Genomic DNA, 144,179 nt, shown 5'->3' on the forward strand with positions numbered 1-144,179 from the left:
CAAATTGATAATACAATGATTTCTTCACTGGCAATTCTGTTAGCACCAATAGGAGCTGTGTATCAGCGCTTAAGAGGATTCTGATTATTTATCTACAGAAGCCGTGGCCTATTTATACAATATGCATCTCTATTTATAAAACAGCATCTCTAGTGGCTAACTGGGCAGCACAATATGGGGAGAAGGTGACCAGCCCTCTGTGGAGAAAGAAGTGGTTCGGGACTATTTAGAAAAACTGGACGTGCACAAGTCCATGGGGCCGGATGCGCTGCATCCGAGGGTGCTAAAGGAGTTGGCGGATGAGATTGCAGAGCCATTAGCCATTATTTTTGAAAACTCATGGCGATCGGGGGAGGTCCCGGATGACTGGAAAAAGGCTAATGTAGTGCCCATCTTTAAAAAAGGGAAGAAGAAGGATCCGGGGAACTACAGGCCAGTCAGCCTCACCTCAGTCCCTGGAAAAATCACGGAGCAGGTCCTCAAGGAATTAATTATGAAACACTTAGAGGAGAGGAAAGTGATCAGGAACAGTCAGCATGGATTCACCAAGGGCAAGTCGTGCCTGACTAACCTAATTGCCTTCTATGATGAGATAACTGGCTCTGTGGATGAGGGGAAAGCAGTGGATGTGTTATTCCTTGACTTTAGCAAAGCTTTTGATACGGTCTCCCACAGTATTCTTGCTGCCAAGTTAAAGAAGTATGGGCTGGATGAATGGACTGTAAGGTGGATAGAAAGCTGGCTAGATCGTCGGGCTCAACGGGTAGTGATCAATGGCTCCATGTCTAGTTGGCAGCCAGTTTCAAGCGGAGTGCCTCAAGGGTCGGTCCTGGGGCCGGTTTTGTTTAATATCTTTATTAATGATCTGGAGGATGGTGTGGACTGCACTCTCAGCAAGTTTGCCGATGACACTAAACTAGGAGGCGTGGTAGATACACTAGAGGGTAGAGATCGGATACAGAGGGACCTAGACAAATTAGAGGATTGGGCCAAAAGAAACCTGATGAGGTTCAACAAGGACAAGTGCAGAGTCCTGCACTTAGGACGGAAGAATCCCATGCACAGCTACAGACTAGGGACCGAATGGCTAGGTAGCAGTTCTGCAGAAAAAGACCTAGGGGTCACAGTGGACGAGAAGCTGGATATGAGTCAACAGTGTGCTCTTTTTGCCAAGAAGGCTAACGGCATTTTGGGCTGTATAAGTAGGGGCATTGCCAGCAGATCGAGGGACGTGATCGTTCCCCTTTATTCGACATTGGTGAGGCCTCATCTGGAGTACTGTGTCCAGTTTTGGGCCCCACACTACAAGAAGGATGTGGAAAAATTGGAAAGAGTCCAGCGGAGGGCAACAAACATGATTAGGGGTCTGGAGCGCATGACTTATGAGGAGAGGCTGAGGGAACTGGGATTGTTTAGTCTCCAGAAGAGAAGAATGAGGGGGGATTTGATAGCAGCCTTCAACTACCTGAAGGGGGGTTCCAAAGAGGATGGAACTCGGCTGTTCTCAATGGTGGCAGATGACAGAACAAGGAGCAATGGTCTCAAGTTGCAGTGGGGGAGGTCTAGGTTGGATATTAGGAAACACTATTTCCACTAGGAGGGTGGTGAAGCACTGGAATGCGTTACCTAGGGAGGTGGTGGAGTCTCCTTCCTTGGAGGTTTTTAAGGCCCGGCTTGACAAAGCCCTGGCTGGGATGATTTAGTTAGGAATTGGTCCTGCTTTGAGCAGGGGGTTGGACTAGATGACCTCCTGAGGTCCCTTCCAACCCTGATATTCTAACGCATCTGTAACGATGCTGGTTCTGGCGGGACCCAACTGAGATTGCCAATTCAGCACAAATTGCTTAAAACAGGGCAGTTACAGCCCAAGGCTGGGGTTTTTCCACCTCTAAGGCAAACCAAACCAGCCAGACAAAGAGGACTTTGGTCTCACCCCATTGGCTAACCACAAGTCACACAAGCAATTCCCTTAAACACTCCAGTTTCCCAGTATCACCACCAGTGCCACTCGTTATGGGGACAAATGGTTATGAAAACCAGTACCCCAGTAAAAGAAAAAAGGTTCTCTCGATCCCAAAGGACCAAGCCCCAGATCCAGGCCAATATACAAATCAGATCTTACCCACAAATCATGCTGTTGCCAATCCTTTAGAATCAAAAATCTAAAGGTTTATTCATAAAAGGAAAAACATACAGATGAGAGCTAGAATTGGTTAAATGTAATCAATTACATACAGTAATGGCAAAGGTCTTGGTTCAGGCTTGTAGCAGTGATAGAATAAACTGCAGATTCAAATCAAGTCTCTGGAGTACATCCACAGCTGGGATGGGTCATCGGTCCTTTGTGTAGAGCTTCTGTTTGTAGCAAAGTCGCTCCAGAGGTAAGAAGCAGGATTGAAGACAAGATGGAGATGAGGCATCAGCCTTTTATAGTCTTTTCCAGGTGTCAGAACACCTCTTTGTCCTTACTGTGGAAAATTACAGCAAAATGGAGTCTGGAGTCACATGGGCAAGTCCCTGCATACTTTGCTGAGTTACAAGGCGTATCAGCCTTCTCTCAATGCGTCAGTTGTATAGCTGATGGTCCTTAATGGGCCATCAAGCAGGCTAGGCAGAGCTGACACCAACTTGTCTGGGGTGTCACCCAGAAGCATAGCAGAAGTTTGAAATAGAAGTTGAAGTTGAAGTTATGAATATTGGCTCTATACTGTCTGGTTTCAGAATAACAGCCGTGTTAGTGTGTATCCGCAAAAAGAACAGGAGTACTTGTGGGCTTATGCTCAAATAAATTTGTTAGTCTCTAAGGTGCCACAAGTACTCCTGTTCTTTTTGCGGATACACACTAACACGGCTGTTATTCTGAAACCAGACAGTATAGAGCCAATATTCGTAACTTCAACTACAAAAATGATACACATATACAGATAGCATAACCATAACGAGCAAACCATAACCTTGTCTTAGACACCCTATTTGACCCCCTTTATACAAGATTTGGTGCCACTACAGGACTTTGGTTGCAACAATGATCTATACGGTCCCAGTTCATGTCAATAACGTCACAGCATGGGATTAGGAACCAGGAGATCTGGGTTCCACTTCCAGTTCTGCCACAGATTTGCTGTCTGACTCTGGGCAATTCGCTAGAGCCTGAGTTTCCAAGTATCTGCTAATTTTGGCCCTCAGGAACAACTAGAATCTGATTTTCCGAGGTGCTAAGCAGCTGCAGTTCTCTCTAGGAACTGCGGGTATTCAGCATCTCTGAAAAATCACTCACTTGATGTCTCAAACGGTGCACTCAAATTTAGTGGACCTTAGAATATTTTGGCATTTATCTCTGCATACTGATTACCCACATGTAAAATGGGGATACTAAAAATACATTTCTACCTCACGAAGAAGCTGGCGTCTGTAAAGAGATTTCAGATCTTCTGTTGCAAGGGGCTACAGAAATGCACAGCCTTACAACAAAGTGATATAATGTGTTATGTAAAGTAGCAATTATACAGCGGGATGTGATGTTTTCACATGTTGTTTTTAATGAAAGGATACACTCTTCCACAAAAATGTGTGTGCATTACGGCTGGCAATATTTAAAGCAAAACCTCAGATTGTAGCTAATGCAAGGTGAATCCTTTACAGTGAAATGCCAAACTATGTATAATGTTCAAATGTGGAAAATGAAAACAGCTGAGTTTTGCACAAAACTGTGGTTTTGGGCCCTGTGAACCTTCTGTCAAAGCTCAAAGTGAAAATTCTTGCTGTCCCCGGAGCGGGGCAATTGTTATTCAACCATGTTGTATGGTTTCCTTCTAGTTTTACCGCAAAATCTGTGACAGCTGAGCATACGGTATGTCTGGGTTGACTAAAGCAGGTGACACTTTGCCAAACCTATGCACAATACATGGAGCTTAATGAAACGTGTCAGTTTCCCTTTGAATTGTGCATTCATCCTACTGGATGAACCTGAATCTGCAAGTGAAACTCAAGGGTTGTATAACCACGTAAATCGATACATGGGGGAAAAATCCTTGCAAAACATTCACCAGGTCTAGTTACAGCAAAATATATCAGTATATCTGGAACTGAATAGACTAGCTTGAGTAATAATGTAAAATATGTATCACATCTAGGGATGGCTATAGGAAAGGAAGTATGGTTTAGTGGTTAAGGCAAAGGATGGGGAAGCAGAAGACCTGAATTCTATTCCCAGCTCTGCCACAGACTTCCTGTATGATTTTGAACAAGTCACTTATCTGTGTGCCTCAGTTCTCCATCTGTATAATGGAGATAAAAACTGTCTCCCTTTGCGTGTCTTGTCTATTAGATGGTAAGCTCTGCAGGGCAGGGACCATCTCTTCCTGTGTGCCTGTACAGTTCCCAGCCAAGAGGTCTCCATCTCAATTGGTGCCTCTAAGCTTTGTTGCGATACAAATAATTATCTAAATGTTTATTGTACACAATGGAAAAGAGCACAGTAAGAAAGGATTTGACTGAGGTATAACAAACCAGTGAAGTGTATAATGTAAACTGATCAGACCTTTCTTTTCACTCTGCCCCACATTATAAAAACAAAGAGACCCTTGATGAAAATGAAAGGCACTAGATTTAACAGAAAAATAAGCCTGCAAAAGAGGAAGATCTTTCCGCAGCCTGTTGCCAAGCTGTGAAAGTCACTGCTGCCCAGCAAAAGAGATGAACTGTATTCCAGCCCCCTCCCCCAGCTCATTGCTAAAGAAGAATATTGGGTGAATAAACTAATGGGCAGATTCTTGGAGATGCTGAGAGCTCCTGTTCTCATTGAAGCCAAAATGAAATGTGAGAGCTCAGTGTGATGAATTGGGGCCATTTTCTCCAGTCCATGAGAGAGAGGCCACTTGCCATGTGATAGCCTGCATGAGGCAGGGGACACTCTGCCTGCCTGGACACCGATGGCCCCTGACAACTATCAAAGGAAGGGTGAGATAGAGAGGGACATGCATGTAATGTTTATTGTTCTGTATGATCTGTACTCTCCTGTGCTTTACAGGTTTAAGTATAGAAGAGAATGTGACCCACATAAGGAGAGTGCTTCACAGCATTCAGACAGCAGGCCTGACTGTACAGGTGGAGAAATGCAAGTGTGTGTGTGTGTGTGTGTGTGTGTGTGTGTGTGTGTGTGTGTGTGTGTGTGTGTGTGTGTGTGTGAGAGAGAGAAGTGGGTTATCTTGGCCACAGAGTGGGGAGGGGCTGCATAAAACTAAAGCCGGCAGAAGTGGAGGCGATTAAGAACTGGCCCCCTCCCCAGAAAACAGGTACAATCCTTTACTGGGATGACAAGGTATTACTGGAGATTTGTCCCTCGCTTTAGTACTCTGACTGCTCTCATCACTGATCTATGTAAAAAAGGGTAAGCCAGCCAAGGTCATCGGGTCCCAAGAGTGTCAACGAGCAATCTGTGAACTGAACGAAGCCCTGAGTACAGACCCAGTTCTAGTAAGCACGGCCTGTGACAAACCTTTTATGGTTTTCACCCGTGCCTCTGACAAGGGGGTTGGATTGTGCTGATGCAAAGCGATGAAAAGGGGGAGACACATCCCGGAGTGTATCTGAGCAAGAAAATGCTTCCCCCAGAGACAAACTATGCAACAATTGCAAATGAATATTTGGCAATGGTGTTGGCCCTAGGAAATTACAGCCCTATCTTTTTGGGTGTCATTTCACTGTATATAGTCACATTCACCTGGTTGCATCAAAGGAAAGAGACAAATACCAGGTTGCTAAAATGGCCCCAGGCTTATGATAGGGAAATGCTATATGTCAAAAGGAATGCAAATTTGGTCACTGATGGCCTGTCCAGGAAATAAGTCAGTGGGCCCCTCTTGGGTGCTGGAAAGCCCTCCTTGCTAATAAGGGGGAGATGTGACAGATATTGTTACCACATGCACATCTCTGGGGACTATACTATGTTTTGTGTTTAAAAGAGGAAACCCCCAAAAGCCATTATATTGAGATGGGTCAGACAGTGTGAGCTGTAAAATACATACACCCGTTTGTGTATTTGTGTGATCTTGGTTCACCGGGGGTGGGTTTCCTGCGGAATCTGGAACCACTAAGGGGTGCTTCATGCAAATTCTCCAGCGCCTTTATGGAAAAAACAACGAGGAGTCCTTGTGGCACCTTAGAGACTAACAAATTTATTTGGGCATAAGCTTTCGTGGAAAAAAAACAGCCTTTCAACGCTTACCCCTGAGGAGGGAATTGACTCATTGAATAGTGATTACCTGTTACAGGAGGTCAGAGATCAAAGGCCCAAACTGTATAAATGGCTGAATTGTCCCAACGGGGTTCTGATTCTTGATAAGAAACCTGATAAACTGGTAACCAGGAGAGCAAGCCCTGCTGAGGGGTTTGAAAGACTGACACCTACGAGAGCCTTATGCTGGCGGTGGGGGTGACTGCTGGTAAGCTTTTAGCAATAGGGACTTTTATTGTGGTTTGTATGTTTCCTCTGTAATGCTTTTGTCCTAAGAATAAATATATTTTGCTTTGTGAAGACTGGTTGGTAACTGGTATGCACAATCATAGCCCCAGGTGCTGGGCCCTGGTCAGACCTGCTGGGGAAATCACAGTGAGGTGCAGAGGGACTGCAAGCCTAACTACCCCCCTCTCCCCTCCCCCCCCCCGCCTCCCTGTCTGAAGGCAGAGAGACGCAGGACTCTGCCCAAGAGAGGTGAAGGCTGGGAGCCTGAAGCCATAAGTGGGCGCCCTCTCCAGGAAGACCAAAAGGGGGCTCAAAGGCGCAGTTAACCCTGAAACTGTGACACTCAGTGTGACAGGTTGAATCACAGAAACCCCCTTGGGAACTGCCAAGTGATGTGCCAAGACTACTTCTGCCCCTGCTTTCCCTGCCAGCTCGGGACCCCAGCACCCTGTCTTGCTGAGCCAGACACGCCCGTCTGCTTCAACGCAGACCCAGGGTCTGAATTACTTACCCCAAAGCTGCAGGTTTACCTGAAAGCAGCTCACAGAAGTGTTCCTGTCTTTAACACTCAGATGCCCCAACACCCAATGGGGTCTGAAACCCAAATAAATCCGTTTTACCCTGTACAAAGCTTATACAGGGTAAACTCATAAATTGTTCGCCCTCTATAACACTGATAGAGAGATATGCACAGCTGTTTGCCCCCCTAGGTATTAATACATACTCTGAGTTAATTAATACGTAAAAAGTGATTTTATTAAATACAGAAAGCAGGATTTAAGTGGTTCCAAGTAGTGAGAGACAGAACAAAGTGAATTACCAAGTAAAATAAAATAAAACATGCCAGTCTATGTCTAATCCAACTGAATACAGATAAAATCCTCACCAGTTCCAGAATGCTTCCTTTTACAGACTAATCTCCTTTTAGTCTGGGTCCAGCAATCACTCACACCCCTTGCAGTCACTGTCCTTTGTTCCAGTTTCTTTCAGGCATCTTTGGGGGTGGAGAGGCTCTCTCTTTAGCCAGCTGAAGACAAAATGGAGGGGTCTCCCCTGGGCTTAAATGGACTTTCTCTTGTGGGTGGAGAACCCCTCCTCTCGCCAGCTACAAAATGGAGTTTTGGAGTCACCTGGGCAAGTCACATGTTCATGAATGACTCACAGTTTTTACAGGCAGAAGCCATTGCCCACATGGTATCTTGAATGTCTCCAGGAAGACTTCTTATGTGGATTGGAGCATTCCAAGATGCATTGTTCCTTAAGTGCTTCCTGATTGGGCACTTAACTTTGCGAATGTCTTTCTCCAAGAATTGACCAAATGCTCTACTAAGGTTATTTAGAAATCAAGCCAGTACATGGCCAATATTCATAACTTCGAGTACAAAAATGATATGTGCATACAAATAGGATTAATAGATTCAGTAGATATGTTACATGGCATATGTAGCACAGAACATATATAGAACTATTCCAGTTATGTCATATATATTCATAAGCATGTTTCCATAAAACCTTATGGGGGGCGCCGTCACACTCAGAATCCCTGAAAATCAGGCCATTCACACTCTGGGTTTTATGCCAGCTTAAATGTGTATTACCTTTTATTGGCCCTGGCTGCAGGATCCATTGCTCTTTTCTCTATTCTTTTTATTCTGCTATGAATTGAATTGCCCTGTGTCTAGACCTACCTGTTATTACACTTGAGTGGCAACCTATGAAAGGAGGAAATCTGTAACAGGACACCTAACTTCAGTGGTGAGAACTTGTTTCAGTTTGCTCTGAGTCATAGTGACAGCTTTGAAAGACAAAAGGCCCTCTGATTCTGTCACAGGTGGTTTAACTGGGGGAAAAAAAGCTTATTGTAAAAGAGGATGCATAGGCCCATGCATAACACACCCCGCCCCATATCACATGGAGATCAATATTATATTTCGAAGACCCTCTTAGAAACTACTGAGTGTCTGAACACTGATATTAAATAAGTAATACATTTCCTCTCTCTAACATCTTCCACTGAGGGATCTCAAAACACATTACAACCATTAAGGAATTAAGCCTTACAGCACCCTTATGACATAGGTAAAGGTTGTTATCCTGTTTTACAGATGGGGAAACTGAGGCTCAGGGAAATTAAGTAACTTCCCCCCAATCTTAGAGAGTCATTGGCAGAGCCAGAAATAAGATCCAGATCTCCTGACTCCCCATCCCATGCTTTAGCAATCATGTCCTTCACCTCCTAGTGATGGAGATACGTGAGAGTTACAGAGCCACGGTGAGGAGGAAAGCACTAGGAAAAGATGAAGGTGACTAAACCAGTGGTGTGGGTGTGATAAATGGGCAGATTTTCTAGCAATACTGATCTCCACCACCATGGCAAATTCACAAAGGGATGTGGCCTCCTTGCAAATTGAATCACACCCAGATTGATTCTGGCAAGGTACTTAAGGTGGTCTGATTGGATATTCAGTTTATGTCAATACCTGGCAATCTTGTCACACCAGTGAAGCTATTGGTGCCCAGGTAATTGCTGGCTGTGTTGTGGCATTCCTTGGTACATGTGCTTCAGAATTCGTAGGTCTTCCATTCTTATAATATCTCCATATCAAGAAAGCCGCTGAATCTAATATGTCTGTACCAAGAAAACCAGTTTCCTGTCTCCATGTGAGTTCGGTAAGGCTGTGTTCTGTCACCATCTTTGTTCATTATCAGTATTGACTGATTGATGGGTAAGCTTGAGGAGGCAGCCGTTGATGGCACTTAGCTGAAAACCGTTCTGCTTTCAGATCTTGAATATGCTAATCCCATTGTCTTATTGGCTCAGTTTGGTGAATCACTGTAGCTGATGGCTATACAGGGTCAGGCAAGAAGCAGCATGCATTGGTCTGATTATTAATCCAGAAAAAACTAAGTCTCTAGCCATTACCACCAAACAACCTCCAGCTCCAGATTACAACCAGCTCAATATTCTTCTATCCACACAGGTGGCAGCTGTCAAATATTTGGGCAGTGTCAGACAGTGCTGGAGGATGCTTGAAAGACGTGGATGCTTGTATAGCAGCAGCTGCTGCCATGATTTGGACTTTTCAGGGACCCTCTCTGGGGACGTTGTGACATACACCTTGCTACGAAGCCACAGATCTATAGAATCATGGTTATACCAACTTGGTTGTATGTAAAGGAAATATCAGTGCTGAGGAAGGCTGAAGAATATGATTGACATTTTCGATTCCTGTCCTTTCCGTCAGCTGCTCCATATACAGTGTCAGGACAAAATCAGGTATGAGGATATTCGAAGCCAGACCCAGCAACCACCTCCATCAGAGGTTCAGTTTTGGTGGCTAACAATATGAGCAAGCTACTAAAGCATTGTTCTGTCAAAGGGCTAATTGCACAGGGAGATTTAAAGGGACAAACATAGAAGAGGTGATGGGGAGAAAAAAATCCTCCTCCCATAATCACGTACATGTGTGACTGAAAGCCTGGCAAGCAGAGCTTTGAAGAAAATCAATGTAGCATATCTTATAAGGGTGCCCCAAAAAAGACCAGAGGGGTGAAAGGAGCATCCTCAAACATAGTTCCACTCCTCCCCATCCTCCATCCAAATCGTCCCTTTTTGCCCCAGTTGTTTTCAACTCCAGCATCATCTTTCACCTTGTACTCTCATTCTCCTCCCACAACCGCTCAGTCTGTAAATCTTCCTGTCACCACCTGTGCTGTGAATGCCAATGCCTTGACTCTCCCTCCATTCATCTAGGCCACAATCTCCTCTCACCTTGGAGTGCTGCAGGCCCTTCACTCTCTAGACTCTCAGTGCTGAATGCTGCTCTATGTATTCTCACCCATACAAAGGGGTCTGACTGCTTCAAGCCCATCCTTAACCATCTTAGCCAGCTCCCTGTTCATTTTGGGAACCAGTTCCAAATTGTTACCTGGGCCTTTACATTTTTGATTAGACTTAGCTCCTAGGCCTCATCTCTCGCTACTCTTCCCATTCTCTATGGCCACCCAGCACCCACCGTCTTGCTCTCATTACACAAAATCGCCACACTGCTGGTAGAAGAATCTCCTTGGTGCAGTTTCCATTGTTTGGGACCACATTCCTGTATATGGCACCTTTCTACATTATCGACTGTTCTTTCAAAAATCATCTGGACTTTATTATTTGTATTAGGGTAACGCGTAGAGGCCCCAACCAAGATTGGAGCCCCAATTGGCTGAGCACCATACAGAGAGTCTACACAGCAACTAGAAATGTAATTCCTAGTCAGGTAGATGTACATGCACTCGCTTTGATTAAGCTAGCATGCTAAAAAAAGCAGTGTAGCCACAACGGCATGGGCAGTGGCTCAGGCTAGCCACCTGACTACAATCCCAACTGAGTTCCTAGGCATGTACTTGGGCGGTTAGCCTCCACCACCACCCATGTTGCTGCTGCTGCTACACTACTATTTTTCTCATGTTAGCTTGATCAAAGTTAGTGTGTACACATATATTCAAGCTGTACGTTACATCTCCAGCTGCAGTTCAGAGGTACCCATAGTAAGAGATGGCCCCATCCACAAAGAGTTTTGTCTAAATATACATGGTGGCAGATGGAAGCGTTACTATCCTCATTTTACACATGGGGAATTGCAGCATAGAGAAATTAAATGATTTGCTTAAGGGCACACAGGGAAGTCTGTGGCAGATGCCAGAATTGAACCTATATTTCCTGAGTCCCAGTCCAGTGTCTTGACTGCAAGGCTACCCTGCCTCTTAAGGAAAAAAAAAATCTCCTTAGCCTGTGCGTCTTAATTTCCCTTTCATTTCATTAATTGGTTTGTGAATAGTCAAATATATTCAATGTTCTTTTAACCATAGTTTTCTGTAATTACCATCATATATTCTCTGCTGCCCTCTAACTGATTCTGGAAAGAGGTTTGTATGAAAATCATTGTATACAGTTGTACTGTGCTCTCTTTTTTAGTCTATTCCCATGTGGATGGATTAATTTAAATGCCCTATATCTCAATTACTTTAATCCATTTATTTGTAGATGGGCCAAACTGCTCAATTCTAGGATCCCGTGCAAAAATAAAAGGATGTTTTCATAGGAAATCTCTCCATAGGATCATTTCCCTCTGCATCTATGGCTAGTGGCTGCTGTGAGTTAAAACAATTCTAAATCTTACTCTGGTAGAACTCCACTATTTGATGCTAGTGTTCTGAGTCTCTGTAAGTGTTTTTAATTGCTCAGAAAAAATAATGCCAAAACTGAGCCAACTGCCAGTGTTTCCAGGGGACTGATTGCATTCACAAATCTTGTAATCTTTTTATGTTCATTCTGAGAATACTACAAAAAAGGCAATCAGAACTTGGCCAGCAAATTAAGTGCTTATTCAAAGATTAATTCACATCATCTGTACTCCATTAGATGTTCTCTTTTGCCAGGGAATATAATGCAATATCTTCAGGGGGGAATAATTCCTGCCGTTGCCAAGTGCTTTCAATTTACTGGCTCTTACTGCACTGACACAGGAATCACAGGACCATGGGCACAGCTAAATCAGATATTGTGGCAACGTATGGGATGAGACATATGGAGCAAATCTGTTTCATTCTAGTGCTAAAAGAGTATCGATGTCAAGTTTGCAACGCAGCCAACTGACATAGGGAAGGCAATCCCACCGATCATTAAAAACATACCCCCCATTATACTATGAGAGGAACAGAATTTGTTTAAATGTTAATAGCTGGATTTTTAATTTGAAATGTCAGAGATATGGCTCGGGTGGCTATGATATTTGATCTCTCCATTTTTAGGTGCCCAGCTTGAGACACCTCAAAGGGGCTTGATCTTCCAAGTGTGGGTGCTCAGTACTTTCTCAAAAAAACAGGTTTCCCTATGGTGGGCACCAAAAAGAAAAAAAGGCTCCCAGAATCAGAAATTGCTTCTGAAAATTATGGTCATGGTTTCCATTGGAATACAGTGGTCATGGATTACACTGGTCTATAATTTTTGAGAAGTCGTCTGCTTCAGAGATAAAATGTGCTATTTATTATGTATTTTGATGTGCTGAATTCAAATATGACAATTCAAACAACTGATTGGCTACTGTTTCTAAGATATTTAAGTTTTTACATTTTATGTCTATGTATATTGTGTAGATAGTAGAGTTTTAATCATAAATTGTAAACCTAGGTCTTTTCATGTGTTTATGGTTGCTTTACATGATAATATTTCACCTGTCCTGTTTATGTAACACTTTAAAAATCAGCAAAAGGGTTATATAAATAAAATTTATTATGAAACAAAAGGCAAAAAACTATTATGTACATAGTTTAGTCCTATTCAGTGTCTACTCGGCGCTTCTTGGCTTGTCTCTTGTATTCATTAAATGGAGCATCTCTTGTCACTGTCCAGCAATAGTCTGCAAGCATTGCTGGGCTCCATTTGCCCTGATAGCGTTTCTCCATTGTTGCAATGTCCTGGTGAAATCGCTCGCCGTGCTCGTCGCTCACTGCTCCGCAGTTCGGTGGAAAAAAATCTAGATGAGAGTGCAAAAAATGTATCTTTAGTGACATGTTGCAACCAAGGCTTTTGTATGCCTTGAGGAGGTTTTCCACCAACAACCTATAGTTGTCTGCCTTGTTGTTTCCGAGAAAATTTATTGCCACTAACTGGAAGGCTTTCCATGCCGTCTTTTCCTTGCCACGCAGTGCATGGTCAAATGCATCATCTCGAAGAAGTTCACGAATCTGAGGACCAACAAAGACACCTTCCTTTATCTTAGCTTCACTTAACCTTGGAAATTTTCCACGGAGGTACTTGAAAGCTGCTTGTGTTTTGTCAATGGCCTTGACAAAGTTCTTCATCAGACCCAGCTTGATGTGTAAGGGTGGTAACAAAATCTTCCTTGATTCAACAAGTGGTGGATGCTGAACACTTTTCCTCCCAGGCTCCAATGACTGTCGGAGTGGCCAATCTTTCTTGATGTAGTGGGAATCTCTTGCACGACTATCCCATTCGCAGAGAAAACAGCAGTACTTTGTGTATCCAGTCTGCAGACCAAGCAAGAGAGCAACAATCTTCAAATCGCCACAAAGCTGCCACTGATGTTGGTCATAGTTTATGCACCTCAAAAGTTGTTTCGTGTTGTCATAGGTTTCCTTCATATGGACTGCATGACCAACTGGAATTGATGGCAAAACATTGCCATTATGCAGTAAAACAGCTTTAAGACTCGTCTTCGATGAATCAATGAACAGTCTCCACTCATCTGGATCGTGAACAATGTTGAGGGCTGCCATCACACCATCGATGTTGTTGCAGGCTACAAGATCACCTTCCATGAAGAAGAATGGGACAAGATCCTTTTGACGGTCATGGAACATGGAAACTCTAACATCACCTGCCAGGAGATTCCACTGCTGTAGTCTGGAGCCCAACAGCTCTGCCTTACTCTTGGGTAGTTCCAAATCCCTGACAAGGTCATTCAGTTCACCTTGTGTTATGAGGTGTGGTTCAGAGGAGGAGGATGGGAGAAAATGTGGGTTCTGTGACATTGATGGTTCAGGACCAGAAGTTTCATCCTCTTCCTCGTCTGACTCAAGTGAGAATGATTCTGGTGCATCAGGAACCGGCAGTCCTTCTCCGTGGGGTACTGGGTGTATAGCTGATGGAATGTTTGGATAATGCACAGTCCACTTTTTCTTCTTTGACACACCTTTCCCAACTGGAGGCACCATGCAGAAGTAACAATTGCTGGTATGATCTGTTGGCTCTCTCCAAATCATTGGCACTGCAAAAGGCATAGATTTCCTTTTCCTGTTCAACCACTGGCGAAGATTTGTTGCACAAGTGTTGCAGCATATGTGTGGGGCCCACTTCTTGTCCTGATCTCCAATTTTGCAGCCAAAATAAAGGTGATAGGCTTTCTTAACCATAGTGGTTATACTGCGCTTTTGTGATGCAAAAGTCACTTCACCACAAACATAGCAGCAGTTATCTGCACTGTTCACACAAGTACGAGGCATCTCTGCTCACTTTGGCTAAACAGAAATGTGTCCCTTTGCAAAATCAAACACTGACAAATAAGAGAGCACGACACTGTATGATTTCTAGAGCTGATATAGGGCAATTTGTTCAGCAGAGTGATGTAAGCTTCGTTATGATTGCATCATCCATGACTTCTAGGAATAACATGATGCAATTCATATCATGTATGACGCAATACCAGCTTCAGATTGCATCATTCATTGTTTTGCCTAAAAAGCAAGTACTGTCCAAACCCAGTCATAGATTTATTCCTAGATCCAGTCAAAGATGTATTTTAGTCATTTCTGGTTTAAATTGAGATCCCTTCCCTTTATAACTCACTTATCCTCCGCCATTCCCAAGTCAAGGGTCGTCTATACTGACCCAATAGCATATCTTGAAAACTAGAGCCAATCAACAATTTTAAGCATCATTTTCATTCTCAGTGACCCAGAATTAGTAAAGTTTGACTACATTTATTTCAGAAGCATTTTGGCTGTAGAGCAGTGTTATAAACCTTCTTCTGAGGGTTTGTCTACACAGCCCACAGGAGCGAGTCTCAGAGCCCGGTCAGCAGACTCAGACTCACGCTACGGCACTAAAAACAGCAGTGTAGATGTTGTGGCTCGGGCTGGAGCTCAGGCTCCGAAGCCTAGGGAAGGAAGTGGGCTTCAGAGCCCAAACCCCAATGTCTACACAGCTATTTTTAGTGCCATAGCATGAGGCCTGCAAGCCCAGGTCTGTTGACCCAGGCTCTGAGATTCACTGCTTGAGGCTGCCATTCGCTGTGTAGACGTATCCAATGTCTACCCTGTTTCTAAACCTCAGGCTGTTCAAATGCTTTTGTGTAAGGTAGAGAACAAATATCAACTAAGCCTAGAGCTCTTAACCTACGTGATAGCAGCAAAGGACCTATTGGGTTAATACCATGGAACTACATACTCACTGCTCCTCCACACAGCGTACTTAAGAATTACCATGCAGAGTTCTGCCAAGTGTTGTTCAATAGCCATGTGAAGTAGGACCATTGGTAATTATGGCCTACAGCATCACCAGGATGTTGGTGAGACACAACTGTGTAGCTTACATCCCTGTTGTGGGGGCCTTGCCTGATTGATGTTGATCACTAAATGGATCCTGAGGCAAAACAGGAGTGTTGGTGTCGGGTAAAAGTCTCCTTAGAAAGAAGCTCTCTCCCACTTCATGTCTCTGCTTATAGAGGAGACTCATAAGATAAGAATCCGAGACACACTCTTGACATGCTCTTTCCATAAAGAGTCACATGTTAGATGTGGTCCAAAGGCTCTTCCAGTCACAGTTTGTGCCGGCCATCTGCTTATCCATTCCACAGCACTCTTGAAACACATGCCCTCATGACCACAAGGCTTGGTTACAGAATCCCCTCTGAGTGGAGCTGTCAGTTGAGATCCTCCCAATGCTCACAGATTGTTCAGAAGGAAGCAGCACATTTACTCACTGGCTTGAGCATCAATAAGTATATGGCACTCTGGGGTCAGAGGAAGGAGTGCAATTCCCCCTCCTTTCCCTGGCTTAAGGATGCAGCGCATCCCCACAGTGCTCCCTCTTCCTTGGTGGATGCAATGAGAACTCCGCCTCCTGTTTCAATCTATCTTAACACAGGGCCGGCTCTGGCTTTTTTGCCGCCCCCCCCCCGGGGGGGGCGGCCAGAGCCCCGGGAGGAGGGCGGCGAGCCCCGGCGAGGGCTCCGCTCTCCCCCCGGCGGCCGGGGGGAGGGCGCCGGGGGGGGGAGGGTGGCCGGAGCCCCGGGGGGAGGGCGGCGAGCCCCGGCGGGGGCTCCGCTCTCCCCCCGGCAGCCAGGGGGAGGGCGGCCAGAGCCCTGGGAGGAGGGCGGCGAGCCCCGGCGGGGGCTCCGCTCTTCCCCCGGCGGCCGGGGGGAGGGCGCCGCGGGGGAGGGCGCGGGGGGGGAGGGCGGCGAGCCCGGCCGTGGCCCCGCTCTCCCCGGCGGCCGGAGCGCCGCGCCGCCCCCCTCCAGGTGCCGCCCCAAGCACAAGCTTGGGGGGCTGGTGCCTGGAGCCGGCCCTGTCTTAACACCAGCTCACACCCACCTTTACATCCGCAGCCTATAAAAAGGCATGTGGACTTTAAGATGGTGCTGTTGGGTTTTTAGACTATGTTTGGTCAGTTGCCTGCCATTATGCATCCCTCACCCCTCCGGCCTTTCTGGATTTATCAAATCAATTAAGTCTCAGGGTGATCTAGGCAGGCCATTTTAGCTAGGCTTAAACCACCCATAGTACCGTCTAGGTCATTTTTCTGTGCCAGACTCTCAGAGAGACCCCATAGCTGGAAATATCCATGGATATATCATCTGGCTGCATCTAGGGCTCCTCTCCCTCACAGAGGAACAACAACTGAAGAGATGTAGGTTGATGGGTATACAGCACCCCAGGTTTGATCTAGGTAGGTCTTGATAACAGACCATATACTTTTTTCCAGATGTGCCTCTGCATCTACTGTGTTTAAAAATACGAATGTACGGGTATCTCATGAAGCTTTCTTAAAGTTACATTATTTTTAGTCTAAAGTAATTTTAATGACTGGATCACCATGGACTGTAGATGCCATATTGTCTGTATTAAAGTGTATTAGTATTTGAATGAATAACATACCAGCTCAGTCATTTTCTCCAAGGCCCAGATCCAATGCCCATTGAAGTCAGTGGGAGTCTTTCTGTTGATTTCAGTGGCTGCTGGAATAGGGCCCAACGGCACGTGGCTCGATATGGAAGTCCGAATGCTACATGTTTTGAAGTAGCCATTTAAAATGGGTTTCCCTGAAGGGCAGAGCGAAGCAACAGTAGATTGTTTATGCCCTGGAGGAGTCATGCAAGGGGGAGTTCTGTGCTCCATAGTGAGGCTTTTAGATATGGAAGTAAATATTAGAATTGTTCCCAAAATAATATTGTGGAAAAACCTATGCTCTGCCTGACATTTAGAAAACTAATCCCTTCTTTCAGTACAAAATGCCGACTTCTCCCAATAGATACTCAGAACCAAGGGGGAAATTTGAATTACCCTCTAATAAGATTTTATTTTTATTATTATTATTATGCCCCATAAATATCAAGGTTTTTTTTATTTTTTTATTCCCAAGCTCTTCCCTTCAGGAAATGTCAGCCAAGCATAACCCAGTGAAAAATGAACATTATGTTTGCCTTGGCTTCTCAGACTCATGATGCTTCCAGAGTGTGGGCAGAACAAAACAGAGAGGCCCAGACAAACAACCTGGCCTGAAAATTGGGCACTGTCTGAAGCCAGTTTGTGTGTACTGGGAATCAAACCTGTATGCTGGGCTTTGCCAAGTCTGGTGCTTTTCCTTCACTTTCCCAAGCCCATGGAAGCCACATCAATATATATATTTTCGAGAAAGATATTTAAGATCTTCCAAAGTTTCAGGCTAATATCCTTCCTCACCTTCCTTCACACCAGTTGCATTGAAACAACTATTATAAACTGCATTGTAAAGGTTTCACAGACTTCACCATCTTTGGTCTGTTTTATAGCTGGCACTGTAGCGTCCTCAAAATCCCAGCACTTTGCCACATGTATATGTTATTATAACCTATCAGGGGTTGCTAGTATATAAATGATATCTCACGCCTTGCATGGGAAAATGACTTTGGAGGCCAAGTACTGTGGTTTTGGCAGTTGTACTGTAAACAAGAGGACACCCTATGTCTTCAGATGTACCCTAATGGAATAGGTTCATTTTGTAACTCATTCCAATTTAATTTGTATATAATTATTTTCTGCATTAAAAATATAGGGAATGATTCATCACCCCGTTACTCCAGTTTTACACCAACATAACTCCATTGCAATCAGTGGAGTTAGACCAGTATCTAGCTGGAATGGTAAATTAGGCCTATAGATTATGTTATTGTGGCTAACAGATGATAGTTACTTTCCCTCTGTTAAGCAGGAAAACCAACCTCCAGCCTCAGTGGTAATCAGAATTCTGTGAGCTGCAAAATAATTTCATTCATTACAATAAGAGTGCTTCAGAACACTGGGGAAATTCTGGGTAACTAACTGGCTGGCTGAGCAGGTAATGGATTATAACTAGTACAACAGTGCCACATCATACTGATGGGTAGGGTAGTTGATAAGCCTATATCCGTAACTAGAGCTGCTCAGAAATTTTCCATTGAAATCTAAGCAAAATATTTCATTTCAGCTCAGGCTGAAATCAAAGTATTTTGGTTTACTGAACCAACTGAAACATTAAATTTCAGGTCAGTTCAACATTAATTTATATTCCCCAGAGCTCCCACAGTGCCTCCTGGGAGTTGAAGTTCAGGTACCTCATGTTCCAGTTTTCCACTATGGGCTTGGATCCCTGTTTGGACTTCACCTCTCATGATCTATTGTGGTGTTCCCTCTGGTTGAACCACCAAAGTGCATCCTGGGTGTTCTATGATCATGGTGCATTTTAGGAGATGTAGTCCAGCCAGGGAGCTGAGTCCATAGAGGACAATGGAGGCATGAGGCACCATGGGAGCTTGGAGGACAATGTCTAATTGACCCAATATTAAATGTTTTGACTTAGTTTGACAAACTGAAATTAAACATTTGGATTCAGGAATGTCAAAATGTTTCATTTTGATTGAAAAATGTCAAAACAAAATATTTCAAACATTTTGAAATTGATTTTTGGGGATGGGGGGGATTTCTGTTCTGTGAAAATTTTTGATATATCAACTTTTCATCCAAAATCAGGATGTAATTTTTTTTTTTTTTAATATCAGGAGGAAAATTCCACTTTTTGACCAGTTCTACCCATAGCTCTTCTAGCTCAGTAGCTAACAAAGCCAGTATAGTTTTACTATCTCTTTTTTATTCTTCATCTAGCAAGAATATTGCTATTAACTATTACCCACATTTTCAATTATGGCTTCTCATTTTATGCCACTGTGGTCAAATGGGCCCACTGTTACCTACAATTTGAGCACTATGTAGCAATTTTGCCCACACAAAATTGAATTCTGGCTTGAGTCACTGACGCCTTATGGGAAACTTGACAAACATTTCATTTAGAAACAATTCTGATGGAGCTGGGTCAGCAAACAAACAAAACAACAGAAAACAAAAAGTCCACAACCACCTTTTCAGACACGAAGTTTCTTCATCAAGGGAAACAGAAACAAAACAGTTTTACATAACCAGGAAACAGAAGAGCCTCAGCCTGGGTCACAAACAAGATGTGCAACTACTAGGAAATGAGTACTATCTTCTCAGTGGGCTGATAAGAAGCTGATATTTATTTCCTGACCCCAGTCACATGATGGGGTCAAAGTTATCAAAGGTTAACATGCCAGTCATATGGCAGAGGCCAATGTCCACTAATTGCACTGACTACTCTTACGTTTTCGAAAAGAAACTGGGAGAAGGTCAAAAATTAATACAGACCGTTAGTAATAAACAGAGGCAAAACACAGTGTTGCCAGCTTCTGAGATTTTATCACTAGTCTTACAGTATTTGATGAGTTACTTAAAGCCCCAGCCCCTGAAGTCAATTGACTGCAAAAGAATCTCAACTGTACACAAGTGTACACAAAAGATTAATAAAAAAGACACCCCTCAACATTTATTTTTTAATCTCTTAATTTTTAAGCAAATCTCATGATTTTGGGAGGCCTGCCTCATGATTTTTGAACATTGAGGTTGACAATACTGCAAACAGTGTACGATGGAGGTCAAGATGGACAACCAGAAGCCTTCTATAGTAAAGGAGAAGATTATTCCACCTTCTTATTGAACACTTGTCAATAATCTCAACCTCAGTTGCGCTCTGATCACATGGCCACTGCTTGTTCTCAAAACATTGTCTTCTGGAGTGGCCTGTTCTGCCACTGAGGTGGATGTGCCACTTGGAGAATATATTTGCTGCTCCTTATGTTTTTCATTGTCAGCGACCGGGTGGGTTTGTGTTGATTTTGCCAGGACAGACGCATTGTCAATAACATTTTTGATGCTCTAAAAAAAAACAAAAAACAGAAAACCTCATGGGTTTTGATTTCTGCTCTGTAGAACTGTCCCTTGTGCTTGGTTACGATACATGGCTTTGATAGAGATGGTATAGAAGCCAGCCACTTTCTGTTTGAAATCTAACATTCTCTCCCACTTGGTATGGTTGGCATTCTTGATGGAGCTTTTCTTCTTTCCTAGTGTCTAGGTCATTTGTGACTCCTTCAGGTTTAATTATCTTTGGCTCAAGAAGCTTGTTGGATATTGGCACTAAGGTTTTTGTCCTTCTGCCCGCGAGTCTCTGAAACACTACGCGTAATGAAGCCTTGGGAGGTATGTTCTGATACTCTAACAATCCAACTATGGATCCCTTCAACACGCCAGAGCTTTTCACCATCAAGTTATTTGCTACTTATATGGACTTTTCTGTTAACCCATTTGACTGCTTAGTAAAGGTTTGGTATGCTGGTAGGAGTCCGACGTTTATTTCCTGGACCAAGCCACATGGCAGGGGTAAGTGTCACAAAAGGTCACATGGCAGGGGTAAGTGTCCACTGACTCCATTGGCTACTGTTACACTGAGTAAACGACTTGCAGAGTTTCTTGTATTCCCTTTGATAACCTGACTGGACCTTCTGTTCCCAGCCTGCCTTTTTATTTCACCCTGGACAAGAGGAGGCTAAGCAAGAAGTTAACTCTGTCCTACTGTAAAGCAATTATGGCCTATCCAATATGTAACCCCTTGGGGATTTTTAGTTTGTTTGTGAGCCAAGAGGCACATGTAAATACTGCTCCACTTTCAAGAACAAAAACTGCTTCAAGGACTTCTGATTAGAGACAGGGTTTGAACTCCACTTGCCATACCAATAAAAAAGCCTTCTTCTTCAGAAAGTAGCCAGTGGAGGCTAGGGAAGGTCGCCAAAAATTAATCAAAAGCCCAGAAGAGAAAAAGGCTGAGGAGAGTCAGCTAAGGAGCTTGGAAGTGTCAATATGAGGGCTTCAAGGGGAACAGGGGCTTGACCAGAGCACTCAGCTTATCTTCTGCAAGCTCCAGTCCCTGCTGCTAACACAAGGGACCAAAAGCTCCGTGCTTATGGCCTGTGAGGGTTACAGGGTGGGGTTTAGGGGGTTGCAGGAGAAGGAAGCCAGGACAGAAACCAAAAGTTTGATTCCCCATTGCCTTTCCCTTTCACAAACTTCTAGGCAAAGTGGGTATAAAATGTCATCCTGATTTGGTAGCATTTGACACTCTCAATGCACAGGTGTAAACGGCTACACAAGGAGCAGAGGAAGGAAGAAGCAGACCACAAGAGAGAAGAGACCCTTACCAGGACAGAGGACTGGCTGATCTTGCCCTCCTCAGAAGCATCTGAGTCCCATCTGCAGAACCTGTGTGGATCTGGTAACCACCAACCCCACAACCTCTCCTTTATACAGAGACTCTGAGTCCTGGGACGTCTCCACTCTATAGTTGCTTCATGGGCCCTATCACTGGAGCCTCTCATCCAAGACAAGAACAGGCCCCACTATCTATAAGGAGGCCAACATTTGTGTGCCTTGTTTTTGCCATGGAGAATTCAGCATTCTTAGTTACCCTCTAATGTGTGTTGGGAGTTAGCTCTTGTTATCTTACAACTATTAACATTTTATAGATTTTTAAAAAAATGTTTCTTAGGACTATTTGCCATATCCCGCTGCCTGTAAAGGTTGGCCTGATTTTCACAGATGCTGAGACCTGCAGCTCCCTTTGAATTCACTGGGTATTCTGCACTTCTAAAGGTCAAGTCAGATGAGTCCAATTGTTCAGGACTCAGAGGGAGCCAAAAAGGCCTCTAAAATTGGCCTAAAACCTTTTGTCACAGATTTAAAGTCCATTATTTCAGTACATTGCAGGACTAGAACAGAGGCAGCTGTGGATGCTACTGGAGAGCTCTCATTTCTTCTGGGCGAATCCAATTTCCCTATAAGAATTAATGTAAATAGGGGGGGTTAGGTTCCAGGGAAATTTTTTTCACCAGACAAAAAAGACTATATTATATACATATATACATACATACATACACACACACATACACACACACACACACACACACAGTATAAGTTTTAAACAAACAATTTAATACTGGTACACAGGGATGATGATTGTGAAGCTTGGTTGAGGTGGTGAAGTCAGAGGGTGGGATATTTCCCAGAGAATGCCTTACTGCTAAATGAACTAGCACTCGGCTGAGCCCTCAAGGGTTAACACATTGTTGTTAATGTAGCCTCACACTCTACAAGGCAGCACGAATGGAGGGAGGGGAGACAGCATGGCAGACAGAGACACACACCCTGTGAGAGAGAGATGCGCATTGCCCCTTTAAGTACGCTGACCCCACTCTAAGTACATTGCCTTTTTAAATAGATCAGCAAGTTGAGACAGCAGCTCCTGCCAGCAAGCTCCCTCCGTCCTGAGTCCTGTCATGTGTGTCCCCTGCTCTTTGGAAATGGGGTAAGGTGGGTGCAGGAGCAGGGGTGAGGGGGACACCCTGACATTAGCCCCTTCTTCCTTCCCCCCCCTGCACAGCAAGCAGGAGTCTCTGGGAGCAGCTCCAAGGCAGAGGGCAGGAGCAGCACATGGCAGTGGGGGGCGGGACAGCTGAACTGCCAGCAACTGATAGCCTGGTGGGCGGCTGCCGCACAGGGAACTTAGGGGAACGGGGAGCTGATGAGGGGCTGCCAGTTCACCCTGGCTCCAAGCCCCCACTAGCTAGCTCCAACGGGCTGCTCTTCCTGCAAGCAGTGGACAAAGCAGGCGGCTGCCAAACGACGTTTTAAGGGAGTATTGCGCAACTTTAAACGAGCATGTTCCCTAATTGATCAGCAACGTAACGACAAAACAACGTTCACCAGGAGGACTTTAAGTGAGGAGTTACTGTAACTATCTAAACACAAAACTTACTGTACTGCTGTACTGATGGATTTCTGCTCCTACGTGTGCCGAATTTATGAGAGATTCTTGGCAATGGCAGAAACCCAGCACAGGAAAAAAATAAACCAGGCTCTCCCCTTTTCTCTTGAACAGCCTTGATGGGACTTAGTAGGACAGGCCAGAAAGTACTGAGAGCTTCAGGATGAAAGCAGAAACATAATACAACTGTCAAAGTCCATTTGGGATAACATACTTCTCATAGTCTGACCAGAAATACTGTTCCAGAAGAATGCAGGTAACAGCAAAACAGGTCTCAAACGGGACGCGGGGAGGAGGGGCACACAGGGTCATGCGCCCCGCCCCCAATTTCTGCCTTCCATTTAACACAGCGGTTTTCAAACTTTTGCCTCCTGCCAGGAGCCGGCGGATTGGAAGCTGGTGGGAGCTGCCCAAACCGCTCGGGCTCCTGGCTCTCCACGCTGTGGAAGCTGGGGTGCTGACTGACCGGCAGCCATCCCTGCCCTGCTCCTTGAGATAGGCTGCCTCTGCAGGGTTGGGTGCTCCCCAGGCAGGGCAGGCGGCACAGCTCTGAGCTGAGCCCCAACGTGTTCTTGCCTCTTCCCCGAAGAAGCCCAGTGTGGCCAACGATGCCCCCTGGAGCTGTCCCCTGCCCGCAGAGCCTGGCTGCCATGAGATGTTCCCCAAAGCTGCTGCACCTCAGCCCAGAGGCGACACGTAAGGCAGTCACGTGCCCCCCATCCCCCAATTCTTTAAATTGTGTCCCCCCACCATCAAGAGTTACACATCGTCTCTGCCTGGATTGTAATCCTAGCTCTGCCACTGATTTATTGGGTAACTTTGGTTAAGATACTTAACCCCTCCAGGCTTCAGTTTCCCCATCTGTAAAATGGGGATAAGGACACTGAGCTCACAGGAATTAGGCAGGGCCCATAAGATGTAAGATACTATATAAGTATAAAGTATTGCACACACTTCTGAGATGTCCATTTCGCCTCCATGCTGTCAGTGACACCAGCCTCCATCACCCACTTGTTACATTTTCAAACAAGCAGCTTTGTGCTTCCTCACACTTGCAAGCAACTCCCCGTAAACACCTGCAAAGCTACCTCATTGTCCTCCTTCAGATGCCTCCTTAAAAAAAACCATGATGCCTACAAAACACTTCACTTGAAGTGAACAGTTAGGCAGCTGGTGTGCTGAGCCCGCTGCCTATCATGTTAACAAATCCAGTGTCACTGGTTCCTTGGGATCCCCTGTCAGTCCATCTGTTTCCACCTGTTGTCTCTTGGGTGGTACTTAGGCTGTAAGCTTTTTGGGTCCATCTTTTTGTTCTATGTTTGTACAGCACCTAGCACAATGGAGTCCTGGTCTGTGAGCTGGGATCCTGGGAGCTACTGCAATACAACTAATGAAATACTACTACTATATAAATATTAGGCAATATCATTACTAAGGTAAGCTGTCATGACGCCTCTGTAGATGGAACACACACAGGCATTGACTCCACAGCCGTCATGATCCCTCATACAAGGTTAGATGATATGATAAACACCGTAAATAGAAACTATTTGTTCTGAGCAATTGCTGTTCAATCAATAAACAGTCGAAACTTCGGCAAAAAACCGCTATGTTGCCTCATTTATCAAACAAGACTCTGTAACTTTTTTTTTCTCTCCCTTTCTAAACAAGTTCAGTTTGTGAAGACTGAAGAAAAACAGGGCGTCCTTTCAAATCCCTTCTCTGGATCAAACCTCATTAGGTTTTGATGTCAATGGTGCATAGAAAGCTGACCACTGCCAGCGTAAGTATTTGGCAGCCTGACGGTTACATAATACAATCCTGTCTTTCACAGAAGAAAGAGCTCTGTGCTACTAAAAGTGCTAAATTTTAACCCACTGCTTTGCTCTGTCCAGCCAAAACAACACTGTACATTTTCCACAGTAAAGAGTTATGTTAAAAAAATGTAAAAACCCACTGCTTGAAAAAAAAAATACTCAGAAAGATTGAGAAAATATTTATTTAAGGAAGTACACACTTCCCCCTCCCCTCCACCAAAATCCACTAGGAAGAGGGAGAAGTTTGTCTCTTAAAACTAATAGCTATATTTAAAAAAAAAACCACCGTGTATGTTTATCAACATGTACATAGTAAAGAAAAACGGCTGTGCTGATCTCAATACCGCATCATTGCTTAATGGAAAGGTTTGGATTCAGAATAAACAGAAACGTGCGCTGTTTTCCAAAGGTGTTGACACTGAGTTTGCATTTTCAGCTCCCACGAACGTGGGGAAAAACACTCAACAGTTTTATCCCCCCTCAGGGTGGGTTTTTAAATTTGCCTATGTATCATATGCCCCCTGAAGCAGCATCTATTCAAATAAAACTTCTATATGGGAGGGTCAGGGGGAGGAAATCAGTGGCATTTATGGCCCTTATTTGTGCTCTTTGCCAACAGGATGACAAGCTGCATGAGAGTTTTATAGGGCTGGATTCCAAAGTCCTTACTCAGGTGATACTCCCACTGAAAACAAAGGAGGATTTAATAGATTCATAGATTTTAAGAACAGGAGGGAACATTCGATCATCTAGCCTGACCTCCAGTATAAAACATGCCATAGAATGTCATCCATTACCCCGGCAATGAGCCTTATAACTTGTTTTGACTAAAGCATACCTTCCAAAAAGGCATCCAGTCTTATCTGAAGACCTCGAGAGGTGGCGAATCCTGCATAAGGACTGAATAAAAAACGAGTAAAGACTTCAGGATTTGACTCAAAGAAGGGAACTGCAGAAGCACAACGGGCTCAGTTCGACGAGTTTCTGAGCACCCTCAATGCTTACTGATTTCAGTGCGCACTGAAAGTGCTCGGCATGACCGAGGCACAAACCCAATATTATGGAGAGATCCTGAAAGATACCAAGAAACTGCAGCTCTCACTCAGACAAACAGCCACTGACTTCAGTGGAGTTGGAGTTTGCAGAATAAGGACCTCAGGATCATTGAATTTAGCAAGAGTTTTGACTCAATAAAAAGCGAGCGATGATTTCCGGTTTTGCCGCAGTAGGAGTGGTAGGTGCACAGGGCCTCTCAGGATCATATCCTTCATGCCCTGGACGCTAGGCTGCCCCTTACACTCTGTTCTTGCAGTAAAGAGGGGACATGTGCCGGCTTAGAAATCAAGAAAACAGTGCACGGGATAGTGACGTGGAAGGGTGGAACAATCTGACTGTCAAGCTACACAGCACAAAGAGCTCCCAGTGACAGTGCTCTGGAATGCTCTCCTCAGCACAAGCTAGAGGTTGTCTCCTGGCACCCTTCCAATCCAAGCGCAAGCCCATTGCGTTTTCTTTTGAGCTCCGTGTGTTTTGTGAGTGGCCATTTTATTTACTGGAGGCTGGGAGGGGGAAGGGCACTGGGAGGTTTATTGGGGATTTTGATTTTTCCCTGGTTCAGGAATTAACTGGGTCACGCTGTGTGCTGTGTTTTGTTAGGCCTAGAGCATGAGCACCATATAAACAAACACGGTTGTAACTGAGGCTAAAAGCCTGCTGGGTAGCATGGGGTCAAGACCCAGCTCACAACAGAGAGTGATCCAGGAGGCAAGTCATGCACTGGTGAATGGGCATTACACAGGTGTTCAAACAACTGTCTGTGCTCCCCACCCACACTCTGTGATCCCTATCAAAGGGGGCCCAAATTGCAGGCCCTAGCTAGGACCTACTACCAACAAAGTACCCCTGCAGGCCCCACACTGCCAAGGGGGCCCTGTGAGGAACACAGACAGAGACTCCTCCTGCATCAGCGGGACCTAAAGGGATGGATCAGGGGGTTCTCATAGCCTGATCAGCCCTTGCAAACTCCAGTGCCTGACCCTTCCTCATGCCTGTCATACCCCTTCTGTGAAGCAATGATACAGCAGAAAACTGGCTCCCCACCTTCAGAACCTACACCCTGCGATGTCAGATGTACCCCTGGGTCCCTGGCCTATTTGTGTAACTAGGCTGAGGTGGTGTGGGAAGCACCTGAAGATGAGAGGCTGGCTCCACTCTGCTGGCGGAATGACAAGAGGGGCCTTGGGTAAGGGGTTGGATTTGCTAGGTATTTATTGGGCATGAAAAAGATAATTAAACAGACTGAAGTAATTTTTGCTATGTATCGAGGAGAGCTGGATCAGTAACTTGCAGTGCCTAAGCAGAGGGGCAGCTGGAGATAGTCTATGTAGGCCAGGACAAAACTAACAAGCGAGGTACTAGTCATCTCTTTTACCACTTCGCTTGTGTGTTGTATCCCTTTCCTTCATCCTACAACTCGTTTTTTTTTTAAAGAAAGAAAACTCTTCAGGAAGGATCTGTCTCTCTTCTGTGTCTGTACAGACCCTACTACACTGAGTGCTACTGCAATCTGAATAATAATAATAAATTATAATTCCACCTGCATGTGACCTCCTTAAAATCCATCAGCAGAAATCAAATTTGATTTCCTCTTTAAAATGCAGCTGGTGGAGTATCAGGAAAGAGATGTTCAGCATTTGCTTGGACCAAGAATACCAGCTCCTGTGACACGTCAATCTTCGGTTAACTGTGTTGCCTAACACAATGTGACTCTGTTGTGCTGAATTCAGTCTTTACTGTCTTTTTATTATTATTGTTACAACAGCTCATTCTCATTACTCTTTGTGATGGGTCTCAAATTCTAATTTTGCTGTAGTCCCTTGATGCGCTAATCCAGTAAAAGTATATTTGCATGTGATTTACGCATGGAGATTATTAAACTTTCATTATCAAACAGATTGAGCAAGGCCCTGCTGGGTGCACCTCCAAATGAAAAGGCATTTAAATTCTAAGCAATATTTACTTGACCAAGTTGTGTGCCCTATATTCATCTTGCAAAGTACGTTCACATACCTGCTAATAACAGTTCCAAAGATTTAGGGTAACATTTTCAAAAGTGACTTAGGTACTCAGGACGCTAAGTGTCATTGAAAGGCAATGGGATTTAAGAATCTTTCAATGAGATTTAGACTTCTAAGCACCTAATTTTCACTTTTGATCACTCCTCAGTCCATACAGTCATTGTCTGTATGAAATTTTAGTTTGTACTGACTTCACTAGTGCTTTTTATGTAGCCTGTTGTAAAAAAATATCTAGGGGAATTGATGTCCCCCCGGAAAACCTCTGAGTACCCCTTGGGTACATGTACCCCTGGTTGAGAACCACTGGCGTAGAGGGCCAATATAAGATCTGTTTTGATTGACATGCTGGGAACCTCTAAAGTTAAAAGCATGAGCCACTACAGTTTGAGCTAAAGAGCATACTGGGCCTGTAACAGACTCTCATTCTCTGTGGATTGGACTCATGTGGGGACCTGTAATACATAGGGTACGTCTACACTACCCGACGGATCTGCGGGTAGTGATCTATCTATCGGGGATCGATTTATCGCATGTAGTGTAGACGCAATAAATCGATCCCCGATCGCTCTCCCGTCGACTGCTGAACTCCAGCTCGGCGAAAGGCGGAAGCAAAGTCGACAGGGGAGCAGCGGCCATCGATCCTGTGCCGCGAGGACGTGAAGTAAATGATTCTAAGTCAATCTAAGATACGTCGACTTCAACTACGCTATTCTCGTAGCTGAAGTTGCGCATCTTAGATCGATCCCCACCCCTATTGTAGACCAGGCCATACTCATCAATGGGTTATACATCCACAACTCAAATTCTATTTTGAAGGCTTAAGTGGCACATATGCCTTGGGTTGGCCCACTGCATGGGGTGAGTTTCACCCTTTCCGAGACAAGATGTCTTTTTAAGTTATATGAGAGCTAACAATAAAAGTAAAGCAAAAATAAAATAAAAAGTTTACCAGCTTGGGACATTCTGTGCTTCTGTAACGCCCAGCTGACTTCACTATTTTTTCAAGATCAAATTTGGCAAAGTTATCAATTTCCTAACATTGACTAGGCTCTCTTGGTTACTTCAGAAAGTAACGTGAACGAGCCAAGTTTTTCAGACTTGAAAATTAGTAACTGCACATGTACATGTAACACTTGCAGAACAATTTCTTAACACGTACACTTGTACTAAGAGTGTAATGTCCCTATGGTGCAGATTGATTTATGTTGGGGGCGTTGTGTGACAAATTCATGTGAGCCTTCCAGAGAGGCTATAGTATCCATCATATATATTGACTCTCAGGCTCGTTTTGTGCCATTTTTTCCTATAAAAAGTTAGGGGAAATGAATAGAAAAATTAAGGCTCTTAATTTGCTCACTCTTCAGTTTGAATTTTCTTTTTGATTTAAAAATCAGATGCAAAACATAAAAGGTGTCAACCTGGTGACAACTGGGAGTGACTCCACTGATTTAAACAAAGTCACTCCGGAGTTACACCAGCAGAACAGAGCAAAATCTGGTCTAGGGTCTTATTGATTAATTGCCTCTCACCTGGCGGGGAAGTGAGTTCTAGCCCAAAGGATTCCAAGAAATTATCACAAATAGAGGAGAATTGTCCTGCTGAAAACATATGATCCACCAACTCTGTTACATAACAGCTGGATATTTATGGCTTTGGAAAGAAGCCCTTGTGAACCAGATTGTTATTGGCTCTTTTGTGGGATATTCATGGCTGGGAAGAGGGAGAGTGTGAGGAGTCTGAACCACTTACACATCTTGTGCAAGGACCCAGGACAATAGCAATCCCTTTGCAAGCTTTCTTTGGGAGAGCGTGACTCAAGGCTTTGCCTATATGGGTGATCAAGCTCTGTACATTTATGCACGCAAAAATTAGTATGTATTCCACATACTAACTTGGGAAAGGCCAGAACCAACCTTCCAGATCCAAACTTTGAGAAAGTTAGTGTGTAGATTCCCTGGCCCAGGTCCATGTCTCCCGCTCGCTAAATGCCCGATTCTGATCCCACTGAAGTCAACACCAAAGCTCCTCTTGGAGAAACATCATGCTCAGAACTGGCCCAAGAGTCCATCAGTTCACTTGCTACATCAACACTCTTTTTTTTTTACTATTATACCTGGCTAGAGTTTCCAAATTTCTTTTTTTTTTCCTGATCTCACTCAAATGATGTCAGAAAGGAGGGGTGGGAAGACAAGTACAACAAATGTGGTAAATGCCAAGGCTGGAACCAGTGACTCCAAGAAATAAATATAATAAGGAGATCCAGTGCCAACGCTGGAAACAGCAGCCGAGCAAAAGGGAAATGTAAAACGTTCTTGGCAAGGGCACATGGATTCAGCCCGCTGAAAGAAGCAAATTCCAGCCCACAGCACTGCAACTAATAATCTATGTCTCTCTAGAGAAAATACAGATGTTTGTAATTCTTCTGTTTTTTTTTTTTAACTGCACATATGAAATAACTTTGTTGTCTTGAAAAACCCCTCTAGGACTTGGTATTGCAAATATTACTTATGTACAAACTCTAAACTGCTGACTCAAACTAAACAAACACACACACACACACACACGAACACAAACACATCCAGGGAAGTTTTGAAATACATTGTAATAACATTAATGTATTTGAAGATTAACCAAGGTCAATGAGCTAAAATAAATGTCTCCAGGCTGGAAGATATGCAAACTGATAAATAACAATGGAGAGATACAGTAAGTAACGGAATCATTTTTGAATGCAACAGGGTATTTCCCCTTTTTATGAATATTTTTACAATTTTTTTTTGCAAAAAATGGTACTCATCAGAAGTGGAAGAGAGTCTGATCCTGAGGATCCTCTCATTTCAATTGGCGTGCTGTGGGTATAACGCCATTGTTTGCAATACTGCCACTCCTGATTTACAATGGTGCAGGTGACATGAAAATAAGGGCTTTTGTCCAGTATCGAGGGGACAGCTGAACTACCTTGTCAAGTCTTCAGGGCCAAATACTTTGCTGGCATATCACCACTAACTTTGGTAGAGTTATTCCATCAGAGAATTTGGCCCATAATATGGGGGAGGGAAGATATTCTAAATACAAAAGTGCCTGATTCTCCCCTTCCTTACTCCTTGTGTTGTTATTAAGTTGTGTAAAGTTATTGTAAAATGCAGCCATTCTGATTTACACCCACTTTGTACAGGTATCAATAACCACACACACTCCAAGGCAGTGGCAACTGAAGGCCAGAGTTCAGAAAGTTTTTAGCACACTTTTAAAAATTATTATTATAACCCGACTATAGTTGCCAGATATCTCTATTTTCTATTATTGCTCCTGTTTATTTTTTCCCCTGCAAATGCTATGAAGCTACAGCCTCAGCATTTTGACTCACATTTTGTCTGTAGGTGTGCTCCAGGCAACACGTAGGGAAGGAGTTTTAAATTAACTTCCTCATAGAAGAACCTAGCTTTACAGGATTTGCTGACCATCGATCCACCAAGTTCAGTGCCCTGCTTCTGGTAGTGACCAATATGTGAAGTTTCAAAGTAAGGGTCAGACCCTCAGCTGGTGTAAATCTTCAGAGCTTCACCGAAGTCAAGTAAATGGAATGACACTGATTTACACAGGAGAGGATCTGGCTCAAAGTTGAATAAAAAACCCAGAATGCACTTGCAACAGTCTATTTCTGCAATGCCATACATAGAGTAGAGATGCATATGACTCATTCCTTGCAGCTGACAAACTAATCCCTTGAAGCATCCTATCTGAACAACCTTGTGACTCTATCTTAACTTCTGTCCGGGCATTTTTAATCACACTCATCACAGTGGTACGTGAGCATCCTCTGCCACAATTATTGCCAGGAATAATAAAATTAACCCAGTCCTTTTTACAATCCAGCCACAAACTGTCTGCTGCAGCAGTACGTTCCTCAGGTTGCCTGTAGACTGTATATAGAGTATCTCCTCTCACATATTTCACACTTACTGCCTTTAATTGCAGTCAGCGTTCCTTTGGTCTTGCATCACGAGATAGGGCGAGGGGTCGGCGAAAATGGTTGGTTTTCTATGCTGCCCTTCATTATGCTGCATCCCTCAGGCATATCCCCTAGTCCTCCAATCTCCTAACGGTTTCATCTAGCCTACTCCTAAACAGCTCTGCTGACAAGCCCTCAGTGATCTCCCTTGACAAATTATTCCATTGTCTAATTGACCAGAGTTAAAACTGCTTTCAGAATTTCTCATTTAAATGACCTTGGGTTTAACTTCAGGATTTAACTCTCTGTATTCACCACCTGTAACCACCTCAGCTATGTCCTCCCACTGGTTTTCATTGTTCCATTTTCAATTATTAATATTTTGGTCTCCCTCCTAAGCTATGGAGGAAATTGAAATTGGCCATTTCAGACACATTAAAGAAATAAGATCTCTCTTTCCTGCTAAGAGGAACCATGGCTTTATTGTTTTCCAGACTCCGCTGTGTCAGCAACTCCAGCCAGAGAATATAAAAATGAATTCTCCAAGGTTGGTAGAAGTCACCTTCTTATTAGTATCTGACTATCTGTAAACGGGTTTGGGTCCAGTCTCCAGCATCTGTTATGCACATTTTGTATTGGCTATGACAACTGGCATGTTGAGGATTTCTTCTTTTTATTGGTCTTGCGAATAGAAAACTGGGAAAGGAATTGGAAAACTTAAGGAAAGCAATTCAAAAACTTGATGTGAGCCTTTATTTAACTGACTGGGGATGGCGTCTCCAAAATCCATTACTCTTCATTGCACTCTTTGAATCACTCACTACCTCTAATAGACTCATTTATAATATGGCAGGCTGCATATCCCACTGCTCTAATACTGCTTTAACTGCCACAAACCATGACAGCCTGAATATAAAAGACCCAATGGGTGGGTTGATGTGGTGGGAGATGCCTGTTATGGGGCTAGAAGAAGTGGAGGGGAGGAGAGAGAATACGCCCGCTCCGCAACACTGTCCCCTTGCACTTCTGACTCACACTTCATAAGACATACTGGGGAGCTCTCTGCAGCGTCAGGATCCATGTGAAGAGAAGAGTGGCATCAGGCAGGCCGAGGCAGGGATAGAGTCGCCCCACTTTGGATGCATCTCATTCCCCCTCTGATCCAGCTCAGGTAGTACAGCCGGGGCTGTATTAACTTTCCTGAAGCCCTTGCCACAGTGGGGGTATCCCACATGAAGGGGGGAACCTGAGGGCAGCTATGGCCAGGAGTCATTCCTCGTAGCACAGTTCCATTGCAGTCACACTGGCCGCAGGGGAAAGGGGCATCTCTGGCATAGAGCTTCTGTGGAGGTGTCATACACCTGATTAAGCCCCCCAGTCCCTGAACCAAGTCAGCTGGGTCTGAGCAAAGTCCAGACAACGTTTCTAAGTCTGGGTCACCAGGGCACACTCCCCGGTGCAGATCTCCTCCCCTATCTTCCTTGGGATGTAGGACTCAGCAGTCCAACTGCCCTAGGCCCTCAAAAAAAGTGCTCTGACCCCACAAGCCTCGAGAGTCAGTTAGACACACGCCCCTCTGAGATCCACTGCGGTGGGCGCTCTGGTTTATAGCTTATCTCCTTGGGGACCCCCAGCAGATAAACTAAGTAACACAGGCTTTGCTCAGGAGTTTCTAAAACCACTGTAACTTTTACTCTCAAAGCAGACAAGTTACAGACCTTTAGGTAAAACAACAAAAGCTTAGATGCCCTCCCCCCTGAGTCTATGCTCACTTCTTCTCTGAGCACTTAGGTGCAGCCCTTTTGTCAGGTGGGTAGGCCCTTCCTGCAGTCCTGTTGTTGGCCAATGGTCAGGGGCGGCAGGTTTGTAGAATTTTTTGTGGTGCCCAGAATGGGTCCAAGTCCTTCCCTCCCCCCACACACAGCTGCCTAAGGCTCTGGGAGAGAGTTTGGGTGCGGGCTCTGGGCTGGGGCAGGAGGTTGGGGTGCATAAGGAGGTTCAGGCTTTGGGAGGGAGTTTGGGTGCAGGAGGGGTGAGGGGTCAGGCTCTGGGAGGGAGTTTGGGTGTGGGGTGCAGGCTCTGGGCTGGGGCAGGGTGTTGGGGTGCAGAAGGGGGTTCAGGCTCTGGGAGGGAGTTTGGGTGCAGGAGGGGTGAGGGGTCAGGCTCTGGGAGGGAGAGTGGGTGCGGGGTGCAGGCTCTGGGCTGGGGCATGGGGTTGGGGTGCGGGAGTGAGTGAGAGGTGAGGCGCTTACCTCGGGTGGCTCCCGAAAGCAACCCACACACCCCTCTGGCAGCAGCTCCTAGGCAGGAGGTCTGGGGGGTCTCCACGCCGCTGCTCGCAGGCACCGCCCCCACAACTCCCATTGGCTGCAGTTCCAATGGCAGAGTCAGCACTCGGGGTGGGGGCAGCACGCGGAGACACACAGCCCCCAGGGGCCACAGGGACATGCCAGCCACTTCTGGGAGTGGCACTCTGCGTGGAGCGAGGGCGAGCAGGAAGCAGCTTTAGCCACACTGCGCTGCCAGTGGTGGTAGCAGGGTCCCCCAGGCCCTTTAAAATCACCCGGGGATGGCAGGCGGGGCCGGGAGACACCCCAAGGAAGGTCGTGCGGGGGCGGCAGGCGGGGCCGGGGGACAGACTCGGCCCTGAACATTGGTGGAGCCGGGCCCCCGTGCGCTGAATATTCCTGGAGCACAGGCACCATGGGCCCGTACAACTCGCCGCCCCTGCTAATGGTTGGCCAGTGAGAGCGATGGAGGCAAGAGCAAATCTTCCCCTGAAATACAGTTTCAGTCCTCTCTGTCATGTGACCCACTGGTGAGCTTCAGAATCTCAGTCACATGGTTAGCCCAAACTGGGAAAACCAGTTCTTGCAGCCTAAGCACACTGTGTAGCAAACCAATTGTTCCGAGGGTAGATCCCTTGGAATGGAAGTCCATCATATTTGACGACTCTCATGTTAGTCCCTTCAGGGTGGTGTCAGGTATAGGGCCGGGTGGAAGACGGGAATTCCATTTTGTGAAAAATGTAGAGGTTTTGGAATTTGTTTACATTCCATGTGGAAGGAAAACAAGACCTTTCAAAGTTTCTTTCCCCATGAAAAAACAAGAGAAAAAACACACACACCAGAATAGCCAATAGCCTCGGGATTAGGGAGGTCGCCTAGGATGTGGGCGATCTAGGTTCAAGTTCCTGCTTGGCTTGAGCTGGGAACTTGAATGTGGGTCTCCTTCATCCCAAGTGAGCATCCCAACCCGTGGGATATTCTGGGATGGAGCTTCTACACTCTCTCACATCCTCGACTGAAGAAATTTTTGTCAAAACTGACATGTTTCCATCATACATTTCAGATACATCAACAAATTTTCAACCAGCTTTACTCAGGAATTATAACAGTCGGTCTCTTGGCATCTCCCTTTGACATCTCTAGGCAGTCACAGACAAACTCAACATGTAGGTCGCATTCTTCAGCATGGTGATTACAATGCCTAGTGAAGGACACTGTGATATAAGCTTGTACACGTATAGACCAGTCTGTCACAAAAGATACAGGGTTTCCATGCAGATCCCTGAAGGTTTGCAGGGTTTTTGACAGGCTGTGGGGCTCACTCTGTAGCAGCTCGCTCCCCTCCAATGGAATGACGTGGGCAAGGGAATTCTCACAGAATCCCTTCCCCCGCTCCCTCATAGGTTCTACCACAGAAGGGGAGGAGGTGGGCTGAAGGAAAGAGAGAGATCTTGATTTTTTAAAATTTTAAATAACTGATAAAACATCATCCCCACCCCCCAATCAATAATCTACTGGTTTCCTGGCTAAACAGTAAGAGCTGAGAAGTGCAGCTTGCAATTGAAGGCAGTCACAGAGATTTCAGTACACACCTGTTTTGTTAGCCAAAAAGATTGAGTTGCTGTAGGAAATCTCACACACTTTAAATCAAAGACTCACATTATCCATGCTCCCCCTGCTTTTATCCATATGATTGGCTTTGATTTCAAGCCATCTGTATTGTGTTTTTTCCTCCCTACCCCCCTCACCTTTATGGGAATACATTTGGCATGGGTGAAGGGTATGACACCGACTCTAAAGACTGCAGTCTTTGAATTATCCCCAAACTCTAATTGTGTGGACAGCAGCAGTGCAGCTGCCTCTGTGCTCTTCCTACAATGTTTCAAACCCGCCATAGAAGGTGCACTTCATGGAGATGAGAGGATTCTCATGTGGATCCCCGTGAGAGGGTTCAGGAGTGTGCCCCAGCTGTGTAGCTGATTTAATAATGAGGATGCTTGCTATTAGGAACTAGACTAATACTACCATCTTGTTACACCATAACATCATGAAAAGCCTGATTTTGCCACCCTGTCTCATGATCCATAGTAACTAAGGACCTGATCCAAAGCTCACTGAAGTCATTAGAAATCTTTTTGTCATCTGCACTGAGCTTTGGGTTAGGCCCTTACTCCACAAGTTATTCTATCAAAACCCATGGAGCAACTTACTTTGAGTAAAGGTGACAGATTTGGGCTTTGAGGCAGATGCCTCAGCATTGCAAGCTGGGGCTAGTCTACACTGAAAAGTGACAGTTGTAAGTAACTAAGGCAAATATTTTTTTGTTTAGCACTTCCAACCTTATTCACAAGCCAAGTGATGACCTATGGGAAAAAGCCCCTTCACTTCTTTGACCGACTCACCATTTCCCTAAAATAACAGAAGAAGGGGAAAAAAAAAAAGGCATCCTCACAGGCTGGAAGAAATGTCAGTTTGTCAGGCACTCAGGTACCATGGCGATGGTCATGACATAAAAACCTAGATGGATTAGACAGAGCATGTCACGTCAAAGGCCAGTACAGTTCAATATAACTCAGGTGAATTCAGGTAGAACAGTGATGATTTCTTATCCAATTAAAAGACTTTTCCCTGTATGCTAGGACCACATAAATTAAGCAAACCATGAATTGTTCTCCACTATAAGTAACTTGCCAGGCTACAAAGGTAATTTATTTTCCCATTAGCAATGGACTCAAGGCACAAAGTTTGGATCTGGATTCAAACTTTCCCAAAATTCAGGAAGCTTGGATTTAGGATTTGAGTTTGGTCCAATTTTTATTAACACATATTTTTGTCTCTCCCTTTAGCATGACCAGGGCCAGTGCAATTATTTCTAGGGCCCAATACCAGATGGAGGCCTTACGTTGTGAGGGAATGGGATTTTGCCATGATATAGCCTCCTCATCCTCCAGTTTTCCTGCTGGATTGGACTTGTGATTCACTATCTGGTCAGAGTCCTCAGTTGCATGGGGTCCCAAACAGCCTTTTGTGTGGTTTGTGCTTAGAACTAGGCTCTGAGCATGGTCAGATATAATTTTATGTCAGCCTGAAGTTAGTCAATGAGGACTACAGAAAGATATTCTCCATTCTTCCCAGTATGAGGAAACTTGTTTTTGTTTTCAAGACTCCGTTGTGTCAGCAAGCCCAGCCAGCAATTATATATACATATATAAAAAAACCTCTCCAAGGATAGTAAAAGTTCCTACTTATTGCTTTATAATGATCTACAAATTTTAGATCCAAATGCCTGGAATCCACTGTCCACATTTCGTACTGGCTGACAAAACTGGCAGAGGATTTTGTACCAGGAACAGAAAACTAGGAAATGAGTTGGACACATACTAAATCTGGAAGACAAGCCTTCAAAACCGCAGAGGAGCCTCTGATTAACTGGCCACTCCAAGTCTCTACGAATGATTCAGGTTAGGGGAAAACAGAACAAGAAGCCATTTTATTTGGGACCTTCGCTATGAGCCGAATTGACTTGAATGTAATGGGGTTGTTCCCATTCTGACGGTGTCTGAGCGAGACAAGATTCGCAGGACTAAGGGGAGGAGAAAAGTCAAATATACAAGCAGTCTAATAACCTTGGGGGGGAAGAGGGGAAAACAGAATCTCACTGCTTTAAATTCTCTCCCCTCTTATACCCTTCCACCACTTCATCTGGGCCTCGGTGTCTGCGCCCATCACCATCTGGGCAAAAGTTCCAACTAACTGTTTCCCATAGTCCTTCAATACAAGTACAGTGTAGATGCAGAAGGTGCGCGATCCTTTGAGGCTGAGGGGGTCTGCATGGTAGGCATAGGGTCCTTATTAAGGCCCCAATTCAGCAAAGTGCTTAAGCACATGCTAGAGTGCTTTGCTGGACCAGCCTGAATATTGGGAGTAGGGTCACATGAAAGATGCTGTACCTTAGTCATCCTTTTACCCAGCTCCTGCTTCTCATTTCTCTTTTTGCAAGGAGTCTTCCTTCTCTTCTTCCTCAGTGAGAAGGGCATTAAGAAAAAAAAAAAAAGCAGGGTGAGCCAATGGCAAGAGATCTCTTTCTGCAAGTTACAGGGGGGCCCATTACACCATTGTACAGGAGTACAAAGAGGAAGGCCTCCCCCTTGCCTACAGGCTTAACTGTCCCATGTTCATTAGGCAGATTTCACAAGTGGTTTGCTCTATCATTCACCTTTAATGTCAGATCACAGCTGTCATTCAAGACTCCCTTAAAGATTCACTGTCTTCACAGTGCTCACAAGAAGCAACTCAAACAAGAGAGGGAGGGAGACAGAGAGAGAATTTATATATATATGCACTGGGAAGCCCCAAGGAAGAAATAATTTGGAGATATATATATACCCAGTGCATTCCATCTCCCGCATTTCTCTCTTTCAGACTGTTAGCCCATCAGGGCAGGGACTTTGTCTTGTAAAACACTGGGCCTAATTTTGGCCCTCAACAAATAAAACAACAAGGAGTGATGATCATAATTAATCCTGAGCCTCCATCATGGACTGTGCAAGTTAGAAACAGGCATTTGCACACGCACACACACTCATGCACACTGCAATTTCATATAAGGAAATATTCACAACTCTCGGTGTGCAATTTACGCAGAACTTGATTTCCAACATCTTACTAAAAAAATCCAAATTTTCCTCAAGTTACAAGAAGCTGAAAGAAACTTGGAATCCAATAGCTCTTGACTGGAAATAAGGCTGAAACTCCATCCATGGCCTCCTTTCATAGCTCAGCCAACGATGGCAATAATCAAACAGTGTAAAGCAGCCATTTTCCTTAGAGAGTTACCAGAATTGTTTTTAAAAAGCTTGTTTCAGATTCTAATTTGGCTGGGGTTTCCCCTCTCCCCCAGGATATAAAGTAAAAACATATTTATGACATGATGTTAATTTATCTCCGAATTACTTAGGGTTACTGCTATGGAAGAATATAGCTGCCATTGAGCTAGGTGGAAAACAACTCACATCTATATTAAAAAGAGACACTGTATTATGAGTAAGAGGTTTCAGAATGGTTTGAAATTTGATGATTTCCACAGAGAAGGGCACTGAAATATTTCTCTCTTGGGAAACTGTTTCAGGATCTTTCCAGCGGAAAAATCTGAACAGATTAATTCTATTGAATTTTTAGCTTTTTCTGCAAAAACTCCTTTCTGAATTTGACCAATTAGTTTCAAGAAGGGACTTGAAGGAGAATACTGAAGGTACTCAACAAGGAGACTGACCCAGACATGGAGCAGCATAACAGACGACATGAAGCCAAAGGCGGAATAAGGTGAGAGGACGCAACTCCAAATATTCCAGGAGTTCACACCAACTCTTCATCTGCTCAGAATAATTGCATTCTAGTAAAAGATGGTTGTTCCCTTACTGAGATCTTCTCATTTTTACTTTAATTTTTCCTCCCATTTCCCATAAACATAAGCATATAAAAAGGCCATACTGGGTCAAACCAATGGTCCATCTAGTCCAGTAACCTGTCTTCCGACAGTGGCCAGTGGCCAGTACCATATGCTTCAAAGGGAATTAACAGAACAGGGCAATTATCAAATGATCCATCCCCTGTTGTTCAGTTCCAGCATCTGGCAGTCAGCTTAGGAAAACCCAGAGCATGGGGTTTCATCCCTGACCATCTTGGCTAATAGTCATTGATGGACCTGTCCTCCATGAACTTATCTAATTCTTTTTTAACCCAGTTATAGTTTTGGCCTTCACAACATCCCCTGGCAATGAATTTCACAGGTTGACTGTGTGTACTGTGAAGAAATACTTCCTTCTCTTTGTTTTAAACCTGCTGCCTATTAATTTTATTGGGTGATCCCTGGTTCTTGTGTTATGTGAAGGGGTAAATAACACTTCCTTATTCACTTTCTCCACACCATTCATGATTTTATATCTCTCTATCATATCCTCCCTTAGTCCTCTCTTTTCCAAGCTGAACAATCACAGTCTTTTTAATCTCTCCTCATATGGAAACTGTTTCATATCCTTAATCATTTTTGTTGCCTTTCTCTGTTTCTTTTCCATTTCTAATATAACTTTTTTTAAGATGGGGTGACCAGAACTGCACACAGTATTCAAGGTGTGGGTTTATCGTGGATCTATATAGTGGCATTATGATATTTATTGTCTTGTTATCTATCCCTTTTCAAATGGTTCCTAACACTGCATTAGCTTTTTTGATTGCCACTGCACATTGAGCAAATGTTTCCAGAGAACTATCCACAATGACTCCAAGATCTCTTTCTTGAGTGGTAACAGCTAATTTAGATCCCATCATTTTGTATGTAGAATGGGGATTATGTTTTCCAGTGTGCATTACTTTGCATTTATCAACACTGAATTTCATCTGCCATTTTGTTGCCAGATCACTCAGTTTTGTGAGATCCCTTTGCAACTCTTCACAATCAGCTTTGGACTTAACTATCTTGAATAATTTTATATCATCTGCAAACTTTGACATGTCTCTTTTAACCCCTTTATCCAGATCATTTATGAATATGTTGAACATCACTGGTTCCAGTATAGATTCCTGGGGGACACTGCTATTTACCACTCTCCATTCTGAAAACTGACTATTTCTATCCTTTATTTCCTGTCTTTTAACCAATTACTGATCCATGAGAGGACCTTCCCTCTTATCCCATGACTGCTTAGTTTGCTTAAGAGCCTTTGGTGAAGGACCTTGTCAAAGGCTTTCTGAAAGTTCAAGTACACTATATCCACTGGATCCCCTTTGTCCACATGCTTGTTGACCCCCTCAAAGAATTCTAGTAGATTGGTGAGGCATGATTTCCCTTTACAAAAGGGAAATTGACTCTTTCCCCACAAATCGTGCTCATCTATGTGACTGGTAAATCTGATTGAAACTGGTGTAGAACAAATTGCCTGGTACTGAAGTTAGGCTTACTGGCCTGTAATTGGCAGGATTGCCTCTGGAGCCTTTTTAAAAAATAGGCATCACATTAGCTATCCTCCAGTTATCTGGCACAGAAGTTGATTTAAGTGATAGGTTACATGCCACTGTTAGTAGTTCTGAGGTTTCATAGTTGAGTTCCTTCAGAACTCCTGGGTGAATACCATCTGATCTTGGTGACTTATGACTCTTTAATTTAACAATTTGTTCCCAAAACTCCTCTACTAACACTTCATTGTGGGACAGTTCCTCAGATCAGTCACCTAAAAAAAATAGCTCAGGTTTTGGAATCTCCCTCTCATCCTCTGCAGTGAAGACCGATGCAAAGAATTCATGCTGAACCAGGTATGTTTGTGCCACCCTTGGTCCAGCGTGTACTTTTTCCATCCAAAGACCTCTCCTCCAATCTCAACACCAGCCAAGACAAGGGCATTACAACATCTTTTAAAACATCAGTTAGCTGATCACCGACTCATCATTAGCAGATTTATCACTGCATCTGCTTAAGGAAGGCAAGAAAAGGTTTGAAAAAAAACAACCAATGTGTCTCAGATCCAGGCCACTTTTCATTTTACATGATAGCTTTTTTTTTGCGATTGAATAGCACAGTGGGCTCTCTGTACAGCCATTACGTTCTGTTTTTCTGGAGATTGTTATGTCTTCAGTAATTTGAAGGGGGGCGGGAGAGCAACAGCTGAGTTCCAGATGACTTGAGCATTTTGCTAACAAAGAGTGCGTTGAATGCTAAAGGAGACAGATCCTTCCTAGAAAGAGCTATGAACAAACATGTACTGCACGGTCAAATGCTAGATTGGGATTCACTCGAGGTTTTCTGCATAGATCATAAATCAAATTTTACAGTGGAAATGGCTTGTGACAAGCACAGCGGATGTAGGACGACTGCCTAAGTATTCATTTGGGCACTTCATATTGTGAGTTTTTTTTGTTTTGTTTTTAAATTTTGGAGTGAAATTCGGAGTTCAGTCTCCCATTTTCATTACACTAGCTCTAGCCAGTCACAGAAGCAGGAAGATAAGCTTGAATAGTTAGCCCTTGCACTATCTGCAATTCTGCCAGTGTGTCTTAAACAAGAGCTGCACCTCCCATTGTTATTTCACTTCTGGGAAATCCATGCAGCTCGGTCAATGCACCTCTCTCCTGATTTGCATATCTAATATTCCATTATTAAACCCACTCCCCATATAGTTTTTGCCAAGGCACTTCGATCGTGACTTTCTTGATCTCTCCTGAACAAAGACTGTCATAAGGGGAACGGTGTCAAATTATGTGGGGGGCTGCATGATCTGGAGAGATGATTACTAATGTACGAGCTAATGAGTTTCATGGATGCGGCCAAATCTGGTCTGGCACTCATAAACCATCAGGGTATAGCACGCAAATTTGTTTTAGGTTGTAGATTATTGGACTGCAGTGAACTGTGAATTAAGAGCAATTTACATGGCAGACAGCAACTATCAAGATAATTGTTACAGTTTCACCAGATTAATGGTCCACATTTTAAGAAATGTTTTTGAATTTGATGTCTATTATGACACTGATCCATAACAATGAGGAGAAAGGAATTGCTTTTGAAAAATTTACCCAGAAAAAGGAATTGGCATGATCAAAATCTTCATGACCTTCAAGGCCCAGTGGAACCATTTTGCTCTGTTATATAGTAAGTAAGATCGATTACACAGTGAGATTACTTGCCAAGAGGGCTATGAAGGCAACCTCATTAAAGGGGGTCAAAAGTAAAACTCATTTGAGCTAAACTCTGCTCTCAGTTACACCAGTGTCAGTCTTGAGTCCACACTGATTTCAGGGGAGTTACTCCAGATTTACTTAAGTGTAGCTGAAAACAATTTGGTCAATATGGCTTTAAAGTAGAGGAAAAACCCGCCTGGGGGCAGGATTAGATAAACCAACCGTGACTTGTACAATTCGATACCGTGTCTGATTCGGATCTCACCAATCTCTGTTTTACACTGATGTAACTTCACTGACATTAATGGACCTATGGCTGGTTTATAGGAACTGTAACTGAGCATTGCCACTGATCTCTGTAACTTAGATCAGAATCGGACCTAAACTGTAAAGGGGGAAAACACAAAATCCCTCATGCCTTTACACACTGAACCTCTCCTAGGTGTAATTCTTTACACAATTCAGGTGGCAGACTGTTTGGACTAATTTTTCCAAACGTGCATGCAATAGGTGGGCCCACCAAAAATACACATGGATGCAGCGCACCCATAACATACACACTTGTGAATGCCTTCTGCACTTGCTCATCTAACTACACAGCTGCACTTAACATACTGGCTAAATGTGTGTGCGTCACTCCAATGTACATGGAATGTCAGGCCTGCTGAAATGTACACTGTGTGACTATGTCTGCTTCTAGTGGCTGGGAGGTCCATAAAAGATATAAAGCCTAATGCTAATAACAGTGCTTCCCCTTTAGCTCAAGTGACATATGGTTTTGGAGCCAAAGGTCCTAGGGACCCAGTAGCAAATAATTTATGCACTTTAGCATATAATTATGATGCTTGTTACAGACTGCTGGCACCCAAACCAAGACCATGGCCACAAACAACATACAGTTCAAACTACACACATACAGCACTGGGGGGTAGAATCCAGGAGCTTGAGATCCCAAATCACAGGCCTCTATCACTTGATGGAGGGGGAAAAAATCTCCATTAGATGTAGTAGTTTCAAGCTTTGTAGCCTCCTTGGGCTTCCAAACACTAGAGGGCATCATAGTCACGTATACTTAAACAGACCTAGCAATCCCTTCAGCAGTGGACAGTAGTGTGCAGATACTGAGCCAGGACATGAAAAGGTGATAAGGTAAACATACCTGTTACACTGGACTTGCACAATGTGCGCCCTTCTGTTAGATTTTTTAAATAAACATGTGTATATTCCACACATAAGAACTGCATTAAAAGAACATTACTAAGGTTGCAAAGTCAAGCACTCAAAAGCTAGGAAATGCCAGAATTAAGGATGCAACCTGAAATCAGCCTCCTTGTGCATATGTGTTATGATGCAGTCTTTAATTACATGGTCACAGATTGTTTTTGCCATAGACCTCCACCTCATTCAGTGAGGAACAGTACTGAGCAGCTAGTCAATATTTTGCTTTCTCCTCATTGTCCAGTATGTGGTCCCAGGCCTTATTTATTAAACACTATTCAAACCCAGGTCTGAATTCCGAACTATTAAATTGCCTCATGGCCTTGTCTATGTGTAGTGGGGCAGCTGCCCCACTCCTGGAAAACAAGGGTTAAAAGCAGCCCTGGAGAGTGAGAGCAGCTGAGTGACTAGCTGACCACAGGTGTGGCCAGCTCAATCAGGGCCCAGCTGGCCCTTATAAGAGAACTGTAGGGCCAGGATGAAGGGGTCTCACTCTAGGCCTGGAGGGAGCAGGGCTAGCTGCCTGAGAGCGAGATATCTGAAGTAGAGCAGGGCTGGGGAATAGGGCAAGGGAGCTGGGGAGCTCCAGCCTGGTAAAACCCCCAGGCTGCAGGCCTTGTTTAAGGCCAAAAGGTACTGGGGCTGCAGAGGGGCAGCCCGAGGATAGGCAAAGGCAGCTGGTCCTTGCCTGTGATGAGTGACCATTATAGACTGCAGTCTGGCCCAGTGAGAGGGGGCTAGATGATGACTGGCAGTAGCCATTGAGGCAAGGTGGGTTTAGAGGGTGGGGGTTCCCCTGGGTGGGGAGACCCAGAGAGTGGGGGTCCTGTTGGGGCAAAACCCCAAGGTAAGGGGCACCGGGGTCCAGGAGAGACATGGGGGCCCTAAGGCACGTGAGACACTAAGGCCTGCAGAGAGCGCTCCGGGCTGGACAAGAGCTAATTCCCAAGATGACCAGCAGGAGGCACCATGCCAGTGAGTCGTCGCTTCGCTACACTATGGCATTCATAACTATCGAAGCCGAGTGCTTCACAAAGATTAAATAGTTTATTCTCACAACACCCTTATGAGGTGAGGGGGTGGTATTATCCCCCTTTTACATACGGGGAACTGAGGTACAGAGAGATTAAGGCAAAACCATCCACTAATTTTGGGTATCCAATCTGAGATTCCTAGAACTTGATTTTCAGCATAGCATTATACAGCACTTTATCTGTTCAACGAACTCCCCTTGAGTACAGTTGCAGATGTGAGCACTCAGAAGTGCTGCAAATCAGACCCCAGTGTAGCAAGTCAGGCACCCAGAAAAGGAAGAACGCACAATTAGTGACAAGCTGTGGAAAGTTTGGTAACAGTGTAAGCAACTTGCCCAGCAAGGAACTCTGTGGCACAATCAGGAATACCATCCAGATCTCCGGGGAAGCATTCCACTGCCTTAGCCGTGAACCACCCCCCATCCCCTTGCTCTTCCTGTAATCCCCATATCATTCACTACACGGCTTCCAACTTCTGTAACAAATGAGGCAGAGGTCCTAACAGACACCAGTCTCCTTCACTACACAGCTCTGATTCATCCCCAGAGCAGATCCACCCTGTGTCCTGCATGAGGCAGGGGCTGGGTGGAAAATAGTACATGATCATGTAATTAAAGACTATAATCATAATGCATAAAGAACCGAGTTAACATTGCACAAGCAAGCCACCCTGAAGAGTATACAGTCCAGCTCTAGGTGTTGATTTAGGTTTGCTGTCGTTTGTTTTAAACACACTGATATTTGTCATTTAGTGCTACATAAATAAGAAATAGTAAACACGCTTAAACAATTATAGTTACGCATCTAAAGCCATGCACAAGATTTTGAAAATACAAGGACAAAACTGCCAGCACTTGAGTTTGGTGGGATTTAATATTTTTGTTTTCTCCAAATAGCCACATACTGAGGAGGAATGGGCTGCAAAAACTCCTCTTGAGAAAAATAAATCTTTATTTTAGCTATTGGACCCCCCTCAACAAAGTGTCTATAAATCCTCTGCGATGGGGAGGGGCTGTAATGGAAAGGCTGATGGATCCTTAACACTACAGTGGCTCATGTGGTGCTGCTGCCAGTGCCATCAATCCTTAAATAAACATTCTGAACTGTCAGATCCAATATACTAGACTCTGGTGGATAGTTAAAGACAAAGGAGGAGAACAGAGCAGCATTGAAATAGGAGAGGAAAAGACTTGCATTTCAGCTGGAGACTAGGGGCTGCTGTGGAACGTAGCGCCCGATGCCCAGCATTTTTTGCTGGCCTCAAGTAGATATATTTAGAGAGTTTAGTAACAAACGGCCTTTGTTGATTTATTTAGTTGCACATTTTGAAGGAGAAACTGACAGTATTTGGAGCTTCTCCACACTCCTTTTTTGTGTTCCCAAGACCAGAACAGTCTCCTGCAATGTAATTTCCAGCTGACCTATCCAGTGGCCAGCTGGAAACTACAGGGATAGATTAATGGCCTAGGAAGCTTTAAAGAGAACAATAGTATGATCTTGGGATGAAGAAGAACATGTGAAATGGAGTAGTCTTGAAAAAATAATTCTGTATATTATAAATTTTGCCATAGCTTACTTAGTATTTAACATGAAAAAAGGCAAACATGCATGTTTAGACTGACTCAAAATTTGCCAGCTCCAAATAATAATCCTTCAATAAACATGTACAATATTCTTTCCTTTTTTTAAAAAACAATTGTACCCTGTTGTAGGGCCAAATTCTGCTCTTAATTACATCTTGTGGAAAACCAAAGCCACTGCAGTGGCATCACTTGAGACTTACATCGGTGTAACAGAGAAGAATTTGATCCCTGATGTCAATTTCATAGTGTGCCTGATAGGAATCACACATGAGACATGACAACACAAAATCACGTGTGGAACTCCAGGAATGATTTTGTCTGATCTGCTGAACAGAAACGGAATGTTCCAACAGGAAATGTAATTCTACTATCAGTGCAGACTTACTGTGTATAAGTAAATCAGTTTGTTCTCACTGTAGTGTGACTGAAATATGTCTCTATTTCATTCACTGACATACACCAGGGAGCAGGTGGTCGTTTGTTTGTTTGTTTGTTTGTTTGTTTGTTTGTTTGTTTGTTTGTTTTTTCAGTTTCTCAGGCACCTAGTCAGAGCTCTATGCCCTTACCAAAATTTTAGAAAAAATAACCTGTAATGTGTCCGCACAATCATAGAAATGTAGGGCTGGAAGGGACCTTGAGAGGTCATCTAGTTCATTCTCCATGCTGAGGCAAGACCAAATATATCTAGGCCACCCCCAACAGGTGTTTGTCTAACCCGTTCTTAAAAACCTCCAATGATAGGGATTCCACAACCTCCTCGGTAACCTGTATATCAATTGGTAACAATGTCTCAATTCATCCATTTTCCAACTTTGATTTCCAGTTAAATAACTAACTCTCTCATAAAAACCAAAAGCTGCCCAATCAATCCATTTAAGTCATCTCTTGATCTCTGTCCCCAGTCCCTTCCCCACAATACCTATGAGATTCAAACTTCCTAAGTACGTGAAAGAACATAGTTTTTACAGCATACCCAGAAAGCGAACAAATCTAGGCTCTGGAATGTCAAGGAGTGAAGCAGTCAAGAGATACTCACAAAGAGAGTGATACTCACTCTCAGCATCTGTACAGAAGACACTTCAGCATGGTTGCCTCACCCATGCCATGGGGAGACAGATGGGATCTCAGATTACCAGGTCCCAAACCATTTATAGGTTAAACATTGAGCATACGTCTAAACTGCAATAAAAGACCAGTGGCACCGAGTCTCAGAGCCCAGGTCAGTTGAGTTCAGGCTGCAGGGCTAAAAATTTCAGCATAGATGACTCAGACTGGAGCCCACGCTCTGCGACTCCCCAGTGGGAGAAGGTCTCAGAGCCCCACATCCTGAGCCCCATGAGCCTGACTCAATTGACTGGGCTCAGAGACTTGGTGCTTTGGGTTTTTTATTGCCATGAGATACAGCTGGAGCCAGTGCAGCTCTCAGAGTATGGGGGTTTATACGCGCCTTGCATGACGCACTGTTCAATGGGCAGTTGGACGTATTTTTGCATTAGCTGAGTTTCCCAATGTACAGCGTATTACAGCAGATGACAAAGACATGAAAATGGGCTGCATGCTCTTCTGGCCAGATGCAAATAAGAGATGATATTTGGCTACTGGTGAGGTTTGATCTCCTAAAAGCAGCCTTGGTGCTAATAAAACTCCAAGGTTGCAAACCTGACTTAGGGATAGCAAGTACACTCCCTCCACCAGAGGTGCAGTGATCACCCTCACCAATTCTTCCACTTGCTTCTTCCAATCCATCAGCATCTCTTCCACCTCATCTAGATTAAGCCTGGCCCACTTTGCCATCATTCTCCCTCCATTTTTGGAATGACACCAGGTTTATTCCTTCCTCTGCATTGACTCATAGACTTTAAGGCCAGAAGGAACCACTATGATCATCTAGTGCACATTGCAGGCCACAAAACCCACCCACCCACTCCTGTAATAGATCTAGAACCTCTGGCTGAGTTACTGAAATCCCCAAATCATGATTTAAAGATTCAAGTTACAGAGAATCCACCATTTATACTAGTTTAAACCTGCAAGTGGCCATGGCTCATACTGCAGAGGAAGGCAATGGGGAAAATTAAGAAGGTCATGTTGAATGTGACCCATCACATCCCATTGGGTCTGATGTACTAAAACTATGGAGTTAGTATCTTCTGCATACTAAATATACCACAGCTCACACTTCCTTATTAACTCTGCCAATGGCCTCAGATACATATTGATAGGAAAGGTGATGTTGCAGCACTGCTGCCTCAGAGCACTCCCTCGTGGCCTGGGGTGGCTCTGCAGTTGCTCTGACTCAGTTTTCCCCCTTCTCAGGGCTCCTCAAAACTCCACAGCCTGGCTTGGCTGCTGCAGTGATTTGGCCCTCCGGCTACATCATTTTTTAAAACCTTCATCCCTTCTGGTGTATGCAAGTCCAAACCCAAACAAATCAGTCAGGCTCAATCTGGGCCCAGCCCCTCTTTCTCAAGGAGTCTGTCTCCTCTCCTCTAATTCTTCTGCCCATCTTCTAGGCTCCTTAGGGGTGCTCCCTGCTCTTTCCTAGGCAGGCACTCTCCAGGCCTGGAGACTTCCACAGGCCTCTGTATGCCTTATGTGCTCCTCTGGCTCCTCATAGCTTTTCTGCAGCCATTTGCTGCCATCACTTCCCCTTTCTCCCTAGGCCTCTGGACTACCTAAAGTAGAGACTTGACTTGGTCACATGACCCACGCGTGACACCAACATGACCTTCTTCATTTTCCCCACTTGGGGATGACTGTTGACTTGTCACCAGTGGGGTGGCTGACACCCATCTCCTTTTAAAGTGCCACCCTGTGACAGGTGACAAAATTGGCACTTGCGGTACATCATGACAGAGCCATTGGGTTAGACAAACAACTGCCCCAAACCATCCTAGGAACCTCCCAAATAGGAATGAATGGGACCACCTGAAAGCATCTCCATCCACTCCCACTAGAAAGGAGAGGTGTCCCAACAAACCCTCATGATACAATGGCTGGAAGTTGATGCTAGACAAACTCAGATAGGAAATAAGGCATAAATTCCTAATAGTGAGAGTAATTAACCATTGGAACAATTTACCAAGGGCTGTGATGGATTCTCCATCACTGACTATTTTTAAATCAAGATTGTATGTTTTTACTAAAAGGTCTTGTCTAGGAATTATTCTGGGGACATTCTATGGTCTGTGTTTTACAGGAGGTCAGACTAGATGATCAGAGTGGTCCCTTCTGGCCTTGAAATCCATGAATAAAAACAAGAGACAGATCAAAAAATCAACGTTGACACGTCATCCTCATCCACTATGAGTGGAAGATCAGACATCAGGAAGATACAGGCAGTTTCAACTCCACCTAGCTGACTGGGATCTAGGAAATCTGAGGGTTTCAGAATTTTCCAGCGTGGACCTGTTACCATTCTGATGATCCACTCCCCAAAATGAAGATGTGATACAGGTCAACATATGGTGAGATCACCATGCCCCACGCTATGCCTTATAACATACTGGACCCAATTATGATGTCACCATTGCTGTTTTTTCACAGGTGTAACTCCAATGATTGCTTCTGCCCCTTGTGGAAAGAAGGTGGTGTTGCATGCTCTTTAAACTAGCCATCTCTCTGCCCCAGCACCTAATGCTCCCACATGGACAACCTACCACTATATGCAATTAACAAAATGCAAAAGAATAAAACGTGAAAGCAATCAATTATGCCAGAGATGAACAGACAAAATTAGCATCAACTGCCACAGAACATTGTGAAAGCTTAAACATTCATTTTACGTAAGTATGTTCTGTATATAATAGACAACTGTTGAAGGAAATGATCTGTCCTCTTAAAAATGAAAGTAGAATTGGAGACAGAAGTGAAGGAAATAGCAAAGATGTTAGAGTTATCTTGCATCTGTCTGCACAACAAAAAGGGGAGATTGACATTAGACATCAGCCGTGCTGGAGGAGGAGAGACGGAGAAAGAATACACATGGCATCTGAAATCAGTGATCCAGAGTTACAGCATTTTCTATTTATTTCTCATCTGTTTGATTTAAAAGCACGCATCTAATAAACCTGGCACTTCCCATAGTTTAGAGGAATATTTAGTACAAAAAAATTAAAAGTCAGAAACATACTGCTAGGATTGCCCATAGAATCATAGAATATCAGGGTTGGAAGGGACCTCAGGAGGTCATCTAGTCCAACCCCCTGCTCAAAGCAGGACCAATCCCCAGGACCATACCCCCACCATAGAACAAGCCCACTAAACAGTCACAACTCCTCCTTGGATCAACCTCGCTGCATCTCCAACTCACCTCTGCCCAAACAGCCAGAGGAAAAAAATACATGTAAAATTGGGTCATTAAGTCCACCTGAACCTGGAAGGACGAGAAGAATAATCTGGTGATATTTTGTATAACAATGTGCTGTTTAGAGAAGAGTCAATGAAAAGAGGGAAGTGGCTTTCATACAGTCATGCAGCACTCGGATAGATTTTTCATAAAACCTTCATGGATCCAGCTGTTCCTTTCAGGCTGCTCCAAAGGAGAGAGAGATTGTAACGGGAGCAGAGCAGAACATGAACTGGCTCAGGGTCACAGTTTCTCCTCTGTTTCTTGCTTGTTTGAGAGGGGATGAGGTTAAGTTATTTCACCCCGTTTTTGTGGAGCAGCTTACTCCTTCCATACACTCAGCTCTGGTCAATGAGTGGGAGACCAAGCCTGGGCTCCTCCAGATCTCTGCTCTTCTCTAGTCTCTCCATACCCACTTGTTTGCAGTGGAAAGGATCCAGCCAGCAGCCCCTGCCTCCCTTCTGTGGCTAGAGTCCCCGTCTGAGCAGGATCACACATGGAAACAAAGTGGAGGAAGCCCTGTGAGGCTGAGTCAGGGCTGTGAGAATCTAGCCCTTGGTGGACAAAGACCCATTCTCATGATCATGGTGTCGGGGTTATGGTAGAGGAGGGAAAGGAAGCTGAAGGGAATGCATGAGAAGAGAGGCGAGTACCTGGTTAGACAAGGACGATGGAGTAACTGTGTGGAGCTGTGGCTATCAGACGGGTGACTGGTCACTGGATTTAGAAATGGAGAGGACTGCTGGGCTGTGAAGGTGATAAAGAGGAGAGTTGGAACTCTTTTGCATCGTATGGGCAGTTCAGCTTGGCATTCACATTTGAGATGAACTTAACCAGTGTGTCATATCCAAAAAAAGTGTCCATTAAAACTCCGTTTATTGTGCCCAACTGAGCACATCCCCCTCAAAACAAGGAATCAATGCAGAAAGCATGAACTTCATGGACACAGGAGCCAAGGGCCCACACTGCCTGGGATGCTCGGTATAAAAAATTCAGTAACCTGTTGACAAATACCATCCCTGATCATGGAAACGTTCTGTACAGTGCAGAATGTTCTCAACCCTGTCTTCAGCCCAACTCAGTAGGGTCTTTATACAGAAAGTAAATGACGAAGAGAAATCACTCACTTCATAATGCTGTGCTTCAGCAGACCCGAGGCCTAGTCAACATACAGTTCTTAAATGAGAAGGCCTATTTTCAAACAGCACAATGTGGTTACCTCAACATACTTGGCACCAGAAGGGATTGGAATTGAAGGCGTTTGGTGGTTTTGGAGAAACACATGAGCCCTTATTTTATAAAATATATTTCTTTTTAGTGTTTGTTTTGTTTTTTCAAATAGCAAACTCCCCTTCCCTCATCCCCGTTTTTGGGATGTTATGTCTGGAATGCATGGATTCCAAGGGTTTGTTTTCTTCCCTTTTCTACTCCTTTGGAATTTCATCCTCAGCTGCTTTTTTCATCAGAGGGATTTGCAGGACATTTTCTTTTTGTACATCTTGTTTTTCTGTATGTGGATACACATTCTGGTGTACTGTTTATCAGAGATGCATGCTCCCCCTGAACCCAAGCACACACATTGCTTATGAGAAAAATAAACCCATTTTGTTCTGCGCTAGTTTACCGTCATATTAACATCTTACTATACTGGTTTCTTATACATCATATTTATTTGCCTGAATGAGATTCAAGAACCCCGAGACAGGGAGTGGGTCTTCTATGTGTTTATAGAGGCATGTAATACATAGTAAATAAATCATATTTAATAACAATGATGATTCTACTGGCAGGTTGGAACTGGTGCTTCTGTTTATTCAACCCTCTTTTAGCATAAAAGGAGATGCAGAAATAAGGGGATGTAGCCACAAATTGAACTGATTTTCTGGTTTTGGTATGTGTTTTCCCTACTCATTTGCTCTATATTACATTGGCTCCCACTCACTACCCAGTCATATGACCAGCATTGAAGAAAGCCAGATCCTTTTTATTTGGGAATTGCTGATATATGTATCCAAGTTTTGATTCAAGTGTCAACCTGCCCAAGAGTGACATGTCTCTTTGCTAATCAGGTTTTATATACAGTATACAATATATATACATGCATACACACAGATCTACACAACCCCCTGGCATCTATATGTGGCTTTGCTTCAATGTTGCTTAAGTGAGGCTGCCTTGGAGCTGGAACACAATCCAGCCCAAATGTGCCCACATCCAACCATCCCACCCCAGTCTCACATTTATACAGTATACCTCTTGCCCTGCTTATTGTAAGTTTCTCCTGGCTGGTTTCCCAGAATATCCCTTGCTTCTGGCAAGATAATTGTACAAGTCTGACATGCTGTCGCCAGAGTCCTTAGCTACAGTATATGCTGTTCTTAATATAATCAGGGATTTGGAAGCTGGTGGGGAAGGAAGGGTTGTTCCGTAGGAGTTAATTCTGTTTGATGTTCCAAAAATCACACACTTTAAAACTGTAACTCCAAGATGATCCGTCTACGTATTAAATAGAACTGGTCAAAAAATGGGGTTTTTGCCCCTGCAGAAATTTTAACTTTTTGTCAAAAACCCCAAAATGTTTGTTTTTGGCAACTCAAAAGCAAACAATTGGGCTGTTTGGGTTTTTGACAGAAAATGGAGAAATTGAGGAGTAAACACACTTTCCAGAAAATGTTTTTAGCTGGATACCCAATGTTCCACCGAAAAAAAAGTTTTGATGGCAAATTTTTGTCTGGCCCTAGTATTAAATTATCTGACCCAATCAAGCATCATCAAAAGGAGAGAGACATGTATTATCTTTCAGGTATAGATTCCTCTGTCCCTACGCCCCTTTTCTTAAATATCTTTTTAATGTAATAATAAGGGATGAGATGTCAGCAACAAAATGCGATGCAATGACATGATAGAGATGCTCTACCATCACGCTGCTGGGAAATCACATTGCATGTCCTTTACACAGCGGAACCCCTCTTATCGCAAAGCAACTTCCACTTTTCTAAGGAAAGGTTCCCCAGAGCTGGAGTGTTGCCATCCAGTTAGGAATATTCACTGGGCCAGATTCTGATCTTTGTGCCTTCTGTGTAACTTGGAGTCACTGTATTGAAAACAGTGGTGTGACTCTGGGTTTTTACCAATATCATCAAGATCAGATTCTGGTTTACTGTCCTATACTGCACTGTATTGCTTCAGGTCAATAATCGTCCAAATGACCTTGAATCCAAGTTTGAGAAGTATCCATTTTCTCTTTGTAGTGGGACAAAGGCATGGAGAGGAAGGATGGTCTTGTGGTGCTGGCACAGACCTGGAATTCCAAAGATCTGAGTTCTACTGCCGCACAGGACGTCTCTGGGGCATGTCACTTTAGCTTTGTGCCTCAGGTCTCTACCTATATAATGGGGATGAGAATATTTCCTTTTTTAACCAACCTTTGGCTGTCCTGTCTATTTAGATTGTAAGCAATTAGGACCAGGGGCTGTCTCTATTAAAGGGATTGTACAATACCTAGCAAAATGGAGCCTGATCCCAGTTGGAGCCTCTAATACAAGTAAATAACAATCATCCTCAGCACAGGTATTATCTCTAACGTGCATAGTGGCTAGCACAACAGGGCCCCAAATTTACTTTGTGCTTCTGTAATACAAATAATAAAAGCACGGAAAGCATAACATCATGCTGGGCCTCTTATGTGTTCCTACAGGCTGAATATCATGCATTGTCTGAAAAATTACAGATAAATGTCACGAGAATTAGCTCAATTAAAGAATCCGATACATTTCAGTAGGTTCTGAGGTATCTGAACCTTCTGCTCTGAATCTCTTCCCATGCTGAGATTGTGAGCCCACTTCTTGTGATCTTTGCTTTGGTCCTGTAAGGCAATCTCAAGCACTGACTTTCCTTTGTTATACACTCCTTTACAGTACACCTGTCCTTCCATACAGGACAGATTATTGACTTGGAGCTTCTTCCAGATCACAATCAAAGCGTTTGGGATGATGTCACTATACCAAAGTGGGTTGTTAACTGCTAACCAAGCCCCAGATCCTGTTACAGACTTGTAATACGGAGCTCAGCGTTAATTCTTGTCTAGAACAGATGCACACTGGAGCAAGACGAATTGCTTTCCTATAAATATTAAAAGTAGGCGTTTAACTGGGTTTGCTGCTGTAGCGGTCTCCAATTCTGAGCTACGAAAGAGAAAGTTACCAATTATTCATGTGGTTAAAGAAAACAAGTGAGCGTCAGACTGTTCAGTAACAAAAGCATTAACTGAATGTGATTTAACCCTGTCCCGAAGGACATAGATTAAACACTTCGGGCCAAATTCTGGTCTCAGTTGTGTCAGGGATTTCAGTGGAATTACTTCAGATGCACAACAATCTAACAGGGTAGAATGCAGCCCAAACACACACTCAACATCAGTATTTCTGTTTCCTAGATAGTTTCGTTCTTTTTCGTATCTTTGGCCGTTGGACAGAACTTGTGAGGTTTATTAAGTGTTTTACGGCAAAGCTGATTCATTGATTGCAAGCTTGGAAATTTCTTGAAGACGCTACTGTACCCTCAAAGCATTTAGGAGAAAATTTCTTGCTTGTGTGTCAGAAAAACAAAAAACAAATATTCAGTTAAAACATTTGAAGTGTGGGAGGGAAAAAATCTAAACATTTCCTGCAATGCTGGAAGCCCAAAGAACAGCATTGTGTTAACAGAGAGATCCAGAAATGCAAATTAAACTGACCAGTCCAGCATCAATGCCCAGGAAGAGCGCAGTACAAACAAACAGGATAAATGACCAACAATGTGAGAGTGTAACATTAAAGTGTAGAGCAGGTGTAGGCAAACTATGGCATGTGTGCCAAAGGCAGCACGCGAGCTGATTTTCAGTGGCACTCAGACTGACCGGGTCCTGGCCACCGGTCTGGGGGGCTCTGCATTTTAATTTAATTTTAAATGAAGCTTCTTAAACATTTTAAAAACCTTATTTACTTTACATATAACAATAGTTTAGTTATATATTATAGACTTATAGAAAGAGACCTTCTAAAAACGTTAAAATGTATTACTGGCACGCGAAACCTTAAATTAGAGTGAATAAATGAAGACTTGGCACACCACTTCTGAAAGGTTGCCGACCCCTGGTGTAGAGTATTCTCATTTTCCTAAGCTGCGTGGTTTATATGGCTAAGGAAAATATTCCAGCAGTCCATGTAGTTTTAACTTTCCGATGTTCTTTTAATATGGATATTGAGTGTCATCTTTGTCACCCCAATAGCCACATGCCTGGTCCTGTCTTCTGTGCCAGCATTACAGCTCTCCCTCTTATACGTCACATGTAATGGAATATAGAATTGAAATAACCATTTATGTTGCGCCTTTTAGGATCTGCACTGTCATAGTAGGAGCACGGGAAGCACTTTGCCAGTCTGGGAGTTCCCCCTACACTGAGGAGCACACAAACGGATCCATCCCCTTAAGGAGTACAACCTACTCTCAGAGTGTGGTTGGCCAGGTGTGATGGCTGGTGCAGGAGAAGGGGAGTCATATTTCTGCCTATGCTCCCTACTCCCCTCCCCACCCACTCTGGGGCCCTGTGACCCCTCTGGGGAGTAGTTAGGGAGTAGGGAGTTCTTATGCAGGACACGCAGGAGGGCTAGTGAAGGTGCCTTGTCCTCCCCCACACTGTACCCTTGTAATCTAGCTCATAAACGTATTAACTGAGTTGAAATGGCTCAGGAAGGATCTAAGTCCATTGACACTAAGATCACAACATGAAAAGATTTAGAGGACATCAGTTTCTATTGCCTTTATGGTTTCCTGCCCATTACCTGTGTTAAGGCAATCTAAAGATTTCTCCTGATTGTCTTCTAAACCCAAGCTTATTTGGGGATAAATTGTTATAGGACATGCCAGCTCTAGTCAACTGGGAAGGAGACGTAGAGAATCCCAGCACAGAAAAATGCACATAAAGGAAATCAGTTCTCCTCTACCCCCCTCCACTAACATCAGTTTTCACAGCCATGAGCAGAAGTGCTTATGGGGAAGAGCACATGTGCTGGGGTGGGGGGAGCAGGGGGAAGAATGACCACAGAGTGAATTATGATGTATTAGCCTTTTGCCTCTGGAGATCTGGTTGGAAAGCTGAAAATATCCACACGTGAAATGAGTTTGGGAAGCTCTCAGTCTAGTTACTACTTAGTGCCTGACCCTAGAGATGCAGAGCATATCCTGGGTACTGCTGAAATCAATGGGAATTGGTACTTAGCAGCTCTCCAGACATGCCCTGCACATTGCAAGACTGTGCTCTTACAAGGGCAAGTTATGAAACGACTCCCATAGAGTTTTCTGCTAAGGTGCTGGACTATTAGTGGGTGTTGATGGCAAGGTAGTGTCTCTGATCTCCATGGCGAAGTTTGCCCAGCACTGAATTCTACTCTCTGTTACTTCAGTGAAACTTCTTTGACTTGAATGTATTTGATGCCTGTTGGTCTCTCACATTTATGTGCAATGCCATTCACACATGCAAAAAATGTGTTAGCCTTCAAAAACCCGCTCCCTCCACGCACACCTTCCCACCCTGCGTCCAAGGTATATTCCTAACATATGCTTCTATTGATCTCTGAGCATCAGGTAGCTGAAGGAATCTACCTCAGTATATCTAGGTAATAACCGATACTATTACTCCTACCTAATTCTTATAAAATGCTTTTCACCGTAGATCTCAAAGCACCTTACAAAAGAAGGTATCATAATCCCCATTTTACAGATAGGGAAGCTGAAGTACTAAAAGGTGATGTGACTGCCCAAGTTCCCACAGTTGGCAGAGTTGGAATCAGGGGTGGCTCCAGGCAGCAGCGCAGCAAGCGCGTGCCTGGGGTGGCAAGCCGCGGGGGGGTGGCCTGCCAGTCACTGTGGGGGCGGCTGTGCGGGAGGTCCGCTGATCCCGTGGTTTCGGCGGCAATTCGGCGGCGGGTACCCGCAGAAACGCCGCCAAATCCACGTGACCGCGGACCGCCCGCAGGCATGCCGCTGAAGGCCACCTGACTGCCATGCTTGGGGCAGCAAAAAACATAGAGCCGCCCCTGGTTGGAATAGAATTCAGGTTCCCAGCTCCTCCCCTAATGTCCTACTCCCTTGCTATGGGGGAGAGAAAAGAAGATTAAAAACAGAGTGCTAGAGGCAGTTAAGTGCTGGATTCTCTGCTGATGTAACTCCACTGAGACCAGTGGTTAGCCCACAGAGAAACTGACCCAAAATTGAATAGGAAGAATATTTGTATAAATGCAAGTGAGACTTTATCCACATTAACACTGAGTCCTAGAGATGAGCCAGATTAGTGTTTGGATTTGATCACACTTTTCCAAAATTCAGGAAAGTTTGGATCTGTGGGTACGGTTTGTGCCCAAACTCTACGTGGAGCTTGTCTACATGGGGCCTTCACTCTGAAGTTATTGAGGGTGTGAATTCAAAAGCACAATAGCTCTTCTGCGTTAACTCTCTATGTGGACGCTTATTCTGCACTAAGCTAGTGTGGAATCGCTATTCAGCCGTTCTAGTCTGCAGTAGTTATTCCAGGCTTTTCCCCCCAAGCGGACAAGCCCTTAGAAGAATGTCGCCATCAGAAAAGAATACATAGCAGGATGTGTCGTCTACAAACAGTTAATCAGCATTGGTAAGGCAATTAGGCTGGAGCAAGGAGAGGACTCTGCTTGGAAAAGAAGTTCTGCAGCAGATGTCACAGACGGTTTGTAGGTAGGTAGGTAGTGGCCAATCCGTGTTTTATTTTGGTTTGAAAGTGTTGAGGGTTTTTCTATTTTGATTTGTTTGTCGTTTCTTTCCAGAGGCTGAATCAAACCCAGCTCTGTAGCCATTTGTTGGTTATGCAAGGGGCCTGTTTACAACCCAAGATGGTTTTCATTATGGGTAACATACAGTTCTTTCTTAGGCTGAGACAGGCATGAAAACAAGAATTACGATGCTCTGGGATGTTTGAAGACTACAGCGCTTCAACTGTGGGATTCTAGAACTAAGACGTGGACAGACTACGCTCAGCTCCTGCATGGATGTACAAGCGTAGGAAAGGGCGCAAGGAGCCGCCACCCCCCCCCCGATATAGGGGCCAGACACAATCATGGTCCTTGCCCTGGCCTGAACACAACAATTATAGGGCAGGCTAGTACCTCTCACAGTCTGAGCCGACCCAAAGGAGTAGCCAGCTGTGGAGGACAGCACACGGTGCAGCCTCTTGACAGGTGGTGCAACAGCTGCACTCCCCTGGCCTGCCAGGTAGCTCCAGGTGGTACTGTGCTTTCCGGAGGCATAGTGCCTCCTAACATTTCCCTGGGCTCTGCAACTCTACACTACCCCCAAAGCATATATGTCTATAAAACAAATCAGGGCCCATATACAGCACAACAATATCTCTCCACCCTACGGTTGCCAATTCTGGTTGGATGTATTCCTGGAGGTTTCCTCACACAACATAATATTTAATTAAAGATTAATCCGAGACTCCAGGACAATCCTGGAGGGTTGGTAACCCTACACTGAGGCTTTATCTCTTTGGAAATCTCAGTTGAAGATTTATTTTCTCCCTTGTCTCTGCCTCTCTCCTATTGGTGCTATTTAAGGTTCCAGTCCTGCAAATAATTATGCCCATTTCAAATGCACTGCAAACTAAATCCAGGTCTGTGAGACCCAACCTTGTGGGCTTAGAAACATCAAGCCTGTGCTTCCACACTGCATTGTAAACCTGGGTTTACAATTGCTGGACCTGGATCTCACAGCCATGCTAATGCGTCCATACTGCACTATGCAGACCTTCTGACTCGGGTCTGTGGCTTGACCTGTATCCACACAGCAAAATGACAGGGCTTGCACCCGAGTCACAGTGGGACTCGGGCTCTGAACCAGTCCCCTAGCTGTTGTGTATTTGGTTGTTGTGGTAATAGAACCTTGTGTTGCTATGGCAACTGAGTTAGATTATTAGGGGATAGCCCAGCCAGCTTTGGCTGGGCTGTTGGTTAGTTCTGAGTGTGGAAATAAATGGCTGCTACCAGGGCTGGCTCCAGGCACCAGCTGAGCAAGCTGGTGCTTGGGGCGGCAGATTGTTGGAGGCGGCATTCCGCCCAATCCTAGGGCGGCACGGCCGCTTTTTTTTTTTCCCCTGCTCCGGCCGCCCTGTAGGGGGCGGCAGCGCGGAGAACCAGAGCGCCCTGCAGGGCACTCCTCTTCCTTCCCTCCCCACCGACCGGAGCGGAGTCCTCGCGGCAGGCGGCAGGAGGCGGCGCAGCAGGAGGGGCCGCGTGACAACGCCCCTGCTGTAGCCCTGGCCGCCCCCTTCTCTCTCCCGCCCGCTCCTTCCCCCTCCCCCCCCCCCAGCCGGTCCCCCTGCACCCGCGCTCCGGCTGCGCCGCAGGTTGTTGTTTTTTTTTTGCTTTGCCGTTCTGGCCGCCCCGTTTTTTTTTTTTTTTTTTGCTTGGGGCGGCCAAAAAGCCAGAGCCGGCCCTGGCTGCTACAAGGTTTACAGCTCTCTGTGTCTCCAGTGATTTCTTCCTAAAACTGTTACCCCCAAGGATATAACAACGTGGCGAGGAGGATGGGATATCTGTGCTGCCCCAGCAACAGAAGGAAGTAGAAGTTAAGGTACAAAAAAACCAAACAAACAAACCTTGTTTGCTGCTGGAAGGGGGTGAGAACTGGCTTGTTTGCTCTGACTGTGCAAACTGAAACTAAAATCATGGCTACACTTACAGGGACTCTGGAACCTTTTGAGAAGACTATAGTGCAATGGCAGGTATATACTGAGCGTTTTGAGCTTTTTGTTATTGCAAATGACATTACAGAAGAGAAGAAGGTGCCAATATTCTTAAGTGTTGTAGGGGCTAAGACCTACTCCCTGCTACGCAGCTTACTGCACCCTGTTAAGCCAGAGACTAAATCTTACAGTGACACTGTGGAAATTCTGGGGTCCCATTTTTCTCCAAAACCACTGGTAATTGCTGAAAGATATAGGTTCCACAAGAGAGACCAGAAAGATGATGAAACAGTTGTACAATTTTTAGCAACTTTGAGGAAGCTTGCAGAACACTGTGAATTTAAGGAGGTGTTAAATGATGCCCTACGTGACAGGTTAGTGTGTGGCCTACACAGTAAATCTGTACGGAAGCGCCTATTGACAGAGGCTCAGCTTACCTTACAGAAGGCTGTTGACATTGCGGTCTCTATGGAACTGGCTACAAAGGAGGCACAATCCATCGGTGCATCCCCTAGGGTGCATAAGGTGTCACAAGAACCTACCCACAAAACTGTGGGGAGTCAGGAATGTTACCGCTGTGGTAAGCCGGGTCACCATGCATCAGAATGCTGGTGTAAGGACCTGGTGTGTCGACACTGTGGCAAAAAGGGACACATTGCGTGTGCCTGTAAACAAAAGAAAAAGAGGCCTGTGGTCTGGCCGACCAAAAAGGGAAATCTGCATACCCTAGACCAGACCCAGGATGGCCAAGGAGACACCTCATCACAAGAAGAAGAGCCACTCCATGTTCTGTCTTTGGCAGTGGGCTCACATGTATACTGGGTAACCCCGTTGTTGGACGGCAAACCTATACGCATGGAACTGGACACCGGTGCAGCCATTTCGCTGGTCTCAGAGACTGTGTATAAAGAAAAGCTACAGCATCTTCCGCTTAAAGCAACAAAAACAGTGCTGAAGACATAGACGGGAGAAGCTGTGCCCATGTTGGGCACTACTGATGGTGGAGCTCAATGGACAGGCTGCCAAATTGCCACTGTTTGTGATGAGAGGTAATTACCCAGCCTTAATTGGTAGGTCTTGGCTTAGGAAGATCCAGCTGAATTGGGCAGAAGTGCACCGAGTGACTAAAGAAGAAACCGGTCTGACCACTATACTAAGGAGACATGCTGCTGTTTTTGGAGAGGATCTGGGAAGTATGAAGGGAATCGCTGTGACATTGAACATTAAACCTGACAGTCAACCAAAATATCTGAAAGCCAGAACTGTGCCATATGCCATCAGGCCGAAGGTTGAAGCGGACCTGGAGCGCCTGGTCACAAATGGAGTCTTAATACCAGTTACCCATAGCCCATGGGCAACTCCCTTTGTTCCAATAATGAAGAAAGATGGCTCCCTCCGGATTTGCGGTGATTTTAAGGTCACTGTCAACCCAGTGTTGTGTGCAGAGCAATACCCGCTTCCCCGCATCGATGACCTCTTCGCAGGCCTGGCTGGAGGACAAAAGTTCAGTAAGATTGATCTGAGTCAAGCGTACTTACAGATGCACGTTGATGAAAAGTCCCAAGAACTGTTGACTATTGTGACGCATAAGGGGCTTTATTGATACTTTCACCTACCTTTCGGAATAACATCTGCTCCCGCCCTGTTCCAGAGGGCTATGGACCAGATCTTGAGTGGCTTGCCAGAAGTCCAGTGCTATCTGGATGACACCCTGGTCACTGGAAGGAATGAGGAGGATCACCTAAAGAATTTAGAGGCTACCCTACAAAGACTGGAAGAGTACAGACTGCGAGTCTGCAAAGACAAGTGTGAATTGTTCCAGCCCTCTGTTGAATATTTGGGACACATCATTGATGCTAAGGTCTTCATAAGGCCCCTGCCAAAGTTAAGGCTATTGTGGAGGCTCCCCCTCCTCTAAATGTTAGCCAGCTTCGCTCGTTTCTAGGACTATTGAACTATTATGGAAAGTTCATCTCACAGTTAGCCACACTGCTAAAACCACTTCACGAACTCCTTGGGCAGAACAAGGCCTGGAAGTGGGCTGAAGCCTGTGATGTTGCCTTTAACAAAGCTAAGGATGCATTGCTAAATTCTGAAGTTCTGACGCACTTCGATCCATCCTTACCCCTACAGTTGGCCTGCGATGCGTCATCTTATGGAGTGGGAGCAGTCGTGTCACACATTATGCCTTCGGGAGAAGAGAGACCTATTGCTTTTGCTTCACGCACTCTAAGCAAAGCAGAAACTAACTATGCCCAAATCGAATGTGAGGCATTGAGAATCGTTTTCGGAAGTTTCATCAGTATCTGTTCGGACGGAAGTTTACTCTTCTCACAGACCACCGACCCCTGACTTCAATTTTTGGACCCCACACCGGCATTCCTCCATTAGCCGCTAGTCGTATGCAACGGTGGGCACTGTTGCTTTCCGCGCACACATATGAAATCAAATATCGGAAATCCACCCTGCACGCAAGGCGGATGGTCTCTCAAGGCTGCCTTTGCCTGTCAACCGTTGAGATAGTGCCCAGAAGGAAATCTTTTACTTTGAACAGGTAGAGAGTACACCCATCACTGCTACTCAGGTAAAGAAGGCAACTCGAGTTGACCCAGTATTGTCCCAAGTTATGGACCTGGTGATGCATGGAACATTTCGACGAACCTCTCTGGTCTCACCCGACCTTGTTACCAACATGTCCAGGAGAACGGAGTTATCATTCAATCTGGTTGTTTGTTGTGGGGGAGACGTGTCATTATCCCACCACCACTGAGATCACAGATGTTAGAACAGCTCCATTCCGGTCACTGTGGAATACTGTGCATGAAGGAAATTGCACAAAGCTATTTTTGGTGGCCTGGATTGGACAGTGCTATTGAAGAGAAGGCAAGAGCTTGTATGTCATGTCAGGGTGTGAGAAATGCACCCCAGTGGGCACCCCTACATCCATGGGACTGGCCTGAAAACCCATGGCAATGTATTCACGTTGACTTCGCTGGCCCTCTTGAAGGAAGCATGTTCTTGGTGGTGGTAGATGCCAATTCTAAATGGCCAGAAGTCTCTATAATGTAGTCCACTACTGCAGAGAATACTATCCAAAAACTATGAGGACTCTTTAGTCGTTTCGGTCTGCCAGAACAACTTGTAAGTGACAACGGACTGCAGTTTGTCTCTCAAGAGTTTCAAAAGTTTATGAAGGCAAATGGGATACACCACATCACTTCAGCACCATATCATCCATCCACCAATAGTTTAGCTGAAAGATTTGTGCAGACAATGAAACAAGCTTTGAAATCGGCAAGGGGACAATTATCCATTCAAAAGCGTCTGGACACCTTCTTACTATCCTACAGAAACACACCTCATGCTACGACCAAGGCATCCCCGGCCTTTCTAATGATGGAACGACAGCTGCGCACTTGCTTTGATCTGATGAAACCGTCTGAACCCCGACATATTGTGCAACGTCAGCAGCAAGATCAAGTCATCAGGCGTGCACCCAGAGCAAAAGACCGAACCTTTAGCCCAGGACAGCTGGTTTTGGCTCAGAATTATACTTCTGGGGCTAAATGGGTCCCTGCCACTGTCATCGCTCAAACGGGACCTGTTTCCTGCACAGTCCGGACTGCAGAGGATCTCACCTGGCGGCGACATGTAGATCAGTTGCTGCCAGGTCATACCAGTCCTCAGGACACATCTTCAGTTGAGTTGCCTGACTTCACCACCTCCGGCGAGACACCGAATCGAAAGTCACCTGTTCCTGACTTTTCCCCTCCATTACTGCCAGCGGCAGAGATACCCTCTGCCCGGCACAAGCTGATACCCCATCCTCACCCATTCGCCCTACGAACCCTGAGCCCATTGTCAGGCCCGCGCCCAAGACACTTTCGGGTACAACATCATTAGAAGTCCGCCATAATCCACCTAGAGACAGAAGGTCTCCGCGTCGGCTGGATTTTTAGCTAGGGCGAACCCACGGTTACGGGGCAAAATAATCCCTGGGGTTTAGCCGGGAATGGAGGCAGTCTACCCTCCTTCTCTAGTTTAGTGTTTGTTTTATTTAGGGGACATTCTTATTAAGGGGGGAGGGATATGTTGTGTATTTGGTTGTCGTGGTAATAGAACCTTGTGTTGCTATAGCAACTGAGTTAGATTATTAGGGGATAGCCCAGCCAGCTTTGGCTGGGCTGTTGGTTAGTTCTGAGTGTTGAAATAAATGGCTGCTACAAGGTTTACAGCTCTCTGTGTCTCCAGTGATTTCTTCCTAAAACTGTTACCCCCAAGCATATAACACTAGCAAGGTCCTAGGACCCAGGTCCTGAGCATTTGCTGACCTGAATCAGACTGATTTGGGTGTGGACAGAAGAGGTGTCTTGGGCTTAAACCTGAGTCAGAGCCCAGGCATAGTGTGCAATAGACACATACCCTATGGGACACCACATGGCAGTAACTACATGTATGAAGGCCACCATTTTGGCTGACACGGAATAGCGTTATAGCTCAAGCTGTAGAGACTTATGCTTCTGGGCCCGTCAGGTGCTGAAAGGGGGGTAGGGATAGCTCACTGGTTTGAGCATTGGCCTGCTAAACCCAAGGTTGTGAGTTCAATCCTTGAGGGGGCCACTTAGGGATCTAGGGCAAAAACAGTACTTGGTCCTGCTAGTGAAGGCAGGGGGCTGGACTCAATGACCTTTCAGGGTCCTTCCCAGTTCTATGAGCTAGGTATATCTCCATATATTTTATTATAAAGCATAAGTCTCTACAGGTTGAGCTATAGAGCTAGGTTCTCAAGTCAAGTGGGTGAAGCACAGAGAAGAACACAGAACTAGGATTAGATTGGTACTGGTAAATGTCAATTTCACCATACACACGCAAACGGATGACAAAAATATTTTCATCGATGATCATAAAAATTTACAGATAGGCACAGAAAGAAAAATGCTGCTTGAGAATGTATTTAGTGTTGCTATAAAGCTATTTACTTTGTGTATTTTGACATGTGATCTTGACCCCTCCTCTCCCAGCAAAGCTGTGAAAATGTACATTGATAAAATAAATAATTAAAAACGCTTAAAAATAAACATTGATCTTATCTGTCGAAATTATTGAAAAAAAAATCGAATTGTGCCAAGGCTACGCGTAACCCACTGTCACTGACCAGTGGGTTACATGTGTGTGAGAGTAACCGCTGGCAGGATCAAGCCCTAACTCTGTAAAGCACTTTAGGATGCAGCTTGCCTGACACATGCAGTGCTCAATCCTGCATTCATTTCCCCCCTCCCCTCCTAAACTCCTACTGATTTCAGCGGGAGTCTTGGGAGCAAGGAGCATGTAAGTTTGTGCCCTAAAATTCTATGTTTATCTCTAAACACTAAGATCCCCAGTTGCCTAATGTTAATGGAGTGTTACTTTCAACGTCTGGGCTTTCACCTCCTTAAATACAGAGAGTCCTAATTTGAAAACACAGCAATCCACTGAACCAAGGTCATTAGTTTACAGCCTGTGTGTTCAGCCACTGAGCTAAAGATGATGTTCTTGTGGCCCAAGACCAGCACATACTTGTGCTTTACCCACAGACCATACACAGTGCATTCCTGTAGCGCTCTTGGAGGGGTTGGGCAAAGCAAGGGCTGGAGATCAGAACATGTGAACTGCAGCGTCCTGAATACAGACAAGATTCTTCTTGAAGAGGACCTATGCTAAGTAGTATAACACAGTCCTGAACCCAGTCATTTCTATTGTTTACTACCATACTACGCATGTAAGCCCCAACCGCTTTGTTCTCAGTGTTGAGATGGTGGAAATGCCTAGATCTGTGAAAGTCCTGAACCCAGTCATTTCTATTGTTTACTACCATACTACGCGTGTAAGCCCCAACCGCTTTGGTGGAAATGCCTAGATCAGACAGACAGATGATAGCTTTTTCTTTCACTCTTTACCTCCCACCTTGGTTTCTTGTCTTGTTGGTGGATAATAATAGGTGAGAGACAGGAACAGAGAATAGTATTCTGAAAGTGACATGTTTGCTAACAGTTCAACTGAGTAAGGATGCCATTGTGGATCTTTGAAAATCAAATTATCTGGAAGAACTCCTGTTAAGATTATATTAATTAACAGCATGAAGGAAAAAATGAGCAGGAGACTCTGGCAGAAGCTGTCTGCGATGTTACCAATTATACTTGCTTTCTTTCCCTGGAAGCCAATAGCATTCATATTAGCTAACCTCCATTGCTGTATTTCTAATAGCCCAACATGCAATTACCGTGATAGCTGGCTGAATAATTAAAAAATATACACACATAAATAGTCCACTGGATGAAGGACAGGGAAAAAATTCAGAATGTTCTCTGCTGAATATTATTTGGCTACCCATAAAACAAGTTAAATTATGGAAAAACATTTATGCAACAAAAAAATGCTCAAATCCTGAAAATCATTCTGAATTCATCTGAAATTATCCACAACAAATCAACCAACTCCAATTATTATGTTTACTTCAAAATAAAGTCAGCGTTTTGCCCCATATCTATGTGTGATACATGTTCTCAGTAGGCCAGATCCTCAGCTAGTATAAATTGTCATAGCTCCATTGACATCAATGTCACTAAAGAAGTGTCTGAATTTTATGCATCTCCACTTGAAAATAGGACCTAGAGCAAGGGGTCACATCCACCCTACCCTTCCCATATTGGTAGATGGGAAGGAAGTCCAGGAAGGGGAGTTGAGTGGAGGGGCCAAGAACCACTTACCTAGAGCGATCTATACCAATCGGTTTATTCCCCTTTGGGAAATATGATTTTCGGAAATACATGGAAGGTCTGGAGTAGGGCCATAAAGCCATTCACCCAGCCTTACACTGAAACGTTTATTGCGACCTTCTCTCTGGGCATATCGGTCAGTCAATTCCATTAGGTCACTTCTGACTTCCCCATCTCATAGCACAAGAGTAACAGACACTCACTCAATGAAATTAAAAGGCAAGACATTTAAAACTGATAAGATTTATTTTTTAAATATACACAGTGCATAACTAATCTGGGGGACTCACCACCACAAGATACCATTGAAGCAAAGAGACTGGTAGGAATCAGAGAAACATTAGACATTTATATGGATATTAAGAATAACAACCACAGTGGCACTAGCTAGGATAAACATTTATGAGGGATATCAACCCCCAGGCTCCAGGACATAAGCCAACCACTAACTGCCAGGGATTAAGAAGAAACATCCCCCAAAGTATGTTACTGTACAGTAGTCTGTTATGAGGATTTTACACCTTCCTTTGAAGCATCTGGTACTCAGCACTGCTGAAAGTGGGATACTTAAATTGATGGACATCTGCTGTGATCAGAAATGGCAATTCCTATATCCATATGTTCCTAACAAGAGCTTTACTGAGTGCTCTTTACTGCTACACATGTTGTATGTGCAGTTTCCATCAGACGCTACCAGGTATCCTCTGTAAGAGGCTCTACTCCATTACAAACTATAGTCTTAAAATAGTCAATCATAACATTTGCGGTATGTTGGCAACCACCACATTTTGGCAGTAAACTTAGGACAACTATTGGCAAAAACAGGACACCTGTTGTCAGTATACTGCTGAACATGATAGTTTTAACATTGGAAAAACTTGGAACACCTCCATGCAAACCTATTTAATGCCAAATTAACATCCCACCCAGCCAATAACTGTGACTGAGGTAAATTTTCAAAATGTTCCTTAACCACTAATTTGGAGCTAGACGTAAATAGTTTAGATAGGGCGATGGGTGCACAACAGCATGTCTGAACTTTGTTTGCAAAAACTGTATAATCTAAAAATAGAAACTGAAAGACACCCAATGGCTGCAAGCAATCGCGCGCTTCTGAGGGAAGCACCATCGGCTACAATGAATGACTGAAAGGAAATTATCAGAGTCACTTGGTGAAGCAGGTGGAAGGAAGTCAGTAAATGCACATTGGAGACTGAAGGCAAGGCTTTAAAGCACATGCTGCTAATGTTAAGCCTAACAAACAACTGGCAATAGTGGGAATTGCATTGTACACCGTCAGATATGCCTAGTTCCAATCTGTAAAGTGAGTAGCATTTGGCGATCCGCTACATGACCTTTTTAGAAACTAGTACCATGCATCTTTCTGCGTGATGAGTCAACATAATGATGGCTCAAAAATGACTCCAAACTGAAGCCAAAGAAAATGAATCCATGAGACGCTCTGTAGAGTGAGTCAAATTTAGCAGCAAGGTATTGCATTAATTACTTTAGGGAGAGGGCACTTGAAGAACAGAGCTTGGCCAAAAGCAGGAATAACCTGATCTATGAGGAAAGATTAAAAAAACTGGGCATGTTTAGTCTTGAGAAAAGAAGACTGAGATGGGGACCTGATAACAGTCTTCAAATATGTTAAGGGCTGTTATAAAAAGGACAGTGATCAACTGGTCTCCATGCCCACTGCAGCTCGGAAAAGAGGAGACTAAGGTGGGATATGATAGAGGTATATAAAATCATGAGTGATGTGGAAAAAGTAAATAAGGAAAAGTTATTTACTTGTTCCCATAATACAAGAACTAGGGGCCACCAAATGAAATTAATGGGCAGCAGGTTTAAAACAAATAAAAGGAAGTTCTTCTTCACACAGCGCAGTCAACTTGTGGAACTCCTTGCATGAGGAGGTTGTGAAGGCCAGGACTATAACAGGGTTTAAAAGGGAACTGGATAAATTCATGGAGGTTAAGTCCGTTAATGGCTATTAGCCAGGATGGGTAAGGAAAAGTGGCCCTAGCCTCTGTTTTTCAGAGGGTGGAGATGGATGGCAGGAGAGAGATCACTTGATCATTACCTGTTAGGTTCACTCCCTCTGGGGCACCTGGCACTGGCCACTGTCGGTAGACAGGATACTGGGCTAGATGGACCTTTGGTCTGACCCAGTACGGCCATTCTTATGTTATGTTATGACAAGAAGTAATGGTCTTAATTTGCAGCAAGGGAGATTTAGGTTAGATATTAGGAAAATCTCTCTAACTCTAAGGGTAGTTAAGCTCTGGAATAAGCTTCCAAGGGAGGTCGTGGATCCCCTTAATTGGAGGTTTTTAAAACAGGTTGGACAAACACCTGTCAGGGATAGTACTCTAGACTAACCAACAGTGCTGGTTTCTCAGATTACAATTCAGTGGATACATTATTACATGGGGCATTATCTTTTGCTATAAATATACATCAGAATATACTTATAATATACTACTACACATGACAAACAGTATTTTACATAAGAAAATGATCAATTTTATTACTTTTTTCTTAGAAATATGTGGGGGTTGAAATGTGTAGAGAACTAAGGCCCTCATTTGATGAGGTACTGAAGCATATGCTAAAGCCTAGCTTTAAGCACATGTATAATCTCATAATGACTCACATGCTAGGAAGCAGTGACTGAAAAGAATTGGGGATGGTGGTGGATAATCAGCTGAACATGAGCTCCCAGTGTGACACTGTGGAGAAAAGCACCAATGCGATCGTGAGATGCATAAATAGGAATTTCAAGTAGGAGTGTGTGACATTGCACCCCAGAATGCTTTATGGAAATATGCTTATAAATGTGTATATGACATAACTGGAATATGTTTTATGCTACATATGCCATGTAACATATTTCTGTAAAGGTTATGATCTACTGAATATATTCATCCTATTTGTATGCATGTGTCATTTTTGTACTCAAAGTTATGAATATTGGCTGTGTACTTGCTTGATTTTAAGTAGCCTTAGTAAAGCATTTGGTCAGCTTCTTGAGAAAGGAATGTGCAAATTAAGTACCCAGTCAAGAAACACTTAACGAACAATGGATCTTGAAAGACTCCAATCTACATAAGAAGTCTTCCTGGAGACATTCAAGATAGCATGTGGGCAATGGCTGATGTCTGTAAAAACTGAGTCATGCATGGACATGTGACTTGCCCATGTGACTCCAAAACTGCATCTCGGAGCTGGACTTTACATAGGAGAGAGGATGGGGTCTCCACCCACAAGAGAAAGTATATTTAAACCCCTGGGAGACCTCTCCATTTTGTCTTCAGCTGGCTCAAGAAATAGCCTCTCCACCCCAAAGGATACCTGAAAGAAACTAGGACAAAGGACAGTAACTACAATGGGTGTGAGTGATTGCTGGACCCAGTCTAGAAGGAGGCTAGTCTGTAAAAGAGGCTTATTGGAACATCTTTGAGGGTGAGATTTTATCTGTATTCAGCTTCTTACTGTATTAGGCATAGGCTTGTGTGTTTTATTTTATTTTGCTTGGTAATTCACTTTGTTCTGTCTGTCATCATTGGAACCACTTAAATCCTACTTTTTGTATTTAATAAAATCACTTTTTACTTATTAATTAACCCAGAGTATGTATTAATACCTGGGGGGGGGGGCACAAACAGCTGTGCATATCATTGGGAGCTGGTCATCTGAGTGTTAAAGACAGGAACACTTCTAAGCTGCTTTCAGTTGAGTCTGCAGTTTGTGGGACGTGGTTCAGACCTGGGTCTGTGTTTGTAGCAGCAAGCATGTCTGACACAATCAGGCAGGGTTCTGGAGTCCCAAGCTGTCAGGAAAAGCAGGGGCAGAAGTAGTCTTGGCACATCAGTTGGCAGCCCCAAGGGCATTTCTGTGACCCAACCCTTCACAGAGTGTAGAGGTTTTTTTACCTCTGTATTTGGCACCCATGCAACTGCTGCATCCAGCTCTAGTGCCCACAATCCAAGCAGGATGTTGATAAATTGGAGAGGGTTCAGAGAAGAGCCACAAGAATGATTAAAGGACTAGAGAACATGCCTTATAGTGACAGACTCAAAGAGCTTAATCTATTTAGCTTAACAAAGAGAAGGTTAGGCGATGACTTGATTACAGTCTATAAGTATCTACTTGGGGACTAAATATTTAATAATGGGTCCTTCAGTCTAGCAGACAAAGGTATAACATGATCCAATGGCTGGAAGTTGAAGCTACACAAATTCAGACCGGAAATGAGTAATTTTTTTAAACGGTCAAAGCAAGTATTTTGTTCCAATTGTTAATAAGGGTCATGGTGGATTCTCCATCACAGACCATTTTAAAATCAAGATTGGGTGTTTTTCTCAAACATCTCTCAAGGAATTATTTTGGGGAAGTTGTCTGGTTTGTTTTACAGGGGGTCAGACACAATGGTCCCTTCTGGCCTTGGAATCTATGAATCTACTTTGCAGAGTCGGGGTCTTCGTTTTTGAAAAAGTGTGTGATTGATAGGACTGGATTGAGCGAGGCATACTGCTGGGTATGTGCTAAGCACACCTCCCACACACCATTCTGCCAATACATCTCATTCCAGCCCTGCAGAACAGCCTGCTATTCAAGTCTGGATCTATCAAACAGAGGGCACCAGTCATGCTAAATTGTGATCTGCTCAGTGGTTGTTTGGTGATATGCACCGGTTAAGTAGGATGACAGCCATCAAACTTTCTCACTTCAGACTCAAGTTTGGGACTTCAAACCAGGCCTTCTGTAATACAAGACCATTGTGCCACTTACCCCTCACATTTCACCATATTTAGAATTTCACAGATGGTTATGAAAAGCCTGCAGCATACATGGTATAAAAATATGATGCCATGCCACTGTCATGAACAATATGGAGACCCCCATTAATTAAACAGTGTCATCCCACAGTACCTTCTCTATTGATGAGTAGATCTAGAGCCTGATAAGATTAGACATTGGCCTCACCCTAGACTAGGGCTGTGCAAAGAGAGACTTCTGGTCAGAACAAGTATGCAACCCCCAGCTCCACATCCACTGGAAAAGAGATAACCTGGAAACCATAGAGGCTTTTAAGCCTGATTCAACCCAACAGTTGTATGTCCCAACTGGAGTTACTGCTTACAACAAAAGTTACAGGACAGAGAGAGGTTTTGCTTTTAGTTAATTGAGTTTAACATCATCCTTGTCCTAGTTATTAATTTTATGGGTTGCCTTTGTTTTATAATTAACATCTCTCAACTATTCCAAACCTAGTCAGCAGAAACTTTAATCTGCAAGTCATCCATATAACGCACAATGCCAATTGTCTGGTTTAATTCTTCACTACACCTATTACCCTGTCCATCACTGATGAAAGGTGATCCTGCCCCATCCCCTTTGTTCTTCTTGCGGCTTTTAGGCTCTGTCATACTACATTATGCTCAATGACATCCTGGGCCCAGTGTCAATAGAAAATACACTATTGTTTATTTTGGAATAGAGAAGATAGACGTGACGTTCACACATTCTTGTGTGTCCATGATCTTAAAGTGAAGCATCACTAGCCTAGCAGCCTGGATTTTAAATACTATTACAGCTGGTAGCTGGACAGAAGGAATAGGAGGGCAGAAGAGGAGGAAAATACATTCTTTTCCACTTGTAGGTGACATTTTGGAACACAAGGCCTGATTCTAAACTAGATTACCCTGGTAGAGTAATTTGGAGCCAATCGGGTTACCTCTACGTTTATACCAGTGTGAGATCAGAATCTGACTCAACAGATTTACCCCAGTGTCAAACCTGTGTGAGAGAGATCAGAATATGGCCTAGTCATTTTAGTGTGGGATTCAGCTTGATCCCTCCTCAACTTTAACCGTGTCTCCTTGCTTTTTTAAAATCTTATCTCTTAATATATTAATTTTCCATTCAGTGTTTTGGCTGACTTAGCTCCCGTATGTGAAGTAGTAATGTGTTAATGGACAGTTGAGACAAAGCTATTCAGAACTGTAACCTAGTATCTGCTGCATTCTGTCTTAGCTTAGCTGTTGTAGGATGAATTTGATATAGAGGGTTGTGTTTCTTAATCCTAGCCTGCAACTCAGGAGCCAAATTGTGATCTGAGTTTGCATCAGTAAAAAGCTAGAGAAACAATTGGTTTCATTAGAGTGACTCCAAATTTACATCGGTGTTGCTGAGCAGAATTTGATCCTAGAGTTGTAGATTATGCAAACATCCAAAGCAAATAATAGGTTCTCACAAGCTGTTCAGCTATTCTGATACATTAATAAAAATTTGAGCACAAGAACCTTAACTCAAGAGATGCATGAGGAATGTGGGATAGTGACTAAGGTGGAGAGATAACACAGAAGCTAGGAAAGAAACTGGGTGATAGCTGAATCTGACACGTGGCAGCTAGATGCTCTGAGCAGACTTAGCCCATTATTGAAGTTCTCCAACTCCTGGCTGATGTCTTATGTGTTTTCTAGCTACTGCCAAATGAGAATCCTCAGTTCTCTGTGGGCAGTTGATTTACCTCCGACCTAGGATAAAGGACAGTCTTAAGATGATGAAGTCAACGAGAGCTGTGGTAACCCTACTTCAGCGGGCATCACTCCTGCACTGGTCAGTGTGCGTTATGCATTCCCCTCTGTGCCTGAACCACAGGGGATGCACGTTGGTTCACAGTTTACTGCTTAAGCTAAGCCTCAGCCTCACAAACTGTGGAGATTCATGCTTTTGGCTCTGGAGGTCCTCAGTTCAGTACCTAGTACGTCAGGCAAGATGGCAGTCATCGGATGTATCTTATTTTCCACCTTTTCTTAGGGTTGATCCCACCCTCAAAGCCAACTGTAATGTCTGCCAGCTGGAAGATACATAGTCACGGGTAGATATCAACTGGGAGACTGACGCTTCCATGGGTAAGTCTACATTGCAGTAAAACACCCGCAGCTGGTCCATGGTAGCTGACTTGGGATCGCTGGGCTTGGGCTATGAGGCTATGACATTGCACTGTACACTTCTGGGCTCGGGCTGGAGCCTGGGCTCTGGGACCCTGCAATGGGGGAAGAGTCCCTGAGCCCAAACGTCTACACTGCAATTTTATAGCCCAGCAGCCTGAGCCAGTGACCCGGAGTCAGCTGACACAGGCCAGCTGTAGGTGTTTTATTGCAGCATAGACATGCTCTATAAGGCCCGGGGAGCTTATTTAATAATATTGGATATTTCATGAGAACAACAGTGGAGATAGGTGAAAGGATATAGAGCCCACTTCTCCTCTCACACCAGTTTTACACTATTCATTCAGTCCCTGGGCCTTTGAGTCAGAGATTCAGTTCTGTGCATGATATTAGAATTAGTGTTAGACAACTGTTATGTAACCATGACATTTTAAGTGGTCAAGACACTTCCTATTTGAGCTTTTAATCAGTAACTTTATAGACTTTCCTTTGTGCTTTCCTTTTTTGGACACAGTTGCCTGTTGACATTATCCCATTCAGTTTCCATGACCTAAAACTTAAAAAAGGATATATAAACACCTGCATAATCTTTTGTAGGAAAAAAATGGATGTCATTAAAACTTCTCTAACATGGCACATTCATTTCTTGTCCATTTTATTACAAGAAACAGATTTCCTGAACATAAAAATGTCCACAATTAATTGTTGGCATTCATCACACAAAAAGGGCAGAGTGTGATCTTGGTTATACTCGTGTAAGACCAAAATAACAAGTCCATTTATTTCAGTGGAGTTACTTGGAATTGTCACCACCACAACCAAGAGCAGAGTCTGTCCCAAGATGTACTCCTTTCGGTTAAGTGTGCGGTGCTCTTGTTTAAATATTTCTCAAAACTGTATACCGAGCTTCATGGGAATAGTTACAATATGACGAATGTATATGTAAACCCAAACAGGAACATCTAAGATGACCTCCCAAATATTACAATGTGTTCACTATGCATAAAGATTTCAGTAAAAGGTCCATTCAGCAAATCTTAACGTTTCCCATAAACGAAGGAACAGATGCTGAACTGAGCAGAAGCTACACATTGTGATTTGTGACATTTCTCCATAGTTCCATCCACTTCTGCCAATCGTTACATGGGCCTGGTGTGCGCAGTAACTCCTAAAAACACCACCACACACTTGGTTTGCAAGTGAGGAATTCTCCACGGTGCTGTGTATTTTTTACTTCCCACCCCAGACCACCCCCAAAGTGAAGGGGCACAACTAACATCCCAAACTAAATGGCCAATCTTTCTTCTGAGTCCTCTCAACTTACCCTTATTTTGTCAGAGCTAACAATATCACCAGCCTGCCTGTTGTTCAGGCCTGTAACCTAGCAGCATCTTACTCTCCCCTCCTCCCTTGCCTCACATGTCCAAATCTTACCAGTTCTTCCTCCCTAACATTTCTAAAACCCAGCCTTTTCTTTCTGTCCATGCTGCAAAACCCTCGTCTAGGTCCTCATCCTCATACCCCATATTCACCACTGCTACCACTTCCTCTCTAGCTTTAACACACACCCCAAGTCCATAAAAAAATGCAGTAGCTGAGATCATCTTCCAAGTCTGATCTGCTTTGCATCACCCCTCTTCTATGAATATCTCTACTGGCTCCCCTTTTTCTACTACATCACCGCCAAGCTTCTAGTCCTTACCACAACTCTGCCCATTCATACTCATCGCTTATTGTGCTGTCCTCTCCTGCCCTCTGCTTCACTAATACCACCAACCCGGGCCACTGTTTCTCTACTTGTCACACAATCATAGAATAATAGGGTTCAAAGGGACCACAAAGGTCATTCTAGCATAGCCCCCTGCCAGGATATGCAGGATTTGTTGTGTCTAAACCATCCATGACAGATGGCTATCCAGCCTCCTTTTGAAAACCTCCAGTGAAGGTGGTTCCGTGACCTGCCTAGGCCATCTGTTCCATTGTCCTACTGTTCTTACAGTTAGGGAGTTTTTCCTGAGATTTAATCTAAATCTGCTATGCTGTGGTTTGAATCCATTGCCTCTTATCCTGCCGTCTTTGTTCTGTTTCCCATGCTACTTCCCAATACCACCCTCCCTGAACTAATGCATAAGGCCATTTTACCCTCCTTTAAATCTCTCTGCAAGACCCACTTTTGCCATGAAGCATAAATAAAAATCAGCGTAAGCAGGATGGTTAGGTTATGCAGCACTGTGGGATAACTGATAGTCATTCATATAACACAGAAAAAGTAAACTGTATTTTTTCAGATCATTTATATATTTTATATCACCTGTATATTTTGCAAGTGGTCTTAGATTGTAAACTCTCTGTGGAAAGGACCTGGTCTAGCTATGCATTTGCTGCAGCAAGCAGAGAAGGGTCCCCAGTTGTGGCTGGGACCTTTGAGTGATACTATAATACAAACAATACCACCATCCGTTTAACAGACGGACATTCCCTCCACTGCAGTCTTAGGCCTTGGCTACACTCGCGGTTTCACAGCGCTGCCGCGGCAGCGTTGCCGCGGCAGCGCTGTGAAGCGCGAGTGTAGTCGCGCTGCCAGCGCTGCGAGAGCTCTCTCGCAGCGCTGCAAGTACTCCACCTCTCCGAGGGGAATAGCTTGCAGCGCTGCGAGGGAGCGTGCAGCGCTGTAGGCGCTGATTACACTGGCGCTTTACAGCGCTGCACTCGCTGCGCTCAGAGGGGGTGTTTTTTCACACCCCTGAGCGCAGCAAGTGCAGCGCTGTGAATTGCCAGTGTAGCCAAGGCCTTACTCACCTTTCTAGACTGTTACCTTGGAAGAACCAAACCTGCAGCACCACCCACAAGTTGAATACCCTCAACTTTCATGCCAGCTAATGGATTTGAAGGCATTTAGAATCCATGCTATAGGAGATGCTCAATGCCTTCAGCTTTTTTTTTTTAATAATTTCGACAGTATCAATATTTATTTTTTTAGCGTTTTTTAAATTTTTATCAATTTAAAATGTTACTGTTGTGGGAAATTGTGAGGGAGGCAAGCAATCAGGAAGGGGAGGGGTTTCAGACAATCATTTAATGCCAGTAGACGTCGAGATGCAAAAAGTTAATGCTTTAAAACGGTTAAAAAAACCAAACTGTCAACATCACATGTCCAACTATACAAAGTAAATAGCCTTAAATCAGACTGTAATAAGTTCTCAAACAGCATTTTTCTTACTTTGCCTAGTTGTAAATTTCAGCTATCATTGATGGAAATTTTTTTTGACAGTTTGTGTCAGTACAGGGAAATCGATGTTTATTAACATTTACCAATAAAAATCTAATCTTTGCAAAGCCTATTTATATTTATCACGGGCCTGATTTTGCTCTCATTTACACCAGTTTTACATCCATGTATTGTCTCTGACTTCAGCAGAGCTACTTCAGATTCATACTTACAGTGTAGGTGAGTGGTGAACCAGGCCCTATATTTTTAATACGTTATGAGTCACTGAGTCTGATCCTGCTTCCAGTGTGTGTGTGTAAAAAAAATTGGAAAGAAAAGTTTCTGACAATTTAGGCATTTTTTTCATTATTATACACTGAATCATGGAATTTTATACACAGAAAATTGTATAATATTGCATAGTTACTACTGACTCATCTCATTGTATGATGATTTTACATGTAAACACTGCATTTTAAAAACTATACTTCTTGTTTAGGTGCAAAATAATCCTGGGATTCCCTACAAATTTGGGAATTATTAATTATACAAAAGTGTACATTTCCCTTTCTATTCCCCTGGACAGGAAAGGCACCATCACAAGGCAGCCATTGGCAATACATACAGGCAATATTTAGAGCTTTCTCAGCTTCTGTGAACTAATCTTGTATTGAGCAAAGTCAACAAGTAAACATCTGTGCAAAAGGTACCATAACATGGGCAGTAAACCTTGGAATTCCTCACTAGCAGCAGTCTCGGAATTCACTCTTCTTCACTATCAGATAAGTGACCAGTCCTTTGTGATCGGAGATTTGTTTGCAACATATTTAAAGAAGCTTTCAGACTGTTCACTTAGAACTAGACACAAAACTGCTGTAAATTCTGACTTAAAAAACAAACCAAAAATTAATACAGTGGAATCAAGGATTTAAGGACTGAGGATCAAATTTTGGCCTCAGACTGGTGTAAATCTAGAATCATCCAGCTGAAGTCAGCAAAACTGAGATCAGAACTTGGCCCGGAGTCAACAGATCAGTAACAAGCCAAATTCATTACCACACTCTTTCCCTACATGTCTGTGTACTAAAGGAAGAGAAAGATTTTGTTAAAAGGTACATTTCAGCCTGTCTAAAGTACATTCTGTAATTTTGACAAAAATACTAATTCGCATAAAAAAGCTCCACAAATTCAATAATATTTTTGCTTGGAAATGGATTTAGAAACGCATGTGTTTTCTAATGCAGTGTTCCTCAGCTCTGAATTAGAGCAAACATCTTTAAGGAGTAAAAGGTATCTTTCTTCCCCGTGGTCTATTCAGTCTTCAGTTAAGAGTCTCTGCAAGGAAGAGAATTGTATTTGCCATATGGGACATGTGTCCTCTAAGAATTGGATTGAGCGGAGTAGCTCATTTCACACAGACATGCAAACGGTAAAGAGTTCAGAAGGTTCGATGCTGAGTGTGATTCTGGGGTGTGAATGCTTCTTTATTTGGCCTCTTTTCTGGAATCTCTCATGTTATCAAAGAAATCTACAGTTTCGTCCCTAGCTGCTGAGAGTTCCTTATATCGAAGCACGGAACACAACAGTGAGATATTTATAGATCATGTCTGAAATGTATGGATAGTACACAGCACTGACTAAACTACCAAAGTGCTGCCCCCAGCATGCACAACACACAAACATTGCAACAGACTCTCTGAGAAGCAGTCTCTTATTTTGTTGTTTTATAGTTCTAGTCAAGAACCAGGAAAGGATGTCACAAAGACATCACATGTGCAATCAGAGACTGAGCTCAGCTACACCTGCATGTATCTGGAGTGATTCCATTAAAGTTAATGGAGTGACTCTGGATTTACACCAGAATAACTAATTTCAGAATCCAGTCCTAATCATGTAGTCATTGAGTTGAGATCATTAACACTAAAGTTCCTTTACAGAGCTCAGACCTTAATATAGGTGTAAATTACATTTATATTCACTTTATGGCCCTTTTACGTTGCCATAAAAGTTAAACTGGTGTAAAATGCCCTTTTTGTAAATGAGAATCAGGCCCTAACGAAGCCAATTTTTGCTGCCTCATCTCAGCACACTTCACGTTTATGGGGATTTATTAGGCACTTAGCTGCATGGGAGGAAAATATTTTCTAGTAGTTTCTACCACTCCATATGGCTTTCTCTGACTCAGTAGGCTCTCAAAATGCACAAATATTTTCCAGTAAACAACTAACTAGTTCAAACTGCAGTCTGCTGAGAGTAAGAGGCTGAATGTAGACTATTTATAATGCTTTTAAAAAAAATAGTGCAGAGTATACAAGATTCATGAACACACTATGACAAATAGCAATTTAGGCAGCTAGAAGTATAATAATTCTTTTCCTTTAGGTTTTAAAAGGCAGACAGCCTTAAACCAGATGGTAAAACATAACATTAAGCTTGTGGTTTTAAGAATTCCAAGAATACAGCTGAACTATACAACACATGGTTATCTTTTTGTATCTTACTACTGCAGTACTTTAGAGAGGACACTGACCCACTGATTTGACTGTATTTGGAAATACATCTTGAGTATTAGAGTATCAGCCCACAAATGGGTGATTATAAACACATCTTCCACATGCTTGTATCCAGGTCAATGAAAAGAGATGTTCCCATCATGGACTTCTGTTGGCAAACTACCAAGGGCTTTTCCTTAATTGGCCAAGTTTCTTTTTTTCCCCCCCCTCTCTCTCTCTCACACACACACACTTCCCAGCTATGGAGGGAGAATAATTATAAACCCAGAAGAAAAACAGCCTGAAAGGAGTCATACCATGGGCAAAATATCTATGGGAGTAAATGGACAAAATTCAACTGAAGTCAAATGAGCTCTGTCCATTTACACCAGCTGCCGATGGGGTAGCAACAGTCTTACCCACAGAAGCTCTCGGTGACCGGGATCCAGAGGTGGATGGACCATTACGTATAGGGGAGTCTCAGAGCTCTAGTTGGAAGCCAATTTCAAGGTTTGCTCCATCATGAGGAGTTTGAATTTTATCTCCATGTTTTTATGGGCACTTTAATGGGCACATCCTTTTAAACGAAGAGCAGATTTTACCTGTTGAGGATATATGAGTATCCCCTAGCATGCAACACACTGAGAGTGTCTGTTGCTAACCAGGAAGGATTCCTGATAGGAAGAGTTATGTTTAAAGTCTGGGGATCGCAGCATATCCCCAGTAATAAGAGTCCAAAACAACCCCAGCAATGAGGAAAAACATAAAACAAGGGAGAAAGAACTAACTAGAACTATGTAACTACTTTCTAATAAACACAACAAAGTGGGCTCTGTCTGAGGGTACGTCTATACTTACCTGCTGGTTCGGCGGCAAGCAATCGATCTTCTGGGATCGATTTATCGCGTCTTGTCTAGACAAGATAAATCGATCCTGGAAGTGCTCGCCGTCGACGCTGGTAATCCTGCTCCGCAAGAGGAGTAGGTGGAGTCGACGGGGGAGCCTGCCTGCTGCGTGTGGACCCACGGTAAGTACCTTTAAGTTCGAACTAAGATACTTCGACGTAGCTGAAGTAGCGTATCTTAGTTCGAACTGGGGGCTTAGTGTGGACCAGCCCTAAGAGAGGTTCACCCAGGCAGCCCAGTGTATCCTCTCCACAGGGCGCAAGGGATGGAGGTGGCACCAACACTACGACTGCTTCCTCTTCCTCCAGTCATTTTGTGACTAGTCAAAATGTTCGGAGTCCAATTCATGAATAGTTCCAGGTTGACTAAAACTGTGCTTTTTGTTGAATTCATCTGAAAAAAACGTCACCAAGCTCCAGCTGCAGTGCACACATGAGAGAAAATTAAGGGTTGAGGGGAAACTAAGAATTGCATCACTCTTATTAGTTGAAGTCAAACTCTTGGAGTTCCTACAAGAGTGTGTTTTGCAGCTTGTTGCCTTTGTAGTTTACATCTGATGGCAACAGCTCCCTGTCCGAACGCTAGGATTCTGTGCATTAAATATACAAATTACAATGATCATATCAATGGACTTTAAGAAGAAAACATTCAATTATGCAAGCAAATATCTTGATGCTATTGAAGCACACTGCAAACAATTACTGAATTATGGCTTATATAATATGCAGCATGCCTTACAGAACTCAAGGGGAAGTATTTGCTGCACAGGTTCCTGACCTCTCCTGTGAGTATATTCCTGCATTTGTTTGCTCTTACGGTAGCTATCCAAAACTGTGGACTAGTAACAGCCAGTATACTTGCATTTCTAAAAGGTGCAAAGATCCAAAAGTCTTCAGTACACCAAGGCCTGGTCTACACTACGACTTTAATTCGGATTTAGCTGCTTTAATTCGAATTAACGCTTGACCCGTCCACACAACGAAGCCATTTAATTCGAATTAAAGAGCCCTTTAATTCGATTTCTGTACTCCTCCTCGACGAGAGGAGTAGCGTCAAAATCGGTATTGTTAATCCGAATTAAGGTTAGTGTGGCCGCAATTCGATGTTATTGGCAATTAGATGTTATTGGCTACCCACAATGCAACGCTCTGGAAATCGATGCTACTACGGTAGCTTGGACGCACACCACCGAATTAATGGTGCCTAGTGTGGCCGAATACATTCGAATTTATAAAATCGGTTTCCTAAATTCGAATTATATAAATTCGGATTAATCCTGTAGTGTAGACATACCCCAAGATGTATTTCCTATTGCTTTTTTATGAAAGGGTTATATTTCCATTTTTCTGGTCACTTTCCTCATTTTCTTTAGGGAGCGGAGGTTTCGGTTTTAATCCATTTCTACCTCTAATTAGGGCTGGTCAATATTTTTCCATTAAAACTACTTTTCAGTAGAAAACTGGGCCTTTGGCTAAATGAAATGTTTCACAAAAAGTGTCTGCTTTGCACTAAAAATTTCAAGTTTTCAAATCAAAAATTGAAAACTGGGTTTTCAGACAAAAATGTGGTGGGGTGGGGTTGACAAAGTCTAAATTTTCCACAGAAAAAACAACCCATTTTCAAACCAGCTCTAGCTAGAATATCTGAACTATCAACAAATAAAGGTGATATTACTATGATGTCACTTTGCTGGTGTGTGTATGGGTTTCGGAAGAAATTGGAAATTGTATTTAAAAAGAAACCAGTGAAATTCTACAAAGACTCAGTCTCCTGTCCACCTCCCCTTAACTCAGAAAAAACAAGTTCTCTTTATAATGGTGGTATTTTCTGAAGAAAAATATGTTTTGAGAAGGCTAAATTAGTTTTTCAGCAAGTCACATTCATTTATCTTTGTCTATACAAAACCACAACAGGGCTTAAATATGAGCTGCCAGTTGACTGAAGGGATTGTTCCTGCTAAAGCTCCTTTGTGTTCAATTTCTTCCCATAACTGTAGTGTTTGTTAGGCATTATCATTCAGAGGGGAGAGGGGAGTAGAAAGGGAAGGAAGGGCCCTTTTGTTTACTTGATCTTCCAGCACACACACAACCTTAACAAATAACTAGAATTAAGAAGAGTAAAAGAAAACCATCTTGAACTCTCCCAATACAGCCTGTAGTTTCATTTAATGCTTGAAGTCTTTGATAGGACATGGGCCCAAACCAAAACTCCCGATCTAAGCATCACCCAGATTTGGGGAAGTTTGGATCCACAATATTGCCAACCCTCATGATTTTAATCATAGTTATCATGAAATTCACTCACTGTTCATAGAATCATAAAATATCAGGGTTGGAAGGTGTCGCGGAGTGTGGGGGACTCAGGGCCCTGCACCCCCGGCTTCCTGCGATTCACCATGACTCTCAGCCAGCCAGTAAAGCAGAAGGTTTATTTAGACGACAGGAATACAGTCCAAGACAGGTCTTGCAGGCACAGACAACAGGACCCCCCTCAGTTAGGTCCATCTTGGGATCCCAGGGCACCACAGCCCCCTTGGGAGGTCAGAGCCCTCTCTCCCTCCCAGCCACATCACCACACAGCTCCCGAGACTCTGCCTTCAGCGACCCCTCCCACAGCCTTTGTTCAGTTTCCCGGGCAAAGGTGTCACCTAGCCTCTAACCCCTTCCTGGGTTCTCATGGTACATGCTCAGGTATTCTCCGTCGGTCAGTCTCCCATCCCCCGATGCAGACTATCCTAGCCACACTCCCCTGTCAGCATTCAAAGCCCACAGTAAGAACAGTCCCAGTTCGTCACAGAAGGGACCTCAGGAGGTCATCTGTTGGGTGCCTCCTTGTGGCTGGGTCTGGGGATTAGCTCTACTCAAGTCTGATGCACATTTCCTTGCACCCCATGGCCCCTCTCTCTCTCTCTCTGGGACTCAGGTGCTCCCTCTTCCTGACTCCACTCTCCAGCCAGGTCACTGTAAAGTCCTCCCCTTCCAGCGTATGAAAGTCCCAGTGGATCAGTGCCCTCATGCCACTTCACACAGTCTTCCAGTCCAGGGCCACCTTGTATGCCACTTTCTGAGCAGCAGGTAGGGGAACCTGGGCCCACCCACTACTCCACGTTCCAGCCCAGGGATCTTATGTCTAGCAACTGTGGTCTGCTTGCTCCCAGATCCTGTTGCTAGTTCCATAGACTCCTTCCAACTTCCCTTCTCTGTTTTCTGGCCCACTCCTCTAAGTATTTTGGCCCAAACACTCGCCTCCCAGGGAGTAACGGGAGGCTGCTCTGTTCTTTGGCATCTTGTCAGACTCTGTAGTCCCAAACACACCTCCCTTCTCCCAAGGAGTGACTGCAGACCACTTACCCTGCAGCGCTCTTCTGTTCTCAGCTTTCTCCCTTTGTACAGGCCCAACCTGCTCCTTCCCAGCTGGGTTCCATCGCCACTTAGTGCTTGTCCTTCAAGCCTAAATCTCCTCCCAGGTGCAGCCTACCAGGTTGATTGACTTAATTTAGCCTGTTGTGCCTCGTGTGGAGTGGGCACCCCATCACAACAGGTCTTGTGATATTTGGTGTTTTTCTTAAAGCCCCAGCTCCTGGAGTCATGTGATTGCATGAGAATCTCAGATTTCATTAAAATAAAAAAATGAGTTTCTAGCCCTCATGGTTGAAGAGAAAAGCACAAAATGTGACCCCAGTGTATCCTAATGGCTCAAAACCCAAAAGGCAAATAAAGAGAACCCAAAATATTTCTTCTTAAAAATCAGATTTTTAAAAAAAATCTCATGATTTGAGGGGTGCTGACTCATGATTTTTGAACATTTAGGGTTAGCACTATTGGATTCAGACTCAGAGATAGGAGGGACAGATTCCAGATTATAGACTGTGACTTGTGCTTTTCTGCCGAACTAAGCTCCTATTGTTACCTCATCTTTCCAGCTCACTCCCACCACATTTGTCTCTTTTGCCCTCCTATTGTGTCTTATCTGACATGTAGATTGTGAGCTCTCTGGGGCAAGAACTGTCTTTGTTTCTTATCTATACAAGGCCAAGCACAATGGGACCCTGATCTTTGATTGAGGTTCCTAGGTGCTACTGAAATACAAATAAATAAATGATTACAGAATCTAGTCAGGATGAAACAAGTGACATTCTGTAGACTCCTGTAAATAGTCTTCAGAGTTTCATAGAGAATTATGTCCCTGCTGCATAACTCCAATGAAATTCTATTTTATGGATGGCCTATCAAAGCTGGAAGATCTGAGCACCCCTAAACAGTGGGGAACTTCAGATCCATACCTGAATCCTATGGCTTGGGCTCATTTCTGTTACAAGAAAAGTAGTTAAACTTGGAACCAGCTGGTATTTTGGTTCCACAAAACTGCTAGTTTTAAAAAAAATTAGTTTGGAGTTTCCCAAAACTACATTTTCTTGAAATATTTTTTCCATTGATTGAAAGCCACTGTTTTCCAAGGAAAGTTTAATTAAACCCCCATGTGTTTTCTCATTTATTGGAAAGCTATGCTAAGCAAACAAAAATCCTCATCTGACAGTCATGCTCATCCCACTGCTGTTAGGGCTATCGGAATTAGAATGAGGTGTTTGTACTTTGTGCAGTTGGTTGATGAAATCTATGCAGCAGCCCAGAACTTGCTTTTTGACACAACCAATTTTCAAGCATTTTCAAGCTCTAGTCTTAAATCTAGATGCCACCATATCAAGAGAGTTCTGATTTTGGGAAAATATGTTATTCCATCTCTAAATGAAATCTTTGACAGTAATGTTCAGACTGAAGAAAGGAGTTTACTACTTCTGGTTGTGTTCACCTCCTTATGGGCCTTCTAAACCATAGGTATACTTCTGAAAAGCTCTGGATTGTGCCAAAATGGAATGTTACTTTCAAACCCAAATCCCTGGTGACTACACCTCCAGACATCCCTTTATACCCCCTCTGTACAGTTATTTACACTGGTTAAAACATGGAAGGACTGCAGAGAGAAAATAATCTCCTAATTCCCAAGGATTCAGATTTGTCTAGCAGGTAGAGAGGAGAGTTTGTAAGTGAAGGATTAGTCTACATCAAAGCACTGCACTACTGGCCTTGGATACAGCAGGCCTGGGAAGTTTACTGCCTACCAACTGTGCTATTGACAGACCAGGTGCCAGCTCATGCCAAGGTCCCCATGTCTCAAGTGGACACTAATAGATACAGAGCTGGAATTTGTCTGGCTCACATGTGGGTCGATATTGATAAAATAGGAATTAGAATGATAAGAAAATGCTTAGTGTTAGACTCTGTTGAATGCTTGTGAGTTGCTGCATGCATTAATCTTACTTGTAATATCTGTGTTCCATATGGCAGTGTAATATTTGAGTAGTTATGAGCCTCTGTGACTGAATTGCCATACCGGGAAGGGACATTAACAAGTGTGAAGAGCTGCTCTGCTACAAAAATTGTCATGCCCCTCCTGAAAGAGGAGACCCATCGATACAAGACAGTCAGATCTTACAACAGGATACTCCCTACATCTGGATTGAGAAACCATCAACTAAGGACTAAAGACACTTATTGCTGTCCTGCTCTCCTCTCAGTGAAGATGAGTCAGGCAAGTGAACTCCTCCCATCAGCTGAGTTTGCAGCTCAGAGCACATGGCAGGAACTAAGGATCTCTGTGTTGCTTGGACTCTGTGAGGGCAAAGTTTTTTACGCATAAGTAAGAGACCCCTGTGATGGTGCACCCCATAAGGCTTTATGGAAATATGTCATATATATACATTCATAAGCATAACTGGAATATGTTTTATGCTACATATGCCATGTAACATATCGCTGTAAAGGTTATGATCTACTGAATCTATTCATCCTATTTGTATGCATGCATCCTTGTTGTATTCGAAGTTATGAATATTGGCTGTGTACTTGCTTGATTTCTAAATAGCCTTAGTAAAGCATTTGGTCAGCTTCTTGAGAAAGGAATGTGCAAATTAAGTGCCCAGTCAAGAAACACTTAAAGGACAATGAATCTTGGAAGGCTCCAATCCACATAAGAAGTCTACCTGAGGACGTTCAGGATAGCATGTAAACAATGGCTGCTGCCTATAAAAACTGAGTCAAGCATGGACATTGGACTTGCTCATGTGACTCCAAAACTCCATCTTGGAGCTGGACTTTGCATAGGAGAGAGGAGAGGGTCTCCAGCCACAAGAGAAAGTCTATTTAAACCCCAGGGAGACCCCTCCATTTTGTCTTCAGCTGGCTAAAGAGATAGCCTCTCCACCCCCAAGGATACCTGAAAGAAACTGGAACAAAGGACAGTAACTACAGGGGGTATGAGTGATTGCTGGACCCAGACTAGAAGGAGATTAGTCTGTAAAAGGAAGCTTACTGGAACTTCTCAGAGGGTGAGATTTTATCTGTATTCCGTTTTATTACTGTATTAGGCATAGGCTTGCATGTTTATTTTATTTTGCTTGGCAATTCACTTTTTTTGCTTGGTAATTCACTTTGTTCTGTCTGTTACTTTGGAACCACTTAAGTCCTACTTTCTGTATTTAATAAAATCACTTTTTACTTATTAATTAACCCAGAGTATGTATTAATACTGGGGGGGGGGGGAAACAGCTGTGCATACCTTTCTAACAGTGTTATAGAGGGCGAACAATTTATGAGTTTACCCTGTATAAGCTTTATCCAGGGTAAAACGGATTTATTTGGGGTTTGGACCCCATTGGGAGTTGGGCATCTGAGTGTTAAAAACAGGAACACTTCTTAAGCTGCTTTTAGTTTAAGCCTACAGCTGTTAGGGGACGTGGTTCAGACCTAGGTCTGGGTTTGCAGCAGGCTAGCGGGTCTGGCTCAAACCAGGCAGGGCACTGAAGTCCCAAGCTGCCAGGGCAAGAAAGCAGGGGCAGAAGTAGTCTTGGCACATCAGTTGGCAGCCCCCAGGGGGTTTCTGTGATCCAACCCGTCACAACCCCCAACTGCCTGAGCTAGCCCTAAAGAACAAATACAGCTTGCTGGTTATGGACACCTAAATTACCTATTGAAACCTAAGACTGTAACTCATTTGTGTATCTATGTTTCCTTGCTTTAACCTTGTAAATAACTCTCTAACTTCCTTTTCCAATTTCATAAATCTTCATAGAGTTTACTATAGGATAGGCTACAAGCAGTGTCTTTGGTGTGAGATCTAAGTGCAATTGACCTGGGGTAAGTGATTGGTCCTTTGCAATTAGGAGTAACCTGAATATTGCTGTGATTCTTGGTGTAAGGGGCCATCTACCACAGAGATGTGCTCACCTGCGTGGCAAGACAGAAGGGACTGGCTGTGATTCTGTTATGGCTGTTAAAGTGCCTGAGGAGTTTGTACTTGGTGCAATTGGTTCATGAAATCTAAGGCTTGGTCTATACTACATACTTACTTTGGTATAACTACGTGGCTCAGGGGTGTGAAAAATCCATACCCCGGAATGATGTAGTTATACTGACCTAAACCCCCTGCGTAGACAGCGCTATGTCAGCAGGAGAGCTTCTCCTGCCTATCCCAGAGGTGGAAGTAGAGCGTCTTCACATGACATGCTTCAGCGGCGCAGCGGCGCCAATGAACATTTGTAGTGTAGACCTGCCCTAAGTTTAGAACTCAACCAATTTCCAGGTTGTGCCCCGGTTTTTAACAGTCTGCCCTGAGGCTGGTACTCAGGCTCTTGCATCACTGTTGGGAGCATGACACCATCCTTTCACGGCTGCTCTGGAATATGTATCTTTAATTTTGTGGCCATCCCTTTAAACCCAATTCTTTCACTGTCAATCTGGATTTACTTAAAGTTATTGGGCTGGATCATGCATGTCTTAACTCAGACAAATCTCTCCTGGACTGGAATGGCAGCTTTCCCTGAGTGATGATGGCAGGATCAGCCCTGCTGAATGGGATAATACTACGCACATTGCTCATGCATTTCCAGTTATGGGCTTCGGGAATTCTCTCAATCTTATTTCCTCCAGACATGGTAATCTGTACTGTGAAGACATGCTGATGTTTCCAGGTTAGCAAGACCCCAAACAAGAAGGATACAGCCCTTTTTCACGATTCCGCTTATCTTAATATCATTCATTCTATGGGACTTCAACAGATGACAGTGGACCAAGGTTGGGGCCACCTAAGACTTATCACTATGTTGCAAATTGTGACCATTTGGAACTTAATGATGACAGTGGGGATAGAAGTTAATTAATTCCTCCTCCTCCTCAAATAAAGATCAATACCACAAGAGCTAAAGAAGAATCTTCTCCAGCTGTTAGCAGCCCAGAGCCAATGACACAAAGCTGAGCAGTGCGAATTCACTGCAGTACTGCCAGTGGCAAATAAATACATGAACAGTTCATTACAATACATTTTAAAAATGAGTTCATTGTTCTCAGAGCTTTATAAACCAGACTCTTAAAGTGTCAGTCACTGAATGAGCCCAGATAAGGTTAGAATTGCGGGGATGATAAACATTTGCACAAGGGGAGAATTAGATTTCAGATATTAGCAAAAATTAATATCTGGTCACAAATTAACTTAGAGGATGAATCAGTTTAACATTATACAGTATATGGTGAGATTACACAGCAAAGATCAGCTGAAAAGAATTATATTTATAATAACTTGTACATATACATTCGCATCTTTCACCCCAAATGATCTCAGACTGCTTTCATAAGCTTTCCCTACAAAGGAATCACACCTATCGCTGAAGTGCAGCCACCTCTGGGGGTGAAAAAGGGCAGAGAACAACAGAGACCACCACCTCTATATTGCAACACATCGCAGGAAGTGACGAAAACTCCATCCATCCCACAGAAAGAACTGAGGGAGGAAGAATGTAACTGTACGAAGAATCATTTGGCCCGGGCAGTGGGGTTAGTGATTGAGAGTGGTCAGAATCACTGTCCATGTCTACACTATAGGGACTATAACGGCATAGCTATGGCACTGTCGCTATACTGGCTTATCCCATAGTGTTGATGTTGCTGTAGAAGCACCACCTCCCCAAATGACAGGAGCTAGGTCGACGAAAGCATTTTTCCATCAACCTAGCTACATCTACACTAGCTGTTAGGGCAGCCGGGCTCCGGCTGTCTTAAAAAAAAAGAAGAGAGCTTGCTCAGAATGCAGGTTTGCTGATGCAAAGGTTCTGGCTGACGCCATCCCTGCCGATCCTTAAGCAAGTGAGTTCTGCCTTCCTAAACCTCTTACTTAACATTAATTTCCTGGTGGTCTAGCTACCAGCAGAGCAAGATAGATATAAGGAGTTTAAAGTCTTAAGTTTAACAAGGCAGGAAGCATTTTGCTTCCCACCAAGATGTGTCTTTGTTGAGCTGTTTCCCATCCCAGCATGCCCTGGCTACGGGCTGCCTTTCTCCACCACCCTCATGTTAAGCGGATTTCTTCTGAATATTCTCCGTTAATCTGACAGCCAAATAGTGACTTACTCTGTCACTCGCTGCTTACAAAGATACAGAGACAACTTGTGTATTCATAAGAAGTTCATGGAACAGAAACATTGAACTTTGTAACAGCTACCTCAGATGACATTATCTGGGGGGAGGGAGGTGTAACGTTGCACTCTATATGATTTTATGAAAGTATGCTGATGAGTATGAATATAATGTAACTGGAATATGCTTCATGCAAAAGGTCTCTTGTAAGGTAACATTACAAAGCTTACAGGGCCGGCTCTAGGATTTTTGCCGCCCAAAGCAAAAACAATTTTGGCCGCCCCCCCCCCCGTTTTTTAATTACCCCACCCCCGGCCCCGCCTCAACTCCGCTCCTTCCCCAAATCCCCAGCCCTGCCTCCTCCCCCCAGGCTCTCAAGCCTAGGAGGGAGGGAGGGGGAGAAGCGGCGCCCGCACCACGGCCACTCGGAGTCTCCCCCTCCCTCCCAGGCTCTCAAACCTGGGAGGGAGGGGGAGACTCCGAGTGGCCGCGGCGCGCGAATCAACTGTTTCGCGCGCCGCAGCCGCTCGGGATCTCCCCCTCCCTCCCAGGTTTGAGAGCCTGGGAGGGAGGGGGAGACCCCAAGCGGCCGCGGCGCGTGAAACAGCTGATTCGCACACCGCTGCTCCCCCTCCCTCCCAGGCTTGAGAGCCTGGGAGGGAGGGCGAGTAGCGGCGCGCAAATCAGCTGTTTCACGCGCCGTGGCGCGCGAGCGGCAGCAGCAGCGGAGGTGAGCTAGGGCGGCCGGGGCACATTTTTAGGGGCGGCATTCTGGCGCTGGCCATGCCGCCCCTAAAAATGTGCCGCCCCAAGCACCAGCTTGTTTTGCTGGTGCCTAGAGCCGGCCCTGAAAGCTTATAATCTACTGAGTGTGGTTATCCTATTTGTATAAATGTATCACTCTTGTATTTGAAACTAGAAATATAAATATAACTCTGAGGGCCTATTGTAATTATGCAAAGCGTGGGCCATTAATGGTGGTTTGGAATCTTGATGGCTCCCATCAACCAGGACAATTGACTACAGATGGCTGTGTTTTACTTGTAAATTTTCCTGTATAGGTGTGTGCTGGCAAGTGGGTAATGAAGTCTTACAGTGACATGTGATCATGTCACCTGAACTGGAATCCATCTTTAACCTGGTGCTTTTCCATTGAGAAAGAGGGGGTGGGAACCCAGAGGGACAAAGGATTCCTGCCTTATGCAAAAGATATATAAGTGGGTGGAATAGAACCAAGGGGAGCCATCATGAGAAATCCCCTAGTTACCACCTGAGCTGGAACAAGGGTTGTACCAGGGGAAAGGATTGTGCCCAGACTAGGAAGGCATCCAGTCTGTGAAATACACTTGTTGAAACATCTCTGAGGGTGAGATTTTATCTGTATTCAGTTTTATTACTGTATTAGACTTAGATTTGCGTGTTTTATTTTATTTTACTTGGTAATTCACTTTGTTCTGTCTGCTATTACTTGGAACCACTTAAATCCTACTTTCTGTATTTAGTAAAATCACTTTTTACTTATTAATTTACCCAGAGTATATATTAATACCGGGGGGAGGGGCAAACAGCTGTGCATATCTTTCTAACAGTGTTATAGAGGGTGAACAATTTATGAGTTTACCCTGTATAAGCTTTATACAGGGTAAAACAGATTTATTTGGGGGTTTGGACCCCATTGGGAATTGGGCATCTGAGTGTTAAAGACAGGAACACTTCTGTAAGTTGCTTTCAGTTAAGTCTGCAGCTTTAGGGCACGTGGTTGAGACCCTGGGTCTGTGTTGGAGTGGACCGGTGTGTCTGGCTCAGCAAGACGGGGTGCTGGAGTCCCAAGCTGGCAGGCAGGGAAAGCAGGGGCAGAAGTAGTCTTGGCACATCAGTTGGCAGTTCCCAAGGGGGTTTCTGTGATCCAACTCGTCACAGAAGGTAAAATGTTCTTCTAAGAATTAACCTCAATGGCCACTAAAATAATAATTCTGTGAAGAACTAGCCCTTATACACATCACTGCCCTCTTCTGGATGGAATTAGAACTGCTCATCTTTGTGTTTTACGCCCTATGTTGCTAACAGCTAGTACAGATTCTCCTACAGTGTAGGTGGCATGAATGCTTGTGCTTTTGGAACCAGATGAGCATGTTCTGCACTTGCGGTTGCTATGATATTCCAAGGGACCATAGAATGAAGAAGAGTGACAATTGCTGAAGTTCCCAGGTGAGTACAGATATTAGTCTTATTGTCTACCATAGGCTGATATGCAAATCCAGTATAACTGCAGAAAATATAAATCCTGGATTTGGTATAGTTACACAATAAAAAGGTCTTTGGAAAAAGAAATTATCTAACTCCTGTGTGTGTGGGTGTAGTTTATGGGGGCTCCATTGTAAAGACCCTCTTCAGAGGACTCCCACAAGGTCCAATACTTGGTCTTCCACCCTGTTGCTATCCCTGATTTCTCCCTTGGTCACTTTATCTCTTCTACTAACTTTAGCTCCCACTTTTAATGGATGAAGAAACAAATTCACAGCCAAGCAGCAGAGCAAACACCTCAGAACATATGAATACCTGGGATCATGCTTCTAGCCACAGACTCTCACTGCACGATATGTAAACATTATAACTCCTACTGAAGGGCCAACCATCAGCAGAGAGCTCCAAAATAGGAAGGGAATAAAAGTCAATTCCATGTGTTCACATAGTTGCTAACTCGTTTCTGTCTGCTCATGTTTGGCTAGCTCAACCTGTCTTCTCTCTCTCTCTCTCTCTCTCTCTCTCTCTCTCTCTCTCTCTAGGGCACCTCAGCCCAGTCTCCATGGTCACATTGTTTCCAAGTTTAAAATAGAGTTGGTTGGAAACCTCATTTTTTGTTTCTGTTTTTCCAGTTGCAAAAGTTAATCAAAACTGAGATTTTTCTGTGGATAATACCTCTTCCAATCAAACCGCATTTCTGATGGGAAATTTTGTCAGTCAAAAATTTCTACTAGCTCTAGCTTAAAAAAAAAAGTTACCTTTGTCTATCCATCTACATATGGATTTTGTTTTGTTTTTTACAGGGTACAAATACAAAGGAGGAAAAAAAGAGAAGAAAGGAATACCCAGGATAAATACTTTGCATGGTCTCCTGAGAATTTCACAACTCTCAGTATGCACACACTTCATCTCAAAATGTCAACCTGGGGATAGAACTCAGATCCCAAAGCACAGGTTTTTATCACTTGAGCTAAAGGAGAATCTCCATTAGCAGTTAGCAGCATAGGGCCTATGACACATAATGGAGCAATTATGTCTCCAATCAATAGAGGGCAATCTTACACACCCCTTCCAATTGTTAATGCTATCGTTACAGAATAAAGTTATTGGAGGCCATGTCTTGCAATTTTATCATGAGTCTTGTTATATTTGGTGTTCTTTTTAAAGCCCCAGCTCACGGAGTCAAGTGATTAGGTGAGAAGCTCAATACATTTCTAGCCTTCGTGGTTGAGGAGAAAAGCTTGAAAATGTGATCTGAGAGCACCCTAAAGGCTCAAAAACCAGAAGGCAAACAAAAATAACCACAGGTGCATTAATTTTTTTTAAAAATCTCATGATTAAGCCACTCTCATGATTTTGGTGGGCCCTGACTCATGGCTTTGGAAGGCCTGGGGTTGGTAATATTGGATAACTGTAAATTATAATATATAATTGTGATAGATGATTACTTCTCCCCTTCAATCAGCTCTATTTGCCTTAAACCCTCTTGTTTTTACATTCTTCGGGCAGGCAAATAGAAGCCCATTACTTTACACTGGTGCGCATGTAGAGTCAACTAATCTGGACTGGTTAAGCAACATTCAGCACAGGAAGAAGTTTCCCATGCCCTAAATGTAAATGCTAGCTACAATAATCATCCCACTGAGAAGATTAGCATGCAATTACTCAGTTACTACTGATCACACAGGAACACAATTGATCCAGCCTTAAGGTACATAGGAGGTGGAAAGTCTAACTCAGTGGTTTTCAACCTGTGGTCCGTGGACCCCTGGGGTTCCGCATACTATGTCTAAGATTTCCAAAGGGATCCGCACCTCCATTTCAAATTTTTTAGCGGTCCGCAAATGAAAAGTTGAAAACCACTGGTCTAACTGGTTAAGTCCGTCTGGAGCGTCTGGCTAATGATTGGGAATCAAACATTTCTGCAACTCCAGACTTTTTATGGTCTTGCTGCCTGTTAGTGAGCACGGCCAGAGCGTGGAGGGAACAGGAACAGGATCGCCCGTCTCAAGCAGATGTGGGAGAGACGGAACTGCAATAAATAAAGAGAAATACACAAACAATAACAGGCCTGTTGGTTTCCAAGTTATGCTGAAATCCAAGCGTGACACGTTGTCACACACAGACAAATGTGTCGTTGGCAACTGGGCTGACGATCATATGCAGAGGGACAACTAACGCCAACCACAGAGGCACTGGCCAGGCTCACAATCCCATGCAGATATGACCAGGATATGTCTCCACACATGGGGTTGTCAGTACCTTACAAGGACAGTTCTTATTTTTAAATGTTTTGGGGGCTGGGGCCCTGCACTCCTAATCCCTGTTTCTTTCACAAGCTTCACTCTAGGCTGTAGTTCTACTCTTGCTGAGGCCTGGACCCGCAAAGGGAATAATTTTCCTCTGCTGGACAGGGAGAAAGGAAGCCCAGTGTTTTGAAGGTATGAGTGCTAAGTAGTATTATAAAGCACAACAGTCTTGTGAAATCTATTATAAAGCACAACAGTCTTGTGAAATCATGTAATCCTAAAGGGAGAGTGAATCCGGGCTGGGCAGCAGAGACATTGTGTAGGCTAGCACCTAGGAATAGGGTGACCATATTTCCCAAAGGGAAAACAGGACACCCCCAGCCGCTCGCCTGAGGCCACCCCCCCCAGTGGGGCTGGCCCTAGCCGCTCATCCTCCCCCTGCGCCCCACAAGGCTGTTGCTGGAATGCTACCCCTCCCATGCCCTGCCTACCCCCTCCTTGTGGGGCTGGCATCTCCACTTGCCCCTGCATATTCCTCCACACCACACCCCACTTTTCTGACCAGGGCCGGCTCCAGGGTTTTGGCCACCCCAAGCAGCCAAACAAACAAACAAACAAAAAAAGCCGCGATCGCGCTCTGCGGCGGCAATTCGGTGGGAGGTCCTTCGCTTCGAGCAGGAGTGAGGGACCGTCCGCCGAATTGCCGCCAAACAGCTGGACGTGCCGCCCCTCTCCGAAGTGGCCGCCCCAAGCACCTGCTTGGTAAGCTGGTGTCTGGAGCCGGCCCTGTTTCTGACAAAAGTGGGCAGTTGTCAGCAAGATCAAATGGGACACTTCTGCAAAAAAATAAAAAAATAAGCAGGTGCTTGGGGCGGCCACTCCGGAAAGGGGCGGCACGTCCAGCTGTTTGGCGGCAATTCGGCAGACGGTCCCTCACTCCCGCTCTGAGTAAAGGACCTCCCGCCGAATTGCCGCCGCAGATCGCGATCGCGGCTTTTTTTTTTTTTTTTTTTTTTTTGGCTGCTTGGGGCGGCCAAAACCCTGGAGCCGGCCCTGGTTACAACAATCCCTGGCTCACAATGATACATTGAAACCATTCAAGCACTAATACAATATGGTCCCCAAAGATTTTGCATGCAGTTGCAACACCTGGCATAGTAACATAGGTCATTATTGTTAATAATACTGAGCAATTATAGAACACCTCATATTTTCAAAGCGCTTTACAAACCATAGCTCCGTAGGGTTGAGCCCTATGGTCATCTGCAGCCTGAATAAAGGGTCTGTGCATTGCAAAAGACCGAATGCCCCATTGCTAGGTGGTTGCTACTCAGCCTCAGGAATGGAGCAGCCCGTGTGGCCATCCTGCCCAGTGTGGAAGGGATTCTCCGGTGGACTGGCTACTCCAAAACCATGCTGGGAATGATGGGTTCCTTCAGCTTCACAGGTACACAAGGGGGCAAGAATTCCCCATGTGAGCTCCCCATGTCTTGGCTCCCTTCCCTTACTGAAGCCACTCTTGTTCTATTGTGTCCACTATCCTCTGCATCCATGGAGGGATGGGAGAGGGGGCATGATCTAGCAGATAATGCAGAAACTGCTGTGGTCAGTTTTTCTGAACTGAAAGCAATTAGAGCCATTCCCCTCTGGTGTGAGAGTTTGATCCATGAGTCATTCGTAGGTTGTCACCATCCCTTGATACCAATGGAGCGGCTGTAAGGGTTTGGGGCTGGGACACCATCCTTTAATCTTCAACCCAGATTAATCTCTGTCCTGAGCCATTTGAAAGTCTCTGCCACAGGCAGGAGAGCTCTGATTTCTCTAACTCTGCCATGCAGAGCATGACGAGCTTTCAACTGGGAGGTGCGACAGACATTAATGTGGCCTGCTTTGCAGAGGAGATGAGCATCCACAGCTCCTATTGACGTCACTAGGGGCTGTCCATGCCTAGCAGCTATGAAAAAATCAGGCCTCAGGTGTCGTCTGTACACTAGGAAGTGCTGTAGTGGTCAACCCTTGACCAGAAAGACTGCATATTGGGTTTTCCATTGCAGGAGATGAAGACAGATAGACAGAATGGTGCGCTCCATACAGATTTTTGCATAAACAATGGGGTGGGAAAAACTATTATGTTATCTAGCACATCTCTTTGGTTCTCCTCCCACACCGATTTCTATCGTCTTCTTAAATTGTTATAGACAAATTGAAACAAATCTCATAGCACAGTTATAAACAGCCCAAGGTTACCTGGAAGGAACTGGGAATAAAACAAATTGACCTTATTAGTGCCACTCTGCTGAAATTAATACAATATAATTTTTACTGCTGCTCCTAGAGGCAACAAGTTAAGCAAATAGCTCATAGGATTTCTCAGCCATTGGTTGCACATTATTGTTTGAACTTATTTGGCTGACAAATGCCACTTTTATATTATGGTGATCAAGCAAAGTCACAGTGATATCTGCCTTCTACACAATGTGCTTTCCACTGTTTTATTTGCTGGGTCATTATATCCCTATACTTCCTGCTTTGCTCATTGCACTATAGGTTGATATTGGTTACTCAGCTAATCAGTTGAGTTAGTCCAGATTTACACCACTATAACCCAGATCAGAATCTGGCCGTAGGCTCTTCAAAATACGCATTTGTGTGAATGTAATGCTTCTGAAAGGTACAGGATTGACAGATCCTGAGACTGAAGTCACTCATTTAAACAACAAACATGTTCAGCCTCGGTAGCACTTCATTATCCCCAACTGACATGCCTTTGACTTCAGTGGGATTTGGATCAGGTCCTGCAGGCCTTGTCTTCACTGGGTGGGAAAAAAAAAAAAAAAGGTGTTTGTTTACCATGTGTTAGCTAACACATGGCGATTAGTATGAGGCACAGCCTAGTGGAGGCAAGGCAGTCTGTAGTTTGCATACTGTGACCCTATGCCCCATATTCTTCATTGAGATATGCTTATGCTATGAATATGGCATAACTAAGATATGTTTTATGCTAGATGGGTCATGTGAGATAGGGGTGACCAGATGTCCCAATTTTATAAGGACAGTCTTATATAGGCGCCTGTTACCCCCCACCTTCTGTCCCGATTTTTCACACTTTCTATCTGGTTACCCTATGTGAGATATCATTGGAAAGGTTATGATTTACTGAATGTGATTATTTAATTTGTATGCATGTATCATTTCTGTACCGGAAGACTACTGTTGACTATGTAACAATTACAACTGTGTTTTCACCTGGGGAAAAAACTCACCAGACAGTATGCAATCAGCCTGGAATGGGCCATTAGGGAGAACAATAGGACTTTCTCCTTCCTGAGAAGTTTCCTGGGATGCTGCTTTGACACTGCAGGGTAAGGCGATCATGTCACCTGGTACTGGACACCATCTTGGACTTCTAGTGTTTTTCCATTAAGAGGGGGTGGGGTCAAACTGGGAAACAAAGGATTCCCGCCATATGCAAATCCTATTTAAGACTGAGGAGGGAGTTAATCTTGGCTCTTCTCCACTGCCTCCCCGCCAAGAAGGTAGACTGCTGAAAACTCCTGAAGAAACAAAGGAACTAAGATTGGGGTGGGGGAGCAGGGGCAGGGGTAGGGGCTGAGCCCACATGACAAAGGTCAGCCTGTGAAAGGAATACCTGAAAATTTAAGCTGCAGGCAGTGCAGTTTACCTTCAAGAAATTCTGCAATCTGCATAAAACAACATTTAGGGTGAGAATTTTCTACTATTAACCAGTTAATTTAGTGTGTTAAGCTTAGTTTGCATGTTTTGTTTCATTTGCTTAATAATCTGCTTTGATCTGTTTGCTTTCCATTATAATCACTTAAAATCTACCTTTAGTAGTTGTTAAACTTGTGTGTTGTTTATTCTAAAACCCAGTTTGTGCAATTCATAACTGAGGGGAGGGCAAAAAGCTGTGCATATCTTCCTCCACATTGAGGGAGGGAGTGAATTTCATGAGCGTACTCTGCATAGATCTCTGTACAGCGCAAGACAATATAATTTTGGGTTTGCATCCCAAAGGAGGTGTGCACTTGAGTGCTGGGCAATCCCAGAGCTGGGTCTTCCCACCCAGAGCTGATCTCAGTGTCTGTGTCTTTCTGCAGCTGGGCGTGTCCCTACCTGTGTGTGTGCTGGAGGAGGCTTGAGGGCCTGGCACAGCAGGACAGGGTGAGGGAGCCCAGGCTGGTGGAACGGACGGGCTCAGTGGGACCCCAGTATATCAGGTGGCACCCCGGAGTGGGGGGGCAACCCATCACACAAACAATTTGGCAGGTCAAGTTAAAGACTATGAGGGGGCCTAGAGTTTCACTTGACCTGCTAACTCATGTTAAAACTGCAAACCGCCTTTGTCTTCACCAGGATTTTACTATGAGTTAATTACCACATTAGCACTCATACAGTAAACACCCTCCAGTACTAACACAGCACGCTATTAAAAATAGACTTGTATTTTATAGCTTTCATAGTTGCAACAGCTGCTGTTAGGGTTGTGTCATGATCATCCGGCCAACAAATTTACCCTAATTGTGAGCTCAGTTGTAAAAATTCATAAGATGTCACAATAATCTATAACAACAAATGTTTATGGGGAAAAGAACAAAAGGGAGACTGGATTAGTCTAAACAAAAAGGCCTACTGATGTAACTCATGACTCTTAAGATCATGCTTGGTAAAAAACAGATATGGAACTGGGAATTATTTAACCAAAATTGGTATGTCAGCTATTAGGCCTAATGGACAAAATAATGAGGGGATGGGCTAATCCACACATCACCCCCTTTTTGGGTCCTTGAAGAAAGACTTGGGAGGGGGGTGTAACACAGAAGAACAGATGGAGGCTACTGAAGCAAGCTTCACCAACATGGCAGCCACCCTCCACTGTGTCCTAGGACCCTGGACCTTCTTCATCTTAATACTGAGGGGTGTCCTGACCAGAGAGAGAGAGAGAGATCCAGAAGACACCGTCACCACTACCAGCTCCCACTGAATTCCAAATACCACCAGAGATTAAACAGGATTGGACTTTAACAGCAGCAGCAGCAGCAGCAACTGCTCCAGCCCATCTCATCTAACTTCTTTTCCCCAAAAAGGACAGTTATTACCACCTTTGATACCATCTGAGACTGTCAGACAAGGAGTTTTTCCTTTTAAGACTCTTTCCAGCTAAAGGGAAAGGGAACAAGGGCTGTTGTTAAAATGAAAGACTTATTTAATACTTCACATTTCAAATGCGTTAACTGTTTTTCCTTTTCTGTATGTTTAATAAAAGGTTAAAAGGATTTTTAAGGGTGTGCTTGCCACAGTACTAAGCAGTCTGAGGTCTCTCTATACGAAACCCCAGACTTTGTTTAACGCAGTTTAATGTTGGACAGCAACTGGTTTGTGTTAACACCGTTGGCCCATTTATTCCATCTAAATTAATACAACAGTTGCTATACCACTTCCAGTTTAACTCCCTTTTTGCTTGTCCATATTTTCTTCAAAAGTCTCCTATGTAGCTGAAACTTCCCAGAATTGGTCTCAACTCCAAGGTGATATTTCTTCCTAGTGTGAACCTAAGATCCTTGAGTGAAATCCTGGCCTTCATTGAAGTCAATAGGACTTTTGTCATTAATTTCAATGGGGGCCCAGGATTTCACCCCTGAAATATGAGAAACGCTAAGCACTCACTCAACACCCATTGAAGTTTGAGGGATTTGAGAGTGCTCAGCACCAGGGAGTAGGTATGTAGCACTTAGCAGGACTGGACTCTAAGAACATAAGAACATAAGAAAGGCCGTACTGGGTCAGACCAAAGGTCCATCTAGCCCAGTATCTGTCTACCGACAGTGGCCAATGCCAGGTGCCCCAGAGGGAGTGAACCTAACAGGCAATGATCAAGTGATCTCTCTCCTGCCATCCGTCTCCATCCTCTGACGAACAGAGGCTAGGGACACCATTCTTACCCATCCTGGCTAATAGCCATTTATGGACTTAGCCACCATGAATTTATCCAGTCCCCTTTTAAACATTGTTATAGTCCTAGCCTTCACAACCTCCTCAGGTAAGGAGTTCCACAAGTTGACTGTGCGCTGCGTGAAGAAGAACTTCCTTTTATTTGTTTTAAACCTGCTGCCTATTAATTTCATTTGGTGACCCCTGGTTCTTGTATTATGGGAATAAGTAAATAACTTTTCCTTATCCACTTTCTCAACATCACTCATGATTTTATATACCTCTATCATGTCCCCCCTTAGTCTTCTCTTTTCCAAACTGAAGAGTCCTAGCCTCTTTAATCTTTCCTCATATGGGACCCTCTCTAAACCCTTAATCATTTTAGTTGCTCTTTTCTGAACCTTTTCTAGTGCTAGAATATCTTTTTTGAGGTGAGGAGACCACATCTGTACACAGTATTTGAGATGTGGGCGTACCATGGATTTATATAAGGGCAATAATATATTCTCAGTCTTATTCTCTATCCCCTTTTTAATGATTCCTAACATCCTGTTTGCTTTTTTGACCGCCTCTGCACACTGCGTGGACATCTTTAGAGAACTATCCACGATGACGCCAAGATCTTTTTCCTGACTCGTTGTAGCTAAATTAGCCCCCATCATGTTGTATGTATAGTTGGGGTTATTTTTTCCAATGTGCATTACTTTACATTTATCCACATTAAATTTCATTTGCCATTTTGCTGCCCAATCACTTAGTTTTGTGAGATCTTTTTGAAGTTCTTCACAATCTGCTTTGGTCTTAACTCTAGTTATGCAACTCCATAATGCTGCAGGCAATTCCCAAACTAAAATCCTAAGGGAAAATTTCAACTGCACATGCAAGTAAGCACATTTTAACCTCCTTCCTTCATTGGTGCCTGGAGCCGGCCCTGAATACAGGACAGTATTTTAAATCATCATGAACGATGCCAACTAAGCATATTCCAAACTCCCAGTGTACTGTAAAGGTTAGTAAATCAGGACCTGAATTTGTATAACCTGATTTATGTGAGTAATCCCTTTGAAGTTAATAGCATTTCTGTGAATAAGAGACTACTCCTGTGCATCAAGTTTTTCAGGATCAGGCCCTAATATTTGATTATATAATGCAGACCTATGATAACACAGCACTCTATTATAAACGGAAATGTATTTATAGCTTTCACAGTGGCAATAGCTATAGTTAGGGTTGCAACTCCACTCCCATGTTAACCCCCTTTTGGCTTGTCCGTATTTTCTCAAACATTCTCCAATTGGGTTGGAACTTCCCAGTTTCAAGGTCATATAGTTTTCTAGAAAAAAGTCTGAGGTGAGATGTTCCTCAATTTATGAGTCAAGTGCAGGAATATTATATAGAAAAGTGTCTCTGTGTAAATATTCTAACTCCCTGGCACAAAACTCAAACATCTGAATTTGAAATCTTCAAACTTAACAAGAGGCTAGATGTTTCTAAGCAATGAAGGAGTGGTAAACTCTGGTGGGGGAAGGGAGGGGGAAATGTAACTTCTAGGAGGCCAAGATTTCACACATGGTGACTACAGAAAAATATGAAGAAAGATCCTATTCCACTTGGAGTTCTGCTGCCCCTGCTTGTGGTTGAGATCGCATTCCTCACAGGCTGATTCCTCTGTGGCTAGATCTACACCGAGATAATTTGGAACTGAGCAGAGGTAGATAACACGGTGGTAAAGATGCCTGTTCCTTAAATATGCTACAGCTGTCAGCATTACTACCCCGGTGGAGTTGCACCCATGGGGATTTTTGGGTCTGAATATTTCTAATCTAGACAAAACCAGTGAATGCACTAGCTTGAGAGGAAGCATGACTCTTCAAGAGTACAATGCAATTATTAACTATGGGAACTGGAACACTTATGAGTGAATTACAAGAAAAGTAGCTCCTTTTGATGCCCATTGAAGTTTAGGGTTACCAACTTTCTAATCCCACCAAACCGAACACCCTAGCCCCTGCCCCTTCCCTGGGCCCCGCCCCCTGTCCCGCCCCTTCCTCGAGGCCATGCCCCCCACTCACTACATTCCCCCTCCTTTGGTGGCTCGCTCTCCCCCACCCTCACTCACTTTCACTGGGCTGCGGGAGGAGGCTGGGGTGCGGGAGGGGGTGAGGGCTCTGGCTGGGGGTGCAGGCTCTGGGGTGGGGCCAGGGATGAGTGGTTTGGGGTGCAGGAGGGGGCTCCAGGATGGGGGTTGGGGCAGAGGAGTTCAGGGTGTGGGAGAGGGCTCTGGGCTGGGACAGGGGATTGGTGTGCTTTAGGGGGTGAGGGCTCAGTCTGGGGGCCAGCGATCAGGGGTTTGGGGTACAGGAGGGGGCTCTGGGTTTGGTGGGGGCTCAGGGCTGGGGCAGGGGGTTGAGGCATGGGGTTGGGGTGTGGGCTTACCTGCGGTGGCTCCCGGTCAGTCATGCAGCAGGGGGGATAAGGCAGGCTTCCTGCCTGTCCTGGCACCGCAGACTGCACTGCACCCCGGAAGCGGACAGAAGGTTCGGCTCCTAGGCGGAGGCACGGCAGATGGCTCTGCGCCGCGCTGCTCACCCACCCCCCCAGCTCCCATTTGCCAGCCAATGGGAGTGCGGAGCTGGTGCTCGGGCTGGGGGCAGTGCGCAGAGCCCTCTCCCTTCGCCTAGGAGCCAGACCTGCTGGCCGCTTCTAGCCTGCCTTAGCTCCACAGCACCGCCAACTGGACTTTGAATGGCCTGGTTGTTGTGTTGACTGGAGCCACCAGGGTCCCTTTTTGACCGGGTGTTCCAGTCGAAAACTGGACACCTGGTCACCCTATGGAAGTTGCATGTTGCCAGTGTTGAACAGACAAGCCAAAATCCTTAGTCCAAGACACAGTTCCATTGCATTTAAAGAGTAATGATTCCTACTCTGCCTCTGGTCAGGGAATGGCTCCTATTACCCTGTAGTTGCCTCAGCCCATTCTCAGCGTGGGAAGGGAGTTGGTCAGTGGATCTGGGCAGACCTATTAGTCTTGCCACAACTTGCCTTCACCTCCCATGGCAGTGTAGAAGGAGATCCTGACAAATATAATTCTATGACACACTGATCCCAAGTCCTATGCCTTCTGAGTAGCGGATATGTTGAGGAGAGGTGTGTGCAGGATTGGTCCCTGGGAGACAGGAGGACTTCACGGTCTACTCAATGGAGTCATTATAATTACCAGTCATTACTAGCCCAAATCAATTACTTATCTTTAAAATACACCAATGCATCAGGCCTCTTGGGAAGGAATCCCAGAAGATGATGAAGCTAGGGGACAATAGTATTGAAACACACACACTGCAAGACAATAAAACATCTTCACTGCAAATAGCTTGTGCGTCACATTAGCACCCCTTCTCTCTTCACCTCCAACTCTTCTGCCCAGCTTTCCATCAGTGATTGACTAGGACTGTGCCTGCTCTGTCCACGGCGACCCTGCCCTCAGCCCCCCACCTCATCCTTTTACTCTTTGTATTGCTCCTGTCTAATTTAGCCCATAAACTTCGCAGGGCATGGCCCTCTCTAGATGTGATCTGCAAAGCACTATGCAAACCTATGGTCAAGGCTCTATGTGCTTTCCAATTCCGTGGCTGCAGAATTATCTGCCCCTTGCTGCAAGCTAGGTCATCAAATAAATAACAAATGCTAATAATATGGTCACAAGTTGCTCCCTTCGAATTTTGCATTAACATAAGGAGCCAATGGTACTGCCAGATCCTCAGGTCCTTACTCAGTTTTCAAACAGAGTTTACTCAGGGAAAACTCCCATTTGCTTCTATGGGAACTTGCACAAGTAAAAACTTCTGGCCCCAGGCTGGGGTTTTCAAAGGAGTACAGATCCCAAATCTGACTGAAATTCAATGGGAGCTGAGCATCTAAGTCTGCTAGGCTCCTTTCAAAATCCCAGCCCGCACCTACAGTGCACAGCAGGTTATATTGTGCCAACAACTTGACACAACTGCCTGCATTTTTATATTCATAATAACTTGAAATCCCGCTGGGTGGAATTTTCCCTGTAGTGGGATTTCAGTGGTCTAGAGGCCTATGTGCAGGCCTGTTTCACACCAAAATAAATACATGGACCAGTAGCAAGTTGTCACGGAGTGTGGGGGAGTCAGGACCCTGCACCCCTCTTCCTGAGATTCACCGTGATTCTCAGCCAGCCAGTAAAACAGAAGGTTTATTAGATGACAGGAACACAGTCTCAAGCAGAGCGTGTAGGTACAACCAGAACCCCTCAATCAAGTCCTTCTGGGGGGTTTAGGGAGCTTAGACCCCAGCTTGGGGTTCCCTGCGTTGCACCACCCAGCCCAAACTGAAACTAAAAAACTCCGCCAGCAGCTTTTCCCCCCTCCCTCTGCTCCTCCTCTCCTTTGTTCAGTCTCCCCGCCAGAAGGTGTCACTTCTCCCATCCCCCCTCCTGGCTCAGGTTACAGCTCAGGTAGCTTCCTTCAAGGGAAGTCCCCCATCCCCTATGTAACCCCCCTGCAACATTCCCAGGTCAAATCTGCCCCGCTCCTTGCTCCGTCACACAAGTATTATAAGTTAAACACCTAAAGGAATAAGCAGCACCAGAATCATATATATGTAGGACTGGAAGGGGCCTTAATAGGTCATCTAGTCCAGCCCCTGCACTGAGGAAAAACCTCCAAATTATGGAGATTCCACAACATCTCTAGGTAATTTGTTCCAGTGCTTAACGACCCCGACAGTTAGGAATGTTTTTCCTCATGTCTAACCTAAATCTCCTTTGCTGCAGTTTAAGCTCACTACTTCTTGTCCTGTCCTCATTTTTCACCCTCCTCTTCATAACAACTTTTTACGTACTTGAAGACTGTTTTCATGTCCCCCTTCAGTCTTCTCTTCTCCAGACTAAACTAACCTAGTTTTCTCAATCTTTCCTCATAGATCACGTTTTCTAGACCTTTAATCATTTTTGTTGCTCTTCGCTGGACTGTCTCCAATTTGTCCAAATCTTTCCCGAAGTGTGGTGCCCAGAACTGGACGCAATACTCCAGCTGAGGCCTAATCAGCACTGAGTAGAGCGGAAGAATTACTTCTCATGTCCTGCTTACAAAACTCCTGCTAAAACATCCCAGAATGATGTTTGCTTTTTTTGCAAGAGTGTTACATTATTGACTCATATTTAGTTTGTGATCCACTATAACCTCTGATCCTTTCCTGCACCATAGGTGCTGACTTCATGGGTGCTCCAGGGCTGGAGCACTCACGGGGAAAAATGAGTGGATGGTCTGCACCCACCGGCAGCCAAGCTCCCCACTCCTCACCTCCTTCTCCCCCCATCCAGCGTGCCGCGTCCCCGCTCCTCCCCCTCCCTCCCAGCACTTCCCGCTGCCCCGCCACCTATCAGCTGTTTGGCGTCACTTATGACTTTCCGGGAGGGAGCGGGGACGCAGCACACTTAGGGAAGGAGGCAGAGAAGAGACGGGGCAGGGGTGGGGACTTGGGGGAAGGGGATGGAATGGGGGCAGGGACTTTGGGAAGGGGTGGAATGGGGGCAGGGCAAAGGCGGTGCAGGGGTGGGGCCAGGAGCTGGGGGGGGTGGGTTGAGCACCCACCATGAACAAGGGAAGTCGGTGCCTATGTCCTGCACTACTCCTTCCTAGGCAGTCATTTCCCATTTTGTATTTGTGTAACAGATTATTTCTTCCTAAATGTAGTACTTTGCATTTGTCCTTATTGAATTTCATCCTATTTATTTCAGACCATTTCTCCATTTTGTCAAGACCATTTTGAATTTTAATCCTGTCCTCCAAAGCGCTTCCAACCCCTCCCAGCTTGATATCATCTGCACACTTTATAAACGAGTAATCTCTATGCCATTATCCAAATCATTTAAGATATTTAATAGAACCGGACTCCAGACAGAACCTTCCAGAACCCCACTCAATATGCCCTTCCAGCTTGATTGTGAACCATTGATAACTACTCTGAGTATGCTTTTCCAACCAACTGTGCATCCATCTTAAAATAGGTTCATCAAGGCTCTATTTCTCTAGTTTGTTCATGAGAAGGTCATGTGAGACAGTATCAAAAACCTTACTAAAGTCAAGATATATTACACCTACTGCTTTCCCCCTACCCACAAGACTTGTTATCCTGTCAAAGAATATTAGGTTGGTTTGTAGGGTGATCATACGCAGGGCCGTCTCTAGGGGGATGCGGGGCCTGGGACATAGGCACCAAGTTTCTATCTGCCGGGGGGTGCTTCGCCCCAGCTCCGCCCCGGCCCTACCCCCACTCCACCCCTTCCCCCAAGGCCCCACCTCTTCCCACCCCGCCTCTTCCCCGCCCAATTCTGCCCCCTCCTCCAACCACGCTGCACCCTCGCTCCTCTCCCCTCCCCCCCAGCACCTCCAGACATCGGGAAACAGCTGATCCGAGGCAGGCAGTAGGCGCCGGAAAAGAGGGGAAGGCGCTGGTTGGCGGGGCCCGCCAGTGGGCAGGAGGCGCTGGGGAGAGGGGGAGGTTGGTAGGGTTGCTCCTCCTCATCCCCCCGCCTGCCTCCTGCCGCACCTCCCTGCCTACTCACAAAGCATGGGGGCCCCCAAAGCGCAGGGCCCGGGGTGGTCGCCCTGATTCGCCGTACCGTAGGGACAGCTCTGACCATACATCCCATTTTGGCCGGGACAGTCCCTTTTTTTAAGTCACTGTCCTGGCCATCCTGACTTTTTTGAGAAAACTGGGCATTTGTCCTGTTTGCTCTTGCCAACTCATCGTCAGTTGGCAAGAGCAAATGGGACAAATGCCCAGTTTTCTCAAAAAAGTGGGATGGGACCCCTAGCAGGGCGGAGAGGAATATGCGGGGGACAGGCAAATGGCAACGCCAGCCCTGTGCTGGAGGGAGGGCAAGGGACAGCGGCTCGGGCTGGCCAGCCTGCCCCGCCTGCAGGGGGATAAAGGGGAGCCTCAGGTGGCTCTGCATGTGGGCGGGCGGTGGGGGGGCTTGAACCACCAGCCCCGCATGGGGTGGGGAAGGAGCTTGGAACAGCCCCATGTGTATGGGGGAAGGGGGCCACAGGCAGGCGGCAGGGGAGAACGGGCTTGGAGAACCAGCCCCACGCGCGGGTGGGCAGCCAGGAGGGGACTTGGATCAGCCCCCTGTGCAGGCAGGTGGGGGGTCATGGGTGGGCAGCGGGCGGGGGGGGGGGAGAGCTCTGGCAAGCCCTGGGCACCAGTGAGGAGGGAGACCTCAGGCTGGCCGCGGGCGGGCGGAAGGCAGGGAGGGCTCAGGCAGCCCCGTGCACAGTGGGGCTGGAGCTGACCCTGGAGGGAGGGGGACCTCAGTACGGCCCCGTGCCAGCGGGAGGTAGGGAGGGCTTGGGTTGGCCCTGCACGGGGGTGGGAGTGGTCTCTGGCCGGCCCAGGGGTGTCCTGTTTTCCCTTTGGGAAAATATGGTCACCGTATTGGTTTGACATGATTTGTTCTTGTCAAATCCATGTTGACTATTATTTATCACCTAATTTTCTTCTAAGTGCTTACAAATTGATTGTCTATAAATGCCATACAATTCCCAGATATCATGGCGATGGGCACAATAGAAACATATTAGATACAGTGCTGGAAAGGCACAGAATTTTGGAAAGAATTTTGGAATTCTTCTACAGGCCACTCTAATTTATGCTGGTTTGCTAGAATAAAAGGAAACTTCCCAGTAGGAATCACTGAAAGAGAGCAATAGACTAGCTACTAGATGCATGGTTTATGAAGGGAGACCTGGGGCAACTGGAAGAAGCATATGCACAATAAAACAGACCAAGCCTGTAAGCACCTCATTGCTTTTCCTCCACTTTCGGTTCCACACAGCTCCAGGATTCAGGACTCACACACATTGACCCCTGTGGAGTAGGCATTTCAGACTACAGCATATAGGTGACAGTCTGGGCTATCCTCTTACTGACCTATGTGATTGGCTTTCCTGGAATATCTGTCATAGGGTAAACCTAGTCTAAGGCTATAAATAGCCCTAGTAAATTAATACACAAGTATCTGCTAAGCACTTCTCCAAGAGCCACATCCAGCAGGAATCAGAAGACAGCTTCTACTTGAATGTACCATTACACTTGTTTGTTCTTAACAGCTTAAAATGGACTCATATTGACCAGAGACACTGGATTTATGGCTAATCACTGCTTTTTGTCCTATCACTGCAGAAGTGTTAACAGGCCACTCTACTCTGAAGGATCCTTTAAACATGTGCTAACACTACTTATGCTAGACAATCTGTTCCACCTCCCATTTAGCTGTGATGCTCAGAGTACCGTTCCCAGACCTGAAGAAGAGCTCTGTGTGGCTTGAAAGCTTATCTCTCTCACCAACAGAAGTTGGTCCAATAAAAGATATTGCCTCACTCACCTTGTCTCTCTAATATCTGGGGACCGACAGGGCTACAACTACACTTCATGTATCCCCTTCTTGTCATTTGTGGGCCCAGATTTTAGGAACAAGTGTGTAGAGGGGAATGGCAGGGAACCTATTCGGTGGAGGCAAAGTAGCTGGGGCTGGTTGAATTATGTATTTCAGATTAATTTGACCCTTTTTTCTGTTTGCAAATTGCTTGCAAATGGGTTCATATTTTTGTGAATGTCTTATCTTTAAGTAGTTGCCAAATAATTTGGACAAACGTTTTCCAGCCTACAGGGTGTTCATGGACCGTTCACTAGACTTCATTTGCGATGTGTGGCTAGCCACTTAACTCATGTGGTGTTGTTTATTCTCCCTGACAGCATGACAAACTTTTTAAGCAGAACAGAGAATAAAAAATAAAGAGAACAGCAAATACTCTTCTGTGTACAGCTATCCTTGTGCACATAAGAATATTTTAATTATATGGAAAACAGGCACTGTTCTCCAGCCATCCATGGAAACAAACACTCATTGGCACACATTTGTGAAGAGTGGGGGGAAGAAAGGTGTTCATACAGTGTCTAGCACAATGGTCCATGATTAGGGCTTTCATTTCCCATAATGGCCTGGCCTGGCCTTCCATCACACTCCCAAACATTGGGAAGTTTGCCTGGGGCTCTGAACTTTGCAACCAAGTCCCCTCTCTAATCCCCAGAGTGTCAATCCCGTGACTATTCATTGGTGCTAGAACTCAATTTAAAACCAAATACAATGCGATTCATCCAGCATTGCTGGAAAAGAACACAACCGACTAATTAAATCACATACCAAAGAGTACAACATTAAAGAGGATTTCAGACAGCTTGGGATGCTGTCAGTTTAAGCTTGTAATCACCACCCTGTCCATTAGTCACCACGTACAGTACAGACTTTGGAGGTTCAAGTATTCCTGCTGAACTACAGAGTAGAGGGCTAGTTCAAAGATCACATGGCAGAACAGACACAGTATCCCAGAATCTAAGTGGCCTTTTTTGTTTTGTTTTGTCTTGTCATTTGCGGCTTTAGGATCATCTTGCAGAATTAGAGCTCAAGCGTGCAGTATTTCTCTGCCCAGGAAGCCCATTCTCTCTTAAGCAAGTCCTTCTTTTATATATTATGTATATACTCCCACATCATATTTCATTTTAAAAGCATTTCAGCCACTTCAATGGAGAGCAGTGGCAGCTGATTTCATATTTTCATACATTTGCTTCAGAGCTCATCTTGGCAGGCCTCTTTATTAGCTCTCCAATCCACATTCACCTCAGGGACATGTTATTTCACTGGTGCGTTGGGGAGTTATGTACATAAGCCTCCAGTGCATCAGGAGGAGTTTGAACAGGAGCCCATAAGGAATAATAAAGTTAATTACTTCGTCAAATTAAAAACTGATTTTTTCAAAGAGCAACTGTCATCGAGACCTGCACCCAGGGCCGGCGCAACCCATTAGGCGACCTAGGCGGTCGCCTAGGGCGCTACAATTTGGGGGGCGGCGACCGCGGCGGTATTTCGGCGGCGGGACCTTCCGCCGCCTCTGTGGGGGGCGGCATTTCGGGGCGGGACCTTCCGCCGCCTAGGGCGGCAGGAAAGCTGGCGGCGCTCCTGCCTGCACCTGCACTTTTAACTCTTTCATTTCCAATCAATACCTTGCAGAAAGATTCCTGACAGGATGTGGCAAGAGTGGGGAACCCTACATTTCAGGAAGGGATCCACAGTAAAACACATCAGACTGTTAAAACCTGAATTTATGAATGCTCAGGAATATTCTTGGCTTTTGTTCACCAAAGCTGCAATCCTGCAAACACCTGTGCACATGCTTAACTTAACTATCATGAGTAGTCCCGCTGATTTCAATAGGACTGCTCAGAGATGTAAGACTACGCAAAAGAATAAATGGACACAAATCAGACGTCAAGAATTATAACATTCAAAAACCAGTCGGAGAACACTTCAACCTCCCTGATCACTCCATTACAGACCTCAAAGTCGCAATACTCCAACAAAAAAACTTCAAAAACAGACTCCGACGAGAAACTGCAGAATTGGAATTAATTTGCAAACTTGACACCATTAAATTAGGCTTGAATAAAGACTGGGAGTGGATGGGTCATTACACAAAGTAAAACCTATTTCCCCATGCTAATTTTTTCCCCTGCTGTTACTCACACCTTCTTGTCAACTGTTGGAAATGGACCATCCTGATTATCACTACAAAAGTTTTTTTTTCTCCTGAGAATAGCCCACCTTAACTGATTACTCTCTTTATAGTTAGTATGGCAACACCCATTTTTTCATGTCCTCTGTGTATATATATCTTCCTACTGTATTTTCCACTGCATGCATCCAATGAAGTGGGTTTTAGCCCACAAAAGCTTATGCTCAAATAAATTTGTTAGTCTCTAAGGTGCCACAAGTACTCTTCGTTCTTTTTGCTAAGACTAAGTGTATGCGTGTTTGTTAATCAGGGCCTAAGTTCACATTCTACCACCCTTACTCCGGTTGAGTAGAACCTTATTCCACAAGAAGTCCCACTGAAGTCGATGACACCACACAGAGTGAGGTCAGACATAACTGGAGTAAAGGTGGGAGAAAACAGCCAGTCATGTAGTAGGTCAGAATTCTAGGTCTTAAAACTGTAACAGCGACATCCCTCTTCATCATAAATATTATTAGGGGATTCTGACAGGGAGCAGACTAGAGAGTGAGATCCTGTAGGAGTCAGGTAAGACTCCTGCCATGAAGCTCAACAATCTACCAAATATACCAACAGCACGCCAAAATCTGAACTCAGGCATTTCTAAGTTGGGCTGGTTGCTAATTTTCTGCTGAAACTTTTTAAATAGGAAATTGGGGTTTTGCCAAAACAAACGTTTTTGCGGAAAGTGTTTCTTTTCTTTGAAAAACTCAAAATTTTCATTGGAAAGCCAAATACCTGAAAAATGAAAGGGTTTTGGTTGTTGTTTTTTAAACAAAAAGTCAATGATTTCTGTAGAATCCCCACCTTCACCTCCATGTTTGCCCAGCTTTGCTTTCAAGGAAGATTTTGAGAGGCTATACTGTAAGCAGCATGCAAAGTGAACTGGTCAATATCATGAAACCTATAGGTTGGGAAAATAGAACTCCATTTACATGCCACACACATGTAAATGCATGCACATGCTTGCACTTTCTCTCTCTCCCTCACACACACCACTCTCTGCTTATGGATTGTTGCGATGGAGTTCAACGCTCTAAAAGTTGCAGAGATCATTAGAAACCTAACCATCTACACTTAATCAAAATGAAACCATCCCGTTCATAGGGACACTCCCTTTTTCCTAAGAAGAACAAATGGAACCTTGATTGTGTTTCAACATGCACCCTGAAGTGTAGTGAAAGGAATAACAGGTTTATCCTGAAGAAAGACAACATGCTGATGGAAGTTTTAATGAATTTGTACTTGCAATTCTTTTCTGGATGTAGCCAAACACACACCCTTTGACCCACAAATGCTCATCAACACTTGCCTCTTGGCTAGTCATTAAAGATAATTATTGAGTCCCATATGTGACGGGTTGGATCACAGAAACCCCCTTGAGAGCTGCCACCTGATGTGCAAAGACTACCCCTGCTCCTGTTTTCCCTGCCAGCTCAGGACTCCAGCACCCCGTCTTGCTGAGTCAGACACTCCTGTCTGGCTCCAACACAGACCAAGGGTCTGAATCACTTGTCCTAAAGCTGCAAGTTTACCCAAAAACAGCTCACAGGAGTGTGCTTGTCTTTAGCACTCAGATGCCCAACTCCCAATGGGGTCTAAACCCAGATAAATCCGTTTTACCCTGCATAAAGCTTATGCAAGGCAAACTCATAAATTGTTCGCCCTCTATAACCCTGATAGAGAGATATGCACAGCTGTTTGCTCCCCCAGGTATTAATACATACTCTGAGTAAATTACTAAATAAAAAGTGATTTTATTAAATACAGACAGTAGGATTTAAGTGGTTCAAAGTAGTAACAGACAGAACAAAGTAAGTCACCAAGTAAAGTAAAATAAAATACGCAAATCTATGTCTAATCAAACTAAATACAGATAAGTTCCTCACCAGTTCCAGTATGCTCCCTTTTACAGGCTAATCTCCCTTTAACCTGGGTCCAGCAATCTCTCACAACCCCTGTAGTCACTGTCTTTTGTTTCAGTTTCTTTCAAGTATCCTGGGGGGGTGGAGAGGCTCCTTCTTTAGCCAGCTGAAGACAAGATGGAGGGGTCTCCCCCAGGTTTAAATAGACTCTCTCTTGTGGGAGGAGACCCCCCTCCTCCCTCCTATGCAAAGTCCAGCTCCAAGATGGAGTTCTGGAGTCACCTGGACAAGTCACATGTCCCTGCATGACTCAGTCTTTACAGGCTGAAGCCATTGTCCACATGGTATCTTGCATGTCTCCAGGAAGACTTCTTATGTGGATTGGAGCATTCCAAGATGCATTGTTCCCCAAGTGTTTCCTGATCAGGTACTTAACCTGGCGAATTCCTTCCTAAAGAAGCTGACCAAATGCCTCCCAAAGCTTACTTAGAAACCAAAGCAAGCATACAGCCCATATTCTTAACCTCAAGTAGAAAATGATATATATATGTACAAATAGGATGAATAGATATAGTAGACCATAACCTTTACGGAGATATGTTACCTGGCACAGGCAGCACAAAACATATTCCAGTTATGTCATACATACATTTATAAGCACCCCCTCCCCATAAAGCCTTATGGGGTACACTGTCACACCATATTAATATGCAAATCATGCCACAGTATAATTTCTCTTGTTGCATCATGGGCCTGTCAAGTGGTCTCCGCAGAGTGGCAAGGTCTGTTATAAAGTAACATGTGGAAGGTGCATGCAAAAGGCAGCGTTCTAGAGTTTGTGGCTTCATGTAACATCTCTTGTTCAGGGAGTATGTGCTTGAAGACAAATGGGGAGCAGCTTTCTTACAGATCCCCAAGCCTCCATTCTCACCTGCATGCTCCAACAGAGGAAAGGAAAATCTGATTCTCAGTGGCAGATCCCACACATCAGGGTTATACGGGGGGAAGGAGCTCCTCCCTAGTAAAGGAGTGAGGGGAGTTGGAGTAGGAAGGGCTAAGATTTTTCAGAACTACATAATTATTCTAGGTGGCTCGGCTTTGGTTGCCCAGCTGAGACATCTTAAAGATGCCTAGTTTTCAACATGTAGGTGCTGCCCAGGTTTGCCTCAGGTTCCCCAGCTGTACAACGAGAACGATAATACTTGTTTGCTAGAGCGGAAAGGAAATTTTTTTAGATTTTTTTTTTTTTTTTTACATTTTGCACAAGATTTTCTACCATTCTGTTTTATGCAAGACTCCAAAATGTTTCATAAATTGGCATGAGAAATCCAGTTCTACCCAAAACCATCAGGCTTTCAGAAACGCAGGCATATAAAATTTCACATGGGCGCACCAAACCAGCTATGTCTGGCAATTTTTGTTTCCATGACCACAAGGAGGAAATGCATTTTTTAAAAAGCATCACCCCAGTATTGAGAGAGGAAGGATAGTCCAGGGGTTAGGGCACTTGCCCAGGACTCGCGAGGCCCAGATAAAAGTCCCTGCTCCAGACTTCCTGTGCAACCTTGCACGAGTCTTTTAGCCTCTCTGTGCCTTAACTGTTCCATCTATAAAATGTGATAATAGCACTGTCCTGCCTTGCAGGAGTATTGTGAGGATAAACACATTAAAGATTGTGAGGTGCTCAGATACTATGGTGATGGAGGCCAAACAAGAACCTAAAGTAAATGGTATTAACACGGCCAAATGATATGCAGTATCAGCACACAGCAATCAATTTTCACATAACAAAGATACATATAAATCCAGTGAAGGGGGATTCTGAACCAAAAGGCTCATCACTGGGATGCTCCCCTGGCTTTCCAAAACTGTGGAGGACCCAAGCAGACACTTTATGCCCCTCCATCCACCCAATACACCCTGTGACCCGGGCACTATACAAATAAACATTAAAATAACGAGCCCCTCTCCACACTACCTGGTGTCTTCTTGCAGGGAAAGATGGTTGGCCGGTATCTCCTCCAGCATATTTGGTGGAAGGGCAGCCTTCTCCTCTGACATGAAATTTCTCCAGTGTAAGTGAGAGCAGAATCAGACCCTAGATCCTTGTAAGTAGTAGCTAGAAAAACTTCAGGCATTCAGGTTTCTTTCCTAGCTAGTTCAGAGACAGCAAATAACTCCTTCTGAGAAAATGGCTTCTGACTCTCCTCACCGCAGGAGTTAGGTTCAGCCAATCAGGGAAATTGTATCAATATCATGTGATGGGTGTGATCATTTGATTCCAAACCATCCCTAGTCAAAATTTAAAAAAAAATCATTGGCACAAAATGTTCACAGTCCTCAGAAGTGTGGCGAGGTAGTGCTATGTTCTGGGAATTAGCATGGGCTGCAGGAATTAAGCTATGTGGCTGTGAATTCCATTGCTGCATCTGCTTTAGATCATAGGAGTGAGTCCCTTCTGGCTTTCAGATCTACAAACACTAAATCACCTAATGTGAGAATTCATTGCACACACATTTTGAAAAATTGCTCCAATTTTGTGACTGCTCAGTAAGCTCAAATGCAGCAGAGCTGATTGAAACTCAGAATTTCCATTTTCAATATCCTAGAAAAATGAATCCAAGCTAACACAAGGATAATGAAAACAGCTGCTCCTCTGATTCGTACACTTATCTTATTCTCTAGATCAAAGTTTCTCCTGTTTGTGTGGGAGTGAAACAGTTTGACACTTGGATATCTGTTTCATTACCACACAAACAGGCGACTCTTTCATCTAACAAAGAAGATAAGATGGTTCACTCAGTACAAAGTAGCAGCTGCCATTAACAGTTTTAAAAATAAGATAAAATAAATAAAAATAACAGAATATTTCAACTAATATATTATGTTGTATTATGACGTGCCAATACTAGTGCATTATTATTATTACTGATGGCATGAAATAACATAAAACTAATAAAAATATATACAAACGAAAAAACAAAAAATAAAAAAAACTCAAAACAAAATTTCAAAATGTTCCAAAATTTTCCAAAACATTTTTTTTATTTCAAATATTTTTCCAACAGGAAATTTAATCAAAATTTCAGTTTCAATGAAATAGCTTTTCCTGATGAAAAAAATATTTTGACAAAAAACTTCTGACCAATGTTAAAAAGCAGGCAAAATTTCAATGAAAACACATTTTGCTACAAGTATTTGCCTAGCTCTAATATTTACCTCCCTGATGATAAGCCCATCACGAGCCTTCACTAATGTTTACTTATTAAACTACTTTGAAATCTTTGGGGAAAAGGAACTATAGAAATGCAAAGTGCTATTATTTCTGATTTATCACACTGCCTTAAAAATTGAGCTAAAATAATTTTTCAGTCTAAAAGGGGGACAAGGAGAGTTTCCAAATTCACTACCTCTCTCATGTTCCGGATGGTGAATGAAAATCCCAGGAGGGTGATTAAATTGCCAGCAGCAAGTGTAGAAAACAAGTCTAAATACATGAGTATATCCGAGAGAATTCAGAGCAGGAACTGGGCAGCAGGCACAGAGATTTCACTGGAATAGAGAATGCAAGGTTATTTCTAAGCACGGTCTTGGAGACTTCAAGGCCTCAGTTCTGCAGAGAGCTCTCAGGTGGACCCCTGCACCCTTATGAATTGCCCCTGACTTCAGTGGGGTCCACCCACATGGACTCTTGTGGATGTCATTGCAGAATCAGGGCCCAGGTTAGTACAGAATGCAGCATCCATCCTGGGCAGTTTTTGGCTCCCAGCATTTCAGGATGACAGAGAATGCAGGGCTGGTTGTAGGTAGCAGCCCCAGAGACTTTGGTGTAATGGAGAATGGAGCACTCTTTCTGAGCAATTGCCCCTTGAATTTCAGAGGGTTGTTTAACATTCAGTGTGCACAGTTCAAGCAAGTGATATAAGTTTTATAATGTCACTGCAAATCCATGAGTCATTGAACTTCTTTAGGTCCTGCTAGCAGTACTGATAAAGTTGCCAAACCATCAGTCCACCTCTGCCTCTTTTCCCCCTTCTCCCTCTCCCAGGTTATGAATGCAAAAGGAATATATTTTACAAAAGATGTTGATAAAAAGAGTAGAGATAAAGCTATATCCTAGAAAAAAAACACAGGGTCCCATCCCTTTTCTTTGTCATTCAATACCAGGCATCTTCCTGGAACACCAAAATGGGTAGTGCCAATTTCTGAAAATGTATTTAGAGCCAGTGAAAGGTGTTGGCATATTTGATGTCCCATAAAGGTGGGCAGAGTCTACCTATAACTAAAGACCTTCCCCCTCCTCAGTTGAGGGCAGGACAACAGGACCATCAGTTAATTCCATGGGGGGGTGGGGGGAATGAAAAGGACAGGAGCAGAAGTGCAGGTCACAGGCATCAAATGAGGGAACTGATGGGGCTGCTGAGCAGAGACTCTAGACAGTGCTCACTGCTCTGAGAAGAAATTCACCCAAGGAGTCAGTGGACGCCAGACAGAAGAACTCGGCCTTGGTACATGAAATGAGTAGGGGCCAAAAATAGTCACAGAAGACCTCCAAATTCAGCTTCCTCCTCCTAGACTAATGTGTGGCCATCTTGGCCAGTGCCAGGAAGTGGCTGACAAGGAGATTCCATGTCTCTGTGGAGCCACAGACAGGGAGTGCATAAAGGAAGAGATGTAGGGAGAAGTGCAACCGAAACCTCAGCAGGAGCTTCTGGAGAAGCTGAAAGATGGTCTGCGCCCTGATGCACAGGGAGGCAGGTGAGTGCTAGAGTCTCCCTCTTGATGCAGGAAGAGCAGTTGTCAGGGGGACCCTGTGAACCGTGCCAACACCATGCCCATGCTCACCGTTCCGTGGTGAAAGATGTCACATTGACAGCCTCAGAGACTGACGTTCTCTGCCTATTTACTGGACATGCAGAACGCAGACACAGGCAGGCAGCACACGCTTCTTAAACATGCCACCCTCCTAATGCATTACAGTGGTAACTTGGGGAAACAGATACAGCTGGGCTAACAGGGTTACTCACCCACACATGCCACACAAGCTACCATGGCTGCCAGACGGTAATGCAGTTTCTATTAACTTGTGCTGGGTTTGAACTTGGGAGCTGAAAGGTTCTATATCCCACAAGCCAGCCAGCTCCCAAAAAATTCCACTGTCCCAATTGTTTCACTTTTCTTTTCTTTTTTTAATGGTTTGAATTTAAATTTGATGATGGCCCATCTTTCCAACGAGCACCGCCTGTGTTAGCCAAGGTAAATGCAACTAGTTATGTGAACAACTAGAGCAAATCTTATTGTAAGGGGGTCTCAGGGATGGCGCATGAGCAGACATCACTAAAAGGTGATCTCTCCTATTTCTTATGGTATTTCTAATGCACCGATAGCACCTGCACAGTGCTTCCATAATAGAGTCATAGAATCAGGGTTGGAAGGGACCGCAAGGGTCATCTAGTCTAACCCCCTCCCAAGATGCAGGAGTTGTTGTATCTAAACCATCCAAGGCAGATGGCTATCCAGCCTCCTTTTGAAAACCTCCAGTGAAGGAGCGTCCACAACCTCCCTAGGGAGTCTGTTCCATTGTCTTACTGTTCTTACCGTTAGGAAGCTTTTCATGAGATTTAATCTAAATCTGCCTTGCTGTAGTTTGAACCCATTGCTTCTTGTCCTGCCCTCTGTGGCAAAAGAGAACAACTTTTCTCCATCTTTTTTATGGCAGCCTTTCAAGTATTTGAAGACCGCTATCATGTCCCCCCTTAATCTCCTCTTTTCCAAACTAAACATGCCAGCTCCTTCAGCCTCGGCTCAGATGACTTGCATTCCATCCCTCTGATCATCTTTGTCACTAACCTCTGGATCCTTTCCAGTTTCCCTACATCCTTTCTATACAATGGTGACCAAAACTGAACACAGTACTCCAGCTGAGCCTAACCAGTGCTGAGTAGAGCAGTACTGTCACTCCCGTGGCTTGCACGCTATGCCTCTGTTAATGCAACCTAAAATTGCATTTGCTTTTTTTGCAACAGCATCTCATTGCTGACTCATAGTGAGGTTGTGATCCACCACAACTCCCACATCCTTCTCAGCAGTGCTGCTGGCCAGTCAGTTTCCCCCCATTCTGTATTTATGCATTTGGGTTTTTTCCCCTAAGTGTAGCACCTTACATTTGTCTTTGATGAATTTCATTTTGTTGTCTATAGCCCAGTTCTCCAATTTATCAAGATCCCTCTGAATTTTAGCTCTACCCTCCAAAGTATTGGCAACCCCCCCAGCTTTGTGTCATCTGTAAACTTGATCCGTATGCTCTCTATATCTACATCCAGGTCATTAATAAAGAGGTTAAACAACATTGGCCCCAGAATAGATCCCCATGGAACCTCAGGATCTCAAAGCACGTTAGAGGCAATTAATCAGTTTATTTTCACCGCACTCCTACAATGTTGGAAAGCAGTATTGCTATCCCCATTTTACAGATTAAAAGAAACTGAGGCATAGAGGTGGTGGCAGTGCTAGGAACAAAACCCAGTCCTTCTGCTTCCTAATGTTGTGCCTTAACCACAAGACTCCCCTTCCTTCTGCCAACACCTCATCTGCTGGATAGAATAATACAGAAAACACTTTGACCAGGGTTGCTTGCTTAGCAATAAGTTTCCAGCTGTTGGTAACTTTGTGTTTAGTCTATGCTGTCAACATTCCAAGGTGAATCTGCTTTGCTAGAATGTAAAGTTTAGTCACACACACTAAGTTCTTGATTGGATAGGCCTATTAGGTATTACACTGGGTGGCTTTGTTCAGAGGGTGTGTAGGAAACGTAGTTCAACCTGTTGTTAACTGAGTAAAAGGTCCTTTGAACTGTAGTTACCCCTTGGCACAGACATCTGATCTGGCAATCTTAATTGTTTATCTTTGATTATATAAAAAAAATGTGCAGTTGCGTCACTGTGAGCTAACAAATGTTGTCAAAGACGCAGATAAACAGCTCTGGCACACACAGAAGAGCACCTGCAGCTCTCTGCCAGGAGAAAAACAGGTGAGATTGGCAGGACAAGTTCTATCCAACCAGTCATTCATCCGTTCGTGCCATCGCAATCCTTTGCTTTTACTCTTAAGAGGTTGTTCACACTGCGACGGGGAGATGAGTCAGATTACAGATATGAGGACCAATCTCTGGGAGAGGGGAAGGTGGTTAGGTTTTGCAAATTTGCAGCCTCCAAATGGAAAATCTTTGCAAATGTAACCAGTTCCTCTTGGCCCAACAGCAAGACATGATCCTGGGATCATCAGCAGTAACAGCATGGGTCTCTGCCACCTGGGGTAAAGGAGTAATTACATGGCCTAGCTGGTAGCAGTAGCATATTCATGAATCTCTTAGGTGAACCAGACACTGGAAGGTGATGAAGACCCACTTCCAGGAGTATGGGTTGCATATTTCCCCCAGCTGGCAAAGCTTATCCCATGTGTCTGAGATCTCCTGGAGTTGAAGTCCCACATTAGTTGTACTCCTTGTACCCTCTTAGACAGAGCATGGGGCTTGAACGCAGGACCTTCTGTGGTAAAAGCACACACCTCTACTGCCTGAGGTAGGTTATATCACACAGAGGCTTCAGCGTTCAGTTCATGGAATCTGTGGCACATGAAACCCACAGTTCTGTTCACAATGATTGGGAGTAAAACCAGCCCTGGCAGGATCACCTCTGAAAAACAAAAGCTAAAATCCAGATCCTCACTTTTTAGCTGGCCGCCATCTCTGTATTGTACAGAACCAACTCCCTACATTTTGGGAAAATTCAGATCCAAAACTGGATGCCAATCCAGATCTGCATCCAAACTCTGCATGTTCAATGCGCAGTGACAATGTATACTTACAACACCATTGGTAGTGTAGATACACACAAACTGGGTACTCTGTTTGCATATTGCAGCTCCATATAGAATTCTGTGTGATTGTGCTCTGAAAGGATATTAAGAATGATACCTATTCTCTGGGAACTCGGAGCTGTTGGTCATGAGCACCTACTGGCATTGAAGCGAAGGAGCTGGGTAGCGAGATGCTTGTGGTGTTGTGAGGCCTAATCTGTTGGGATCAAGGAAGAGATTCTAAGGACCGGTTGTGGGGAAAAATGAAGAAGCTGATCATGGTGGAAGGAGGGATTGAGAAGGATGGAAGGTGGAGAAAAAGAAGATGTGTGACCACAAAGGGTTCAGTGCAAATCCCAATTTTTGGAATCAGCCCTTTGAGGTCCACCCACCTGTACATCGAATGATCCCTGGCCTGTAAGTATGTTCCTGTTTTCAAGATTTGAAAGCTGCACCAATGAAATAGAAAAATACGAGAGAGAAAATGACATAGTTCGGTGAGCTATTCTAAGAGTATTCTTGAGTATTTTATGTCATTTCTAGACTGATTTAGCAAAGAGGTAAGGCCAGATTCTGATCTCCTTTACACCGGTGTAAATCTGGACTGACTCCACTGAAGTCAATTGAATTCCACCAGATTTACGCTGGTGTAATTGCGGTCAGAGCCAGGACCAATGGTCTCTACTTTTCTAGAAGACATTTTGAATGACAAGCCACAGATCAAATTAAATCAATGGGTCTGAGGCTCATTAGTCAATCAAAATCATGCATATTTATAATGGCTGCTTGCTGAATCCTGGCTCTGCCTCCTTACATTACAGTAAGTTGTGTGCACTGACAAACTTTTTGTTCTCACAAAATGCTTATTAAGCAGATGTTTCACAGAAATAGAGACAATTCCTTCAGCCTCTTTAACAGCTGTGGCCAGCATTCAGAGAAGAGGCCCTGTATTCCTACTGCCATGCAGCCAAGGTCTTATGCAACTTGATTTTAATTGCCTTTTGGGATTCTGTCTTGCCAGCTCGAGTAAGTGGCAGACATCCCTTTCCGTGTGGATAGAATCAGCCTTTGTTAGACATCGAGTTGTTTTTCCTGGGGTTCAGCTCTTTAGAATCTATTTATTTTTCCTTTTTAAAATTGTTTATTGTGCTGTGGTGTCCAAGTACATCCAAACATAGGCTCTCTCACCATCTACCAAGCTCCACCAAAGCTTGCACCTTGTCAGTGCTTCGACTTGGAGGCAAACTAGTTCTGCCTCAATAGGAGCACAGAGCTTTCATTTATTCCTTCATTTAGGGCTGCCATTTTTCCCAATTCCAGCCCACATCCTCCCCACCTGACATTGTGCCTGCATGCACACTAGATACTCCGTGATTGATTGATATACAGGACTTTAGCAACTCCACTTGTGGAGCTAAACCATCATTCCTTGACCATCAGGAGAGACGTCATGCAGAATTCTACAGAACACTCTGTCCACTGAGCTTGCACAACCAGGCTCAGAAATTAACAGAGGCCCCTATAACTCCATTCACCATTTGCTAGGTAACACAAAGTCCATCTGGAGTGGGAACATTTCACATGTGGTTTTATCCTTGGGTTCCTGGAAGTAATAGATCACCTAGAGAGGACATGGAATAGTTGACATCAAAGCACCCAGAACTAATTCACTGATCTTTAAACTAGGAGGGGCTGGAAAAAACATAGGGGTAAAAACACTTCTGTATTCTCAGTGAGGGGCAGTAGGGTTGAATTAAACTTCTGCAGCCTGCACATAGATCTCTTTAGGGTGAATTGTCCTTGAAGTGGCCATCACAAAGGCAGCTCTAGGAACCAGAACAAGGACTGTGTGAAGTTCAGAATAACAGCACATGATCTCATTTTGCAAACAGGAGTCATAAAATGTCAAAGGAAATAATAATTCTTTGCCCTTCCATTGCACCTCTCTTCTGAGGATCTCAAAGTACTTTGCAAGTTGAAAGGACCAGATGCTGATGTTTTTACTAATGCTGCTGAATAGCACCTTACTCCATGAGTAGCCCCATTGACTTAATGGAGCAAGATGATATTCAGCATAAGTAAGAGGATCAGAATCTGGCCTTCACTAATTGCGTCACAACACTTCTGTGCAGCAGGTCAGTATTTTTAGTTTTATGGCAGACTATGCAAAATACAATGTTTGTCATCATTGTTTTCTTTCTTCTTCCTTTTAGTCTTTATATCCACATTCCAATATACCATCAAAACAGAAATATGTAATAATAATGTCAACATGTTAATTAAAAAATACTGAAGCTTGACATGTTTACTAAAGTAAAATGGGAATCTCTTGTATGATAACTATATAACCTTAGGCTCCGATCCTGCAAGCTGCCACAGTCAGGGTGGACCCTTGCACCCACGCAGATCCCCATTAAAGGCATTTTACTTCAATTTAAAGATAGTAAAAGCTTTGGCCACATCTTGCAATTAGATGCACGCAGGCAGATCAGATTGCAGGAATGGGACCTAACGCTCTTCATCCTGCTTACTGTTCTCTGCACACAGATGGAACTCCACGGAAGTTGTACCATCTGTGTCAGACCCGTTTTACCAGTGGGTAAACTGAGACATGGAGCAATTAAGTGCAAAGGAAGCTTTTGGTTGTGATTACATAAAGGTCATCAACAGAACATGGAAACACCACTCCAAATTAGCAGTTTCCCCTTAGTCTGAAATACTCCCAGCCTCCCATTAGCAACATGGTGCAAATGTTCACAAGGATATCCCTGAGTACATTTGTCATTAACAAACATTTCCTGGTGCAGAGAGACTCAATTAAACAATAATTGCAATTGCTAAAGGTTGCCAGATAATTCACCCATTGCAGGAGCTGCACGGGACAGCACACATGAGACACCAAAATCCATTGTCAATTAACCTAAAGTAGCAAAGATTGTGTTAAGTCTATTTCACTGAAAAATCTATCTAACAGAGGAGATAAATAGATTGATCTGCCTCATATCTTAGGAGATCTGCAGGATTTGGGGATGGAACCCCCTCCTCTATGAAGCTGACCCATTCCCCATGGAGGAATTCTAAGGGGAACCTCACTCATACAGTTTCCCTCCCCATAGGCCTGCCATCTGTGGACTCCACCTCTCCATCTTCTTCCTCTTATTATTTATTTATTAAGTGCTGACAATAGGCTTAGCCTCAAAGGAAGTCACGGTCATAGAGAAACTACCCAAATCAGACAGCCAGGGAGTGTGATTCAGAGGATGTCTATAGGGCAGAGGTGTCCAGCCCACAGCCTGTTCACTGGATCCAGTCCACATGCCATATCCAGATGCTCCAGAATCTAAGCTTTTGGGTTGTTGTTTTTTTTTAATAAGTTCTTAGCACTCGGGGCTGTAGAGATTACCGTTCAACTGCCAACCAGGTGCAACCACAGCAGTGATGTCAGCCTTAGACTGCAAACACCTGAAATAACGACTCAGAGCAGAGAACTTCCCTTTCCCCTATGAATCTGACTGGACGATCAACTGTAAAGTCCAGCGATGACACATCGGTGTTAACATTAACTACTTAGCCATTTCTCATTTCTGCGCATGGAATGGGGAGAGGGGGTGAAACTTGGGAACCATGATGGATTGGAACTTGGGAGGTGCATCAGGGAAGGAAATGCAGAAAAAGGAACAGTGGAGACTCATGATGACAGAGGAGGGGGAGAGAAATGAGAAAGGAGGATGGGAAAGGAAGAGAAATAAAAGGCAGGAATAGTGGTGGCCTTAAGGGGAGTAGATTTTCTCACTGAGTGATGAATGCGATAACTAAGCATTTTGTTACTACAAAAAGGCCATATTCAAGGGGACCTGATCTCTTGATCTACATCAGTAGGCATTCCATTGTGCTTTGAGGGCAGCACATACACCTCTACCCTGATATAACACGATCCGATATAACACAAATTCGGATATAACGCGGTAAAGCAGTGTTCCGGGGGGTGGCGGGACTGCGCACTCCGGTGGATCAAAGCAAGTTCGATGTAACGCGGTTTCACCTATAACACGGTAAGATTTTTTGGCTCCCGAGGACAGCGTTATATCAGGGTAGAGGTGTAGTACTGTGGCCCATAGACCAAAACTAAACATAGAATTCGGAGCCTGTCCAAAGAAGGAATTTAACACCCCTGATGCAGAGTGTAGGATGGTGGTTGTTTGGGTGGATGGCGGCATTTTTATTGACATGGATTATTGTTGGTGAACTTCATGAAGGAAGTTGGTGTGTCAGAGTGGGACATGGCTGTATCAATTGTGAACTGCATTTTGTATTGCAACCTCCATCTTGGCTTGTGACCTTCACCGTGACCTTCATTTCACAGTGTAACCTACACTATTGGATTAGAACATCTATTCTGTATTAGGGGGCTGGCACCTGGTTGAAGGGCTATGGCTGAGAAACCATCATGGAGCAATCTAGGGTGATCACCTTTGATTGTCTTTCAACTACCAGCCCATTGCCATGGGACAATGGACTCTCTACACAAAAGTCTGACTGAGGGAAGGGGCTAGGATTTTCCAGCTGGAGCACATGGACAAAGAGGGACAGATTATTTAAGGTGTGTGTGGGGGAACAACAGAGGGATCTCTGAACAAGGGGGCCATCCATTACCACATGCCAGAAACCCAGGCTATAAAGAGAGAGAAGGCAGGAGGGCTCTGCCTTTCCTGAGTCACTGGCAAGACCTCGGATTCAGAGAAGGGGTGAGATCAGACTGGGAGGCTGCATCTCAGGACTTTGTTATTTTGTAAAGATCTGTAACTCTCTAGTGCTTTTTAAGAGTAAAGTGCCTGTGGTGAGAAATTCTTTTGCTAAGACAGTGTTCCTTGCTTGTTTGCCACATTGTAACTGAAGTGGTTAATCAAGAAGCTCAGGTGGAAGCCTGAATGAGTGTGTATGAGTAACTGGAGGCTCAGTGAGGCTGGGGCACTGGTTTCAGGGTTCAAGGAAGCTGGGCTATGGAGCTCCATGTCCCAAAGAAAGGTGGAAGACATGGGGTCTGCACCTGCACCTCAGAGACCCAGAGCATGGAACAGAGGCCTGACGCCATCCAGACACAGAGGGTTTAGAAGCATGTGGGATCCAGAGGTTGAGTCCACTCATAACGGACCGGTGGCCACCCAAAGAGGGGGACTGGGCCAAATGGTGACATGTAGGTTTTAAGGAGGATCTGAATTTACAGCGTCAGTATTAGACTATGATGTATCCAGGATACATGTGGGTTTAGAATCCTGAAACAGGAACAAAAGTCACAGAAGTGAAGCTTTTATTGGCTAAAAACTTTGGGGGGAAACTTTGTAGAAGGGATCATTTTATGACCAACCATTTGTACCTCAAATGATAAGGGTCATAATGCAATGTCATGCCTCTGTTCACCTGCAGAGGAGTAAAAGGGTCCAGAAGTAAAATATCCCCCTATGTATGTCATTGCACAGTTGGTTTTTCACCTACCTCAGAAGAACCAGGTATTGGTCACTACTGGAAGCTGGATGCTGGCCTGGGAGGACAATGATGTGAGTGGTACAATAAAGCCTTCGGTCAGCTCTGATCAAGCTGTTTGAGGCAGGGACTGTCTTTTTGTTCCATGTTTTTACAGCACTTAACACAATGGAGGTCTGGGCCATGACTGGGACTTCTAGGTGCTACTGCAATACAAGTAAATAATCATACATGTTATTATCGTGACAATGTTAGACCTGACAGTTCTGGAAGTAGGTATATCAGTTGAAAGTAGGTATACCAGTCTTTGAAAAGTTAAAGCCCTTTTTCCTATGAACTGAAAGAGGGTACCTCCGGTTCATTAGGGACATGGGAGTCTAATTAAGGGCAGCCTGTGGCTTTTAAAAATCTCTTCCAGTGAGCACTGCAGAAGAGTTGCGGGCAGTGAAGGAAAAAGGCTTCTCCTAAGTGAAGAAGATCCAGAGGTTGAGTCCACTCATAACGGACCGGTGGCCACCCAAAGAGGGGGACTGGGCCAAATGGTGACATGTAGGTTTTAAGGAGGATCTGAATTTACAGCGTCAGTATTAGACTATGATGTATCCAGGATACATGTGGGTTTAGAATCCTGAAACAGGAACAAAAGTCACAGAAGTGAAGCTTTTATTGGCTAAAAACTTTGGGGGGAAACTTTGTAGAAGGGATCATTTTATGACCAACCATTTGTACCTCAAATGATAAGGGTCATAATGCAATGTCATGCCTCTGTTCACCTGCAGAGGAGTAAAAGAGGCATGTGGGATCCAGAGGTTGAGTCCACTCATAACGGACCGGTGGCCACCCAAAGAGGGGGACTGGGCCAAATGGTGACATGTAGGTTTTAAGGAGGATCTGAATTTACAGCGTCAGTATTAGATTATGATGTAAAAAGGCTTCTCCTAAGTGAAAAAGCTGGTTTTTCCCTTTAAGGGAAATCTTGTGTTTATTTCTGTTTGGGGAGAGGGCCTTGGTTCCCAGCATAGCGAGGCCCAGAGTGGATTAGAAAGGGTGGCTGGTGATTGGTAGCCAGCACAGGTTGAGGCAGAATTCCAATGGGAATTAGGAAATGTACTTTTTGGGGGTTTTGTTTAAAGAAGCCCTCTCAGCCCAACCCTGGGGCCTACCCTGTAAATACTGTAAATAAATGAATATGAAGAATTAAACCTCCACAGTAGGACTGATTTAGCCTAGGCCCCTCCAATGCCAGAGGGAGAAACGTTGAGCCCTGATGTGATGAAAGAGGTGTGTTGTTAAATATTATTATTAATAATAATAATTAATAAGGAACAAACTAAGCTGGAAACATTTTCCAATGCTTTTTATCCTGGCCACTTTTTTTCCTTATTCTTACAGTAAGGCTTGTCTACACTGCCTTGCAGTTTGGACAACAGGGGTGTGAACAGTAGTACGCACCAAAGTGCTGCACTGTAACTCCTCCATGTGGACACTGCAGATGTGAACTTAAAGGTTCCTGGTGCACGTTAATGAAGTTCTCTTCAAACAGGATTACATGTGTGTGAACTAGGAAACGCTGAGTTCCCTTCCACATGGGTCAGTCACAACACACCACTTTAGCATGCCCTGCTATTCATACCCCCATAGTCCGAACGGCACAGCTAGGTAGGCCTAGCCTTAGTTTCTTTACTGGCAGCAAGTGCAAACTGGTATGACTTCATCCAGGAATTCTTGCTCCTGTGGGTTTGTCTCTGACGGTGGCTCTGGGGAAGAACTCCAATTAACACAGTTAGTCACTGGAAGTCTCAGGCAATAACCCTAAGTCATAAGCCAAAGAGTACAGCTAAAATGCTGAACGAGGGGTATGGAGTCCTCTCATCAATACATAGCAACTAAAACCATAGTTCCCCGAGAAGTTGACGAAGAATGCTTTGAAGCACCAATGCAGCCGTGGGAGCTGTTTCACAGCAAGAATCCTCATTTCTATGTTGATCATTAATCAAGCATTCCAGTTGCCATTGGATCTTGCTGCTTGGTTTCAGCTTACAGATGAACAGAGCCATTCTGAAGAACAACACCCACTGTCCAATTGCTTGACACAATCCCAATATTAAGTCAGACTGTTTATTAGCCAAGGACAGAACTTGGTCTCTTGGTGCCAAAAAGTTATATTTTGAACTCTCGCGCAAGCAGATTTAGGGTCAGACGTCTAGCTGATATATTTAGAAATGACTTTCCATGGACCCCAGCTAAAGTGAATCACTGTGTCCAGTGTTAATGAATTTAGAAAATTATTGCTTTGCGGATGATTGCACTGACAATTTTTAAAACAAAAATTTCTGTTCGCCTTTGGAAATTTCACAACCATCAGTTAGCCAAACTCCAAGTCTGAGCTGGGTATCTTGCAACACTGATTTATCAGTGTCATTGAAAAACAAATCCCTACAGCGTCATACCTTTCATTGATCCACCATGTTGGATTCAATTCAAGCCTGCAGTCTGTTACATAAGACCCAAGGAAAGTAAAAGCCTTGTTGATTTATACTAATCCCAAATCATTGTTTGGCTGCATATAACCCACTGACTCAGCTAGAATTCCAACTGGGGGCTTTGGCTGTATTACAGCCCTTTCGTACCTCTTCAGCCCCCAGCACAGGCTGGGGATAAAGCCTCAATCTAGCCCTAAAAATGTAGTAACTCCATTGTCTTCCTTGGAATTGCTCTGCATTTACATTAGCAAACCCGTGCTCAGAAACTGGCATATATATACCTGGGCATGCTGGCATGTTTGTATGGTGTCACATCCATTCACAGTGCTATATACATTATTCTTATTATGAATGAGACAATAATACACATCGCTGTTTACAAGCATCTGTATGCATAATGTTTCATCAAAGTGTCTCATGCTTATTAAGTATACAGAGGGTAAGATAAGGTGCTGAGTGCACTACCCTGATCTGGAAAAGCACTTAGTCATGTACTTAACTTTAAGCACACACAAAGTGTCATTGACCTCAGTGGGACTCTCACATGTTTCAAGTTAAGCACATGCATAAGCATTTTGCTGGATCCAGGCCAGCATACTCAGCACATTACTGGATCAAAGCCTATGTGCATTGGACAGAATTTTGTTCCCCCTGAAGACCAGTGGAAGCTTTTCCCACTGACTTCAACGGGATCAGTCATAATTTAGGCTCACCTAAGGGTTCATTTATGCACCCAATTTTTTCAATTGCGCTGCAAATTCCAGGTAGGAGAATCATGACGTGACACCATTGAAAGACTTGGATCAGGCTTTTAAAGGGTGACTTCTACAGCAGATAAAACTTGAAAAAAGGGACATGTAAGCTAAAAGAAATGGCCTCGGATGGTATTTCCCAACATTCTTTGCTAGTATATTTATGACTTATTTTAAAATAAGGATGGTCTTCCTTCACAGTGCAGTTTCTTCCCCTGCTGAATCTGGCATGTAAGTCCTAGGGCTCAGTTCTCCTATGCACCCAAACTCCACTTGGTGTGGAGTTGGAAGTCCATTAGGGAGCCAGTGATATTTCAGGTTTCAGAGTAGCAGCCGTGTTAGTCTGTATCCGCAAAAAGAACAGGAGTACTTGTGGCAGCTTAGAGACTAACAAATTTATTTGAGCATAAGCTTTTGTGGGCTACAGCCCACTTCATTGGATACATAGAATGGAACATACAGCAAGAAGATATTTATACATACAGAGAACATGAAAAAGTGGAAGTAGCCATGCCAACTGTAAGAGGCCAATCAATTGAGATGAGCTATCATCAGCAGGAGAAAAAAAACTTTTGAAGTGATAATCAAGATTGCCCATAGAAGGTGTGAGGATACTTAACCTGGGGAAATAGATTAAATTTGTGTAATGACCCAACCATTCCCAGTCTCTGTTCAAACCTAAGTTAATGGTATCTAATTTGCATATTAATTCAAGTTCAGCAGTCTCTCTTTGGAGTCTGTTTTTGAAGCTTTTTTGTTGCCTTGTATGAGTTATGCCACAGGCATATGGTACTAAGGTGGTTTTTGTCTTTGTTTCCAGTTACTGTGCCAGTGGAGAGCTAATCATCCTCAGAGTCTTAATTTACAATGACGTACGATTGAGATAGCACAAACAGGATCATAATCCCAGATGAGGAATCAGATTCAAGAGTAGATTAACGCCCAAGCAACAGGAATCCTGTTTAAATGCAGAATGTCCCTAAATAAGACAATATAAAGGAAGAACAAACTGACATGTATGAGAAACTGCATTCAAACACATGGTTCTTTCTTACAGCTGTATTTAAGGCTCCAGCAGTGAGATTTTTAAGAGACTCCATATGGGCCTAACAACTCACCTCCTTCCTCTTTTTTGGGAGAGTGAGGTGCTAACTCGCCTTTCTGGAACTTCTACTTCATTTCCTGGAAAAAAGCCTTCAGTCACGTGATATTGTTTTGCTACTCTTTAGGAATTCCAGAATTCCAGCTCCTTGTTTGGACAGATTGTAAACAAGGAAACCTGATACCTTGAGGACAGAAGGAGGGAGAGAACAAGATGTCCCTAGAAAGACACTGGAGAGTGTTCAAACATGCAGTGTTTTTTATTTTTATATACTATAATTTCTTACCCAGCACCACTAAATGCTATACAGAGAAAGTCAATCATAAACAAAGGGAGATTTTAAAGTAGGGGACAGGGCCTGATAGTTAGCCCAGTCTTAAATGTCTCTCTGTCTCTGCAATTTTGCGGGTGCAGTTTTGAACCTATAGTTATTTCCAGGCACAGTTTTGCTACCGAAGGACCTGATTTGTGGGTGCAGGTAGGTTCCGTACACAGGCAGGTAAATGAGCATCCACAATCTGCTGCACAAAACCAACGGCCAGTTTTTAAACAATCTGGCCCTTAAAGAATGGAATTGACGTGGTGGCTTCAGGAGAGGATGAGGGGCTGTTCCAGATAGATGGGGCGGCACAACTGAAAGGGAGATTCCTGATTTTGGAGATTCATAGGAAGGGTACAGGGAGGAGAGCATGACTGAAGAAGTCGAGTATGCACAGGCCAATCAAAGGAGAAGGATGGAGATTTTGTAGTGGTAGAGACTGGGGGAGTGAATCCCTAGGGAGTTTTAAAAACTAAGAGGGCGGTTTTGAATTCAGCACTTCTGCACCATGTCCGTGGCAGTGGGGGAGACATTTCTGAGCTATTTGCTCATATTTCTTTGCCGCAATAGAGTGGGTTTGAAATTATAATCCAATCTGTTAGGTACAGTATACATAGGACAGCGGTGCAGAAGATGAGATGCTACCTCTCATGGTTAGATACTGTCAGCTTTTAAAAACGTGCCCTCCCCAGATAGGTTTGTTCTTCATAGTCTCTCTAGTCTTGGCAAACACAGATGCCATTTACCCTTAGTCTCATGGCTCCCACTATGAATAGTGGACGTAGAAGCAAGCAGGGCTCTAGTCTGCACATCAGAATCACTGGGACCCTTGAGCAAAAATAAGATCCTAACCCTAAACTAAGCCCTATCATTAACTTTAACTGGGACCTTCGTGTACACTAATTCTACACTGATTCTAACCCGGTCTGTAACCCTAAGCCGAGCACAATGCTGTCTGGCAGCCTCACAGCAGCTGGGAGAATAAAATAGATGGGAAGAAGAGGGACAGGGCGACTGCCAAAGGAGCAAGCAGGCTGGAGAAGGGAACTCCTGCCAGCAAGCTTCTGAGACGCCACACAGAGATAGCCCCTGAGAAGGGACAATCGGACCAAGAGGCTGAAAGCCTACAGAAATCAGGGGAAGTAGGAAGGAGCTCAGAGCACAGGAGGACTTAAGTCCCAATTATGCCTCTCTGGCTTAAGGGCCATGAGCTGGAAGGAAAACAGTGGACTGAGCAGGACTGGGTTCCCCTACCAACCCCGGAGAGACTTAAAAAATGAGGGGGTTTCCAGACCCCCTGGGCACCAGGACCAGCTGATCCTGCCAAGAATAAGGAGAAAGCGCACACCCTCTAGCAGGGGGAACTGACTGATCACCAACCCAGACTGAGTGAACCCTGGCACAACGTTCCTCCTGGCCAAAGGGGGCACTGTTGCAGTGACACACCAGCCTCACACCAAGTCAAACAATGGATCCTAAAATGTGTATTTCACACTCCAAAATAGAAGTTTGGAGATAACAAGCTTTTCCCCATCAAATTTGTCCATTTGAAAACTCTTGAATTTCCTACCCGTCAGCACCCTCCACCAATTTTCTTTTGCCAGGATAAACAATGTAGCTCTAGTTCGTTTACTTCCTTTTTTAAGGGCATATGCTTCATAGATAATGTTAGGAGGAGCATGAACAACTCTGGCAACAGGGCCCCGTGTTTAAAAGCCAGATCCAAAGCCCAGTGAAGTCACTGGAAGGATTCCCTTTGACTTCAGTAGGTTTTGGATCAGGCCCTAAATGTTGCAGTGGGACCAGAAAGAGAAGCTCATACCTAGAGTTGGGCAGGAAATGGTTTTCTCATCCCATGAGAGTTTGAGACTTTCCCATCCCAAATTAGGACAAAAAGTCAAAATCTCAAAAAAAAAAATTGCAAACTGATCATCCAAAATGTTTTTCAGATTGGGTCCATTGTAATGTTCTCTTTCAATTTGGACCTTTAAAAAAATAAACAATCTTTCAAAGATTTCAAAAAATATTTTGAAAAATATTTTTCATATTTCAAAATGAAAAGTCATTTCAAACCAAAAAATGAACTTCATTTTGAAAATGTCAAAGCAGAATGTTATGACAATTTCAAGACTTTTTCCCCCTAAGAAATGTCTAATTGGGAGATTTGCATTCTTGGGGAGATACATAACAATAATGATTGTTTTTCTAGGATGCCTGATGCTCTGCCAGCTCTTGTTTCAAGTTGCACAGCTGGAGGGTCTCCATTAGGTCTCCATCCACTTATGTGAATAAATGCATCAATAAACAGAGCACCTTTTCATCTTTGGCTTTCCAGAGCCCTTCACAAATGCTGCAAAATGGAGCCCGCAAGGGGATACTGAAGTGCTGATTTCTCCATGAAGATGACACAGAGCACAGCTACAATTTTGCAGCAGACACCCTCTCAGTTCCCTGTTTCAAACAGCTTCCACTTGGGACCTTGATATTTTATTTTGGTGGTTTTGTAAGAAAGTGGAATGGGGCAACATAATCCACCCACTTATATACACACTGAAACCTTGCAAAACATTTCACGTAACACCAGTCTTGAACCTAAACATAAAAATTTAAAGATTTTACCACCTAAACTGAGAATAAGCCTATATACATGGTTTTGTGCTCTCCGCTGCAACAAAGCACATTCTCTGCTGGAGTCTTGCAAGCTGGTTGTTACTGTTGCAACATACAGCTGAAATGGGTGCTATGGGGTGATATAGCTAAATCTGACAGTGCAACCCCATTGGAGGTCTGTAAATGATTCTGCTGTTTGTGATACATTCCTCTGATCTGGACTCCACTTAAATGAATGAATTCCACTTAAATGAAGCCAAGGACAAAGTTCAAGGGTAAACCAATAACCCTTGGTTTTATTTATGTAGAGAAGCAATTCCTTACAGCACCCTGTAGAGTTGATTCACCCAGTCATTCTCTCTCTCCTTAGGCCAATTGCCTTGTTTCCTTTTCCCTCACAGCACAAGCCGTTTATACACAGTTCAGACAAATCTGCATTCCCCCTACTAAGTCATTCTGTTGTCCCTTTCCCTCAGCCAGGTGCAAAGGCCCAGGATAATCTCCTCTCCGGCACCTGCCCTAAATTCCTTTGCAATGCCACCTGAGGATGGTAGTGGTAGGGGTCTGGGTGATGTAGTGTCCAGGGTTGAAATTGGGGAAGCAGTTAGGCTAATCACGGGCGAAGGTTTCCTGTTACCCAGGAGGAAGGGGGAGTCTTTGAGGTCTCTATGATAGAGGGAAAGCATCCTCGTTACCCACTCTATCTATATTCAGTACTTAAATATGGCACCCATCACCACAGTAGCTGAGCCCCTTGCAAGCTGTTTTTTCATGTATTTATCCTCACAATACCCTGGGGGAGGCAGGAAGTGCCATTTTACACCTGAGGAATACAGAGACTATACGACTTACCAAGGTCACACAGGAAGTCTGTGGCACAGCAGGGAATTGAACGCTGCTCTCCCAAGTCCCAGGCTAATCTATCACTGCACCAACTTTCCTCTCCGAGGAGCTGCACTAATTATCCCCCCACAGGTCTCAGTCAGAAAAAAGCTGCTCATACACCACCACATGCAGCACTGGAGCAGGGGCCTGGATTAGGCCTGTAGGTGCCACTGCAATATGAAGAACATCACACCCAGGGGTGTGTGTGGGAATTTATATTTGACCGCTTTTGGGGGGGCACGTTAGAGCAGCAGCTGTGGGCTAAGTCAACGGTTGGAGCTGGTTCCGGGGCCAGAGCAGTGGCTGGGGCTGGATCAGGGTCCAGGGGCTGGGTCAGTGGCTGGGCTGGAGCAGCGGCCGGGGCTGGAGCAGAAATATGTATTTTAGATTAATATTGGGGGTGCCCCTGCTTGCCCCCTTGTGCATGCTCCTGATCACACTGATATTTCAACTTGTCCCTGCTGCTGTGAGCCCCCAAATACCTGAGGCCCCATTATCCAAACAGGCTCTGCTTATGCAGGGCACGGATCTTACCAGCATAGTCCCACCAAGTAACGGTAGGCCTCATTGCAGAAGCTGCCCTATCCCAGAAATTCACAGCACAGTGAAACTGGGCTCGCTTTACTGAACTATAAATGGCTGAATCTGACAGGAAGCTAATTACCTGATTTGGCTGAGAGCACTTCTGAAAATACTTCATTGTATCTGCACTCAGTGCCATCCAGCCTGTCTTACCTTGAGTCCACTTATAGTAGCCTTCTTGGTGTGCTCCTTTGTTTAGTGTTATAAATTGGGTTGGCACAGAAAGCTGCTTACCAGGGCTTGAAAACACCACTTACAGTGCAGAACAGTCCCCCGCTACATTGAAACGCCTGGTGAAGGAAAACACCACTCATGTCTGTCAATATCAATGCATTGTGTGTTCTAGCAGCTAGAGTGCTAGATGGAGAAGCAACACTTGCTTTCATTCCTAGTTCTGCAACTGACTAGCTATGGAGCTCTTATAAAGTCACTTTCCCTCTCTGTGCCACTGGTTCACCATCTGTAAAATGGGGCTGCTGCTGATTATTACTAGTACCTTGCCCACAGAAAGGCTGTGAGGCTTAATGCTTGAATATTTGGAAAGTGCTTTGAGATCTGTGATGAAAGATACTAGAAAGCTGCAAAGGATTATTATTATTACTTATAATATAGTCCAAAGTTTCAGCTATCCACCCCGAAACCCCAATGGGGCTAAGACAACATATGTATGACTGTTTGGGCTCAGGCTGTGTTTTAAATCTCCGAATTCTCTCATATGGTTGTAACAGCCAGAGACACTTCAAATGAAGGTTAAAGAAGCCCCATGTACTGGAGTAATTTGCCCACATGGGAAGTTTCTTCCTACTTCCCATGAGTTAATTGATGCATGAGGGTTACTCTCTCTTGTGATTATTTTATCCTATCTAATATAACTATGGATGTTTTCATTATTCATACCGTATGATTTCCAGCTCATCATTCAATCTTTGGTTTCAATCTTTGCTCATCAAAGTCTCATTTAAACTGAGATTAGCCTATTTGAAATATGGCTGCTGCCGTCATTTCCCTTGCTACATATATTTATTTATTCCTAGCTGTATTCTTTTTGGGTAGCTTTGCCAGGTAGTTTTGATTAGTAACATATTGTTCATGCATCACTGTTGTGTAGCCAGCAAAGGCCCAAAGATGCCGTAGGACGTACAAACCAAGCCATTGTATGATTGTGAAATGAACTTCTCTGAATGGCAGCACGAGCTTTTCATGTCTAAAATCTTTCTCCATGTAGTTCTATCTGAGCCTGTTTGACCTCTCTTTGGAGTACATACTACTTACCCTGACAAAGGTACAGAGCCTTGTGATCTCACGTGAAGGAAGCCAAATGACCCTACTGGATAATGAATTTACAGAATTCACTTATTTTCTGCAGCATTAAGAAAAACACTAGAAGGTTTTAGGAAGGAAATACCCTTTGCTCAGCTAAAGCTCTCTTAGCAGATTCTTCTCAGGCAAAGTGGAATGCTAGGTTAGGGGGATAGGAATAGAACTGAATAGTCATTGAAGCAAAGAGAGAGATAATGACTGTAATCTGGTGGTTTGGGTACACCCCTGGGTAGGAGAACACCTGGATTTCAATCCCTGCTCCAAAGACTATTTAATTATTTATACAAATTGGATCAGCTTGAACAGGAGAGATTGAGGGAGACTCACTTTACAACACACAATAATCTGAGCGTTAGAGTACTCACCCGGGATGTGGGAAACCCAGCTTTCAAAATGGGGATTTGAACGTGAGTGGTATTGGGCATCAGGAGACCATTTGCACCCCTTCTAATTTTGCAAATGGCACCTTGTGAATGCAACCATTCAGGAAATGTCAAGCGGTTTGTTTTAACATTTCTGGTTTTCTTCTTTTTTCATTTTAACTGAAACAATTAGCCAGTATTGTCACAAATTCACAAAAATTACAGTTGACCTGAATCTGCATTTTTCAGTGAAAAAAAGTTTCAGCTGAAAAATTTCACCCATCTCTAGATAGGAATGAACTGAAGGAGATGAGAGGGCCAAATTTTCAAAGTTAGGGACCCATAGTTGCATGCTCTCAGTGTGATTGCAAATATTCAGTGTGCATGTACAAATCAGGTATTTTCACAAGAACATAGACCATTTATTGTCCAGCTGGCTGTGTGCACACACAAAAACCTGATTTGTATACATACACACTCAGCATTTGCACACATAAGTTCACTGCTTGCAAATATGCATATGCAATTGAGTGCTTAGCTTTGGAAATCTGACCCAATGTATTTATATGTGGAGTTGGCCAGTTCAGCTGATTACATGTTCAACATAGATAATAAATCAGCAGCATTGCTCAATGCCCACAGGGGCTCTGACTAGAAAGAGAAAGGGAAGATAGCACCAAATTGCAGGCACGCATTTGTGTGTAATATTTCGCAAAGACAGAAGTATTATGCAGTTTACTGGCTTCCCCTGAGTAGCGTTCTGTCATCTAATTGCTCAATAGTCAAAGGAAAATTCCAATAAAGCTGATTAGGCCTCTAAAGTTCCTGCCTTAAATATAGACTAACAAAAAACAAAAAGGCACTGTTGGGAAAGTTGAAATGTGAATTGCTATGAATAATATCTAACAAAAGAAAAGACGGTGATTTTTAAAAATTGATCAGAGGCCATTGGAAAAGGTTTCTATGGGAATCTGCATGGCAAGTAGGATAACCAAGAGAGAAATCATGAAGTCCTAAACTCAGGTAAAGTTCCATTTTGAGGTAGGAGGGTAGGTAGGACAAGAAGTAATGAGCTTTATCTGCAGGAAGGGAGATTTAGGTTAGATATTAGGAAAAAATCTAACTACAAGGGTAATTAAACTCTGGAATTGCTTCCAAGGGAGGTTGTGGAAACCCTATTATGGAGGTTTTTAAGATCAGGCTGGACAAACACCTGTCAGGGATGGTCTAGATTTATTTTGTCCTGTCTCAGTGCAGGGGGATGGACTTGATGACTTCTCAAGGTCCCTTCCAGCCCTGCATTTCTATGATTCTATTACTTTAACCCAGGAGTCCTGATTCCCAGTCCCTTGTTCTAAGAGACCACATATTTTCCCTATGTAACAGTGACCTATTTCCTTTGTTCTGCACGCTTACAGGATCTCTGTTGTCTGTGATGATTTGCAGTTAGGGGCCATGACTGACATTTTGCTCCTGGCTGGAGTTAACTATGAAGTAAAAAAACCAGCTGGCTAATTTGCCAAGTCTGAGAGCTATGGGAAGATACCTTGTCCACCATCTCACTGCCAGACCTATTTCTTGTCTTCCTTTTATAAAACCCAGTTAAAGGTGATGTGCTATGTGTGGCTCTTTGATGAAGTCCTCCCCCTTTCCTTTGGCGAAGAGTCAGAGAGGGACACGCCACGTCTTCACTTACTGGTGGGGTGGACTGGAGAACAGAATTTGGCTCAGCTTGTTTTCCACATGTTTAATCAAAAGAGCAATGCCTCATATGTACATTTCCTTGTGTCACCACTAGTCCTTCTACACACAGTCCTCAGTGGTTTTAAACAAATAGAGAACGAGATAGGGCCCAATCTTGCATGGTCCTGAGCTCTTACATGGATGATAGGACCCAGAGACAGAGGGCCAGATTCTGCTCAAAAGTCAATGATGGTATTCTAGATTTACAGTGATGCAAGAAATCAGAATCTGACCCAGGAGGGAGGGAGAGGTGAACTCCCATGGCTGTTTATGATAAACTGTAAAGTTTGTTTCCTTTATGTGATTCCTCCTCAGCAGGGCTTGATCGTTGTTGCTCATTGTTCCAGTACAGGCCGTGATTCACAATGTTACAACAGAGCTGAGTTAGGCTTCTGGGAGTTTTTAATTACCTATCATTATAATCTGAACTATTTTTTTTCCAGTTTGGATCAGAAATATGTTTTCTTGGGAGTATTATATTTTATAACATCGGTTCATCACTCTTTATTAGATTCATCATCTAGAGACTAAGGTAATATCATCTCTGATTGCTTAAACACAGCCATGGAAAGAAACATTTCCAAACAGAAAATGGAATGGGCAGCACACAAAAAAAAGGCGGGAATTTTTTATGCCTTGATCCATCACTACCTTGAAAGGAGGAGAGACTGCTTTATTTTTAATAGGCAGGATCCTCAGCTGGAAAAATTGGTGGCATTCTGTCAAAGTCCAACTCCACTCCACTGGAGCTATACCCATTTACCCCAGCTGAAACTCTGGAGCAACATTTCTTTTTTGCAAACTCTCTTTAAAAAATAGGTACAGTAGAATTTAGTGAACAGGGACACCTGCGTGGACTGAGAAACCTAGATACTAGAGGCTTGAACTTAATCTCATTGAAATCAGTAGCAAAATCCAGTGGTGCTGAAACAGTTTGTATAGTGGGGGTGCTGAGAGCCAATGAACCAAAACTCTTGATATAATGGAAACCACTTCAAGTCAGGGGGTGCTGCCGCACCCCCAGCACCCCTAGTTCCAGTACCTATGGCAAAATCCAATTGGCTTTAATAGTTCAGTGGTGTAAAATCTGGTTCTAGTTGTGCCTAGACATGATGGTGATTTGTGGCCTATAAACACGATAGATAGATAGATAGATAGATAGATAGATAGATAGATAGATAGATAGATAGATAGATAGATAGATGGGTGTGTATGGGGATAGATAGATAGATAGATAGATAGATAGATAGATAGATAGATAGATAGATAGATAGATAGATAGATGGGTGTGTATGGGGATAGATAGATAGATAGATAGATAGATAGATAGATAGATGGGTGTGTATGGGGATAGATCGATCGATCGATCGATAGATAGATAGATAGATGGGTGTGTATGGGGATAGATCGATCGATCGATCGATAGATAGATAGATAGATGGGTGTGTATGGGGATAGATCGATCGATCGATCGATAGATAGATAGATAGATAGATAGATGGGTGTGTATGGGGATAGATCGATAGATAGATAGATAGATAGATAGATAGATAGATGGGTGTGTATGGGGATAGATCGATAGATAGATAGATAGATAGATAGATAGATAGATAGATAGATAGATAGATAGATAGATAGATGGGTGTGTATGGGGATAGATAGATAGATAGATAGATAGATAGATAGATAGATAGATAGATAGATAGATAGATAGATAGATAGATAGATAGATAGATAGATAGATAGATAGATAGATGGGTGTGTATGGGGATAGATAGATAGATAGATAGATGGGTGTGTATGGGGATAGATAGATAGATAGATAGATGGGTGTGTATGGGGATAGATAGATAGATAGATAGATAGATAGATAGATAGATAGATAGATAGATAGATAGATAGATAGATAGATAGATCCCTAACAACAGAATTTGTGATTTAGATTGTAAGCTCTTTGGGGCAGGGACTTTGCTTTCCAATTTGCTTCTATGATGCCTCACCCATTTGGGGCACTAGTTTTATAAAAATAATAACTTATAACAACCACCAGGGTCAGGCAATCAGGGCAGCCATCCTCGGAGCCAATGTTCCGGGGCACCAAATCCCCATTTGTGTTTATTTGTTGTTTTGCTTGCGCCTTTTGTGGGGGAGAAGGGCAGGGTGGGCACTGAAAATGTTTTCCTCCTTGGGTGATAAGGCCAGCCCTAGTAACAACTCATAGCAAACTCCTCAGGAAGGGAAACTTCTACCCTCTCACCCCCAAATAGTCCAAATGAATTGTGCACAGATTTGTAAGGTCTGAATCTCCTCTCACACCGCTGTTAATAGGAGTAGCTCCAATGAAATCAATGGGGCTACAATCTATTTGGCCAAAGCCTGAGGTCTTTTTCCAGCAAAACTTCCACTGAAGTCAATGGGAGTTTTGCCCGAATACAAACTGAATGAAAACTGATCCGGAGATGTGAGCGATCCTTACTCTTGTGAGTAGTTCCATTGTCTTCAACCATGCTTTGCATGTGGGTTAAGGATTAGTCATGTGAGGAAGTGTTGCAAGATCAGGCCCTGGGACTTGGTTCTTAGAGGGCCTGATCCAAAGCCCACTGGATTCAGATGAAAATATTCCCTTTGACCTAAGGGACTTTGGATCAGGTTCTAATTGCTCTGTTATTGTATCTGTTTGTATAATTAAAACACAAATGTAGTTGTCCTATACTACATCAAACAAATGGCTACACAAATACACTTTTTAAAGTTAATATAAAGAACAATTTCATGGCCTTTGTCCTATCAGGCCCTTTAAAAATTGCATTTGTTTTTTTATTCCTTCTCAAGATCACATAGAAATTAAAAATATCAGTTCACATCCATTCCTATTATCCAGCACGAGGACCCAGAGAAGTCCCTTTTAAATGGATTTATGCCTATTAAGTATACTCCATGAAACTAGTTTACAGCACTATATGGGCTAGAAACTTTAATTCTTTCAGACAAACTGAATGCTTAAGATCACAAGCCATTTAAAAAGATCTGTGATTGTGTTTAATCCATTTTTAATACAACTGATTTGTCTGCCTTGCATTGTGTGGTTTATAGAATAAGATACTATAGAGACAGAAAAAAGGATATTAGATTATCTACTTAATCTCTCTTTGCAAGAGTCTATTCTTCAGTACCTTGATCCAATCTAATTTGAAAAAATGTCTCAAAATATGAGGTTTCCTGTTTCCACCACTTCCCTTATGGGAATATTCTACAGTCTAATAGAAATCACTGTTAGGAAACTTCCTGATATTTAAGCTTAAATTTTCCATTGGTTAGTCTTACCCTATTACTCTTAATTATTCCACTTGTAACACCCTAAGTCCACTTTCTCTCTCTCTCTGATGTTTACAGACTTCAAATATTTGCAGATGGTTAGAATGTCCTGCCTTAGTCATCGCTTCTCCAAGCTCACCTCTGTTTATTGATAAGGATGTAGCGCACTCCTCCACTACTTCCTCCAGTCTGAGGAACCATCCTATATGGCACAAAGCTTTGTCAACAAAAGAGAAAGAAAAGGCAACATGGTGAGAGAGGGTTGTTAGGTCAGATCAGTGGCCAAGACAAACACTCATGCTCACACTAGGGAATTGTTTGCATTCAGTTTCTTTTATGGATGATTTTTTCCTTCTGCCCTTTTGCCCCCGTTAGCTGTTCTATTCCCTTTGCCTTGTTTGACCAAAAGCACAGACGAGAATGCAAGGGCAACCAACCAAGACCCTCAAGTGTCGGTTTGGAGCTGGAGCCTGCTCCTATTCTGTCATGTGTTTCCTTCCACCTTTCTTGCAAAAGCCTCCAGTCCGTCATGGGCATAGAATGGTTGGGTCTGAGGAGAATGAATGTGTTTATTAGATGCTTAGCTACATGCTCCCCTCTTGGCTCCTACTTGGTAGCTGTGAAATGGGACTTTCCTTAAGGCAGGATCAGGCTGCCCTGTGCTTGTTCTCCAGCTCATCCCCCTTTTATCTTGCACTTAATACATGCAAACACTTCTCCCATGTGAAGGCTCAGTGCTCTCATGGGGACAGAAGGTGAAATGCTAGCCTCATTTAAGTCAATGGCAAAACAACCATTGACTTCAACTGGGACAGGATTTCAGGTACAGTTACTGTTCTTCAGAGGCAGTGAGGGATTAAAAGTGTGTCACATGAATGCACTGGTTAAAGTGAAAGACTTGCTAAGCAGATATAAGGTCCAAACACAAAAGTTACAGAGGGTCAACGTTCCAGTTCAGTGAAGCGTGGCAACAGTTTCAGGACAATGAATTGCTTGAAGGAACTAAGTAGCTATCAGTGTGCACTGTCAAGAGCCTAAGGCTGAGATTTTCAAAGATAAGGGATTTGGACACCTAATTCCCATTCATTTTTGTTTGGAATCAGGCATCCAACTCCCCTTGGTGGGCTTCAAACTCTCAGCCTAAGAAAGCAATAGCCATGCTCCAAGCACAGTGCAGACTGGTGCCCAAGATCTCCTGATGGATGGCACTGCTATGGAAACACGGCTCCTGGAGACAAATTCATTCTGAAGTCAATGGAGTTACACCAGGGATAAATTTGGCCTCCTGCATTATGCAAGCACTCATGGATTAGAGGCATACTGGTAAACACAGGCTGTGATGGTGATGCAATAGGTGGTATTTCTACATGGGAGAACCAGGAACTGACTTGAACCCAAGGTGTGGCAGTCAATATGCAGAGCTGTTAATTTGTGCAGAGGAAGCTGAAAGCAGGGAAGT

Source organism: Emys orbicularis, chromosome 7 (genome assembly GCF_028017835.1).
Source record: "Emys orbicularis isolate rEmyOrb1 chromosome 7, rEmyOrb1.hap1, whole genome shotgun sequence".
Classification (NCBI taxonomy): domain Eukaryota; kingdom Metazoa; phylum Chordata; order Testudines; family Emydidae; genus Emys; species Emys orbicularis.